The sequence below is a fragment of the Mustelus asterias genome, chromosome 16 (assembly GCF_964213995.1).
Source record: "Mustelus asterias chromosome 16, sMusAst1.hap1.1, whole genome shotgun sequence".
Taxonomy (NCBI): Eukaryota; Metazoa; Chordata; class Chondrichthyes; order Carcharhiniformes; family Triakidae; genus Mustelus; species Mustelus asterias.
Window position 1 is genome coordinate 31984226 of NC_135816.1, and position 121896 is coordinate 32106121.

The 121896-nt window shown below is 42.8% G+C and overlaps 3 protein-coding genes and 1 long non-coding RNA gene across 6 annotated transcripts; 2 read left to right on the top strand and 2 right to left on the bottom strand.

Moving 5' to 3' along the window:
• Window positions 1–15428: 15428 nt before the first annotated feature.
• On the bottom strand, window positions 15429–47341 carry LOC144505333 (cyclin-dependent kinase-like 4). Its single transcript, XM_078231454.1, has 10 exons — window positions 47174–47341; window positions 45210–45404; window positions 42409–42587; window positions 37413–37525; window positions 31419–31558; window positions 28798–28886; window positions 26172–26319; window positions 21195–21610; window positions 16975–17044; window positions 15429–15470 (listed from the first exon to the last, which is right to left on the bottom strand). Exons 1-10 carry the CDS (start codon window positions 47339–47341, stop codon window positions 15429–15431), a joined length of 1560 nt encoding a protein of 519 aa, XP_078087580.1.
• A 14631-nt stretch (window positions 47342–61972) lies between these two features.
• Window positions 61973–87236, top strand: ube2b (ubiquitin-conjugating enzyme E2B (RAD6 homolog)). 2 transcript variants are annotated; one of them, XM_078230848.1, is made up of 6 exons: window positions 61973–62227; window positions 67254–67334; window positions 71652–71677; window positions 73310–73399; window positions 78852–78940; window positions 84519–87236. In XM_078230848.1, exons 1-6 carry the CDS (start codon window positions 62184–62186, stop codon window positions 84645–84647), a joined length of 459 nt encoding a protein of 152 aa, XP_078086974.1. In that variant the 5' UTR covers window positions 61973–62183; the 3' UTR covers window positions 84648–87236. The 2 variants fall into 2 exon arrangements, with proteins under 2 accessions (XP_078086974.1, XP_078086975.1); XM_078230849.1 differs by having other exon boundaries at window positions 61977–62488.
• A 12830-nt stretch (window positions 87237–100066) lies between these two features.
• Window positions 100067–107729, bottom strand: cdkn2aipnl (CDKN2A interacting protein N-terminal like). 2 transcript variants are annotated; one of them, XM_078230850.1, is made up of 3 exons: window positions 107408–107729; window positions 105788–105881; window positions 100067–101145 (listed from the first exon to the last, which is right to left on the bottom strand). In XM_078230850.1, the coding sequence occupies exons 1-3, from the start codon at window positions 107620–107622 to the stop codon at window positions 101137–101139; spliced, it is 318 nt and encodes a 105-aa protein (XP_078086976.1). In that variant the 5' UTR covers window positions 107623–107729; the 3' UTR covers window positions 100067–101136. The 2 variants fall into 2 exon arrangements, with proteins under 2 accessions (XP_078086976.1, XP_078086977.1); XM_078230851.1 differs by having other exon boundaries at window positions 100076–101145; window positions 105788–105887; window positions 107408–107725.
• Window positions 107730–114131: 6402 nt separating this feature from the next.
• LOC144505472 (uncharacterized) lies at window positions 114132–121566 on the top strand. Its single transcript, XR_013499817.1, has 2 exons — window positions 114132–114250; window positions 121362–121566. It is a non-coding gene; the product is annotated as an uncharacterized LOC144505472 (long non-coding RNA).
• Window positions 121567–121896: the final 330 nt, after the last annotated feature.

Here is a 121896-nt window from a genome sequence, read left to right on the forward strand (position 1 = left end):
CAAGGTTCTCCTAAATTATGAAGAAAGCATGACACTTGGAACAGTGTTTAATAATCAGGCTGATGGTGCAGCATCAAACTTGGGAATTCCTGGTACAAAAGCTGTGTGCAAAAATCCATTCCTTACACTGACAACTATCACCTTGATAATTATAAAGTTCATTCAAAAATTGGTTTAAACACAAATTTGATAACAGCAAAATATGTTTTGCCAAATATAGTGTCCATAAGGCTGTAGACAATAGACTCAACTAAGTACCTTTGGGCAGTTTGAACAAACAAATAATTTTATAATCTGTGCCAGGAGCTAAAGGTTGATATAAATGGGGTAAATTCCACCATCTACAAAGCACAAGCCAGGAGTGCGATGGAATGCTCTCCACTTGCCAGGATGAGAGCAGCTCCAACAACACTTACAAAACTCAATACCATCCAGAACAAATCAGCCTGCTTCATCAGTGCTCCATCCATCACTTTTACACATTCATTCTCTCCTCCATTCGCACACAATAAGACATAGCCAGTACAGAGACGTTATATTGTGAACTTTTAGTCAATACATTTAATAAAACTGGACACAAGCAAACTATTAAAATGGCTGCTGCAATCATGTGACCGTTGATATTTGCACTACAAACAGTACCAATTCACAAGTGAATACCTAATTAAATATGAACATTCACAGCCCATCCAGGACTTCACTAATCTATTTGTTTAAGGATGGGCCAACACAGAAGAGTATGGCCAGCATTTTACTGGCGAGTTCTGAGTCGGGAGAGGGAAGGTAAAATTGAAAGGATGGGATTCCGCTGGCCCCCACCTGGTCGCGATTTTATGCCAGATTGGGCAGGGCATCAGCCTGCCCTTGCCCCAGTGAAGACAATTACCTGGCCACTTAATGCCAACTTTAATGGCCACTCATGGACCTTTCCTCCCCCTGCCGCCCCCCCCCCCCACTGACTCTTGGGATGGCCATGGTGTGGTGATGTCGGTGTTGGACTGGGGTGGAAAGATGAGAGGCTTCATCTGAACAAAGGAGCAGTGCTCCAAAAGCTTGTGATTTCAAATAAATCTGTTGGACTATAACCTGGTGTTGTGTGACCTCTCAACTTTGGATGATGAGGGGCTTATCCTGAAAATTCTGGCCGATGGAGATTTTCAGGCTGCCTTTCTCCATGTTTCATATGGAACAAGATGATAAAAGGTATGGATAAAGTAGACATGGAGCAGATGCTTCCTCTTGTGGGGCGTTCTAGGATGAGAGGTCATAGACTTAGGATAAGGGATGGCAAATTTAAAACGGAGTTGAGGAGAAACTACTTCTCCCAAAGGGTTGTGAATCTGTGGAATTCGCTACCCCAAAGTGTGGTGGGTGTTGGGACAGTGAGTAAATTTAAGGAGGAGTTAGACAGATTTTTAATTGGTAATGGGTTGAAGGGTGATGGGGAGAAGGCAGGAAAATGGGGATGAGGAACATATCAGTCATGATCGAATGGCAGAGCGGACGTGATGGGCCAAATGGCCTAATTCTGCTCCTATATCTCATGAACCTATGAACAAAAGGGAAGAGCAAAAGTCAATCAGAAACATAGAAAAATATAATAGGAACAGGAGTAGGCCATTTGGCCCTTTGAGCCTGCTCCAGCATTCACTATGATCGTGAATGATCATCCAACTCAATGGCCTGATACCGCTTTCTCCCCACACCCTTTGATCCCCCTCGCCCAAGAACTATATCTAACTCCTTTTTGAAAACACACTACTGCTCTCTGTGGTAGCGAATTCTACAGGCTCACCACTCTCAGGGTGACTGAGCAAAGTGGTCACCCAGTCTGCGTTTAATCTCGCCAATATAGAGGAGGCCACACTGGGAGCAATGAATATAGTAGATCAAAGTGAAGGAGCTGCAAGTGAAATGCTACTTCACCTGAAAGCAGTGTTTGGGGCTTGGACAGTGAGGAGCGAGAAGGTAAAGGGAAGGTAAATCTGGGATTGCATGGGAAGGTGCTGTAGGTAGGGGATGAGAAGTTCGGGGTTATGGAGGAATGGACCAGGATGCCTTGGAGGAAGTGGTCCCTGCAGAATGCTGATGGAGGTCATGAGGGGAAGATATGTTTGGTAGTGGCATCATGCTGGAGTTGGCGGAAATAGTGGAGGATGATTCTTTGAATGCGGAGGCTGGTGGGGTGAAAAATAGGGACAATGGTGACCCTATCATGGTTTTAGGTTGAAGGGGAGGTGTGAGGGGGGAGGTGCAGGAGATGGGTCAGACACAGTTGAGAAACCTGTCAACCACAGTGGTGGGAACCCTTGGTTCAGGAAAGATGAAGATGTGTCAGACGCGCCATTTTGGATGAAAAAGAAGCATCATCAGAAGGCATGTGGGTTCACACCTAGACTCAGATGTGACTTAACATGAGCGCTGATGACTTAGATAGCTTTCCTCAGCAAGGCTGCCAACTCATTTTTGCCAAAAGAATCGAGTATAAGGTTAAAGTGCATGTCAGTGTAAAAACTTGTCACCGATGCAGAAATGTTGTCGTAAATGGTCTTTTTTGCAGACACCTGGAAGTACATTAAATATGGAAGACGAGCAAGATAAAGATCCTTTTAGCACTTAATATCTTGAATTCGCCCAAAAAATATGGGGAGGATCTACTTCTGTCTTCGAAGGCTAATGTTGATGAATGGTAATTGCTCTGAGGTGAGAGGTGGGAGCCCTATTTTGGAGGAAGAAGAAAGTTACAATTTAGTGCCTTCCTGTGGAGGGCATGCTAAACATTTAAATATGTTTCGCCATTGTTTACAAAATGCCACATCTGTCTTTTGTTGGCAATTGACAGCAACATAGACTACTTACCTTTGATGGATGTGCAATGCTGCTGTGAGGTGCCATCTTGTTGGTTCTTCTCTCCTACTCTGCACTTCATTTTCCCTCCTTGTGTCAGTCAGTGTGTTTTATCCTGCACTTCCTTCAATAAGATAACATCCATTTCATTCAGGTCTGTGAGATTCATTTGTCCCTTCCCGCTGAGCAGAAGCTATCTGCCTCTCCACTGCCCACGTAGAATTTCTGCCCATAGTTTCCACAAGCGCTTGCCTTTGAAATTATATTCTGACCCTTTACTCTCTCTCTGCGACTGTTCGAGACTCAGATGCCAGACAGATGGACGTGGGAACACTGATGATCAGGCTCTTGCCCTGCCTAGCACCAGCACAGAAATTAGTACCCACTAAACATGGCCAGTCAGTCTAAGATGGCTGCATTGGGGGATTCATTGAACACAAGTGAGCAGGAAGAGGAGAAGGTTGCAAGGAAAGCTCAGCAGTTAACCGGAGGCCCATTTGCATCGCAATTCAGTTGAACAGGGCAGAGATATGGCTCACCATTTAAAAATCAATGATATCTATGCACCAATAATTGTTGAAGGTATTGGACTTCCTACCATGCATCTTCCAAAACACATCAGTTGGTGTGGAAGAGTTGACCGCCCCATTTGTGTAGGGTTTTCACACATGGCATCAATACTTTGCAGCTAACCCTGGATGGCGCACTAGTCACCTCCACAGAAGCTGCAGCTCATCCACCAGTAACATCAGTAATAACAATATCTCTCAAGTATGCTCATTCTGAAACCAATCAGGTTCTAGTCTAAAACACTTCCTTCACCTCAGACAGGCAGGGAGATAAAATATGTAGATATTGGACTGAGATCACTGGGCCAATCATGAAATGGAAACAGAAAATGTCCCCATTTCTCCAGGTTACTTCATTCTGCAATTATGTCTCTCTACTTATTGATCTCCTTGGTACCAGAGAGAAAGTCGGTCCAGACTATCCAGTACACATCAAAATGCTGTGGTCTGTGAGGAAGTCTCAGGTCTGATTTTACTGACTGAAAGCATGTCATATATTTTTTAACAAGTCAAAGCCGTCTGTCCTTTCCCATCTAACCCTCCTCATTCTGCAGCCTCGTGGATGCAACCTGGGAGAAACACTGGGATAGGAGGGTATAGAGCATATAAGATAGACACTCGCACTCACACAGGGGTATCAGTTAGGGTGTAAACTTTCTCTTAAGTTATTAGAGCCACAATGATATATACAATTTCGTGCAAAGTGTTCCTGCACTAACCGATGATCTTGCAATGTTATGTAACATGAATCCAATTAAATATTTGGAAGGTTGAAATGATTGTTTTCAGTCCTCACTCCAAACTCCATTCCCTAACTACTGACTCCATCCTTCTCCCTAGCAACAGTCTGTGATTAAACCAGTCCATTCACAACCCTTAGTGTCACATTTGATCCTACAATGGACTTCTGGCTTCAAATTCGTGCCACCACTAAGACTTCATATTTCCACCTCCATAACATCACCAGACTTCAGCCCTGCCTCAGCCTATCCGCTGCTGAAACCCTCATTCATGCTTTGGTTACTTCTGCACTTGACTATTCTAATGCACTCCTTGCTGGTCTCCCACTTTCTATTCTCCATAAACTTGAGGTTATCCAAAGCCCTGCTGCCCATGTCATGGCTCACAGCAGCTAACCCTGGAGCATTGGTTACCTCCAAAGAAGTTGCAGCTCATCCACTTGTAACATCAGTAATAATATCTCTCGGGTATGTGCTCATTGACTTATATTGGCTCCCAGTCCTTGTTTTTAAATCTCTCCATGGCCTTGCCCGTCCCTATCTCTGTCACCTCCTCCAACCCCACACAATCCACTGAGATACCTGCACTCCCAGAATCCTATCCTCTTATGCATTCTCAATTATGATTGCTCCACCTGTGGTGAACCATCGTTGGTTACCACTGGGGGTTGTTCTTATGTTACTGTTGGGTTAGGGTGTTGTCACTGTGGGGGTTGTATAATGTTGTTGGGTTAGGGTGTTTACCTGTGGTAAATGTTATTATGGCACATCCCGGTGGGGCCCCGCCTCCGGAGGAGAGGTATAAGACCCTCTGCTCCGGCAGGACCCCTCCAGTCTGAACTGGTGTACTCGTGTTAGTTAATTCCATTGTTTGATAATAAAAGCCTTCAATAACTGAAGCCTTGTTCCACGTGCTTGATTGTCGCGCATCAATTTTATTATCAAACAGAAAACTCTCAGCAGTAAAAAGAGAGTATGGAACAGATATTAAAACCAGATCGTCTGGCGTTGGACCCACGTGCGGTCGGTGCCGCTAACACCTTCGACCACTGATGGAAGTGTTTCGAAGACTACCTGGCAGCCTCTGTAGCTATTACTACAGACAGCGACAAACTCCAAGTCCTCCACGCAAGGGTAAGCGACACAATTTATCTTGCGATTCGTGCGGCCACCACTTACCCGAGGGCCATCGAGCTCTTGAAGAAACGATACACGAAACCACCCAACGAGATACACGCTCATTACCTCCTCGCTACACGACGTCGGCAGTCGGGCGAAACCATGGAGGACTACGCCAATGAGCTCCTGCAGCTTGCCAGGGGTTGCGATTGTAAAGACGTATCAGCCGAACAATATATGTACGACCTCGCTCGAGACGCGTTCGTAGCAGGGGTAGGGTCCTCGTACATCCGGCTTAAGTTACTGGAGAAAGGGAACCTTAACTTGACCCAAGCGATGGAGATGGCTGAGATGCTGGAAGCGGCGTCGAAAAGCTTGGCTCTGTACCCCGAGGACCACATGGAGACAACGTGGCAAGAGCAAGCTCAAATCCCTCCTCGCTCCGCGGGCTCGCGCTCCCATATCGATCCGACGACGGCGGCAGCTCCAGGTGGCCAGCGATACTATTTTTGCGGTGGGTCCAAGCATCCACGGCAACAGTGTCCTGCAAAAACGGCAATCTGCAGCCAGTGCGGTAAAAAGGGCCACTATGGTAAAGTTTGCAGGTCGAAGTCCAAAAACGGCAGTGCAGCTTGTAACCCTCCAGAGCGGAGACAATCTCCTTCGGCGTCGCAGTACCAACGAGGTCCGACCATGTGCGAATCCAGGACGGCGCCATCGTGGCTGACGGAGGAGGAGGAAGACCACCAGGAGTCGCTACGTTTGGCGCCCTCGCCCACGTGCGATTCATGGGGGCGGCCATCATGGTCCACGACGACTAGGAGCGACCAGCAGGGGTCCTCAGCATCAACATCGGCGGCATGCAGTGACGCCCAGGGGCCAACGGTGGCGTCGATCTCCCTGGACCAGACAAAGCACCACAGGCTTGAGAATTCCATGATGGATATCAAGGTAAATGGTCGTACTGTGAATTGTCTGTTTGACAGTGGGAGCACCGAGAGTTTCATACACTCTGACACTGCAAAAAGGTGTGGACTCCGGGTTCTACCTGCCAAGCAGACAATTTCCATGGCATCACGGTCCCGGTCTGTACCGATCCAAGGACGGTGTATGGTAACTCTAGAGGTACAGGGCACAATTTACGAGCAATACAGGCTCCTTGTGTTACCTCACCTTTGTGCGCCAATTCTCCTCGGACTAAATTTTATGGTCCACATGAAGAGTGTGATTCTACAGTACGGTGGGCCACTCCCTTCACTGGCAGTAGGGAATCAGCCGCAGCCTCCAAATTGCCCAAAGCGCCCCGCATGCAATCTTTCCACTCTGAAAATCACTACACCATCTTTATTTAAGAATCTGGTACCAGGCTGCAAGCCCATCGCGACTAAGAGTAGGCGTTACAGCGCTGAAGACCGGATCTTTATTAGATCTGAGTTTCAGCGGCTCCTCAAGGAAGGGATCATACAGGCCAGTGCTAGTCCGTGGAGAGCGCAGGTCGTGGTAGTCAAAAGCGGGAACAAACCTCGGATGGTCATCGACTACAGTCAGACCATTAACCGTTATACGCAGCTGGATGCGTATCCTCTCCTGCGCATTTCTGATATGGTCAATCAGATTGCGCAGTACCGAGTGTTCTCTACCATAGACCTTAAGTCCGCCTACCATCAACTCCCCATCCGCCCAGAGGACCGACAATATACGACTTTTGAGGCGGATAGTCGTCTATACCATTTTCTCAGGGTTCCATTTGGTGTCACCAATGGGGTCTCGGTCTTCCAGCGTGCTATGGACCGAATGGTGGACCAGAACGGGTTGCGGGCTACCTTCCCGTACCTGGATAACGTCACTATCTGCGGCCATGACCAGCAGGACCATGACACGAATCTCCAACACTTTCTGCGCACTGCATCTCGCCTGAATCTGACCTATAACAGGGAGAAGTGCGTATTCCGTACGCGCAGGTTAGCCATCCTTGGATACGTGGTGGAAAACGGGGTAATTGGCCCTGATCCAGACCGTATGCGCCCCCTTACTGAACTTCCCTTGCCCGCTAGCACGAAAGCACTGAGGAGATGCCTCGGGTTCTTTTCGTATTATGCGCAGTGGGTCCCCAACTACGCGGACAAAGCTCGTCCACTCATCAAGTCCACGACCTTCCCACTCACGCCGGAGGCCCAATTGGCCTTCAAGGCTTTGAAAAGCGACATTTCGAAAGCCACGATGCACGCGGTGGATGAATCCATCCCTTTCCAGGTGGAGAGTGATGCATCTGATTTCGCCCTAGCCGCCACACTAAACCAGGCAGGCAGGCCCGTCGCATTCTTTTCCCGCACCCTTCAAGGCCCCGAAATTCGGCACTCAGCGGTGGAGAAGGAGGCTCAGGCCATTGTGGAGGCAGTCAGACACTGGCGCCATTACCTGGCGGGGAAGCGGTTCACTCTGATCACGGATCAACGATCCGTGGCGTTTATGTTCAGTAACACGCAGAGGGGCAAGATCAAGAACGATAAGATCTTGCGGTGGAGAATTGAGCTCTCCACCTATAATTACGATATTATGTATCGTCCAGGGAAGCTCAATGAGCCCTCGGATGCCCTCTCGCGCGGAACATGCGCCATCATGCAGGAGGACCGCTTGAAGGCCCTCCACAATGACCTGTGTCATCCTGGAGTCACCCGACTCTACCACTTCGTCAAAGCCCGCAACCTGCCCTACTCGGTGGAGGATGTCAGGTCAGTGACGAGAAGCTGTCGGATTTGCGCAGAATGCAAACCGCACTTTTATCGACCGGACCGGGCACAATTGGTCAAGGCCACTCGCCCTTTCGAGAGGCTGAGTGTGGATTTTAAGGGCCCCCTTCCCTCAACGGACCGGAACGTCTATTTCCTCAATATAATAGATGAGTACTCCCGGTTCCCGTTTGTTGTCCCCTGTGCGGACACGTCGACTGCCACCGTGATTAAGGCATTTAGTGAGCTTTTTACCCTGTTCGGGTACCCCTGCTACATTCATAGCGACAGGGGCTCGTCGTTCATGAGCAACGACTTGAGGCAATTCCTGCTCTCATTCGGGATTGCCTCTAGTAGAACCACGAGCTACAACCCTAGGGGTAACGGACAGGTGGAAAGGAAGAATGCTACAGTCTGGAAGGCTATCCTACTGGCACTGAAATCCAGGGGCCTTCCAGTCTCCCGTTGGCAGGAGGTCCTTCCAAATGCGCTCCATTCTATCCGCTCCCTCCTGTGTACGGCAACCAATGCTACTCCCCACGAGAGGATGTTCTCATTCCCTCGGAAGTCATCCTCGGGGATCTCATTACCAGCCTGGTTGACGTACCCAGGACCCGTCCTTCTGCGGCGACATGTGAGGGCTCGCAGGTCCGACCCCTTGGTCGAACCGGTCCAACTCCTCCACGCCAACCCTCAGTATGCCTATGTGGCATATCCTGACGGGCGAGAGGACACTGTCTCCATTCGAGACCTGGCGCCCGCAGGGGACGTAGCAACTCCTGTCGCTCCCATACCCCCCGTCACGAATCCCCTACTACTTATTTCTTCCCCAGACGTGGCGCAGTCAGCACCGGGACCAGTGCATAACAGTTATACTCCCATGTACAGCTTGCCTGAGACTCGGAGATCGGCGCCACCACAGAAGGTTCCAGGATTCCCTGCACCATCGCCTCACCAGGGCCAACCGGCCCGGGAGTCCTTGAGGGGACAGCCGGACGCTGTTTTGGAGAGAACGCCACCGCAAGTACCTGCTCCGGTTTCGCAACCGGTGTTGAGGAGATCACAGCGACGGTGCGGTCCTCCAGACCGTCTGGACTTGTGAATTTTGTACATATATGACCTGTTTTTTGCACCCCGCCGGCCTTTGTTTTTAAAGGAGGGGTGAATGTGGTGAACCATCGTTGGTTACCACTGGGGGTTGTTCTTATGTTACTGTTGGGTTAGGGTGTTGTCACTGTGGGGGTTGTATAATGTTGTTGGGTTAGGGTGTTTACCTGTGGTAAATGTTATTATGGCACATCCCGGTGGGGCCCCACCTCCGGAGGAGAGGTATAAGACCCTCTGCTCCGGCAGGATCCCTCCAGTCTGAACTGGTGTACTCGTGTTAGTTAGTTCCATTGTTTGATAATAAAAGCCTTCAATAACTGAAGCCTTGTTCCACGTGCTTGATTGTCGCGCATCACCACCACTGGTGTCCCGGCCTTCAGATGTGTAGGCCCCAGGCTCTGGAAATCCCTCACTGCATCTCTCTGCCTCTCTACCTCACTCTCGACCTTTGAAACACTTCTTAAAACCTACCTCTTTGAACAAGCTTTTGGTCATCTGACCTTAAATCTACTTTTATGGCTCTTCGTCATACCTTGTTTTGTCAGGCTCCCAGTGAGGCGCCTTAGGATGTTTGATTATGTTAAAGGTGCAACATAAGTTGTTGTTGTTGTTTGGTATTGGTGGAAGGACTGGGTCAGAAGGTAGATATGATTGGTAATTCAGGGGAGCTTGGAATGTTCAGTCGAAGTTCTCTTCAAGGAAATTCTGCCATAGAGCTTTGACTCCAGGCAACTGTTTGATGCCCCCCACCTCCCCGACTTGTTTGCCATTTTCCATGACATCAGTGTCCTCCCTCTCAAATCAAAGAAAGTTCTTCCCAATGGTGGTTTTATTTACTGACTTCATTGGAGTGCATTCAGCACACCGCAATCAGGTTTTAATTAGTTAATTCATTCATGAGTATTATTTAGTGCAAACACACTTCCTGGGCCATGTTGGAAGAATCTACCTGGACCGTCCTGGTATCTGAATCATTGATTGAGGACTGAATACTGAATGCAGGTTTCTAAGAGTTACCATGAGGCTGATGCTCAAAGGATAACCCTTGTCCCCAAGAAACCGGTGGTTAATTTACTGTACAGGGACAAACATTATGAATTATATGTCTGAGGCAACATAAAAGAATCATGTAGCGACAGTAAGGAAAATTAATATAGACTTGCCCAACCTGTTGCTGTTTATCACACGAGTTGCACACTATTAAAATGAGCCTTTTGTGATTAGTAAGAGTGCTTGCGTTGTGTGAAGGAGCCTGCAGGATGATGTGGATGCTGTAAACCTTGCCCTGAACTTGCAGGCGTTCTACAAAACCCCAAAGCTTTGCCCCAGCCATTTCTGGAATCAATGGAGAAAGTGATACATATATTTGCAACAGACAAGGCATCGGTCGCCTGTTTAATATGAGCATGGATTGCAGACTAATTGATGTGGCTCATATATATGTCCCTTATCAAAAAGGGGCTGAAGTCAAAGAAGTTCAGGTCAGCTGTGATCTTGACAACAACTCACAGTGTTGTTATGCTCGCTGTAGCAGTTTGTGGCACATCTTTGTAGCATGTGACGTGATGCAATCACTGATTATTTGGAAAATCAAAGCCTGCTTTCTCTGTGAATTGCAGTTAAGTTATTCAGGGCCGATGAACTCTATTGGAAGGATTAAGAATTCCTCTGAACATGCTTTATTTTTGTTTCTCTTGAACCGTAGCTCAGCTTACTTCTTCCTCCTGCTTCTCCTACCCAGAGGGGGATTCTATCAAAAAAACAGCTGAAATACTAAAAAATCCCATTGCAGTTCAGGGCCTACAACAGCGACTGGAAGAAGGTTTAAAACCGTTAAGGTGAAAAAACTCCACAGACTATTGCAAGAAAAATGTCTTTGTTTCAACTTGTTCTGGCGACAATTGCAAGATCCTCTCAAGTAGCATTGAAACTGCCTGGCTCAGGGCTTGTACAGCTCATGGTTCATGAACAGAGCAAAAAAGTGGCGTTCGTCAGGTAGTAAGGGTAGTAAAAAGGCACCACGGTAATCAATTCACTTGAGAAGGATTTAACTATATTCGCCAGCCTCCTATCTGCTTTCAGACAAGAGAATTGGCTGCCAGGGTTGATCCTGCCCCATATCCTCGCTCTCTGTAGAAAACCAGTTGAGCTCTGGGTGGGAAAAATTGTCATTCGAATTTCTCGCCATTACCACCTCATTATCAGTATAGTCTTCTTCCTGGATTGTAACTGTGAAGTGGTGGAGAAGCTTGTCTACACTGACATTCCCTCTATCAATACCCTCTGGAGCTCCTTGGTCTTGGTGTGGCCAATCATGGTGTCAAGGTTGGGGGAGGTTCCCGACAAAGTGCATTCTGAAATCCTCAATGTCAGAGTCAAGGCCAACCCTGGCCTTAGAGAACCCATAACAAGCAAAGGAAGACTTTGCATCTCAACAACTGTAAAGACAGAAGGCTGCAGCATCAAGGTGATTCCAGTCATCATGGCTCAACACATCCTTCAAATCTGACCACTGACCCGTCAAGATAGTGTGACAATCATGGTGCCCCAAGGGCCCCATATTAGATAAGGTCATGCACAGGTTTCCACCGGGGTCCATCTGCCAAACCCTGCACTAATGGAGAATCGGTGATGGAGACAGGACTGTTGGCAGTTCCTATAAGAGTCTGCATTCAGGCAGTAGATGCATGAAGGTCACTGGACACCCCTGTTCGGACAGACGTATCCTCAGGCAGCAGCATCTGTGACTGTTCCTCTTCAGGATACTCTCTGCTCACCCCAAATAGGGAAGGGCTATAGAGTAGAAATAGAATAGAAAAGATCCCCAAATTTAGACTGTCGCACTTTCACGTGGCTGGAAACCACACCCTGTGGAATCACCATCTTTGTAGTCAAAGAAAGAAAACTCTCAATTTTACTACTTGGAATGTCAGAACACTCTTTTGGATAATTCCAGGTGACCATTTGGAAAGTAGATCGGCCATCATATCATGTGAGCTATCAAATTGATATTGCTGCCCTCAGTGACACCTGCCTTCCTGCAGCTGAAGGAATAATCAGGGAGATATACTTTCTACTGGAAAGGAAAAACTGACAGTGACATTTGTGTCCGTGGAGTTGGTTTTGCCATCTGGAATGGGACCTTGGATGCACTGCCAGAACTCCTCAATTGTACAAATGAAAGACTCAAATCACTTTATCTACAGCTTAGCTATAACCAAGATGCTATCATCATCAGGGCTTATTCCACAACTCTTGACTCCAATGACGATATTAAGGAAAAAGTTCCACTCTGACCTTAATGAAGTCCTCACTGCCATCACAAAGTATCATCCTTTTAGGGGTCTTTAGTGTCAGGGTTGACTATAATTCTGAAGTCTGGAGTGGAACCATTGGGAAAAACTATGTGGAAAAAGCCAATGCAAATGGTGCCCTCCTGCTGGTAAAGTGTACTGAGCATGGCCTCGTTACAACCAAAACCTTCCTCAGCCAGAAAGACAAATACAAAACCACATGGAAGCATCCTAGATGAAAGCACTGTATCTCCTGGATTAAGTCATTTTTCAAGTCAAAGATCTAAATGATATCTGTATCACTTGTCCATGAGGGGAACTGATGTCTGCTGGACAGCTTACATTGACCTAGAAGCAAGATATCACAAGCCCAAAAGACCAAGTGGAAAAAGATGAATGTCTCAGCTCTGACTCAGCCTGGCCAAAGAGAGGAATTCCAAGTCAAGTTCATGAGTGATCTGGAAAATCTTTGCACATCCAAATCAACCCAAGAACAGTGGGATCAAATAATCAACTGTCCTGGACTCCAGTGCCCAAATAGTTTGATTCATCACCATCATCACCAGAACTGAGTCAACAAAAACAATGCTCAAACAGCTGACCTCGGAGAACAAAAACAAACAGCCATTTTTGCCTGGCAGGACACAAGGTCACAGCTCAAGGTGACAGCATTCCAACAGCTCATGGATGACACCCAAAGCCAAATCCGGAAGTTAAAGGACAAATGGCTGGAAGAGAAAGCCTGAAAGATCCAACAGCTTGTTGATCAGCATGACAAGCAAAGCCTTTTGGAAACCATCAGAGGCATCTCAAGATGGCAAATGCACCAAATCCCCTTTGTTTAAAGGAATGTGTTTCTCTTTTTCAGGATTTCGAAGCCATGCTTCAATGCTGGACAGGACATTATCAACAATGCATCAAACATGAACCCAGAGAGACAGCTGGTGCTGTCCCAGCTATTCCCCAGTGCTGCAGCAAGCAGTCAAACAGATGGAAAACAGCAAAGCCTGCGGCCCTGATGATACACCAGTTGTGATCATCAAATCTGATGGACTTAAACTGGGGTGGCACGGTAGCACAGTGGTTAGCACTGCTACCTCACAGCTCCAGGGACATGGGTTCAATTCCTGGCTTGGGTCACTGTCTGAGCAGAGTTTGCACTTTCTCCCTGTGTCTGCGTGGGTTTCCTTTGAGTGCTCTGGTTTCCTCCCACACTCCGAAGATGTGCGGGTTAGGTTGATTGGCCATGCTAAATTGCCCCTTAGTGTTCCGAGATGCGTAGGCTAGAAGGATTAGTGGGGTAAATATGTGGAGTGACGGGGATATGGCCTGGGTGGGATTGTTGTCGGTGCAGACTCGATGGGCCGAATGACCCCCTTCTGCACTGTAGGGTTTCTATTAAAAAAAAGACTCCATGCACTCGCCCTCAGGATTTGGCAGGAAAAAGAACTCCTCCTCCTGCCCTCCCCCCCACCGCCCAACCCAAATGCAACAATTTTGTAACTATCCTCAAGAAGGGATGTAATCATGCAGTGGAAGCTATTGAGGTATTTCCCTCTTTGTTTAAAGCAGGTAAACTCCTAACACACATTCTTCTGAACCATCTCCTTACTGTGGCTGAGCAAACCACCCAGAGATAGTGTGGCTTTAGACCTTCCAGAGGAAATCCAGGAAATGTATTGAGAACAATACCAGGAACTCTTCATTGCATTCATCAACTGACCAAAGCATTTGACTCAGTAAATCATGAGACTCTGTGGATTGTGCTCCAAAGTTTTGGATGTCACAATCTGGCAATTGCTTCATGATGATATGACTGTGACTGTCTTGTGTGGGAGGTCTGAAACATGTGCCCTCAAAATCTAGCCTGGGGTCAAGCAAGGCTGTGTGATCGCCCCCATGCCATTTACCATCTACATGACAGTGCCTATTCACCTCAAAGATCAACTGCCCCCTAGTGTCAATATTAAATATTATCTAGATGGAAAACTCTTTAATATTGGTTCCCTTCATGCCAAAACTAATCTAAACTCCATAGATATCTCCAGTTTGAGGATGACTGCAGTGTTGTAGCCCACTCTCAATCTCTTCAATTCCGCAAACAAAAAACTTGGCCTGTTCCTTGAATGTTGCCAAAGTAAAACTCATATTAACCTATACCTGCTCAGCCAAATATTCCACTTCTTATATATAAAGACTCTGGAATATGGTGAGTACTTCCGATACTTTGACAGCCAACGGGATATCCAAATTCGGTCAGCTTTGCCAATTCAGCCTTCTACAAATTACAACAGTGAATATTTGACAGCAAAGATGTCCACAAGTCAACAAAAGTTGTGTACAGAGCAGTTGTCATCACCAAACTCCTGTGCTGCAGTGAGACCTGGACTGTGTATCTGCATTCCATAAGAGTGCTAGAAATATTCCAACAACAATGCCTCGCACTGCCTCCTCCAGATTCAATGGGAGAACCTTTGAATAAACTCTTGTTCTTCATGTCTATTAGTATTCAGGCAAAACTCCTGCAAAACCAACTTCTTGGACTGGACATTGCATCCGGATGGCTGAAAATCATCTCCTCACCACATCATGCCTCCCTAGTGCCCAGAGGAGGACAAAGAAATGCATCAAAGCCAGTCTGAAACTCTTCTTGAAGGAGATGGCATTGACTGCAAGGACCAAGAGGAGCTTGCTACCAATCGCTCAGAATGGCAACAACTTGACCATGAAGCTGCATCTCGCTTTGAGTTCAACACCTTAAATGGTGAGGTAGAGTGGTGGCAGAGGTGGAAAGAAAAAGAAGCAAATCCTGCACTCTGGATCCCACTATCTCTTATCCTGTCCTATGCTCCCAAAGATCTATGGGTCAAATATCGGCCTGTGAAGACCCACGGCAGAGAGTCACAAGCCTGAGTAGGCAGCATCCCCGTACCAAGGGACAGCCGACAACAATGATCAGTGCACTCTGAATCAATGATGGCGGCTGCTATGAAAATGGATTTAGACCCACATAATGTGCTCCTGTTAGTCAGACAGAAGCTGCAAGGCATTAAAGAGGGACTGTTCCTGATTTATGAAAGCAAGTATGTTGCAAAAGAAAAATGCAAAGTAATATGGACACAGTAGAAAATAGCATAAGGAAATCCTGCAATCTATGCAAAGAACTCTATTCTGCTATGTCTGGATATCCATGGAGAGAGTGATGAATTGGTGTTCTCCAACTATTTGGCTTTCTATTCTCAAAGAAACCTTGGTGTGAAAATCTCAGACTCCAACTGTGATCCAGTCCAAGGCAGAATGCATAACTGTGCTGGCTGTTTGGGGCTAATTGTCCCCTTGCCTTAAATAAAAGGTGATTTTTACTCTCAATGCAAATTAATTTTTACTGGTAAATGTAATACTTACTACTCCAGAAATTAGAAATTTCATTTTTAATATAGTAGAAGGTCAGAATTATCTAACATATACAAATAAAAAAACTAATTTGAGTGATATTGCTAAACAATGGTAGAGACCAGAAACAGTTTGTTTGCCTAAACGGTGGCACAGTGGTTAGTAATGCTGCCTCACAGCGCCAGAAACCCGGGTTCAATTCCAGCCTCGGGTGACTGTCTGTGCAGAGTTTGCACATTCTTCCTGTGTCTGTGTGGGTTTCCTCCGGGTGCTCCGGTTTCCTCACACAGTCCAAAGATGTGCGAGTTAGGTTGATTGGCCATGCTAAATTGCCCCTTAGTGTCCCAAGGTATGTAGGTTAGGGGGATTAGCAGGGTAAATACATGGGGTTACAGGGATAGGGGCTGGGTGGGATTGCTATTGGTGCAGTCTCGATGGGCCGAATGGCCTCCTTCTGCACTGTAGGGAATCTATAAATTTGGTAACCATACATTGTAGTGAAGGGGAAGAAGCTAAGGTGAGCAAAAGGAAAAACCATTTTAAATTGAGGAAAAACACAAAGACCCTAAGATGTTGCAGTAGATATGGTAGGCATCATGTTGACACCCTTACTGGAGTAATATAAGACATGCAAAAATTATATCCTGTTAGTTCCTGATCTTGACCTTGTAATAAAGTTGAAGCATTGAGCAGATGAGAATCCTCATGATGTGGGAAAATTGACACTGCCTGGTCACCCTATTTGCTATTAGATGCCTTAAGTGGACAAAGAGTAGCATCAGCAAAGGTTGGAGACAGGTTGCCTGCCCAGAGACTTACTGGAGAATGATTCAAAGATTGGCAGGGTATTAACTCTTAAGCAATTTTTAAAAATCTACAAATACAGTATGCTGTTATTAATCATATACAATAATGGGGAAAAGATTCAGTAGTTCATATGATTCCACATGCTGTACTTCATTTAGAGTCATTATCACTTGTGAATCAAGGATCCTTCTTTTGCTTATTTAACAAAATAAAGCAGATATGAGTTTAAAGTGGGATACTGCTCTATTTTTAAAAAGTACCTAATTCACAAATTGAGGAAATATATTTTAACATTTAAATACATGTTCTTTATAAGTTAACAAGTAAACTACATCTACTTCGTGGATGTATGCCTTATCGAATCACTTACTGGAGCCAGAAGTGTTTCTGCTGCCTGGCTGCTACAAGTGCTTGCTTTAATCTTCACCTTTTCTTGTGCCCTATAAAAAAATTGTAAGTTTATGTTCCAAACGAAAAAAGCAGCATGTCTTTGATCTGGTATACCCAAAAAGGAAAAGGGGACAGGGCAATGGCGATCTTATACTGCACATCAGGAAACCAATTGGCATGGTGAGTTAATGTCGTCCAAACACCTTTGACACTTAAGTTTGAAACCAGCCCCAATTTATGAGGTGAAAGTCTATTTTTTCCGAGTGATATGAATGAGTCCTCTTTGAAAATAATTTGGATAGCATCAATTCAGTTCCGACTGGGTATGTTGCGTTAACACAAAATTGTTCATCTTTTGGCGGAAGCTTTTTTTGGGGTGGCATCATTGCACAGTGGTTAGCACTGCTGCCTCACAGTGCCAGGGACCAGTGTTCAATTCCCTGCTTGAGTCACTGTCTGTGTGGAGTCTGGACATTCACCCATGTCTGCATGGGTTTCCTCCGGCTGGTCCGGTTTCCTCCCACAGCCTGAAAGACGTGTTGGTTAAGGTGCATCGGTCATGCTAAATTCTCCCTCAGTGTACCCGAACAGGCGCCGGAGTATTATGATTAGGGGGTTTTCACAGTAACTCCATTGCAGTGTTAATGTAAGCCTACTTTGTTGGTTAAAAAGAAAAAGGAGGCTTATGTTCGGATGAGACGTGAGCACTCGGGTAGTGCACTAGAAAGCTTTAGATTGGCTAAGAGGGAGTTGAAGAGCGAGCTTAGAAGGGCTAAAAGGGGACATGAGAAGACTTTGGCGGATAGGGTTAAAGAGAATCCTAAGGCGTTCTATAGGTATGTCAAGAACAGAAGGTTGGTTAGGGCAAGTTTAGGGCCAGTTATAGATGGCAGAGGGAAGTTATGTGTGGAACCGGAGGAGATTGGTGAAGCATTGAACCAATATTTCTCTTCGGTGTTCACGCAAGGGGACATGAATATAGCTGAGGAGGACACTGGGTTGCAAGGGAGTAGAATAGACAGTATTACAGTTGATAAGGAGGATGTGCAGGATATTCTGGAGGGTCTGAAAATAGATAAATCCCCTGGTCCGGATGGGATTTATCCAAGGATTCTCTGGGAGGCAAGAGAAGTGATTGCAGAGCCTCTGGCTCTGATCTTCAGGTCGTCGTTGGCCTCTGGTATAGTACCAGAAGATTGGAGGTTAGCGAATGTTGTCCCATTGTTTAAGAAGGGGAACAGAGACTTCCCCGGGAATTATAGACCGGTGAGTCTCACTTCTGTTGTCGGCAAGATGTTGGAAAAAATTATAAGGGATAGGATTTATAGTTATTTGGAGAGTAATGAATTGATAGGTGATAGTCAGCATGGTTTTGTGGCAGGTAGGTCGTGCCTTACTAACCTTATTGAGTTTTTTGAGAAAGTGACCAAGGAGGTGGATGGGGGCAAGGCAGTGGACGTGGTATATATGGATTTTAGTAAGGCGTTTGATAAGGTTCACCATGGTAGGCTTCTGCAGAAAATGCAGATGTATGGGATTGGGGGTGATCTAGGAAATTGGATCAGGAATTGGCTAGCGGATAGGAAACAGAGGGTGGTGGTTGATAGTAAATATTCATCATGGAGTGCGGTTACAAGTGGTGTACCTCAGGGATCTGTTTTGGGGCCACTGCTGTTTGTAATATTTATTAATGATCTGGATGAGGGTATAGTTGGGTGGATTAGCAAATTTGCTGATGACACCAAAGTCGGTGGTGTGGTAGACAGTGAGGAAGGGTGTCGTAGTTTGCAGGAAGACTTAGACAGGTTGCAAAGTTGGGCCGAGAGGTGGCGGATGGAGTTTAATGCGGAGAAGTGTGAGGTAATTCACTTTGGTAGGAATAACAGATGTGTTGAGTATAGGGCTAACGGGAGGACTTTGAATAGTGTGGAGGAGCAGAGGGATCTAGGTGTATGTGTGCATAGATCCCTGAAAGTTGGGAATCAAGTCGATAAGGTTGTTAAGAAGGCATATGGTGTCTTGGCGTTTATTGGTAGGGGGATTGAATTTAGGAGTCGTAGCGTTATGTTGCAACTGTACACAACTCTGGTGCGGCCGCACTTGGAGTACTGTGTGCAGTTCTGGTCCCCACATTACAGGAAGGATGTGGAGGCTTTGGAGAGGGTGCAGAGGAGGTTTACCAGGATGTTGCCTGGTATGGAGGGGAGATCCTATGAGGAGAGGCTGAGGGATTTGGGATTGTTTTCGCTGGAAAGGCGGCGGCTAAGAGGGGATCTTATTGAAACATATAAGATGATTAGAGGTTTAGATAGGGTGGATAGTGATAGCCTTTTTCCTCTGATGGAGAAATCCAGCACGAGGGGGCATGGCTTTAAATTGAGGGGGGGTAGTTATAGAACCGATGTCAGGGGTAGGTTCTTTACCCAGAGGGTGGTGAGGGATTGGAATGCCCTGCCAGCATCAGTAGTAAATGCGCCTAGTTTGGGGGCGTTTAAGAGATCCGTAGATAGGTTCATGGACGAAAAGAAATTGGTTTAGGTTGGAGGGTCACAGTTTTTTTTTTTAACTGGTCGGTGCTACATCGTGGGCCGAAGGGCCTGTTCTGCGCTGTAATGTTCTATGTTCTATGTTCTATGTTCTACTTGTGACAATAAATAAATAAACTTATAAAGAAGCTAGATTTAAACTTAGAAACTCAGTCAGAGGGATAATAACAATAGCAAGTGTGAGAAATGGATAAGTGACATTGATATGGCCGGCTTTTCTTCAGTGGATGAAGTAAAAACCCATTTGGAACCCCGTAGGCAGAACTTTACTCTGCACCTAATTAATTTTGTACCTATCAAAGTGGAAAAGTGATCCATTTTTCAACATTCCTCACCAACAAATATAAAGTAAGAAGTCTCACTGCACCAGGTTAAAGTCCAACAGGTTTATTTGGTATCATGAGCTTTCGGAGCGCTGCTCCTTCATCAGGTGAGTGGAGAGTTGGGTTCACAAACAGGGCATATACAGACACAGATTCAATTGCAAGACAATGATAGTAAATCCTACTAACTGTCCTGGCTTGAGACAATTCACACCTCTTTAACCTGTCATTATCCCTCTTTCCACTCACATTGTCTGTACCTTGCATTCCAACCATTATCTTGCAATTGAGTCTGAGGCTATATATGCCCTGTTTGTGAACCCAACTCTCCACTCACCTGATGAAGGAGCAGCACTCCGAAAGCTCATGATACCAAATAAACCAGTTGGACTTTAACCTGGTGTTGTGAGACTTCTTACTGTGCCCACCTCAGTCTAATGCCGCCATCTCCACCTCTAGGTAATCCTGTATAGGAACAGTATCTGGTTGTACAACATAGGCCTTCAAATGAAAGACACAAAAGTAAATGTTTCTTTGTGCAGGTACCATAATAAGGCATTCGGCAACAAATTGCTGCTCTGAGGATTGCGTTTTCTTTATTCATTCATAGGATGTGGCTGTCGCTGGCTGGGTCAACATATATCCCTAATTGCCCTTGAACTGAGTGGCTTCCTCGGCCATTTCAAGGCATTTAAGATTGCTGTGGATCTGGAGTCGCATGGAGACCAGATCAGGTAAGGATGGCATACTTCCTTTCCTAAAAGTCGTTAGTTTATCAGATGGGTTTTTGGGACAATGGTCATCGTTAGACTTTTAATTCCAGAGATCAGGGCGGGAGTATGACTTTTTCCATTTGGTATTGTCTCAGTTGTGCCGCTCCAATACTTCCTCACTTACCTAGGGTCGCCCTGCAAGGCCATTGTCAAAGAATGACCACGTTACAGGGGATATAGTCAATTTTGTTCCAGCCCATTCCTTGCCAATAATGATCAAAATATTAACCAACTTAAAGTCACTGGTGAAGCTTGCCAAATTAAAAACCATGCGTGATTTCAACTAAGCATCATGTGAAGAGTCATTCATACAGTCACAAGGAATAATCTATCAACTGGTGTATTACTAATAGTCTTTAAAAACTGAGCAGTTACCTTGAGTTTGACACTAAGCTATCATTGGTGTCAGAATTTAGATTTTTACTGGAAAGCACTGAAGTAGTCTTTCCAGATTGCATGCCAATTGGAGGGTTGCTGGGAGCTGATATGGCTTTTGGAGCTTCCCCACTATTCAAATATTTCAGAGAATTAACAGCTGGATTTGTACAGTTAATATACCTCTCTTCAGTTCCTGTTTGCTTCTCTTCAGTTCCTGTTTGTTTCCTTTCAGTTTCTGTTTGTTTCCTTTCAGTTTCGGTTTGTTTCCTATCAGTTCCTGTACGTTTCCTTTCAGTTCCTGTGTGTTTCCTTTCAGCCCCTGTATGTTTCCTTTCAGTTTCTGTATGTTTTCTTTCAGCCCCTGTACGTTTCCTTTCAGTTTCTGTATGTTTCCTTTCAGTCTCTGTTTGTTTCCTTTCAATTTCGGATAGTTTCCCTTCCGTTCCTTCAGAAGAATTTCCATGCATGGCTTTCTGAGGCCTTGAAGAAGATTTCCATGCTGTTGGATGATCGACTTGTTCTGCCTTTATTGTTTCTGTTCTCGTGGGGGTACGTTTGTATTTCCTGCTTTTAGACTCCCTGTCCTTTGTAGCATCCTATATAAAAAGAAAATTGCATTCTGTGTGATTAAGAACTGTAAAAAAAATAGTTGGACACTGCCTGTCCTTTTGGAGCTTATTGATCCCAAACATCATCTGAAAGTGTAAGACTGTAAAATATAGGAGCAGAACTAGGCCATTCGGCCCATTGCGTCTGCTCCACCATTCAATTATGGCTGATAAGTTTCTCAACCCCATTCTCCTGCCTTTTCCCCATAATCATTGATCCCCTTACCAATCAAGAACCTACCTATCTCTGTCTTAAATACACTCAGTGACCTGGTCTCCACAGCCTTCTGTGGCAATGAATTCCATAGATTCACCACCCTTTGGCTGAAGAAATTCCTCCTCATCTCGGTTCTTTACTCTGAGGCTGTGCCCTCGGATCCTAGTCACTCCTGCTAATGGAAAAATCTTTCCCACGTCCACTCTATCCAGGCCTTTCGGTATTTTGTAAGTTTCAATACGATCCTTCTAAACTCCATCGAGTACAGACCCAGAGTCCTCAAATGCTCCTCACACATCAAGCACAACCAATGAGAACAAATCAGGTTTGTTCAAATGTTGACCAGCATTCAGAGCTTTTTAAAAAATACATGTTGCTGAGGTCACTCTGGATTAAAAAAGAGAGATTCATTAAAAGGCAAAAATGTTAACAGCAAATTATGATGACTGATTTAAAACTCAGCTAAGATTCTTGTGCATCACAATGAATCAGTTACGCTGGTGCCATTGCACTGAGGTACACTATTCCACTTTTCCCATTCTGCAAGGTTCCTGATCTGTCACTGGGAGCAGGCGCTGAACAGAGGTCACACTTGATGACTTTCTTTACTTGAAAGCGAAATTCCACAATTATTCTTAAGTTTTGATTTGAGAAATACTTAAATAAAATATTAAGCCCTCTATTTTAACTTGGATTTGAAGTTATGAACATTGTTCATGGTGTGATCCCTGTTCTGGTCATGGCAAAGACTATAAGAACACGAGTAGGCCATTCAGCCCCTCAAGGCGGTTCTATGTTCAAGCCATTCAAAGGAATCATAGCCAATCTATGTCCCAGCTCCATCTTGTTTCCATATCCCTTAATAACCTTGGCTAGAAAACATCAATCAATCTTAGTAGTAAAATTATTACTTAAACTAGAATCTACTGCTTTATGTGGGAGACAGTTCAATTCACTTAACAATGGCCCAAAGCTTCAGGCCCCTGGATTGTTGGAGATCATATACATGACCGGAGATGGGCATCGGGATCCTGCGGAACTCTTGATGCACTGATCTGCATAGGTATTGCCCAGGGAAGGGGTGGGGTCAATCTCCAATGGGCAATTTCCTGGCTTCATGGGGTACGCCAATGTTTTTTTTCAAATTTATTCAAGGGATGTTGGCTTCACTACCCTACCCACCTATCGCTTTACCCATCTAACCCCATCTTAACCACTTGCCACCTCACCCACTTGCCACAATACCCACCTGTCACCTCCCAGAAAGTTGAACAAAAATCTGAATGCACAAAACATTTGCAATAAGGTAGGTGAACCAGGGGCACAGACGGAGGTAAATGGTTTTGGTCTAATTGCCATTACAGAGGCACGGTTACAAGGTGATCAAGGTTGGGAAACAAATATTCCAGGGTACACAATATTTCGAAAGACAAACAGAATGGCAGAGGAGGAGGAGTAGCCTTGATAGTAAAGGATAACATAAGGACATTAGTGAGAAAGGATCTGGCCCAAAAGATCATGAAGTGGAATCAGTATGGGTGGAAATTAGGAATAGCAAGAGTCAGAATACACTGGTGGGAATGTTTATATCCCCCCAAATAGTAGTAAGACCCTTGGACAGAGCATGAAGCAAGAAATTCTTGGAGCTTCTAACGAAGGAAATGTAATAATTGTGGAAGACTTTAATTTCATATATGCTGGGATAATCAAATTGGCGAGAGTAGTCTGTAGAATGAGTCTGTAGAATATTTTTACGATAGTGTCTTGGAGCAATATGTTGTGGAACTGACTAGGGTTAAAACTATCTTAGATCTAGTACTGTGTAATAAAGCAGAGTAAACTACTTATGTCAATGTTAAAGTTCCACTTGGGAATAATAGTCACAGTAGCATTGTATTCCAGGTTAAAAGTGACATGTTCCAATCATAAACAAGAATCTTAAACTTAAAAAAAGCCAATGACATAGATAAGGGGAGAACTGGCTACGGCTAATTGAGTAAATAGACCAAAAAGTATAGAGTTAAATGTTAAATGAACAGGAAGAAACATTGAAAGAAGCAATTCAAAAGCTTTCACAAAATTACAAAGGGAAAATGTCAGGAAAAAGATACAAAAGTCTGAGGTCAAGCACCAACCAACTCAAGAACAGCTTCTTCCCTGCTGCCAACAGACTTCTGAATGGACTTACCTTGCATTAAGTTGATCATTCTCTACACCCTAGCTATGACTGTAACACTACATTCTGCACTCTCTCATTTCCTTCTCTATGAATGGTATGCTCTGTCTGTATAGTGCGCAAGAAACAATACTTTTCACTGTATGCTAATACATGTGACAATAATAAATCAAATCAAATCAAATCAAACATCCCATTGAAAAACAAAACTCAGCAAGAAACAGCCAACTGTCGCAAAAGAAATGCTCGGCTTGGAGTACTGGGCAGGAAATCTGGAGCAGCGTTGAGTGGGTTGAAATTTCTACTGAACAACAGTGATTGCTGCTCCTTGGAAGATTTGAGCCATTGTGTGTGTTTTCGAACATCTCTCCCAAATGGCCTTGCTCTGATTTTAAAATGTCTCCTTATCTAACTTTATAAGTGGTAAGTGGACAAAGGAACTAATTGAATAGATGAGCTACATTGTTGTCCTGCATGGGGTAAAGTTATGCATAATTATCGCTGAATTTTGTAGCTTAGAGCTGCAGTGAAATATCACTTTAAATAATTATCACAGTTCATCATCCAAGTTATACTTTAAACTACTATTCAACCCTCAGATAAACGCAAAATACTGCGGATGCTGGAATCTGAAACAAAAACAGAAAAATGTTGGAAAATCGCAGCAGGTCTGACAGCATCTGTGGAGAGAGAATAGATGTGGAGATGCCGGCGATGGACTGGGGTAAACACAGTAAGAGTTTTAACAACACCAGGTTAAAGTCCAACAGGTTTATCTGGTAGCAAGTACCATTAGCTTTCGAAAGCTCTGAAAGCTAATGGTATTTGCTACCAAATAAACCTGTTGGACTTTAACCTGGTGTTGTTAAAACTCTTACTGAGAGAGAATAGAGCCAACGTTCCGAGTCTGGATGACCCTTCATCAGAAAACTGAAACTGATTCACTCCTCCCGCCAGAAGAAACAGATTCATGAGCCAGGCAGGTCTGCATTACTCTACCGAGCTCATTAAATAGATCAGGGGTGTAGATCAGTCACTGAGGACATTGATTCTTCCCACTTTGCTGTTAGCAACCATGCAAGTCAGTGCCCTAAAAGGTAGGGTAGCCTGAGCTAAATAAGTTAACCAGCATTAAGCTTCGTGGATTTAGCTGGACTTCTTTCTGTAGTACTCCCATCTGCACATAAATAATCAGAAACACACATAGAAAATAGAAGCAGAAGTAGGCCCTTTGAGCCTGCTCTGCCATTCATTATGACCATGGTTGATCATTAAGTTCAATGCCCTGATCCTGCATTCCCCCTCATTTCCCTGGATCCCTTTAGCCTCAAGCGCTATATCTAACTTCTGATGAAATCAGGCAATGTTTTGGCCTCAACTACTTTCTGTGGTAGTGAATTCCACACATTCACCACTCTCTGGGTGAAGAAATTTCTCCCCACCTCAGTTCTAAAAGATTTACACCATAGCCTCAAACCATGATTCCTAGTTCTGGACTCCCCCCACCATCGGGAATATTCTTTCTGAATCTACCCTGCCTATCCCGTTAGAGTTGAATAAGTTTCTATGAGATTCCCTCTCACTCTTAAATTCACACATGGGAATTTCTAAACTTGTCGAAGTTTCTAAGAACCTGAGCTGCAGCTAAGGTTTTTTGGACGTAGTTAAATGAAATACAATCCAAAAGTAAGAGTATGATGTTTATCGGGCAAAACTGAAACTTGATTTGAGATGCCAAGATGGCTTGGTTTGGACATTCTTAAGCATGTCAATGTATTTTTTTAATGGGTGGAAGATTTCAAGATGGTTAAAAAAAAATCACCCACAGAAAAATGTTTCCATACTATCTGCTCCCACTTTCCCATCTTATTACTACTCAGTTTGTTATTTGATGCAGAATTAGTTAGTGTACTGTTGTTATCTATTAATGTGAAATTTATATTTGCCAAATTAGCCATCCATGTGCATTTAGTGTGATTAATGGCTTAATCCCATTCACAGAAGCAGGGTCCCAGCCAGTATAGGATTTTCCCATCAATTGGTCTTGATTTTAACCATATCCCAGCAATGAAATTTAAAATACTATTCTCAATAAATATTTGACCAATCAAGTGTATTGATATTATAATCTCATAAAGGGACACAAAAATTCTCACCTTTCCATGCTTTTTAGCACTTTGTTTGACATTTAGCATGGTCTTTTCATATTCTGTGATTTCTTTGCTTATGTTTTTACGTTTTCTTATCAAGAGAGGATTATCTTTCATATCCTTTAGAACTTGAGCCTGAATCTCTGGGATAAATCTGCAAGTACAAGCAAGATATTTCAAGAGATCCTGCCATCAGGACTAATCATTACTATTCAATCACAATTAACTTCCACAATGAACACATTGATTTTTTTTGGTGATTTAATTTTTTTAATGCACGTTTGTTGAAGACCTCAGTCCAGCGCAACGCTGATCCTCTTCCCCCGGCTAACTAGTTCCTGTAGCCCAAGAGCACTATCCTGCTCTTTTGTGAAAATAAATGCAAACTGTTCCTTAAGAACCAGGCTTGCGTCTTCCATCTCCACAGCAGGGTGACCTTTTTGGTCTCAACTTCGCCCTACTTTATGTTCTTTATCTGTTTATAAAACATTTTCTTTGTCAATACTTTGTGATGCCCTCCCTTTGTTTACCCAATTTCCTTCTTAATTTCACCACTGCATATTCTGTATCCCTCGAGGTTTTCCACAGTATTGAGTTCTCAGTATTGGACGTACCCTTTCATTTTGCCTGACCTTACCCTGTATGCTCCTTGACATTCAGGAGGCTTCAGGTTTGGTAACCCCACCCTTTCTCTTTGTGGGAATATCCTTTCTCTGAACCCTCACTATCTCACTCCTCTGACATTGATTGACCTTCAAGTAGTTCTTTCCCGTTCACTTCTGATAAATCACCTCTCGGCTGAGTAAAATTGTCCTAGCCACCATTGAGAACTTTTACTCTGGTCTATCTTTACCTCTTTTTTCATAACTGCACAAAATCCAACTGAATTATGACCACTAACACTAACATGCTCTCTTCCTGATACCCCTCTTACACCTGCCTGCATCATTCCATGAAATCAAGTCCAGAACTGCCACTTCTCTCTTTTGTCTTGTACTGACAAAAAAAGTTCCTCTGAAAGCATCGAGATGCAACTTGTCTGGCTTGTACCAGGATGTTCTATCTTCCCCCGGAACTGGTCCTAATGTCCCGGGAATCTAAATCCCTCTTGATCCTGACACAGAAAGGTACTTTCGATCACCATTGAGATAATACACTATTTAATCTGCGGGACAAACATGCCAGTACCAAGCTGAGCCAGTGGGCTATCACAACTCTGTCATTTGATGTTGCAAAGTCTTACCAGTGAGAGAGCATTTTGTTCACTAGTTCTTGGAGCCTGGGTCAAATAGGCAAGGCCACACTTAATGTTCCTCTTCAGGTACTCTGAGAAGGAACCAAAGCAGTCCTTGTGATGATGGGCCACCCCCATTGGTGTTAGGTACAGCATCAACATAGTAGTGATTGTTTACAATTTAATGGTTTGCTAGCCACCCCATAGGACATTTAGAGTCAACTGCATAACCTGGGACTGAAATAACACGTAAGCTCAAATGGGTAAGGGTGATAGGCTTCCTTCCTTGAAAGATATTACTAAACAAGTCCAGTTTTAGGGGACAGGTCCTCCAATCCTTGTGGAAGAGCATCGAGCTTTGATTCATTGCCTCCCCATTTCAACAGAAAAGATGGGTTATGAGGAGGATCACCAGAACAGACTCGGGTTGTTATCACTAGGCATGCATTCCGGTCTGTGCGTTATCCTTCCTCCACACACCTTCCTACTTGGACTCGGAGGGCAAGGCACGAGGAAGGCTTGGAAACATTGTGACTCTCTGGGAAAGGTGCACTCTAGAGGGGTCCACACACTCTCTTCCACATTCTTCCATCGGGAAAAAAATCATACAAAAATCTGAGAACGCATGGCAACCGACTCAAGAACAGCTTCTTCCCTTCTGCCATCAGACTTTTGAATGGACCTATCATACATTAAGCTGATCTTTCTCTACATCCCATCTGTAACTGCAACACTATATTCTGCACCCTCTCCCTTCCTTCACTCCTATGTACTCTATGAACGGTATGTTTTGTCTGTATAGTGCGCAAGAAACAGCTGTTCATGAGTTGGTTTGTTGTGAATGTAGCCCAGTCCATCGCGTAAACCAGCCTCCCATCCATTGACTCTGTCTACACTTCCTGTTGCTTTGGAAAAGCAGCTAGCATAATCAAGGACCCCACGCACCCCGGACATACTCTCTTCCACCTTCTTCCGTCAGGAAAAAAGCTACAAAAGTCTGAGAACACGTACCAACTGACTCAAGAACAATTTCTTCCTTGCTGCCATCATGGACCTTCCTTATATTAAGCTGATCTTTCTCTACACCCTATCTGTAACTGCAACACGATATTCTGAAAAACCCTCTCCTTCCCTTCTCCCCTATGTATTCTATAAACGGAATGCTTTGTCTGTGTAGCGCGCAAGAAGCAATACTTTTCACTTGTATCCTAATACATGTGACAATAATAAATCAAATCAAATCAACCACCATTTTGAAAAATTAGAATCAATTATCTATTATGGCGTTACATTCCCATAAATGTGTGAATCTCTATTTAATCAGTTAGGAGAAAATTAAGTAACTATGTTATAAATTTCCAGGAAAATAGTTTTCCTTCCGAATTAAAAAGTCCTCACTTCTCTGAGAATCCATCTGCTGTGAAGTATTCAGCTTTCAGCAACTCTGTGCATGAAGATCTCTTGTCTGGGTCCATCTGTAAGCATTTCTGTGAAAATATCATACACGTCCAATCAATACTTTTTGTCAATCAAAAACTGTCACTGCTTTCTAGTTATGAGTGACCAAAAAGCCCAATTGCATCAATTAAATAAAGTGGAGATGCCAGCTTTGGACTGGGGCAGGAACAGTAAGAAGTCTCACAACACTAGGTTGAAGTCCAACAGGTTTATTTGGAATCACGAGCTTTCAGAGTGCTGCTCCTTCATCAGGTGAGTGGGGCTCCAGGAGTTCTTCCACAAACCCCAAGAGGCCAACAGCGGACCCAATGAGAAAAACCACTCACCTGATGAAGGAGCAGCGTTCCGAAAACTCATGATTCCAAATAAACCTGTTGGACTTTAACCTGGTGTTGTGAGACTTCTTACTGTCACCAATTAAATCAGACAATTAGTCCAGCACACAAAAGGAGTTGGAGCTGATTTTCCAGGAGGTTGGGCCACTTAACTAGGACTCAGAAACAGAATTTGTTTCAAAAGGATACCTTACTATTGTGTCTCACATTGGAAATGGAATTTCCCCTTGTGTGAGAATGAAGACATTACATGGATACCTATAGCACCTCATCAGCTCCGCTGTGGTCACTGGGTACAGCTGTTGCTTGTATATCAAGAATATTGCAAATTCATGTCCCACTCCAGAGAGTTGAGCACAACTATCTAGGCTAATGCTCCAGTGGAGTACTTAGGCTGTGTGGAACTGTCAGAAATGCCATTTTTCGGATGAGATGCCAAAACCTGTCGCTCCCAAAGATGGACATAAGGGATTCCATGGAACGAGTGGGGTGAATTGTCTCTGGTGTCATGGCCAATCTTTATCCCTCACACGACATTACTGGAAAAAAACATTGTCTGGCCATTGTCACTTTACTGTTTGTGGGATCTTGCTGTGCATAATTTCGCTGCTGCATTTCTTGCATTATAACTATGACCACCACAGTTCAAAAAGTACCGCATTGGCTGTAAAACCCCTTTGGTACATTATGAGTTTGTGAAAGATGCAATATAAATCAAACTTCTTCTTTCTTTCATTTGAGTCTCTCAGAAATACTCAAAAAATCTATCCACAAAGTGATTTATTGTAAACTGTATTCACTGTTGTTATTTATATCAACATGTTTGCAAATTTGTACACAGCTACAGTCCCTAAACAACAAAGAGGCAAATGAACAGATCTTCTGCTATTAGTGGTATTAGTTGAATTGTAAATGTTGAACAGTTCAAAATAACGCTCTGCTTTTGGGGCGGCACGGTGGCACAATAGTTAGCACTGCTGCCTCACAGCACCAGGTACCCGGGTTCAATTCCGGCCTCGGGTCACTGTCTGTGTGGAGTTTGCACATTCTCCCCGTGTCTGCATGGGTTTCCTTGGGTGCACTGGTTTTCTCCCACAGTCCAAAGATGTGCAGGTTAGATTGATTGGCCATGCTAAATTGACCCTAGTGTCAGGGGGATTAGCAGGGTAAATATGTGGGGTTACGGGAATAGGGCCTGGGTGGGATTGTGGTCGGTGCAGGCTTGAGGGGCTTAATGGGCTCCTTCTGCACTGTAGGGGGTCTATGATTCTCTACAAGTTATTTCATAGGATCTCTTACATCCACTTGAATATGTGATGGAGGGTGCTAGTGGAGTGGTAGTCTGTCTTAAAGAAGTCTTCATTGCCTTTAGTAGATTAATTGTAAGGGGACGATCTTGCCATTGTGCTCTGCCGGCTGATGTATGAAGCGAGCCGATAAGATCGCGAGAGAGCCAAGAACTCAGGTTTGTGATCAGCCTCGCACTTGAACCATAATTCAACAATAATGGGGAGCTCAGTATCTCCTCTCAGACGCAGTGACCCTGAAAATACTTCACCTTTCACGCCAGGATCACACCCATCAAGGATCAGTCTGTAGTAACATGGAAGGTTCTGTCACCTGAACTTTCATGGCATACATGTATAACATGAGGGACACATTATTGACACATTCCATGTAAGGCAAGTCTGAAGCCTGCTGGCTCTTCCATTCTCAGGCCTACTGGCCCACAAAAGGAGATTTGTCAGAGGATTGATAATTACCTTGTGAAAAGAGTATGCCATCTTTAGAGGTTAGGCTATGATCAAGCTTGTAACTCTTTGACTGGATTCCCACCAGAATTGCAGTAGAAAGTGAAAGTATGTTGGAAATGCTGGGAAACTTTAACCTTGGTGTTTGTTTCTTCCTCAGTGACATGATGGAAAAGATGTTCCTCTCACGGTTCACCATTCCTGGTGATGATGTGCTTTGAATAGAAGACCATCTTGATATATTGGGGAAGGGTAAACCGAGAGAAAATGTCTGGATCCATATTCACTGTATTCAGCAGTCTGAGATCAGTAACAATGGCTGACTAAGGAAGACCAGTGATGGTAAACACAGCATCTTCCCTTTAATAATTAGGTGCCATTCAGTTGAGTGAAATTCCCTTTTTAAGAAAATTACATAATCACAAAACACATGCCTCTGTAAACTGATTAATGACGGTCTCCCTCTCCACTTTACCTTTACCAGCCCAGTCAACAAAGGATTACATCTTAACAGTCTCTTTTCTGGTGATTCGGGTCTTTGGATGTCTGGTAGACATACCCCGGCAAACGTAGGATTCTTGCTAAAAAGACTCTTCAGACGTGGTGTTAAATTACCTGATCAAAATAAACAGTGCTAATTAAAATAAGGCAGCTCAGAAGTCAGTTGACTGCCAGTTGAAGTTGGTTGGTTAGTTGATTGCAACTGGCCTAGTGGTATTATCATTAGACTATTAATCCAGTAACTCAGCTAATGTTCTGGGGACCTGGGTTTGAATCCCACAGTGGAATTTGAATTCAATAAAAAATATCTGGAATTAATAATGTATTGATGACCATGAAACCATTGTCAATTGTCAGAAAAAAACATCTGTTTCACCAATGTCCTTTAGGGAAGGAAATCTGCCGTCCTTACCCAATTGATTCTACTTGTGACTCCAGAGCCATAGCAATGTATTTGACTCTCAACTGTCCCCAGGCAACTAGGGATGGGCAATAAATGCTGGCCAGCCAGCGATGCCCATGTCCCATGAATGAATTTTTAAAAATCCCAGGGGGTTAGAGGTAGAGTAGCGGCTTGGATTGAGGATTGGCTGACTGATAGAAAGCAGAACGTTGGGATAAATGGGTCCTTCTCAAGTTGGTGATCTGTAACGAGTGGGGTCCTGCAGGGTTCAGTTCTCAGACCACAACTATTTACAATCTATATCAATGATCTACAAGCAGGGACAGAGTGTAACATAGCGAAATTTGCTGATGATATGAAAATAAGTGGGAAAGCAGATTGTGAAGAGGAGATAAATACCGGAATTTTACCGCCACACCCGTCCCGAAATCGGGGCAGGCGCGGCTTGCAGAATGGAATTTCCCGTTGGCCTCAGGCGGGATTTTATGAGCCTCGGCCGTGCAAGGTCAAAAAATACTGGCCAAAAAGTTTACAAATGGATATTGATAGGCTAGGGGAATGGGCCAGAATCCGATGGAGTTTAATGTGGATAAATGCGAGGCTATCCATTTTGGCCGGAAAAATAAAAGGGCAAATTACTATTTGAATGGGAAACAGATTTAAAAGGCGTCTGTGCAGAGTGATTTGGGTGTCCTTCTCTGAGTCTCAGAAAGTGGGTATGCAGGTGCAGAATGTTATAAAGAAGGCAAATGGAATCTTGGCATTTATTGCAAAGAGTCTAGAGCAGGGGTCTCCAAACTACGGCCCGCGGGCCACATCCGGCCCACAGCGGGCTAATATCTGGCCCGCAGCCAGTGGGGCGGGATGGGATTCCCGCTGCCGAAAACACTCCCGTGTCCAGAACTCCGCCGCTGACTCAGGATCCAGACGCGGGGACGGAAGCCACAGGCCGGACATTTGCTGCCGCTCCGCGCGGTGTCTGATGGACCCATGGGAATCCCTGCCCTCTTTACCAGCCTATTGTCCAATCAGAGCTGCCGTTCTGTGACTGACAGTTCATTAAACGAATCAGCAATTGAGACATCTGTTATCCAATTGCCGCTCTGCATTGACTGAGTAACAGCTGCTTTATCCAATCCGTAAGCTCCATCTGTCTGAAATGAGCGAGAACAATGACAATGATGGCGGCAATTCAGACCAATTCAGTTATGGAAGGAAAAAAGAAAAGAAAAGTGGACAGTGAGTGCCGCCTGTTTAATGAAGAATGGGGTGTAAAGTACTTCTTTGTACAAGCAGGTGATAAAGCCTTGTGCTTCATATGCAACAAAACTGTTGCAGTTTTGAAGGAGTACAATGTACGTCGGCACTATGAGACCAAACATGAACCAAGTTATTCCCAATTCACAGGAACACAGCGTTCGGAGAAATTTGAATCAATGCAACGCAGGTTGCTTTCCCAACAAGCTTTTTTTACGCCGAAGATAACTGAAAATGAAGCTTTAACCAGGGCCAGTTACAAACCAGCTTATGTGTGGGCTGAAAGAGGAAAGCCATTCACTGATGGAGTATATAATGGAAGCAGTGGAAGAGTTATGCCCCAAAAAAGCAAATCTGTTCAAAATCATCAGTCTTGCGCCAAATACTGTTGGTTGTAGAATTGAGGATATAGGAAGCAATATATTTCATCAAATTTGCAGACAAAGCAAGAAATTTTCAGTTGTATTCTCTCGCACTTGATGAATCGACACATCACAACTCCTAGTATTCATCGTTGGCGTAGACAGTGAATTTAATGTGACACAAGAATTAGCATCAGTGCATAGCATGCACAGCACAGTAACTGGAGAAGACATCTTCAAAGAATTGCAAAAAACTGTGTTAGAATATAACCTGGAGTGGAATAAACTGCAATGCGTGACAATTGATGGGGGAAAGAACATGTCTGGGGTGAAGAAAGGTTTGGTTGGACAAATCACAAAAGCTTGTGAGGTTGGTGGATTCTCAAAGCCCGTGTTTCTGCATTGCATTATCCATCAACAAGCATTGTGCGGAAAATATGTGGATATGTCTTGCGTTCTGAAACCTGTTGTTTCAACAGTGAATTTCATTCAATCTCATGGGCTTAATCATCGCCAGTTTCGTGATTTTCTGAAAGAAACTGATTCTGAGTTCGGTGACTTGCCTTATACAGCAGTTCGATGGCTTAGTTGTGGAAAGGTTCTATCACGGTTCTTTCAGCTCAGAAAGGAAATTGATTCCTTCCTCACAGAGAAGAATCAACCTGAACCACTTTTATCAAACACTGACTGGCTTTGGAAATTGGCATTTTTTGCAGACGTGACAGGCCATATGAATCAATTGAATCTGAAGTTGCAAGGTGAAACAAATTTGATTTGTGATCTATTCGTGCATGTCAAGGCATTCAGGGCAAAACTGATGCTATTTCAAGGACAGTTGATAGTTCATAACTTGGTTCATTTTCCATGTTGTGAAAAATTTCATGAAGAAAGTGAAGCAGAATTTCCTTCTTCATTTGCAACAGAAATCATTAAGGACTTGCAAAAACAATTTCAGGAACGATTTTCTGATCTTGATGTAAACACAGGTGAAATAAAGCTGTTTCAAAATCCATTTGGCTGCAATGTTGAAACACTCCCAAGTCAGTTTCAAATGGAAATTATTGATCTCCAATCAGATGACATGCTGAAAGACAAGTATAAAGAAGGAAATCTGATCCAATTTTATAAATCTTTGCAGCCTGAGCAGTTTCCAAATTTGAAGTGATTTGCTTGTGGATTTGTATCAGTTTTTGGTACAACGTACCTGTGTGAACAAACATTTTCAAAAATGAAGTATGTCAAGTCCAAATATCGAGCAAAATTTATCTGATGAGCATTTGAAGTCCATTCTAATAATTGGCTCCCCAAGCTTGAAACCTCAGTTCAGCAATATTTTGAAATTAAAAAAGCAGTTCCATCATTCCCATTAATCTTGAGCAAAACTTCATGATTTGTTGGTTACGATTGAAAACTCCAATTGCCAGAATTGCGTAGAAAAGTGCAGACTGAATTTATTTTTGTTCGACCTTTATTAATGGTTCAAGTTTATTTTGAATTTCTTTGCTTTGTTTTACTGAAGTTCTTTCTTGGGGCATGTTTATTTTTCTTATTGTGTGCCACAGAATTGAGCAAATTCTCATTTCAAGTAAACATTTGTAAAATTTCAGTAAATAAAATTAATTTAAAAATGAATAGCCTGCTTTTCTCATCTGCAGTTAAGTAATTGATTATTTTGTCAGAGCATTTGCTAATGTTTGACATTTTTACTCATTATATATCATTTCTCAGTGTAAGCACCGCATTGTTTCTTTGCAATTGTCACATTTCTCTTTTGTTCTGAATCATATCGTGCTGATTACAAAGATGATCCAAATAAAACTTATTCATTCATTTAAATTTTATTCATTCATTTATAAAACTAATTTTTTTTCTTTGGCCCCTGAAAATGTGTAAAATATTCGATGTGGCCCTTGCACTGAAAAGTTTGGAGACCCCTGATCTAGAGTATAAAAGTAGAGAAATGTTGTTGCAATTATATAAGGCATTGGTGAGACCACACTTGGAGTATTGTGTTCAGTTTTGTCACCTTCTTTGAGGAAGGATGTGGTGGTAATGGAGGCGGTTCAGAAGAGGTTCACTGGATTGATTCCAGGTTTAAAGGGGCTGTGGTATAAGGAGCGGTTGAGTAGCTTGGGCTTGTACTCACTGGAGTACCGAAGAAAGGGGAGGGGGGGGGGAGATTTGATTGAAGTATATAAAATACTCAACGGAATTGATAAAGTAAATGTTAACCAAATGTTCTCCGTTCTAGAACATTCTAGGACAAGAGGTCATAGTTGTAGAGTAAGAGGGGGAGGTTCAAGACAGAGGTAAGGAGAAGCTAAATCTCACAGGCGGTTGTGAATCTATGGAACTCACTGCCAAAGAGTGCAGTGAATGCAGAATCAATCAATGGGTTCAAGAAAGAAATGGATAAATATTTGATCAAAAGCAGGATAAAGGGCTATGGGAAAAAGGTAGGGAAGTGGAGTTAAGATGAGATGGAGATCAGCCATGATCATATAGAATAGTGGAGCAGGCTCAAATGGCTGAATTATCTACTCTCATTCCTAATTCCTCTGTTCCTAACAACAATACAGTAAGAGTTCTAAAACACTGTATTTATCTGAATTACCTCATAACATCAAGATTATAATATTATCTTTACACTCACATGGGCTGTAGTTCATGGATCAGATATTGCTGTAAAAGTAATGGCGAGGTTAATAGCCCTCATCGCTATTATAGGGAAGTCAGCCAACAACTTCTGGTTATTTTATGTACGCAGTTAAAGGTGGAAATCTGGAAATTCATAGAATTCCTACAGGGCAGAAGGAGGCTTCGAGTCCACACTGACTCTCCAACAGAGCATTCCACCTAAACCCAATTCCACGTATTTACCCCGCTCATCCTAACCTACACATCTTGGGACACTAAGGAGCAATTAAGCAAGGCCAATCCACATTTTGAACTGCAGAGGAAACCAGAGCACCCAGAGGAAACCCACGCAGACACGGAAAGAACGTGCAAACTCCAGACAGACAGTGACCCAAGCTGGGAATTAAACCCAGGTCCCTGGCGCTGTGAGACAGCAGTGCTAACCATTGTGTCACCGTGCTGTGTTGGCATGGAGGGGACATGGGGTGGGGTGGGGTGGGTAAGAGGGGCTGTGGGGCTTCTTGGGGGAAGGGTGAGAGCATGAGGGCCTAAGCTTCTAAAACAACTGGGGCAAAGTCCCAGAGAACAGAGGTGGGTTTTCTAAGCAGACCCACCTAGCGTCAGCCTCTAGGATCAGGGGTCTGCCTCTGCCTCTCAGGAGTGAAAATTGAATCTAATGGGCCCCTGAAACTGAGGCAGGTCTGCTGAGTGAAGAAATTAACCGTGAAAACCTAGCCCTGTGACCCTATGTTCTATATTCCCCAGCCAGTGAAAACATTTTCTCAGCATCTAACTGTCAAGCCCCTTAAGAATTTTAAATGTTTCAATTACATCCCTTCTCATTCATCTAAACTCCAGGGAATATAAGCCTGGTAAGACAATTCCCACATCCCAAGAATCAGTCTATGGAACTTTTGTTGCACTCCCTCTGGGTAAATTATATCCTTTCATGAATAAGGAGACCACAACTGACACAATGGCTGGAATTTTACCTTCCCGCCCGCCACGGGAATTGGAGCAGGCGAGGGGCGGAGCATGGACCTCAGGCGGGATTTTATGGTTTCGGGATGAGCAAGGCCGTAAAATCCCACCCAATATTCCAGGTGTAGCCTCATTAATGCTTTGTATTAATGTAGTAAGATTTCTTTTCTTTGATAGTCCAATTTCTTCCTTGTAGCTACTAAAGGCATCCTTACTTTAATGGGTAATATAAGATTTCTGTGCACTTTTTAAAAAAGTTGTTCAATTTATATGAATAACTGGTACAATAGACCTTGAATAATAGCTAAGCCTTCTGATTTGTACTCACCCACTTGTGTGACTATCTTGTGGATCTGATCCAAGTCAGAGTTTCCTGGCAGGTAAGGATTTCCTGTTGCCATTTCAATACTCATGCATCCAAACGCCCAAATGTCCACCGGTCTTGTGAAGAAAACATGTAGAAATGTTTTAAGAAATATTTATTGGAATCAGTTAGTTATTTCTGAGAAAGCATCCTTGAACATAAAGACTAAAGAGTTTCGTATCAAAGCTAGGGCACGTGTAAACTGTATTGAGGTGGTAATTTTACATGATTTATTTCACTTCTCTTTAGCAAACAGTTATAATATACATGAATGCAATTAACATAAGTTAATGGTAATTGTTAAGAAAAATTAAAAGATTTTTCCATAAGATCCTATGGATAGATTTTTAAGAAAAAATGTATGGGTGATCACATACACATATCCGTAACAGATTAAAAATCTACCACTGCACACTTCCTGTCAACAAGATCTTGCTTCCTGTTATGCTTTTTTTGTAGCTTTGCGTTAGGTTTTTCTCTTATAAGTTCACACATCTACAATCATCTACTGGTAAACACCTGTGTAAACGTATCTGGTGCTATTACAATCCCTTGTCAGTCCTGACACTTCGGGTGTGATTTTCCGGCCGCACTCACCCCAGTGCTGGAAAATCCTGCCAGAGGTCAATGGACATGTGCCCCACCCGCTGTGATTCCCATGGCGGGCGGGACAGGAAAATTCCAGCCCGAGTGTTAGCATAAGAATATAAATGATTGTTTTGTGGATCCCAGTTCCTCAGCATGTACTGCAGAATAATCTGAGGCTCCAACCAACCCTTTCCCTACACACCAACAACAATATGAAATGCCAGTTCAGTGCTGATCCCACAATGGACTCTTCAGTACTGGTAGGACCCACAGAAGAAGAAGATTAAAATAATTTGAGCTTTGACAAAGGGTCACCTGGATTCGAAACGTCAGCTCTATTCTCTCCTTACAGATGCTGCCAGATCTGCTGAGATTTTCCAGCGTTTTCTCTTTTGGTTTCAGATTCCAGCATCAGCAGTAATTTGCTTTTGTTAGGCGGTAGAAAATAATTTCTAGCTTGGGCTTATCAAATAGTGAGGAGTTGACCATGAGAATGAGATCTCTCTCTGCTTCCCAATCTGCCATTGTTTTGCTTTTTAACCTAAAGTCAAGGTCCAATACAAAGATACTGACGGAAAGGATGATCCAATAATTTTCCATCCTCTAAGCCTGGTCTTCATATTGTAACTCATTGGGGATGTGGTTTTTTCAGCTACAAGGTTTTTGTGCAGTCTTGTCTAGTTTCTTTCCATGTTTGTTAGTAAATGTTCAAATATTAGCACTACATTGTGACACTATGGGCAGGATTTTCCAGCCATATTTGCCTCAAGGCTGGAAAATCCCAGCCAAGGTCATAGAATCATAGAATCCCTACAGTGCAGGAAGAGGCCATTCGGCCCATCGAGTCTGCACCCGACCACAATCCCACCCAGGCCCTACCCCCATATCCCTACATATTTTACCCGCTAATCCCTCTAACCTACGCGTCTCAGGACACTAAGGAGCAATTTTAGCATGGCCAATCAACCTAACCCGCACATCTTTGGACTGTGGGAGGAAACCGGAGCACCCGGAAAAAACCCATGCAGACACGAGGAGAATGTGCAAACTCCACACAGACAGTGACCCAAGCCGGGAATCGAACCCAGGTCCCTGGAGCTGTGAAGCAGCAGTGCTAACCACTGTGCTACAGTGCCACCCTCTGGGGTCAACGGACCTTTGCATGGTCCGTGTTCCACCTGCTATGATTCCCGTGGCGGGTGGGACGGGAAAAGTCTGTCCTAATAAATAGACTTAAACTACATATCAACACTGACCAATGAGTTTGTTATGAACAGGAATTCTGAAGTTTACTAAACTTGTTGACTTTCAGCCTACAGAGATGAGGGGAAACTACTTCTTTCAAAGGGTGGTGAATCTGTGGAATTTACTACCCCAGAGTGTGGTGTATGCTGGGACATTGAATAAAGTTGAACAGGAGATGGACAGATTTTTAATTAGTAAAGGGTTGAAGGGTTAAGGAGAAAGCGCAGGAAAGTGGAGTTCAGGCCAAGATAAGATCAGCCATGATTGTATTGAATGGCGGAGCAGGCTCGAGGGGGTGAATTGCCTACTCCTGCTCCTAGTTCTTATGTTCTTGTGTACTGGCAGATTATGAGTTATTTTTTCCCAATAAAATAAAGCTATTCAGCCAATGGATCCCAAAAATTAAAATTATCTGGTATAGTTACAGGCCCCATAGTATCAAATTGTCTCTTTCTGAACTAAGTATAGAAGTCAAGTATTGTGTCTGACAGTTCAGGAGCACTTACATAGGAACAAGAGTAGGCAAGTCCACTCCTCAAGCCTATTTTACCATTCAATTAGTTGAAGATGATCTGTATCACAACTCCACCTAGCTGCCTTGGTTCTGTAATCCTTAATACTCTTGCCTAATAAATGCTTTATTGCGTTTTGTTTTGTTATGGTGCAACATTAGACAGGCATTTCCCTGCATGTTAGACTGTATAATTCTGTACACTTACGCATATGCTTCCTCTTAAGATTATTTCAAATCATCACAAGTCACTATTCTTGGAGACAAGTGATTGTTTATCTTTGTGAGAAGCCATATGAGAAGGAAAGTAAGGTGCACATTGTTTAATTTACTACAGCCCATCACCTTCTAATGCAAGAAAGTCAAATATTGATATGAGTTAGTGCAGGGCCTATGACCTACACTATTGCCAATCGGAACAAAATCACTACATCCACCTGCATCACACAACAGCATGAGTCAACTCTGGCAGGATTGAGACTACATTGCATAGTTAGCTATTTTAATTAGGGACACTGCAATATTATTGCAGGTACCTTTTGATCATCTTTATAGCACTAAATGTAATGTATCCAATTAACTAAAACTGCGCAAGAAAATACATTTTTAAAAAAGGAGATAGAAATGAATAATTAACAATAACTCAGTTCCCAATGAGGCTATTTATATGAAGGCATCATTATTCTTGAGGCTGTTGTATAAAATGCACTCAGCTAATTAATAAGGTTTATTCATCAATGTATTCTATAACTTGCAGTTTGGGAAATAAATTTTATGTGTCTTAATTGCTGTGAGACAGCACCTGGTCTCACTTATTCACTAAATGTTGATGTATCACAGCATCAGGAGTGTACACAGAGTCATTCATCCTGATATTTAATAACTTTCTGTGGCAAAAAAACTGCATAAGCCCCGTGTTGTGCCTGGCCTGTGAGCACTTGATGCTAGTCCTGGATACACAGCTCTGTCGCGAAATTACCTGAATGTATTAATAGTACACACAGATCTTCAATTACTATCCAGTGAGCACAGCTAACGTCAGTTAATAACTACTCCAAATGAAAAGGGAAAAGCTTCACTGTTCTGGGTAGGAAAGTATGATTTAAATGGAGAGAGACTGCAGTATGCTATGGTACAGAGTGACCTGGGCGTTCTTGTATATGAATGATTAAACGTCAGCATCCAGGTACATTAAGTAATTAAGAAAGCAAATGGAATGTTGGTCTTTATCACAAGGGGGTTAGAGTTTGAAAATAGGGAAGTATTGCTACAAGTATTGGTGAGCCATGAGGTGGAGGTGCCAGCGTTGGATTGGGGTGGGGACAGTAAGAAGTCCCACAACACTAGGTTAAAGTCCAATGGGTTTGTTTGGAATCACGAGCTTTCAAAGCGCTGCTCCTTCATCAGGTGAGTCACTCTTTTCCTTTCTCAGACTCACCTGATGAAGGAGCAGTGCTCCGAAAGCTCACGATTTCCAATAAACCTGTTGGACTTTAACCTGGTGTTGTGAGACTTCTTACTGTGTGGTAAGAGCATACCTAGAGTGCTGAGTACAGTTTTGGCCACCTTACTTGCATTGGGGGAAGTTCAGAGAAGAGGCAATAAGTTGATTCCTGGGGTGAAGAGGTTATCTTATGAAGAAATGTTGAGCAGGTTTGGCCTATACTCATTGTAGTTTAGGAGAATGAGATGTAACCATACTGAAACATAGAAGATTCTGAGCAGTCTTGACAGGGTGAGTATCCCCTCATCCGGGGAAACTAGAATTAGGGTGCCACAGTTTCAAAATAGGTTTTCTCCCACCTATGAGATGAGGAGGAATTTATTCCCTCCGAGTTTGCTAGTGTTTTGAATTCTCCCCCAGTGAGCACTGTAGGCTGCATCATTGAACATATTAAAGGTTGAGTTGGACTAGTTTTTGATAGGCAATGGAATTGAGGGTTATGGGAACAGGCAGGAAAGTGGAGTTAAGGCCACAGTCAGATCAACAATAATCTCAATGACTGGGGAAGCAGGCTTGAGGAGACAGTAAGAAGTCTCACAACACCAGGTTAAAGTCCAACAGGTTTATTTGGTAGCACGAGCTTGCGGAGCGCTGCTCCTTCATCAGGTGAGTGGGAGTTGGCTTCACAAACAGGGCATATATAATCATAAACTCAGTGACAAGATAATGGTTGGAATGCGAGTCTTAACAGGTAATCAAGTCTTTACAGGTACAGACAATGTGAGTGGAGAGAGGGTTAAGTACAGGTTAAAGAGGTGTGAATTGTTTCTAGCCAGGACAGTTAGTGAGATTTTGCAAGTCCAGGCAAGTCGTGAGGGTTACAGATAGTGTGACATGAACCCAAGGTCCCAGTTGAGGCCGTCCTCATGTGTGTGGAACTTAGCTATTAGTTTCTGCTTGCCGAGATTTTGTTTGTTTTTTTCCATTTTCAAGCCTTTTGAGATTTGTTGACTCAAATCTGTTAGCTCAGCACAAACCGGGGACCACACAAGGGTCCTTCCTGATCTGTATGCCTCAATAGAGAGTGCCATTGAAGGGAATAGCTGCATATTAATCTACTTCTGCAAATGAATACAAAATAAAGAAAAATATTCTTTACAACATGTACCTACTTTCCATACTTGGTGTCACCGACTACTAACTCTGGAGCCCTGTACCACCGAGTCGCCACATATTCCGTGTAAGGCTCTCCAGGTGCAGCCACTGAACGGGCAAAGCCAAAATCACAGAGTTTGACAACGCCAGACTCTGAGACCAGAACATTCTCAGGTTTGATATCACGATGAATTATCTGGAGGAGAAATAAATAGAGAAAAACAGAATAAAATATTGTACTTATTTTGTCTGTGGAAGTGACATGTACATTCAATGAATTGCAAAAATCCACTTTAAATCACAACAGAGTTATTTGAACTACATATAGATCACTAGCAATATTGAGGCACTTTCCTACTCATGTGTTGGTCACAGGACATCAAGAAACGAATGGACTTGATAGTGTGGCTACTTATCTGACTCCCTCAACAGCTATTGTGTAATCAACTACCAGAATATGCACTTTGGTAAATCATCTTGTAGACATTCCCCCTGTCCTTCAGTTGGAAATACACAGGTTCCACTACTTTACACAGGCAATTCAAAGGAGCTGGAGTGTTCAACCTGCTTAAAGTTAGAGCCTCACAGTAACACAGCTCATGCCAGCCATGGTTCAGCACATGGCACCACCTATGAATTGGAAGGTTGTGGTGTCAAGTCCCACACCAGAGACGTGAGCAGAAAAATCTAGGTTGACACCCCAGTAAATGGGAGTGCTGCACTGTCCTAGGTGCTGTGTTTTGGATGAGACATTAAACTGCAGCCTCATCTGTCTTCTCATGTGGACATAAAAGATATAACACCATTTTGAAGGCGAGCAAGGGGGAGTTATCCCTGGCATCAGGTTCACGCCCATGATGGGTGTGAACTTGTGTACGTCAACGGTGAGGGGTGTTAGAATGTAACCGGTGATAACAGTGGATCTGTTGTAATGTGACCAATGATAACAAGCTGTAAGGGTCAGCTGACCCAGTAAACCATGTAACCAATGACAGAATGATGTGATGATCAGCTGACCAGCTGACTCAGTATAAATTGGAAATGTTGGGAATTGTGGGGAACTGGGAATGGCCCAGGCTGAGGCCTCAAGATTGGTGTAATGAAGTTTCTTTATTAAACCTTTTCTTTGATTTATAAGCTGGAGTAAGTTATATTTTTAATGTTTACATTTGAAGCGTTCCTCCTGGATTAACAAGGGGTGGCAAAAATTGGAAATCGCGATCTCGCTGGTGAGATTCATGGCTTCTGGGGTTTTGCCAAACCTTGAGCCCTGCTGCCATTGCCGCAGTCAGCGAGTATAAGGTTCAAGATTGCTCCCGTAACTATGTAAGGATTAGTAAATTAACAAAGCAGTTGATACAAGAAAATATTAGGCCATAATGAATTAACAAATTAATAAATCAGAAGACAAATAACAGTTCAATAAATTCGTCAAGTAAAATGCCAAGAGGAAAAGTGAATGAACAACTTAAAGGTGAACCAGACAGAGTGAGTTAATGAAAAAAGCAACAGCGCACATGCCATCAAATAAACTAATGGAGCATTAGGCACCTAAATGAATTACTTAACAAGGAAACAAGCACCAATGAATTCATGAATTAATGGAGCAGTGGACACAGCAATAAATGAATTAGTAGCACACCAAGAAATCAATAATTTAACTGAGTATTGGACAGCAGTCAATTATTATTTCATACAGCAGTAATTATAACAATAGATCAGCAAATTATGAAGATAATGAAGTAGGCACCATTGCGTCAAAACCATCCTTCCTACCTTTGACATCACTGCTTACAACTCAAACCATTTCACTGTCATTTTAGTCATTTTACTTTCAAAGCATTATGAGCCAATATTAGGATTTTAGCTTGCCAATACCTGTAGACAGCTAATAGATATATAGTACATAATGTTGAATGTTCCTTCTTGAAAATGATGCAGGTTGGCAGAATATAGAAATTAGTCTGTGTTGTCGATACAACTAAAAGAGAGGCAGAGGAGGAAGAGCAGTTTTGACTTGCAGAAGGTAAGCCACAAGCTGAGGAATTAGTAAAATGGAGGGGCGTTAGTGACCGAGGAGGGAGTCAGGGAGCAGGATATACCATGAGCCAGAGAATCAACAGAGACCGGGAGGGTCAGCGAGAAGGGGGTGGTGGGGGGGTCAGGAAGTGGGAGGGACAGGGAGTAGAAGGGTCAGGAAGTGGGAGGGATTGGGAGTAGAAGGGTCAGGAAGTGGGAGAGATTGAGAGTAGGAGGGTCAGGGAGTAGGAGGGTCAGGGAGTGGGAGGGTCAGGGAGTGGGAGGGTTAGGAAGTGGGAGGGAGAGGGAGTGGGAGGGTCAGGGAATGGGAGGGTCAGTGAGTGAGAGGCCCCCAGAGTGGGAGGATCAGTGAGTAGGAGGGATGGGAAATGGGAGGAACAGGGAGTGAGAGGGGCAGGGAATGGTGGGGACAGGGAGTGGGAGGGTTAAGGAGTTGGGGGGATGGGGAGAAGCAGGGTCAGTGAGTGGGTCAGGGAGTCAGTTGATCAGGGATTGGGAAAGTCAGGGAGTGGGAGGGACAGTAAAGGGTTAGGGAGTGGGAAAGGCCATTTAAAAATGCTACTGATTGGGCCATGTTACCCTATACCAGACCTGGTGTGAAACAACTTTAAAACGAAACTCTGGATGCTGAATGTGAGTATGGGTTCCATTAACTGACCAACAGTAAAACAGAGCGATTTAAAACGGGGAAATTTAAACAGGGATTCACTTAATGCAAGTGGGCAAAGCCGCAAAGGATTTACTAGTAAATCCCATGTCCTCAATTATGTTTACTCACATTGTTCTTGTGAAGGTACTCTGTGGCCCTTAACACTTGAATAAGACATTTTCTGAGTCTCTTACTCTCCAGTCCATTAGGAAACCGTTCCAAATCATCCAGAACAGTGTGATCCACAAACTCAAACACCAAGAATAAACGTTTCTTCTGCTTGAACACCTCGATGAGATTCACCAGGTTTTCATGCCGAAATTGCTGTCAGGTGATAAGAGAGACAGACAGAAAATCGTAAGCATTCACAACTGAAACTTGTCATGTTGCATTAAAAACAACAGTTAAGATAGAATGCAGGGTGGAATTTTCCAGTTTCTAATTCCATGTGGTCTCACTCTTGGACAGGATTGTGAAAGGGGAGGGACAGAGTGTAGGAGGTAGGGGCAAGAAAATTCATGGAGATATCATCATTTCCTCCCACCTGCCTCTTTTTCATTTGGTCAGCAACACTTAAAACACCCTTCCAGCAAAGCCATTGAAAAATCCACCTGATATAGAGTTCACACCCTCTCTCCACAAGGACAACTTTCACTTTGTTAACATCAGAGAGCTTACACAGGGATTTACATGAGCTAAGGCCTGGGTAAGATGCTCTTTCAGAGAGTCGCTGCAGACTCGATGGACTGAATGGCCTCATTCTGCCCTGTAGGGATACTATGGATCATGCCACACGTTGTATTTACTCACTGGTTCGTTGGGGAAATTTTATTTCAAATTTGATAAATCCATCCCAATACTTTAAATGTTATATAATGTGGATAAATATGAGGTTATCCACTTTCATAGCAATAATAGGAAGGCAGCATATTTATTACTTGAAAAGGTGTAAATTGAGAGAGTTGGATACTCAATGAGACCTTGATATCCTCATTCATCAGTCACTGAAAGTAAGAGCACAGATACAGCAGGCAATAAAGAAAGCAAATGGTGCGCTGGCCTGCAGAGAGAGAGGATTTTAGTATAGGGATAGGGATGTTTTGCTGCAATTGTATAGGGCTTTGGTGAGGCCACACCTGGAGTATTTTGTGCAGGTTTGGTGTCCTTATCTGAGAAAGGATGTCCCTGGTATAGAGGGAATACAGCGAAGGTTTACCAGGCCGATTCCTAATATGGCAGGTCTGTTAAATGAGGAGAGACTAAGTCGGTTAGAATTATATTCACTGGAGTTTAGAAGAGTGAGGGGAGTCTCATAGAAATTCATAAAATTCTAACAGAGTTAGGCAGGGTAGCTTCAGAAAGAATGTTCCCAATGGTGGGGGAATCCAGAACTAGGGGTCATAGTTTGAGGATAAGGGATAAACCTTTTAGAACTGAGGTGAGGAGAAATTTCTTCACCCAGAGAGTGGTGAATGTGTGGAATTCACTACCATAGAAAATAGATGAGGCCAAAACATTGTCTGATTTCAAGAAGAAATTAGATATAGCTCTTGGGGCTTAAAGGGATTAAGGGGTATGGGGCGGCACGGTAGCACAGTGGTTAGCACTGCTGCTTCACAGCTCCAGGATCCCGGGTTCGATTCCCGGCTCGGGTCACTGTCTGTGTGGAGTTTGCACATTCTCCTCGTGTCTGCGTGGGTTTCCTCCGGGTGCTCCGGTTTCCTCCCACAGTCCAAAGATGTGCAGGTTAGGTTGATTGGCCAGGTTAAAAATTGCCCCTTAGAGTCCTGTGATGCGTAGGTTAGTGGGATTAGTGGGTAAATATGTGGGGGTAGAGCCTGGGTGGGATTGTGGTCGGTGCAGACTCGATGGGCCGAATGGCCTCCTTTTGCACTGTAGGGTTTCTATGGTTTCTATGGGGAAGGTGGGATCAGGATATTGAATTCAATGATCAGCCATGATCAAAATGAATGGCGGAGCAGGCTCGAAGGGCCGAATGGCCGACTCCTGCTTCTAGTTTCTATGTTTCTATTCTCCTCAGTCTCCACTTCCCCTCCCCCCCCAACCAAATTGATAATAATTCATGCTCCTACCTTCAAAAATCGTATTTCTCTGACAGCAATTTTCTTTACCAGTCTGTCATCATCTCGGTCCTGAAATCTTTTGATGGCGACTATTTGTCCTGTCTCTTTGTGTCTGCATTTCATCACTGATCCATAAGTACCCTCTCCCACCAGTCCTAGATTCTCATACATTTCCATTTCTAGGTCTGATTTTTTAAAAACCTGCATCAGAATGCATCATATGTTGCGGTTAGTTACCAGATCTAGATTATATCCAGTTAAAACATATGGAACAAGGCATTTTATTTAATGGCACTTTATTCCTATTCTGCTTTATGAAATAAATGTTAATAAAGGGAGGTGTGACATTGCAGAATTGTAGAGCACCCTGGCCAAAGGTAAAAGCTTCAAGGCGGGGTTCCTAATGACAGTTCATTCCATCCTACTGATGTTCTGTAAGGGCAGCATTGAAGCAGAGGCTAATGTTTCTTCAGAGGGGTATGGCTGTTCTCACAATAAGAAGTTTAACAACACCAGGTTAAAGTATTAACCTGGTGTTGTTAAACTTCTTACTGTGTTTACCCCATTCCAACGCCGGCATCTCCACATCATGTTCTCACAATAACATTGGTAGAAGCAGGTCACTCATTTCATTGTCCGCTGGACAATGTATGAAACAGCCGTATTTACTGATTTAATTTCCTCTTTCAAGGACAGACATCTTGCTTTTGCTTTCTGCTTCACCATCAGTACAGCTACTCACAAAATCCACTCACCTGATGAAGGAGCAGTGCTCCAAAAGCTCGTGATACCAATAAACCTGTTGGACTTTAACCTGGTCTTGTGAGACTTCTTACTGTTCTCACAAAATAGATACAGATGAAGGAAGTCATTTGAACCATTTACTTCATCCATCCATTCAAAGTCTCCATTACAGAATCCCTTAAATAATTCCAGCCATCCACATCCTCGGTCTTGTGGCTCAGTGGGTAACACCCCTGCCTCTGAGCCAGAAGCTCCGAGTTTGAGTCCCACCCCAGGACCCCAGACACTGCTGCCTCATGGCGCCAGGGACTCGGATTCAATTCCAGCCTTGGGTCACCGTCTGTGTGGAGTTTGCACATTCTTCTCGTGTCTGCATGGGTTTCCTCCGGGGTACTCCGGTTTCCTCCCACAGTCCAAAAAGGATTAGGTTAGGTTGATTGGCCATGCTAAATTGCCCCTTAGTATCCAAAGATGTGTAGGTTAGGGGATTAGCCATGGTAAGTATGTGGGTTATGAGAATAGGGCAGGGGCGCAGAGGGAGGAAGGTTGCTGGGTAAAGATAGAACTATAGAAACCCTACAGTGCAGAGGGAGGCCATTCAGCCCATCGAGTCTGCACCGACAACAATCCCACCCAGACCCTATCCCCATTATCCCACATATTTACCCTACTAATCCCTCTAACCTACGCATCCCAGGACACTAAGGGGCAATTTAGCACGGCCAATGCACTTAACCCCCACATCAATTATTGAACATTCAGACAATTTTGAGATTAAAACTGGAATTATGAAAACCAGACAGATTGGAAAGTCAGTACTGTCAAACCAATTTAAGATCAAAGACTGTGAGAATCAAGCAGATGAGTTTGAAAGCAGGATTGGAGGTTGTTGGCACCAATCTTCTCAATTGGAGGACACAACTGTGTCACTGTAATCCCATTGCTGGTTACCTGTCAACTTGTTGGTTTCTAATTACTGTTACGGAGGTGTTCATCCCAAAGATGTTCATGCACAATAAATAAACTATTTAAATAGAGAGCTTAAGAACTTTTCATTCTCCTTAAGGTGATCATAGAATCCCTACAGTGCAGAAGGAGGCCATTCGGCCCATCGAGTCTGCACCGACCACAATCCCACCCAGGCCCTACCCCCACATATTTACCTGCTAATCCCTCTAACCTATGCATCTCAGGACTCTAAGGGACAATTTTTAACCGAGCCAATCAACCTAACGCGCACATCTTTGGACTGTGGGAGGAAACCCACGCAGACACAAGGAGAATGTGCAAACTCCACACAGACAGTGACCTGAGCCAGGAATCGAATCCGGGACCCTGGAGCTGTGAAGCAGCAGTGCTAACCACTGTGCTACCGTGCCGCTACAGAACTACAGAACCTTCATGCTGTTAACTTATCCAGAACTGCAGCCTTGGAATGAAATGGGCAATAAGATTTAATTGATGATGAATTTAACTTAAAACGTTACACTGCTGTTTTGAGTCAGAATTATGTCCCATTTTACAGAAGAGGACTAATAATGTTGGAGGATGGCAATGGACAAGAAAGTGGAAAAGAAAAGTTAGGCGTGGCAAAGAAAAATAGCCAATTGCTTTTGCAGACAAGGGTCGGAGTTTTCCGACCCCGCCCGCAGCTGGAATTCTCCAGCCCCGCATTTTGGCTGAGCGTCAAATTCTCCATTCTTGCTTCCAGCAGCAACAGGGCGAGCGGGATTGGAGAATTCCAGCTATGGTTTGAATATTGGAAATTTCTAAATTCCTAACATCATCCAACACTGACTACACTTCAAGAATACTCCACTGGTTGTAAAGCATGTTGATACATCTTGCGTTTGTGAAAGGTGCTGTGTAAATGCAGCCCTTTTTCCCTCCTTCTCGTGGGAGATTTGGATTAGTGTGTGTGTGAGGCCAGTGTGGTGTTGAGGGATAAATCTTGACCAGGACATTGGGAAAGTACTTGTCTGATGACCTTCTGAATAGTTCCATGGGATCTGTTATGCCCGCCAAAGAGAGCAGCCAAATAGCTTGGTTTAAGGTCTCACCTGAAAAACGACACCCCTGCCAGGCTAAATATCTTTGTGTTTAAGACTTAAACTTAAACTTCCGCACAGTGGCCATCAGAGTTGGGTTGCCACTCCAGCTCTTGCCTTTATAACTTGAAATTTTTCTGATCCTTCCTCGCCCTATCTTCCGACTCAGAAGGTAGGGCATACAGGACAGCGGGTTCCCACAGCCTTCAGTCGAGGGCCTCAGAGTCGGACACAGGGAGACCCGTGACCCCTGTTTTCACAGTACTGAGTGCCATAAATCAGATACTTTTAAATATCCAGCTACTTTCAAGTCAGGGAGAAGGTAGGTTTGGTTGAGTAAGCGGTTAGAATGTGGGTTGGGGAAGGGGGCAGGGCATAATCGACCAGAGCTCTTACACATAAAATTGTACATATAAAAACACCTTTCATCTACATACCCTACTTATCAATTTTCCAATTAAAATTCCAGTGTCCACATTTATAATGGAAACTCCTCCTGGTAAACTTTGCAAATTGTAACTTAATACCCAGCAGTACACAGGGTGGCGTGTTTACTCAGTTAGTTTCATTATAAATACCGCTAAAGGAATTTATAATTGAAATATAACAATAACTAAAGGTATGACATTAATGTAACTACTGGACCACATTGCACATCATGGATGGATTTTTACCACCACTTTACGCCTGTTTTGTGGCAGGAAAATGCCATAAAATCGGGCGTAAAGCAGCTAAGGTGAATGATGCCGTTTGTTGGGACCGGTGCGTTTTTACAACACCTGGATTTCTGGCGCAGTCGGCCTCCCGCTGAAAATGGGCGAGAGGCTGGTGAATTTATTTAAATTTATCTATATGCCCATTTCAATGGGTTTAGTGAGCCTGGCGCTCAATCGTCTGTGCTCACTTGCCTTTATGGCCTTGCGGGGAGATGTTCTCTCCTGCCAGGAAAACATCTGCTCCCCATAAATGGGGAACAGTCATGTTGGCCTTTCCAGTAGAACCGTGGGCCATTGAGGCGCCCCCCCCCCGCCCCCAGGGAGGTCGCATGCAAGGCGGGGGTGCCCCTTGGGCAGTGCCACCCTGGCAGGTAGGCAATGCCAGTCTGGCACCTAGATAATGCCCACTGGGCACCTGGGGCAATGTCCACTGGGCAGTGCCAAGGGGTGGGGCAAATTGGGATCAGGGCCTGTGGCTGGGTGGGGCCAGTGGGAGTGGGACCTATGGGAAGGGCTAATGGTGGTGTGGCCTGTGGGGGTAGGGGGCCCGCTGCCACTCTGCATGCAATCGGTGAGGCAGGGAGGGGGTCCGCGATTGGTGGGGCAGGGATGGGGGGACCGCGATCGGTCAGGGAGGGGCGAGGCCACGATCGGTCTGGGCGGCTGGGGGGGGGGGTCGGCGGGGGCTGAATCTTGGACCGCTGCCCCCGCGATTGTGGAGGGGAGGGGAGCTAGTTGAGTAGCAGACAACTCTCTCCCTGTCTGTCAGACCCCTGCTACTGTTAATACTGTTAATACTGCAAATGCACAATACCTCCCTCTGCAGGCTGTCTGGTGAGTTAAGCCCCTTCCACAGCCTCTCCGGCTAGAAACAGACTAGTCCAAAATTTCAGAGACAGAGTGCATAAGATTGGGCGTGAAAACTTGCCAAAAAACAGATCAGGAACTCTCCCATTTTCAGACCAGCTGGACACTTAGAAAAAATCTCGTAAAATTCTGCCCCATGTTTGAACAATCCCACATCCTCTAGTTCCACTTCACCTGAAGACTACACTTGGTGTTGCTATGAAGAAGTGTTGCACAAAATATTACTCGATCATGTAATCGGGTGGACATACATGTGGAGGGCGACTCTCCCAAAAACGTTTGTGCTGAATTCGGGGGAAAACTGAGGTAATTCATGATTGTTTTTTCAGTGGGAATTCACACTCGAATCTCCCACACTCTGTGCAATGCAGAGATTGCAATCGTGAATATCATTAAAAGCTTGGGGGGGAGGGGCCTATTCACACCGGAGTCTGACAGTTCCGGGACTCTGTGCATGCGCAGTGACTCCAAACTGTCAGCCTGCAGCTTGCTGGCCAGCTCAATCACTGGCCAGCCCGGGACCCTTGCAGTGCTACCCCCCCCCCAACCCCCACGTCCCGATCGCAGCCCCCCCATCCATTCAGGGCAAGCCCCGAACCACCCCCGTCCCCAAGCGCCCCGATCTCCAGCCCCCCCCCGGCAGATCCCCTGGCAGAACCCCCCTACGGGAGGCAGACCCCCCCGGCAGACCCCCTCACCCCCTGGCAGATCCTCCCCTTCCACAGGAGGCAGACACCCCCCAGAAGTCCAGCAACCCCCCCCCACCAAACCACCCCAGCCCACCCAATTGCTGGCCTCCCCCCAGTCCCAACCGATCCCATGCAGACTGGCAGTGGGACCCTCCACCCCCACTATTCACCCCTGAGCCAGGCCCCAACTGGCACTGCCCCTAGGCCCTGCCCCTTTGGCACTGCCGCATGTCCAGTGGGCAGTGCCAGGGTGGCCCGTGGGCCTGGGCAATTTGCCCCTTGGGCAGTGCCACGGGTCACAGGCTGGCACTGCCAGGGTGCACATGCCCAGGGGCACCACACCCCCACTGCCTGACCCCTCCTGGGGAACCCCGATTACCCCCCTTTCACTCCAGCAGGGTCTCCCACTACTTCCCTGAAAGTGGAGAGCTAGTCTGAACCCCTGTGCTGTCGGGGTGGGAGATGCTAGCAGGCCTGGAGACTTCAGCCCTGGACCTGATAATCACATTTAAATAACATTAAAGTAAGATTTAAATCACTTACTTGCTGTTCCTGCCAGTTTCCAGCATGGTCCTGACCGCACCGGATATCCGGCGCTCGGAGATGCGTGCGTGGTGGGAACGCATGCACAAATCCCATGAATCGGCCCACACGCGATTCTCCCGGCCCACCGCGCTAATTGGGAGAATTGGATGGGAGAATCACCCGTGTGAGCTTTTTGAAAAGTGCACTTATCCTAGGCAAAGCTTACGGCAGCTATTAATTATGTTGCATTTGCAAAGGACACAGGCTGTCTTATGGGGACATAGGGCAGTACTTTCCCATCCTGCCTGCGGCGGGTTTGGTGGCGGGCGGAGTGGAGACTCCAATAGGAGCTGAAAACCCCGCCGGCATAAAAACAGTTTGAAATTCTTCCAATGGGAGGGTATAGGAGGGTCAGTAGGGGACATGGGGTCATAGGAGCACCACATCGTTTACTGGAAGGGGATGCTTAAAATATGGGATGGGGGCTTGTTAGTGTGGCACATTAGGGATGGTTTGCACCTGCACTCAGAAGTCAGGACAGCTGAGGTTTGGGAGGGTCACTGTTGTCCTTCATCCTCTTTGGAAACAGGAACTATCGTCTTGGTTCCCGTTTTAGTTCAGGGATTGCAGACATTCCTGCTGCAAAATGGAAAGGAGATGACAGGCAGTCCAGGGGCTATGTGACCTCACAGCTTGGCGTCAGAGATAGGAGACAGTGCAGAAGAGTAGTGGGCATAGAGCAGAAGCAGCAGCATGATGTACCCCAGCGGCAGGGAGGGGCAAGGGCTGTGTGCTGCACAGGTGGTGGTGGTGGTGGTGAGGTGGGGGGGGGGGGGGGGGGGGGGGGGGGGAGGCGGTGGGGAAGGGTCACCTCTGTACGTAACTGTGCGCAGTCTCCATATGGAATGGGTAGAGGTCCAGGTGAGGCCACCACAACAATGATGGGATGCAGTATTCATGGTGGAGGCTGGAGACTAACAGGTGGCATTTCTATCTGCACATCGTGAGGCTCCAGGTGAATCGGAAACACGCAGGGAGTGAGGGAGGGCAGCTCGAACTTCACCGTAATAAAGGTGAAGCACCACCATCTTGAAATCCCAATTCAAAGAAGAATGGAGTGCAGAGCTGCTTTGTTTAATATAATTTTATTCACACCTTATCACCACCTCCCCCTCCTCCAGCCCGCCACCCGTAGGGTGAGGAGGAGAGGTTTGCCACACTGATGGTTTATCGTCAAGAGTCTCATGCTTACAGATGAGGAAGAGATGCTGCCGGCCATGCTGGATTACCCAGAGATCTTGTACAACACACATGCCACATTCTTCATGAAGACCTGATGCCATATGGGGTTGGAGGCTCCCCCCTGCCAATGTCTTGAATGTGATGGACCTGGATTTTTCCACAGATCAACAGGAGACCTGTGCAGCATTTCTCAGTTGGCAACACATCGCTGCATGAAGGAGGTGACCTCCTCTACAGGAGGGCCCATCATCATGGCAAGTCTATTCTGGATGAGGAAAGGGGCAGCGCTCCGAAAGCTAATGGCATTTGCTACCAAATAAACCTGTTGGACTTTAACCTGGTGTTGTTCAAACTCTTACTGTGTTTACCCCAGTCCAACGCCGGCATCTCCACATCTGGATGAGGATAGCCAGGCGACGAGATTCACTGGCTTCGCCGCTATCTCAGACATCCCAAGAGTGCAGGGAGCAACTGCACCCATTTGGCTATACAGTCTCCATGACAACAGCCCCTAATGTTTAATGATAAACTGCAAGGGCTACAATTCCATATCTTTTGTTATTAATTTCTGCATCTAATTTTAGCTATAAAACTAACTCTTTACTTGTTAACTTTAGGAACCTGGCTGGTTTATTTCTGACTTATACGCAGTTAAATATATATTCAATTGGCAATATCACTTCCCTTTTAATTTCAAACTCTGTTATAACCAACTCAGGAGTGGGACAAAGAAAGGAGCTAGTTCACCCCTGCTAACCTGATTATAACAGGATTGATTCTATGTGTAATCCCACACACTTTGATTAGGTTCTTTTCATCACAATTTGAATAAAATATAATCCTTTCACACAATTACTATATTACAATAGTAACTACACTTCAAAAGTGCTCCACTGGCTATAAAGTGCTTTGAGTGTCCATGAAATAATGAAAGCCACTATTGTCATGAACAACTTTATACGAAGGCTATGTTTTAAACCGTCTCCTTTCATTCAAATTAGATCAACAAAGATGCAGTGGCAAACATTTAAGGAGATGTTTCGGAATGCACACAGTAGATGCATTCCAATGAGTAAGAAAAAGTCCAAGGGACAGACCAACCATCTATGGTTAACTAGAAAAGTTAAAGATAGCACCAAACTTAAAGAAAAAACATATAATTCTGCAAGGACAGATGGCAGGTCAGAAGATTGGACCAAAATATCTGGAAAAGCAAAGGATGACTAAAAGATTAGTAAGGAGGGAAATATTAGAGTAAGAGAGAAAGTTGGCCAGAAATATAAGAATCCATAATCAGGGTTTTTATAAATATTGTGAAAGACAGAGTTAATAAAGTGAGCATTGATCCTACAGAAAGTGAGTCTGGAGAATTGATAACGGGAAACAAGGAGGTGGGAGATGAATTGAATAGGTATTTTGCATCAGTCTTCACTATAGAGGACACCATCTCAGAAGAAGCTATCAACCAGGAAATGGGAGGGGACAGGAACTCTGGAAAATACAGTCAACAGAGAAGGAATACTGAGTAAATTGTTGGAGTTACAGCCTGACGATTCAAGTCCTGATCAACTTCATCCGAAGGTCTTAAAAGAAGTATCTCGTGAGATGGTTGATGCATTGGTATTAATTTTCCAAAACTCCCAGATTCGGGGAAAGTCCCATTAAATTGGAAGATAGCAAATGTAACTCCATTATTCAAAATGGGAGGGAGACAGAAAGTGGGATACTACAGACCCATTAGCTTAACATCTGTTACAGGGAAAATGTTAGAAGCTATTATTAAAGAAGCTACAGCAGGGTACTTGGATAAGCTCAAGTTAATCAGGCAGAGTCAACATGGTTCTATAAAAGGGAAATCATGTTTAACCAACTTATTGGGGTTCTTTGAGGAAGTATACTGTGGATAATGGGGAACTGGTAGATGTACTGTACTTCGATTCCAGAAGGAATCTGATAAAGGGCCACATCAAAGGTTATTGTGGAAAATTAAAGGTCATGGTTTAGGGGATAACATTTTCGCATGGATAGAAGATTGGTTGACTAACTGAAAGCAGAGAGTAGACATAAACGGATATTTTTCAGGTTAGCAAGATTTAACAAGTCTATGCTAGGACTTCAACTCACCATAATTTTTATAAATTACTTGGATGAAGGAAGTGATGATTGTCAAATTTGCTGATGAAATAAAGATAGGCAGGAAGATAAGTTGTGAAGAGGACATAAGGAGGCTACAGAGTGACGTAGATAGGTTAAGTGAGTGGGCAGACATCTGGCAAATGGAATATGTGGGAAAATGTGAAATTGTCCATTTTGACAGGAGGAATAAAAAAGAAGCATATGATCTAAATGGTGAGAGTTTGCAGATTATGACTGAATGCCTCTAAGTCAGATTCCATCGTCACTGTCCTGGTGCATGAATCACAAAAGGCTGGTATACAGGTACAGCAAGTAATTAGGAAAACTAATAGGATATTATAATTTATTGTGAGGGGAATTGAATACATAAGAACATAAGAACTAGGAGCAGGAGTAGGCCATTTGGCCCCTCGAGCCTGCTCCGCCATTCAATAAGATCATGGCTGATCTTTTCATGGACTTAACTCCACTTATCCGCCCACTCACTATAACCCTTAATTCGTTTACTGTTCAAAAATCTATCTTTGCCTTAAAACATTCAACTGCTTCACTGGGCAGGGAATTCCACAGATTCACAACCCTTTGGGAGAAGAAGTTCCTCCTCAACTCAGGCCTGAATCTGCTTCCCCTTATTTTGAGGCTATGCCCCCTAGTTCTGGTTTCACCCACCAGCGGGAACAACCTCCCTGCTTCTATCTTATCTATTCCCTTCGTAATTTTATATGTTTCTATAAGATCCCCCCTCATTCTTCTAAATTCCAATGAGTACATTTCCAGTCTACTCAGTGTCTCCTCTCCAAGGTAGCACAGTGGTTAGCACTGTTGCCTCACAGCGCCAGAGGCCCAGGTTCGATTCCCGGGTTGGCTCACTGTCTGTGTGGAGTTTGTACATTCTCCCCGTGTCTGCGTGGGTTTCCTCCGGGTGCTCCGGTTTCCTCGCTCAGTCCAAAGATGTGTGGGTTAGGTGAATTGGCCATGCTAAAGTTGCCCCTCAGTATCAGGGGGACTAGGTAGGGTAAATGCATGGGGTAATGGGGATAGGGCCTGGGTGGGATTGTGGTCAGCGCAGCCTCGATGGGCCAAATGGCCTCCTCCTGCACTGTAGGATTTTATGATGAGCCAACCCCCTCAACTCCGGAATCAACCTAGTGAATCTCCTCTGCACCCTCTCCAGTGCCAGTATATCCTTTCTCAAGTAAGGAGACCAAAACTTTACAAGTACTCCAGGTGTGGCCTCACCAGCACCTTATACAGCTGCAACATAACCTCTCTGATTTTAAACTCCATCCCTCCAGCAATGAAGGACACAATTCCATTTGCCTTCTTCATTACCTGCTGCACCTGCAAACCAACTTTTTGTGATTCATGCACAAGGACACCCAGGTCCCTCTGCACAGCAGCATGCTGCAATTTTTTAATTGTCCATTTTGCTGTTATTCGTGTCAAAATTGATGACCTTACATTTACCAACATTGTACTCCATCTGCCAGACCCTTGCCCACTCACTTAAACTATCTATGTCCCTTTGCAGACGTTCAGTTCCTCTGCACACTTTGTTCTACCACTCATCTTAGTGTCATCTGCGAACTTTGACAGACTACACTTGGTCCCCAACTCCAAATCATCTATATAAATCATAAACAATTGTGGTCCCAACACAGATCCCTGAGGCACACCACTAGTCACTGATTGCCAACCAGAAAAACACCCATTTATCCCCACTCTTTGCTTTCTGTTAGTTAAATGGTGGAATAGGTTCAAGGGGCTGAATGGCCTACTCCTTGTTCGTAAGTTCATATAAAATGCAGTAGCTTGGAGAGGCGAATGTGACCTCTTGCAAAATCTACCTGGAAACAAGTCCATGTGACCTCCTGTTTATGGAGATAGATAATCAAATCCAAACTCTTTGAAAGTAAGGTGCAAGTTGTAACACCTGGATGTGAAGAAGAAGGCAGCTGGCATTGCTGCATGGTCTCACAGACTCTCAGAATTAGTCAGACAGGCACAGAGGCCTTGCGGCCTTGACAGGGTAGATTTTCCCATGACGGATGTGACAATCCACACAAATCCCCATTAACTTTCGGACCAGAATATCCTGCCGTCAAGAAGGGCCTGAAAATCCTGCCCAGAGAATTTTGGGGAACTGGAAACAAGTGTTGCTATGCAAGGCAGAAAAAGGTCTCTTTCCAGGTTAACCACCAAGCAGCATGCGGGTGAGGGCAGACCCTTTGTTCAAAGAAATGAAGCTTGGGGATGCAAAAGACCAAGAAGTCACCAAAGGGCCCCTTGCTTTTGGAAATCTATTTGAGTATGCTCAGAAGGCTTACTGGAGGGTCTTTGTTTAAAAGGACACGGGAAGACTCACCCTGGTAGGACTGGGAAACATTGTGATTTAAGACACAAGACTACATTTCTGCTGAGAGCGCAATGTAATGCATAAAGTTGGCATGAGGTTTTCAATTGTGTTAAGGGGTTAATGGGGAATACATTTTCTGTAGTTGAGTGTATTAGTTGCCGAACAAGTGATGTTTGGTCAATGCTAATTTTTGTTTGTTACAGTAAAAGTCTTAAAACATGACATCTTGTCATGCGATTTCATTGCATTGGCCACTGAGAAATTCATATTTTTGAAAAGTTATTGGTGTCTACAGGGATTATAACACTACGCAAATATAAGTATTTATTATATATTAATTTGATTTTCAAAACTTAAAACAATTTGGGAAATTAGGGTAGTTATGGAGTATACAATTCTTATGCAGTGCAGGTTGAGTATTTGGTAGATGCGCAGCAGAGGCGACAGTGCGAAAAGCAGAATACTGGGGATGAAATAAAGAACAGAAAATGCTGGCAATACTCAACAGGTTAGATAGCAGCTGTGGAGAGAGAAACAGAGTTAACGTTTCCCAAGGTTAACTATGTCTCCCACTCTCTCACCTCGGATGCCTGACCTGCTGAGATGCTCCAGTGCACTTTAAATGAATTGATTCTTGCTAACTCCCCTAAACCCCTCCTCTGTCCCCTAAAGGTTCTGTGCTTCTGTTAAATATAAAAAATATGTGTTCGATTTTCGGGACGTTTCTACTACCTACCTATGTAAGAATGAATCTAATCATTGAAAATCCAGAAGTAGTTTAACATGGTGCTCAGACACTTCCATCCCTGTGATGATTCGTGAATTTATGCTTTTTTTCACTAATCAGCAGAGCAAACAAAATCCATTCGGCCGGTGGCTAAAACGCAGCGGGTGCAATATCTTGCTCTGTTTACAAACTAACTGGGGGGGTGTCAATGTTACGCTTGTTCAAGAGGCGCGTGTTGGTCCCACACCCATCGTCCTACTGTGAATGGTTTTGATCTCTCCTTTCTGTTCTCACCCTGTTAATAATAACTTGGCTCTCAGCCGCTCCCATAGCAACTCAGGTGGTTACCACAAACAATGGAATTTGGAGTGCCCATACCCGAGTGTAGAACGCTGACCCGAGCAGGGAGCCAATCACACACCCTGCTCAAAACCATTCATTTCAAATTACTATCCTCAGTGCTCATCTTTCTACACCCCAGAGGGCTACAGGGGAATCCCCCAGGGAGCATTCTAAAGTACCAAAGATGGATAGCTGAAATTCCACCTTAAACCAAGTAAAGTACATTTCAGTTTACTTATGTCACAAGTAGGCTTACATTGGCTGGGATTTTATTGCTTCCCCCGCCCTGGAATCAGGGCGGGCGAGACTGGCAGAATGGAAATCTCCTAAGCGAGGTCATAAAATCCTGCCCATTAACATTGCAATGAAGTTACTGTGAAAATCCCCTAGTCGCCACACTCCAGCGCCTGTTGGGGTACACTGAGGGAGAATTTAGCATGGCCAATGCACCCAACCGGCACGTCTTTCAGACTGTGCCTGGAAACCGGAGCACCCGGAGGAAACCCACGCAGACACGGGGGGGGGGGGGGAACGTGCAGACTCTGCACAGACAGTGACCCAAGCTGGGGATCAAACCCAGGTCCCTGGTACTGTGAGGCAGCAGTGCTAACCATTGTCCCAGTATTGTGAAGCATTGGCAAAATTGAAGAAACACAAATATGAGACACCTGTAGGTTTGTATAACTTTCAAAATAAGTGGATGTGGAGTGGAAAGAGCTCCTCGCTTGTTCCTCCTCCGTAGGCAGGTTTTCCGAGTCAGCACGGGAGGTGGTGATGTAGTGGTATTGTCACTGGACTAGTAATCCTGAGAGCCATGGTAATTAATGCTCTGGAGATCTGGGTGTGAAAAATGGCAGAGGGTGAAATTTGAATTTTAGGGTGACACGGTGGCACAGCGGTTAGCACTGCTGCCTCCCAGCTCCAGGGACCCGGGTTCGATTCCCAGCTTGGGTCACTGTCTGTGCGGAGTCTGCACATTCTCCCCATGTCTTTATGGGTTTCCTCCAGATGCTCCGGTCTCCTCCCACAGTCCAAAGATGTGCGGGTTAGGTGGATTGACCATGCTAAATTGTCCCTTAGTGTCAGAGGGACTCGCTAGGGTAAATGCATGGGGTGATGGGGGTAGGGCCTGGGTGGGATTGTGGTCAGTGCAGACTCGATGGGCTGAATGACCTCCTTCTGCACTGTAGGGATTCTATGTTTCTATGACACTCTGCAAACTTGACACCCAAGAGATGCTCATATTGCTTGGTTTCAGAAATGTGCTTGTATGTTGCCTCCAGATGTTTAAATGCACTCCTCACAAATGTCACCCTCAAAATTTGGGCACCTCTTGAGCAGGTTTACTGTATTTATTAAGGAATCGGATAACATTAAAGCCACGAATGAAGTGGGCAGACCTTTGCTTGTTTTCCTACATGTCAACAAACATTATTATTTACCCAAGGACAGGAGGGGCTGGAGGAGTTGCCTTCATCTTTACACCCCCAGGTCACTTGCCCTCTTTAAATACTGCAAAATAATGATTGCAAAATGATTGAACAGAGAGGCTCCAAGGAATGTACTTCACAATCTTCACTCCACCCCGGAGAGAAGCCCAGAGGACGGTGCACAAGTTGCCTCCTCCCTGCTCCGCCTGGGGATGAAGCACTGCTCAGAGACACTGCAGACCAGCGCTTCCCCTAAAGCCACGCCCATCCCCCCAAGGCCACGCCCAGCACGCTCAGGCGCCGCCCACTCCGCAGGGCCACGCCCATTCTCCTATGTTCGCCCTCCTTCCTCTTCCCGACAGCTGGCCACGCCCACCGCGCTGAGGCACCGCCCATTCTCCGAAGCCCGCCCTCTCCGCCTCCCTCCCTCCCTCCTCGAGATGGAGGCTGCGCCGGAGGCCACGCCCACCGTTGCCAAGTGACGTCTGGATGTGCTCAACAATCTCAATTGCGTCAGATGCCGGGTGAGGCAGCGGCTTCATTTTGGACAAGGGGGGGGAAATGTGTATTTCCGCCTGTGGAACTGGTCACAATATATCCCATAATAAATAATGGATTTTCCACAAGGATCACTGAATCTATTTTATCAATCTGGATGAACATCAAGTTCTGTAGACAGAGAAAAAGGTGGCATTCAAATGTTGGTAAGTAGGTGAGTCCCCCCTCTGCCTGTGAAAATGGACTCAGCCACACCCCCCCGTCCTGTTGGGATTGTGTCTACGTCAGTGAGCGGCTGGATTCTGATTGGCTGAGCGGGGGAGAGGCTGAATTCTGATTGGTTGAGAGGGGGGGTTAGACTGGTTATGATTGGTGCACCGCTCCTGAGCTGTGATTGGTCACTGGAGGCAAGTGGAAGGTGATTGGCTGGTGGGGGGGTCAGTGCTGGTTGGCGATTGGTTACCGCCGCGCGGGGTGGGGAGGCTGCTGTTTACTGGGAGCGGAGGGAAGGGCGGGGGAGGAGGAGAGGTGTGGAGAGAGGGGGGGGTGGGAACCGGGGGCCGGCCGGCCGGGGTTTAGGTTGGGGGAGAGAGCGGTGGCGTCGGGCCGCAACCGGAACCCAGCGGGCTTGCTGTGAACGCGGAGGAGGCACTGAAGCCCCGTAACGGCTTCGCCGCGGCTGCACCCTCGACGTTAATCATGTCCACTCCGGCGAGGCGGCGGCTGATGAGGGACTTTAAAAGGTGAAGGAGAGAGTGAGGAGGGATGGGATTGGGGGGGGGGGGAGTTTGTCCAAGTGTCCCCGGGAGAGGGGAGGAAGCCTAGGGCTCTGTCTGTACCCAGGCTGGGGGACGCTGCTGCTGCTGTGTGTGCCAGGCCTCTGGTGTCCCTCAGCCTGTGCCCTGCCTATGGCTTGGGCAAATGTGAATGAGGCCGGCCTCCCTGTGTTGTTGAAGGTTAGGATACAGGGTAAAGGTACAACAGCTGCTGGAAAGGTGCAGTGTGTGAGTGTATATATTTTATTTATATGTATCAGTGGCACTGATACTGCTGACTTTTACTGCCTCTGTTAATTTCCCGACCTCACTCAGTAAAGGATACCAAAAACAAGAAGGTTTAAGTCCCTGCCACAGCAAGTGTGAGTTTGTCATTCCCTTTGTTCAGTGTAATAGCTAATAAGATAGACGTGCTGGAAATTGATTTGGCAAGTTCTTCCTTCTCAAACTGGCGAAGCAGTAAAAATGTTGTTTGTTGAGTTTATGATTGTTATATTATTGCAGGCAAAGGTGCCCAACACTTGGTACTGTGTTTGTCTTCCCATCCACCAATTTTCCTCTGCTGCTCTGAATGGCTCCACAGCTACCAGCAGCCCTCTGTTGCATTGTCTAGATTGCCATCCCTCATGAGTGAATGTGCACAATATGTGCTGGCACAATTCTGCCTTGCACTTTCCAGCAAGGATCAATGATGAATGTGTGTTATGATTTAGGACACCCTGAGATCATTATAAGTGCAGGTTATTTATTTAAAACTAAACATACTGCCCAAACTGCTGAGTTAGCTGCGATTAGCTCATTTAACATAGCTCATTGAATCAGGGCCCTGGCTCAATGCCACACTGGATAGTGTATTCACTGATAAACTAGTACAATTTTGGTGTGATTCTTAACTTACTAACTCAAGTTGCAAGCAATACCAAATGTATAACCATCAGTTCCTCAGTTGAGTGTTATTTAGTTAAGCCGCATTTGAAAATAAAACATTTAAATTGTTGAATGTTTTCATAGATCAAGTGGACATAATGCAGGTATCTCCAACCACCATTGTGGTTTTACTTGGTCCTGTAGAACTTTGAGCTCGGTGTACTGTTTGGAAAAAATAGTGATTTTTAAAAAAAGAGAATCTCTGGCTGGATATGTCCATTTTTTAAAGTGTATGTGGGAGTGATTGTATCTTTTTGTATGGTACACTTTTCCTGTCAACTGATGTAACTAGAAGATCAGTATTTCAAGTTAGTTTTCATATGTAGAAGTTGCAAGTGCTAAGTTAATGACAGTTGATGGCAAGGGAGCAATTTATGTAAGTGTTACAAGAATACATGTTTCTTCTTTGAGCTTTGGAAAGTTTGTGATATTTAACAAACTTGCATTAGTATAGGTCTTTTCATATCCTCAGTTCATCTCTTGAGGTCCTTCAAAATCAATTATGTTTGAAGTGTAGTCACTGCCTTTGACCCTGTTTGGCATGCAGATTCCAAACCAGTTAATGAGACATCTGCACTCCTGTAAGATTTATCTTTGCTCAATATGGAGGGCGCAAACATCTTGCCTCAAGTCTAGAGATATTAGGACTCAGCCTTAGATCTCCTCCTAATGTGGAGTATTATCAATTAAAATCATGCAGCTTACCAGCACCTTGCTGTTTCACCTGTCAATGGTGTTTGCATTGAATGGTTATCTGTAAGCAAGTGCAAGGTATCCTGGCCGTAGATTTCATTAGTGAATTAGGCTGTCTGCTCAATCATTAATAACATTATAGAGTACTGCTTCAGGAATCAAATTACTTGGTCTACTATATAGGATTAGCTTGGTTCCTTACTTGCATCACTGTTCCTTTTATCTTGGAACCACCTCATTTTAGTCAAGTTCTTGTTTCATTTGTTGAAAAGCAGCAATGTAACTTACATGTGCTTAGTAAAATAAATGAACCCCTCCAGAGACAATTCTAATGGGAAGGGTGGAAGAAGTAGGCACCCAGCTTTTGTGGGAGAGTTGGGTGACAAGTTTTTTTTTAAAGGCAGTGGGAAACAAAGTGAAGTGGAGGGGATTCCATCAAGTAGAGTTAAGATGGCTGAAGGCTCTGTCATCATTACTGGAGTGGATGGAGAGAATATGTAAGGGAGGCCGAACTACAGACATGAGTGAATGTTTTGGAGATAGAGACAACTGAGTGATTTGTAGATGAATGAGGGTTTTAAATTGGTAGAGCATAGATTTACAGTAGTAATTTCTCTCCCCACCAAGACCATTAAGTTCATAACCACTGCTGTGTGTTCCCTGGATAGTTTAAGCAGCAGTGCTGAAGGACTAGAAACAAATTATGTTCCCTGTGAACCTCGGGTTGTGTTTATCACAAGGATGACAGAAGGGGAAGTGTTTCATATTCTGTCTTAACAGAGTGGCTTGTACAGGAACTGATCAGAATATTTTGCTATCTTCTTGCCAGGCCTATATTCCGATTGTCCCGCTGGTTATTCTTGTAGCTCTATTTTATGTATTGCAAAATGTTGTCTGACATTAAAATTGTTTTAAAGTTTATTTATTAGTTCACAATTAGGCTTGCATTAACACTACAATGAAGTTACTGTGAAAATGCCCTAGTCGCCACACTCTGGTGCTGTTCGGGTACACCGAGGGAGAATTTAGCATGGCCAGTGCACCAAACTAGCACATCTTTTGGGAGAAAACCAGAGCACACAGAGGAAACCCATGCAGACACGGGGAGAACATGCGGACTCCACACAGACAGTGACCCAAACTGGGAATCGAACCCGGGTCCCTGGCACTGAGGCAACAGTGCTAACCACTCTGCCACCGTGTCGCCATTGTCACCTTCTCTTCAGTTTCCCTTCTCCAAGATTTTAACTCCTCCTCTGGGTTATGATCTTTCATCCAATTAGCTGTAATTCACCTGTGATGATTGCCTACACTATAGGATGTTGGACACTATAGGATGTTGATAACTAGTGTGATCCCTCTCCGGTCTGATATCCTGACATCCAGACGGGTGCTTTCATCAGCTTTAACTGTAGTTATTGAGGGTGGAATCACTGGCTGATTTTTAACTACGTTTTCTTTTTTCTTTACTCGTTATCCTTTCTCTTTAACTAATCGTCATTTCAACTTGGTGCGGACTAGGCAATTGAACCTGGGACCTACTATTTTTTATGGCTCAGAAGTAAAGTGTCTCATATTGAGCCATCAGAGGATCCTACATTCTGATTCATTAAATGGCAACTGTTTGTAGATTTAGTTATCAATTATTTTTATGGGACTATTGAAAGTACCATAATCCAGACCTACATGTTATGGTACAGCTCTGTAGGGTGGGGGAGTTGAATTTATGTCCAAACAATTGCTTTGGCCTTCTGATTGCTGTTATGCTTTAGGAAAGTAAGAAACTGAGACTTGTCTTTTTACCTCAAAGGAGAGAGGTGGTGTGGAAAATTTTAGAAAGCAATCAAACTCTGAACACCAGGGTGGCACAGTGGTTAGCACTGCTGCCCCACAGCGCCAGGGACCTGGATTCGATTCCCGGTTTGGAGTCTGCATGTTCTCCCCATGTCTGCGTGGATCTCCTCCACGTGCTCTGATTCCCTCCCACAATCTGAAAGACATGCTGGTTAAGTGCATTGGCCATGCTATATTCTCCCTCAGTGTACCCGAACAGGTGCCAGAGTGTGGCAAGTAGGGGATTTTCACAGTAACTTCATTGCAGTGTTAATGTAAACCTCCTTGTGACACAAATAAACTTTAAACCATGCAGAGCTTTACACTCTGTCCACCGAGCTCCTCCTCCTCTTTTCTCCTGTGGCTCTGCATCCCCAGGGAAGTACGAAGTAAGTAGGAGGGGAGCAGGTATCTTTGTGTTCATCACACTGTTGCAGGAGGCAAAGTTCTTCTGAAGGTCGGGCTAAGGTTTGTTGTTGGGGCAAAGGCCTCTCTGACTTGGAAGTACTGGGCAATGTAAATGTCGAATTTTGCACAACAATTAGCCCATGCAGTTTCTGGCACAGGAGCAGTGTGGAGGAAAATGTAACTATCATGCATAATCCATAAAGCAAATATGCTCATTCACAGCACACAAAAGCCTGGATGATGTTTTATGTACTTTTTTAAAATCTTGTTTCCACTCTGAGAAACTTGGTAAAAGCAATTAAAAATGTGACACTTAAAGATACCATAAATCAGCACATAACATCAAATAATCAAGGTCTTGTTTGGCCTCTTTAAAAAGAGGGCACTAGCACTTAATTACTCGGGATTAAGCAGAGTTAAAGCTCGGCCTCTATTTATACTGTCCATTTTCTAAAAATAACTTGTTTTAGAATCTATTTTCGGACTATTATGAACATGGAGGATGTTCCTATAATTTCTGTAGTCATATGAGTTGGTTTTCATTTCACTCTAGATTTGTGAAAATTCTATTATAAACCACCCTAATCAGTCATTTAACTGAAGAGGAAGAGGTTTATAATCATGTAGCAAGTTAAAACATTTTTAACTCAAAGATTATAGTTAACTCTGTGACTGACAAAATCTGGGACAGTGTTAGGGGCTACAAGCAGCATTTGTTTGGCAGTTCTGTTGTGCCACAGGAGTTGGCAGGACATGGCAAGTCTGTAATCTTAGAGTGAAGATATTGGATGGCACCCACCCGAGTGGTTGTTTTGAGAACTCGTTGATGCCTGGAATGAAATTTTGCTCTACCTTCCCTATTTTTGGCACAGAGTCACATTGCCCAGTTTACATCCAGAGAAAAATATATAATCATGCATGTGGGGTAATCTAATACTTATTCAAGTGTATGCGACTGATCAAGAAATTATGTGCATACCTCTTGGGAAATCTTTAAGCTCGTGCAGTGCCACAAGACATGCTGAGTGTGGAGTGGTATTCTTTTTATTATTCTGTTTAAGCCTTATTATAAGTTATCATAGGGAATCAGAAATATTAAGTTTGTGTCTTAAAATGCACTGTGTCTCACTAGGCTGCAAGAGGATCCTCCGGCTGGCGTTAGTGGTGCACCTTCCGACAATAATATAATGTCCTGGAATGCAGTTATATTTGGGTGAGTAATAAAGTTGGAGTTGATCAGGATGATATATGTTGCTTTGCTTTTAGTGTTAACTAAGGGACGGGGCCAAACAAAAACTTTGAGTTTCTCTGGGAAAAGCTGTACAGGGGCTCAACCACCCACTTGATTATTAACTACTACTATTGGAACGGCTACCATTGGAATAGAGGGAGAATGTTTGGTTTAAGACTTAGTGATAAACGTCTGTCTCCATCAATTAAACTAGAAAGAGTGCAGAAAAGATTTACTAGGATACTACCGGGACTTGATGGTTTGAGTTATGAGAGGCTGGATAGACTGGGACTTTTTTCTCTGGAGCGTAGAAGGCTGAGAGGTGATTTTATAGAGGTCTATAAAATAATGAGGGGCGTAGATCAGCTAGATAGTCAATATCTTTTCCCAAAGATAGGGGAGTCTAAAACTAGAGGGCATAGGGTTTAAGGGGAGAGATACAAAAGTGTCCAGAGGGGCAATTTGTTCATACAGAGGGTGGTGAGTGTCTGGAACAAGCTGTCAAGAGGTAGTAGTAGAGGCGGGTACAATTTTGTCTTTTAAAAAGCATCTTGACAGTTACATGGGTACGATGGGTATAGAGGGATATGGGCCAAATGCAGGCAATTGGGATTAGCTTGGGTGTTTGTAAAAAAAAAAAAGGCGGCATGGACAGGTTGGGCCGAAGGGCTTGTCCCATGCTGTAAACGTCTATGTCTCTAATTCACCCACTGACTTTTCACCTCTTACAGTATGCTCCCTTTGATTTGGAACTTAGTTGATTATTGTAGGGTGGGTTAGCCGACAGCAAATAGAAAATGATTCTTTAACTTTCAAGACCTTGCACAAAGCGAGGTAATACTTTTAGATTATGGCTATGAAAAATAACAAAAAAATAATTATACACCAAGATACTTCAAGCAATTAAAATATATATTTTGAGGAAGGGTGGTGCTGTGGGTTAATGTATAGTTGTTGCATTGTTGATACCTGGGTTCAAATATAGCTCAGATTAATGCCTGCTGCTTGTAATGAAAGGAGTTTAGAGCAATCATAACATAATAAATGCACAACTTCTCCTACTTTGCTACCATATTCAGCAATCCCACGCAAAATAATCTTGATGGTAGCTGGTGTGTGAAATAGAGCCATCATACAATTCTCAATTCAGATTACATTAAGATATATTTGTTTAAAGATCAGAAATCACACAGATGATATGAGTGCATCAGTATAAATATAAGTTTAGTATTTATTCTGAATACTTTATGAAGTACAAAGCACTAACAGTGAGTTGGATGTAAAACACTTTTACAGACATGGTCAGTAATGCATTCATGTTTATAGTTCTAGTTTTCTCCCCTCCATTTGTTGCTTCATGATGGCACTTTATCTGATTGGCCATTTCTTACCTGTGAGCTTGTACAGAGATCTCTCAATCTCCCAATATACTCTCTGTCCGACTTGAAGGCTTTGGCTGGTGATGTGTATTCTCCAGCGTGGCTCTTTCCAGAGGGTGCTTGGGATGAGCAAACTGAGGCTCTTCAAACAATCGCTCCAAGAATCCTTGCTGTTGTTTAAAAAAAGATCTTCAACACTAAATTTCTTCTGAGGAAATGAAACTAAACACCTGTAAAATCATTCATTCAGAGCCAGAGAACATGTTCAGTAATTAACACTTACCACCCAGTTAAATTTCATATCTGGACGCAATAGCCCTAACTTTTCCTGCAAGTTTTAGGATGGAGTTAGTGGGAAAGTTATTCAGATCATAGGAAATAAGAGTAAAAGAGGGCCATTTGGCCCATGAAGCATGCCTAAAATGACTACGGCCTTAACTCCACTTTCCTGTGTCCCTCGTAATAACCCTTAACTCGGCAGTGAAACATCTATCAAACTCAGCCTTATATATATATTCTATGACCCAGCCTCCACTGGTCTCTGTGGAAGAGAATTCCAAAGACTAACGACCCTCTAAGAAACTAAATTCCTCCTCATCCTTGTCTTAAATGGGAGACCCATTCTTTAAACTGTGCACCCTGAATCCCCCATGAGGAAACTCTTTTTGGCATCTACCTGTCAGGCCCACTCAGAATCTTATGTTTTAATAATTCTACTAAACCCCATGCGTATTGGCACAACTTGCTCAACTTTTTCTTGTAAGATAACCCCTTCATCCCAGAAATCAGCGAAGTGAACTCAAATAAAGGAGACCAAAACTGTACAACTGCTCCAGGTATGGTCTCACCAAAGCCTTCTACAATGGTAGCAAGACTTCCCTATGATTATACTTCATTCCTTTTGCAATAAAGGCCAACGTTCCATTTGCCTTCCTAATCATTTTCTCTACCTGCATACTAACCTTTTGTTTCATATACAAGTACACTCGGATCCCTCTGAACTGCAGTATTCTGCAGTCCCTGATCATTCCAATAAAATTGTCCTTTTCTATTCTTTCCACCAAAGTGGACAATCTCACGTTCTCCCATGTTATACGCCGCATGCCAAAATTTTGTCTATCACTAAACCTATCTATATCCTGTTGCAATCTCTTTGTATCCTCCTCGCAACTTGCTTTCCTACCTATCTTTGTATCAACAGCAAACTTGGCTATAATACAACCTGTTCCTTTATCCAAGTCATTAAAGTAGATGATAAATATTTGAGGCCTTTGGTTACAATTTGCTAACCTGGAAGTGACCTGTTTATCCCAACGCTGTTTCCAGTTAGTTTGCTAATCCTCTATCCATGCTAATTTATCAACCTCAGCACTGTGAGCTCCAATGCAGTAACCTTTTACGTGGCAATTTATCCAAGACTTTATTCCAATGTCTTTTGGAAATCCATCTACTGATTCCCCTTTATCCGCATGCTTGTTACATCTTCAAAGAATTCTGATAAATTTGTCAAACATGCTTTGCCTTTTACAAAAGCATGCTCGCTCTGCCTGATTGTATTACAATTTCCTAAACATCCTGCCGCTACCTCCTTAATAATTAGCATTATTCCCAATGGCACATGTTAGACTAACTGGCCTATAGTTTCCTGCGTTGTCTCCCTCCTTCCCTGACTAGTGGTATTTTTGTGGTTTTCCAGTCCATTGTCGTCATTTTGGGCCAAGACTATTGGCAAGGACTCCAATATTGCACCATGTGCATGAGCAGAGTATCTGGATGTCCAAGTTTAATTGCATAGATGCATCCTCCAGACAGTTAGATTTTTTCCATTATAACATTGACAAGAATATACTGGCTTTCAGTGTTCACAAATTTATCTTCCGTATTGCTTTGCATGATGTATTTATTCACATTATGGGAGAGCTGTAATGTTTTAAAATAGATCCTGTGATTGTTATCTACAAATTATTAAAGTAACCAGATATTGTAATAATTTTTGCGCTTTGCTGAAGTATCTGGAATTAACAAAAATCAATCTGAACAAAAACAGAAGACTTTTTAAAAGATTTTCAAAGCTTGTAGATAAATTAGCTGCATGGTAGTTGATCATATGGACTGGAAATGTCCCATGTTCAATCCCTGGGCTGTATTGGAGCACTACAGTTAGACTCATTGTTCCAATTGTAGCATGCTGCTCTTGATCACAAGCCTGTGACCGCTGGGTGGGAATGTGCATGTATTTATTGGATGAGGAAAGATCAGGTAATCACTTTGTTAGATGACCCAACAGCATTCACTGTTAAGGCTAACACATGAAGAATAAGCATCAAGACATAGTGATACTGCTGTCACGTAAATGGTTCGGTACGCAGGCATGATTTAACAGTTTCATGAATGGAGGGAGGAAAATGGACAAAAATAAATTGAGTTCTTAAAGAGGGGATGCTCTACTTTTTTTTGAATTTGACAATTAAAGGAAAAAATAGTAATGACAGTCACCAAGTTGCCCCAATCATTGAGAGTGTGAATTAACTTGTGTAGAACCTGAACATATCTAAGTTAAGGCAAATCTTGGTAAGAATGCAATTGGAGACCCAGAACAGAGGGGGAATATTTACAGACTTTTTCCAGCAAAATTTTAACAATTGTTCCTGGTGGATAAGTCTTGGAGCCAATTCAAAAATAGCTGTGGCTGATGTAGCCTCTTGTTGTCACTGTAATTTGTGGATGACTCAGTTGCTCTCTCACAGCATACGGCAGAGTAGTCTTAAATTGTGCAAATTTAAGTACACAATGTTAATGCACTGATTTTTAAGATGTTATATAAGATTTATTCTGCATCAGATGGCATGTGCTGTTCCCTAATGTGTTAATATTTCTAATGCTAGTCTTCTTTCCCCCTTGACTTTTTTTCTATTTCTAGACCAGAAGGAACACCTTTTGAAGATGGTAAGTAAACCCATTTAATCCGTTTTTGTTGATTTGGAAGATTAAGGGAAAGCAGGGAGGGAGATTAACTTGCTCTATTTTGCATGGCTTTCCCTATTGGGTACTTTATACAGCTGAAATTAAAATTAAACCTGTTCACAGTTGACAACATGAACAGTGTCTTGCTGTATGTCATGTTGGCCTGTTTACACGTTGGGTCTCCAGACTGATTTAACATTCTGTAAAAAGGTACTTGGCTCCTGATGTTGTATACAGTAGGTAGATTAAAGGATACCTCCCTGACTCTACAATGTGTTCACGTTCCCAGTGACCATGCGTGATAAGGATCGTGTGCATATTGATGTTCTAATTTCTTGAGTAGGAAGGTATTTATTTTACATCCCTAATTGTTGAGGTGGTAGTGAGTCATTTTCTTGAATTGCAGCACATTGGTGTAGCAACACCAGAATGCTGTTTGGAATGGAGTTCCAGGATTTCGTACCACTGACAATGCAGATACAATACATTTCTTTGCCAGGTTGTTGTGTGTCTTCAAGAGGAACTTGAGCCTGCTACCATTTAGTTAGTAGCGTTTACATGTTTATGCAGTACATCTTGAAGAAGCCTCAGATGGTACGCACTTCAACCACTGTCATTTATGGAGGGAGTGCATATTTAAGGTAATAGTGAGATGCCACCAAGCCAAGTGCTTTGTCTTGGACAGAACAGACCCGCAGGTTTTTTTCAGTGCTTTGGTATGGGGAGGAGGGTATTTGGCACTGATAATCCTGTTCAGTGTCAAAGGAAAGTATTAAACTCTTATTAGATTTTTATTTATATTTGGGAGTTATCTGTAAGATCAGTGTACACAGAAAATAGGAGGAGGAGTAGACCATTCGGCCTTGGCTCCACTATTCATTATGATCATGACTGATTATCAAATTTGATACCCTGATCCCGTCTCCTCTCACCCCCCCCCCCATTATATCTTGATCCCTTTAGCCATAGGAGCTATATCTAATTCCAATATACTTGTCCATAAAACTGCATCACAATCAGAATGTCTTAATGATGAGGCAGAGTAGCACAAAAGAAAATGAAGCAAATTCTACATTCTAGATTCTACTACCACATGAGACGCCCCACCCCATGTGCCCAAAGATCTGCGAGTTGAAAATTGGCCTGTTCAGTTGTTTGAAGACCCTTGGCAGAAACTTGTGTTTCTGAATCGATGTTATCCTCTAATCGAAAGAGAGTCAAATGTGATGCTCTGCACTTATTGCAGCAATAAATTACATCTTACATAATGCTATGCAGGGCGAGTTGGACATGAGGCAAACGGTTGGGGGATGGGGTAGAAGAAAGGTGTATTTGAAGAGACCTCTCAGGAATTGAATCTTGTATGTTTGTAACACTGTGCCTTATACAACAGCTTCCATGTTGCAGAAATGCCCCTTTTGTATTTTAGTGAAAAGAAATATTTACTTGAAATTTTGTACAGTATTGCAAACTTTTAAAGGTTTTCCTTGAGTAAAGTTACCCAGGAGATTGAATGAGTGAATGATGGTTCTATGCGTGACTACCATCTGCATGATAATTTTTTGTTAATATTATGTACAATAAAGAATTATTTGGTTTTTTTTTTGTTGATAGGTACTTTCAAATTGGTTATAGAATTTACAGAGGAATATCCTAATAAACCTCCAACTGTTCGATTTGTGTCAAAAATGTTCCATCCAAATGGTAAGTGTTAAAAATTCTTTCTTTCAATTTATTTTTTTCATAATGTAATAGACTCTTAATGGGATATAGTACCATGATAGTTTTCTGGTGTTTTGCCCAATTGGCCATTGTTCACGTGTGAACCTAGATAGTATAAATTAGGTAACTGACCAAAGAAACTCTTACAGCAGATCTGCCCCTGCAACTTTACGCACCTTTCTAGTTAAGAATCTTTAGACAATCGTTGGCAACCTTGAGATTTTTCCTGAATCTCGCCCACCCCAAAATCTGGGAGATACTGAAACCAATTATATAAATAAAAATCCCTGCAGACTTTGGATAACTCTGTACAGACCAGGGATCAAATTTGTATAGCTCACTACCACATTTGTGGTTTTTGCCACTGAGCCATCAGGGGAGTTTACGCACGAGAAGACGGAAACCTGCAATGAGCTGAGAGGTTCTGAGCTGCAACATGTGTTTTAGGAAGCGTGGAGGCGAGCCTGTTTATTCCTTAAACACCTGCAGCTTATCCTGCTGTGTATTCTACCTGATGCCTTCAATCTCCTATTACAAGTCATGCTTTAGAAAGATAAATTTACCAAAAGTTTTCATTGACCTCCAAGGTAATTGAGCAATACTATAGAAAGTTATTTTGACAAGATTGTGATTAACCTGAATTGTTTTACAGTATGTTGAAAGCTGGAATAACTGGATGATCTTTATTAGAGCTCTACAGGCTGCAGCGAATGGCAATGTGCAGTTTTTATTCTCTGTCCCTCTAGATTCCTGCTCTTCTCCCTCTCTCCCCATCCAGTGAGGAAAAAGTGTTTTGCACCATTGGAGCAGAGTATTCTTTGCTTCTCCAGAGTGTACGCTCTTGAGGTTCCTCAAAAGTGCAATTCCTAACCAGTCGGTGAATTGGTGAAAACTTGCACTTTGATATTTAGTCTGTGAGAAATTCTTAAAGTCCCCATTTTTTTGATTGAGGTGTAATTGGATTTTTAATGGTACCAAGTTCATAGTTACTGTTAAACACGTTCACTGGGCCTGAAAAGCTCATTATCATTTGTGGACTGTTGGATTTCCCTATTTATGATTAAAAGAAAATCCACATATTCTGAAATATATATATGTTTTGTTAAATTCGTGATTCAGGGACAAGGAATTTCAGTTACAAGGATAGTTTGGAGAAGTTGGGTCTGTTTTCCTTGGTGAAGGGAAGGCTGCGAGGAGACTTGGTAGAGGAATTCAAAATCATGAGAGATCGGGATAGAGTAGTTAGGGAGAAACTGTTTGAGATTGACAGGGCACAGATTTAAAGTAATTGGCAAAAGAAGTAAATGTGATGTGAGAAAAAAATTCATAGTGTGTGGTTAAGGTCTGGAAAGTGGTGAAGGCAGGTTTGGTCAAAGCATTCAAAAGGGCATTAGACTTATCTGAAAAAGAATGTATAGGATTACAGGGCGAAGGTGGAAGAATGGAATTTAAATTGCTAATTCGGAGAGTCTCGACAAGCACTATGATCCAAATGTTCTCCTACACTGTAACAGTGATTCTGTTTGTTTCTAATACTTTAGCTTTTATGTTAATCCATTCAGAATTTATGTTGCCATCTAAGTTTAAAAAGTGAAGGGATTTAGTGCCTTAACTCCCCGATTTGCTGACTATAAGAATACTTCCGTAGGATTGGTTACTTGCCTTGTTTGCTAATATCGCTGCTGCTGGACATCTCGGGATCCCCTTGACTTGGTGCCAGATATAAATTGCTGTCAGGAGAGGAAAATGCATGCCACAGAGATTGCTAGATTGCTATGGGCAGCTTTCTTTAAGGTCAACACTGGGTGCACACTGTTGCTTAACCATCGACTGTCAAATATAGGTTTCAAGTTCTGGCTTAATCTTTGTTGATGTGGTCCTCTGTGGAGAGGGCTGTCAACCATCCTCTGGACACTCCAAATGCAATGCATGTGGAGTTTCCTTTCTTGACAGTGGTTTAGCAAGTATATTGGGTGTTAATTTTATCAAACTTCTACAGCACATTCTGATTGTGATGTATTGCGAGGAAGAAGGCAACAGTGCAGTTACTGAATGTCACCCTTAATGGTCTGCTTCAGAGAATTTGGAAGGAAGAATTGGTGGCAATTTTCAAAACCCTGAACATGCTATATAACTACTAAACCTATTAAGTATGTTAAAAAAGATGAGTGGCTAAAGTAAACAGTGGTCCCTTAGAGGCAGAGATAGGATTAATTATCATGGGTAATAAGGAAATAGCAAAGACTTGACCAAATATTTTGTGTCTGTAGATGACACAAGTTACGTACCAGAAATGGAGGGTCCCTATCAGACTAAGAGTGAGGAACTTAAGGTAATTAAGATCAGCAGAGGAAAAGTATTGGAGAAAGTTAAGAGACTAAAAATTGACAAATCCCGAGTGTATGACGTAGCTGCAAAGATAGTTATGATTTTCCAAAATTCTATAGATTCTAGAATCGTCTGAATGGATTGGCAGTTAGAAAATGTAACTCCACTTTTCAAGAAAGGAGGGAAAGAGAAAACAGGACTAAGGTCAGTTAGTCTGATATCAGTTGTCAGGAAAATGCTGGAATTCATTATTAAAGAAGTCTTAATACACTTTTTAAAAAAAATTATCGTATGATCAGACAAGAGTCAGCATGGTTTTATGAAAGAAAATATTTTTGTTAAATGTTATCACTTTATTTGAAAATGTAATTAGTAATGTTGATGAACGAGAACCAGGAGATGTACTTGGATTTCCAAATGGCATTCAATAAGTGGCCACACAAAAAGTTAATATACAAGGTAATGGTTCATGGAGTTGACGTGGATGGAGGATTAACAGACAGGAAGCTGAGAGTAAGAATAAACAGGGCATTTTCAAGTGAAAGACTAGTCAAATTCTGCAAGGATCAGTGGCACCTCAGCCATTTACAATCTATATTCATGGATTAAACATAGAGTTTGAGAGTAATGTATCCAAGTTTTATGTTACAAAGCTAGGTGGGAATGTAAAAATAAAGTTCCGTAGCCCCAGATGAACATAAAGCTGCTCTCCCTTTTTAAGGGGAAGAGCCGACTGGTGGTGATTTAATCTGAGGGTCACCACACCCTGGGTGAGGGGCAAGGTTGAGCAGGCAACCCTTCGGTACAGGAATTGAACCTGTGCTATTGGCATCGCTCCGCATCGTCAGCCAGCCAGTCAACTGAGCTAACCGACCCCCAGCGTGAGAATGTATGTTGTGAGGAGGACACAGTTACAGACAGGTACTCAAAGATTGACAGCTGGAGTATAATGTAGGGAAGTGTGAATAGAAAAGCAGAATTTTTTTAAAGATGTGAAACTCATAAATGTTGATGTTCAGAGAGACTCGGTTGTACTTGTATAAGGAACACAAGGTTAGTATGCAGACAGAGAGCAATTCGGGAAGATAAAAGTTCAGGTAGCCTTTATTGCAAGAGGGTTGGAATGCAAGAGTAAGGAAGTCTTGGTACAATTGTGTTGGGCTTTGGTGAGACTAGTGGAATACTGTTCTTAGCTTTGGTCTCTATATGCAAAAAAGGATGTATTCTTGTTTTAGAGGAGGTATAGTGAAGGTTCAGTAGCTTGATTCCTGCAGTGAGTGGGTTGTCCTATAATAAGAGGCTGAGGAAATTGGGCCAAAACTCTTTGGAGACTAGAAGAATGAGAGGTGATCTCACTGAAACGTGGAAGATTCTGAAGGGCCTTGGCAGAATGGAGACTAAAAGGTTATTTATCTGGGTTGGACACGTGGGTACAGTCTCAGGATAAGGAGATGATCATTTAGGACTCAGATGAGAAATTACATCTTGTGGAGGAGTTTGACTCTGGAATTGTCTACCTGTTGTGGGTGCTGTATCACAGAATCATAGTGCAGAAGAGGCCCATCAGCCCATTGAGTCTACATATAAGAAACACCTAAACTATTGACGTAATCCCATTTGTCAGCACTTAGCCCATAGCCTTGAGGATTATGGTATGCCAAGTACTCATCCAGGTACTTTTTTTAAAGACTGTGAGGCAACCTGCCTCCACCACTCTCCCAGGCAGCGCATTCCAGACCGTCACCAACCCCTGGGTAAAGTTTTTCCTCGCATCATACCTAAACCTCCTACCCCTCACCTTGAACTCGTGTCCTCTTGTGACTGACCCTTCAACTAAGGGGAAAAGCTGGGCATGGGACATCCATCTTGTTCATGCCCCTCATAATCTTTTACACCTTGATCAGGTCAACCCTCAGTCTTCTCTGCTCCAACAAAAACAGCCCAAGCCTATCTAACCTCTCAACTTAAATGTCCCATCCCAAACAGCACCCTGATGAATCTCCTCTGCACCCCCTCCAGTGCAATCACATCTTTTCTATAATGTGGTGACCTGAACTGCACACAGTGCTCCAGCTGTGGCCTCACCAAAGTTCTGTACAACTCCAACATGGCCTTCCTGCTTTTGTAACCTATGCCTCAATTGATAAGGCAAGTGTCCCATGCCCAATGGACAAACCTATCAATGCCCCTTTGTTCCTCAAAACTTCCTAGTGTCATGTCATTCATTGAATACTTCCTTGTCAAATTACTCCTTCCAAAATGTATCACCTCTCACTTTGCAGTGTTAAATTCCTGTCCATATGACCATCCCATCTATATCTTCCTGTAGCTCAAGACACTTGACCTCCATGTTAACCACCCAGACAATCTTTGTGTCATCTGCGAACCTACTAATCCTACCCCCCCCCCCAACATAGTTATCGATGTCATTGATAAAAGTGACATAATAGGGGACCCAGCACAGACCCCCGTAGTACACCATTGGACACTGGCTTCCAACCACTAAAACAGTTTTCTGTCTCCTACAACTAAATCAATTCTGAATCCACCTTATCAAATTACCCTGTACCCCATGTACATTTGTCTTTATAAGTCTCCCATGTGGGACCCTGTCAAAGGCTTTGCTGAAATCCATGTAGACTACATCAACTGCACTTCCCTCATCGACGCACCTGGTCACCTCAAAATTCAATCAAATTTGTTAAGCATGATCTCCCTCTGACAAAGCCATGCTGACTATCCCTGATCAAACCTTGCCAGTTCAAGTGGAGATAGATTCTCGCCTTCAGAATTTTCTCCATTAGTTTCTTGAGCGTACTCAAGTTTGTGAAAAGTAGATGGTCTTTGGTGTCTCGGGGGAATCCATAGACATGGGGAATGGGTGGGAAAGTGAAGTTGACACAAGGTCAGCCATGATATTGAATGGAGGAGCAGGCTGTTTGAGCTATGCCTACTCCTATTATGTTGCCTTTTTTTTCGTTGTTATTGCTGTCTGGCTATTAACCAACATTTTAATTGCAAAATATATTCAAAACCCAAAGCAATAAGGCAGTGTTATCTTTTTACAGTCGGAAACAAAATTTGCTGCAGTGTTTTCTGTTTTCAGTTTATGCAGATGGCAGCATATGTTTAGACATTTTGCAGAACCGCTGGAGCCCAACCTATGATGTTTCATCAATTTTAACGTCTATTCAGGTAATTTGTGTCTCGTTAAATGTTATCTCATCTATCTACGCAATTGACTAATTGGTGTTCCTGAAGTCACTTAGTCCTTTTCATAGTTAATTTGGTTCTCTCTCTATCTTTTCAAATTGATATTTTTGCCCCCATAGGCAACCCACATCAAGTGTTTTTATTTATATAAATCTTTGTATGCCGAGCAGTGATCTCAGCACAGACCTTTGTGGAACACCACTGTTTTCCTAATGTCCAAAAGATGTCCATTAACTAATTTGTTTTCTATCCTTTAAACCAACTCTCTAGCCACAGTGCTGTACATGCTTCAATACAGTCAACTTTCATTTTATTAACAAGCCTCCAGGGGAGTCTTTTGACAGTGCACATGCATAATATTTGTTGCATCCCTTTCATCAATATACTGCATTGTTCCCTCAAATAACACAATGTAAGACATGGTTTATAGAACCATACCATTGAAGCATAGAATCCCTACAGTGGGGAAGAGGCCATTCAGCCCATTGAGCTGGCATTGACTCTCAAAGCTCATTTCTTAATTGGCCCTACTCTTCAACTGTTTTTGTTACAAAATCCTTTCAGTTTTTGTTTACTTTTGTTCATATGCAATTATTCATTTTACTTCTATTTTTATACTGTATATTGGCCCCAGATTTGTCATATGCCCAAGTCTGGCTTCAATTTTAATTATTCATCTCCAAAATTCCAGCTATTACCACAGCCTTGTTTCTAACCGAGGAAAATTGGTTTGTATGTTATTCCTCAGTTTGGAAGTTTCCCATTAGCTGTGCATTTTTTCAGTTTATTACCCAATCTTAAACCCCTTTCTGCCCCATCCCCAAACAAGACTGTGTCTAACTCTGTCTCAATTAGGTACCTTAACTCCAGTAGTAGAAGGGCATATCAGCAATGGTGACCATGGAAGTACCAAATTGTCATAACAATCCATGTGGTTGTGTAATGTCCTTTTAAGGAATGAGATCTGCCACCCTCAATCCACAGCAGCGTGGTTCTTAACAGCCCTTTAAGTGGCCTAGCAAGTCACTTGGTTGTTACAGAAGAGTTGGGGAAAAAAAACAAATGGTCCATCTGGTATCGAGCAAGACACGGCAAATGACAAAGGCACAGTCAACCCTGCAAAGTTGTCTTCACTAACATCCGGGGAAAATTGGAAGAGCAGTCCCACAGGTCAAGCAACAGGCTAACTGGTCATATTCACAGAATAGTATTTTCAGCCAATATACTAGTCTCCTCTATCATCCTTGGGTATGTCCTGCCCAGTTGACAGGACAGACCGACTGCTGGAGATGGCACGGTAGTATGGAGTCAGGAGGGGGTGGCAAAGGCAATCCTCTACATTGACCCTAGACCCCATAAAGGCATTTGGTCAAACAAGGGTAAGGAAACATCCTGTGGATTATCACCTACCTCTTCCCTCAACTGATGAATTTTTATTCCTGCATGCTGAACAGTACTTGGAAGAAGCATGGGTATAGAATGTACTCTAAATAGGGGACTTCAATGTTCATCTCCAAAAGTAGCTCTGAAACACTACCAGTGACCAAACTGAGTCAGTCTGAACCAGCAGAAGATGGTGGGAGAACCAACGCAAAGGAAAACCCTATTTTCCTCGCCAATCTTCCTGGTGCAGATGCATTTGCCCTTGACAGTATTGATAGGAGTGACACCAAGCAGTCCTGGTGGTGACAAAGTCCTGCCTTCACACTGAGGCCACCTCCCCATTGTGTTGTGTGACACTATCACTATTAAGTGGGATATGTTCAGAACAGATCTAGCTCAAAATTGGTTATCCATAAGATACTGTGGACTATCAACAGCAGCAGAATTGTATTACATCAAAATCTCTCAACTCGTGATCCAGAAATCCATCACTCAACCATTGCCATCAAGCTTAGAAGCTAACTCTGGTATAATGAAGAATGCAGGAAAGCATGCCTGGAGCAGAAAAAGGCATACCTAAAAATGGGGCGCAAACCTGGTGAAGCTACAATACAGGACTACGTGCATGCTATAATCAGGGCTAAGTAGCTCTATAACCAACAGATCAAATGAAAGTTCTGCCATTCTGCCACATCCTGTTGTGAAGGTGATGGATGATACAATCTCAGTTGATATAACTGGAAGGGAAGATCCCAGAATGGAACCGTGGCTCAAAAGACTAACTTTTACTTTATCAGACATGGAGAGACAGAGTCACAAGACCGCTAATCTGTTTTAACAACAGGAAGAAACCTTTATTAGACATGGAAAAATTGGTTTATGAGACAATACTCCTTTACTATTCTCTTAGTTTAATGTACATGCAGATTTTAAGATTAACACGATTGACAAAATACATTTGAAGCTACAATGGTCTCATTAACATACAAAGTCTTTTTTAAAGCACACATTGACTGTGGTCAAATATATGCTCCTCTCTCAGCCAGTATTTGTGGTTTTCTCCTCTGAATCCCCCAGATGATTGTCATGAGTTTCCAAACTCCACTCCCAAAACACACTTTAAGATCTTCTCCTAATAATGCTTCCCTTGACGGTTTGCATTCCAAAACCCAGTCCAGATTTTACAAATGACACTTTTAAACAAAGCTTTTTTTTAAGCCAACCCTTTTAAGATTACTTTACCTTGACTGACTTCCATTCTTACACACATTCTGATATCCAGCCAATACCCTTTTCCCAATTTACAATTTGTTTCACGAAAGGTAGAGACACATTTCAAACTTTAAGAAACCTTTCTCTAACATTCTCACCAACTGACTCCTCCTCAGCTTTGTTTGGATGCCCATGAACAGTATCCTGTTCTGTTTCCAGAACCAACCATCCTTTAGTTCCTCTGCAGCTTGCACATTAGTCCATTGTGCACCATTTCTGGCATACCTTTTCCTGCTTTGGATTCCAGCTAAAACTAAGCACAAAGGAAAGCTTTTTGTTTTACCTTACAAGGACCTCTAGTTGCTAAACCACGTCTGCATACCTCTGCTGACCTATTTTTCCACACCTTAGCACGCTTATCACAATAGAATCCCAGTTGGAATTGAAACCAACCCCCACACGTACAAACACCTTTGTCCAACATGAATCTACAGGTCCCTTCCAAGCAGAGAAACATTAAATTAAACCCACCTAAAACTATACCTTATTTCTAATATTTATCAATACAAATATAAATTCCTTAATTAACTTTGGTTTCCTAACATGGACAATTAAAGTATTATGGAAGGAAGAAACTCCACAAACAACCTCATTCTCAATTGCAAAGCCCAGCATGGCTCTAGAGCTCAATACAGCAAAGTCTGAGCAAAGGTGAGGTTCAAATGACTTCTCTTGAAATCAAAACAGCATTTAAAGAAATGCAGCATCAAAGCCCTAGTAAAATTAAAGTTAATGGCAATTGGAGGAAAACTCTCCACTAGTTGGAGTGATACCAGGCACAAAGGAAGATGGTTGCAATTGTTGGAGGCCCATCGTTTCAGCCCAGGGCATCGTCAGCAAAGTGTCTAGCCCCAACCATCTTCAGCTGTTTCATCACTGACCTTCATTTCTTCATAAGGTCAGAAGTGGGGATGTTTGCTGATGGAACAGAATAATGCAGCAATTTGGCCCACTGAATCTCCACTGGCTCACTGGGATTCCACTGGCTCTTTTGAAGAATAACCCAGTTCGTTCCACTCCCTTGTTCTTTCCCCTACATCCCTGCAATTTTTCCCCTAAGTATTTATCCTAATCCATTTGAAGGTTACAATTGAATCTGTATTTGCCACCCTATCTGGCAGTTTATTCCAAGAAAGTGTTTTTGTCCTGTTGCTTCTGGTTCTGTCATTCACTCTCTGGTTCTCTGTCATTCACCTTAAATCTGTATCCTCAGTCATAGGGAACAGTTTCTCTTTTTATCTAAACACTTGTTGATTTTAAACACTGCTATCAATTCTCCATCTAGCCTCTTCTGCTCTTAAGGAGAAGAACTCCAGCTTCTACAGTCTAATGCAATTGCAATCCCTCATCCTTGGTTTGTTGAATGATTAAATGTTTGTACCTATAAATATAAAATATAGTACTGTGTGCTGCTATGAAATCAGCATGCAGCATGACTTCATAACTTGTGTTGAGAAAATCTTAATTGGATTCACAGGTCATTCATTAGCAGTGAAATAAATATTTGAAGGATGCCGCAATAATGTTGACTAAGATGGTCCAATTGTGTATTTTAATGATTTGAAGTTTATTATTTAAATAGGCTCCAGCATTTCCTACATTGCAGCAGTGACTAAATTCAGAAGTAATTAGTTGGTTATGAAGCACTTTGGGACATCCTGTCAAAGGCATTTTATAAATTGAAGTTCTTTTGTTGAGTCACTGGAATTGTGCTAATTGATGACCAGTTTTGTGTGAAATCCTTACCCATTAAGAACCGAGCTCTTTCCCAAACTATTTTCCTTCGCAGATAAATATACTTTTACTGCAGGTGTTTTAAGGAAAAGATGGATTTTGATCTACAGTACTCCGTTCTTTAGATAAAATCAACAAAATTGTGATGTGATCTAAACAAAGGTGGCAAATAAAGAAATTGAAAAAGTAGAATATGATCTAGCTGGTTAGCAAAAAGCATTTCAGCCTGGGCTGATTTGTTTTTTTTCCTCCATCCCAACAAATGTTTGTGGCAGACTCAGCCTAGCTGCCGGTACATGAAAGTACCCAGGGTCGAACTTGCAATTCAGACTCACGACTAGAATGGCACAATAGTGTTTTTCAGCTTTTGGGGCTGGGTGTTGAAATTTCACTCTTCGAGTTTATGGTACATTTCATCTGGGAGCATTCAGACTCTCCGATTCTTAGATGTGAAGAAAGAGCAGCTTTGATTTTAACCATAGCTGTTTTTTTAAATATGTAAAAGATACAGTAATTCCTCATTTTGTCACACCAGAGTAAAGGAAGCTATTGTAATCCCAGTTAGTATATCCTACTTGACTAATTTAATTATTTTTATTTGCAGTTTTGTTCTATCAAAGTAAATGAAAATGATTATTTATCCATCCCTGAAGAACTCTACCTTTTGGTAAAAATTAATTCTCTCCCCAATTTATCTGCCAACCGAGTGGAACTGTGCCCAAGATTGACATGTGGCAAATTATAATCTGGCCTCTGCCACAGAGTCTATACTAATTGGAAGACTGAAACTGAGGAAAAATCACCTGTGGTGTTGTCATGGATTTTGTACAGTAAGAAGTTTCACAACACCAGGTTAAAGTCCAGCAGGTTTATTTGGTAGCATGAGCTTTTGGAGCGCTGCTCCTTCACCTGATGAAGGAGCAGCACTCCGAAAGCTTGTGCTACCAAATAAACCTTTTGGACTTTAACCTGGTGTTGTGAGACTTCTTACTGTTCCCACCCCAGTCCAATGTGTAGTGTGATATAGGGCATCTAATTGTTCAGTGGGAGAAAGGTTTCTATTTAATTAAGCTTTATTTACTCTGTTAGAATAACTTAAAGAGAATCAAAATGAGTGATATGAGGTGAAAATGCCCACACTTAACCCTGACTCTTTGTTCTTCTTGTCTAGTCCCTACTTGATGAACCAAACCCAAATAGTCCAGCAAATAGCCAGGCTGCACAGCTTTACCAAGAAAACAAACGGGAATATGAGAAGAGGGTATCAGCTATTGTAGAGCAGAGTTGGAGTGACTGCTAACCTACAGCAACAACAATCCTCTGCCAACTGCCCAGTGCATTATTTTACCTGAGTAAATGCAAACAAAGTGTCATAAGACTGGCAGAAGAGTCTGCATACGTTCTTTGCTGACATTCTTAAGGAATTTTAACCCTTTATCGTTTGTGCTGTTAGAGGGTTCTTTTGTGTTGCATGATGTGAATTTGTAAGCAGTATTTGATAAACTCGTACACTCTATGGTCTCTTTCCTTGTTTTGGTTTCATCACTGATCCACCTTTACATTAACCAGTGTATTAACACCTTACTGATATGAGTGAGTGTGAAGTGTTGAATTGCTAACAAAGTCTGATTTGCATTGAGGCAAATCCTAGTTTTGGGATCTGTTAACTTAAGTTTCTAGTTCAACGTTACATACTGGTGTCCTGATCACCCAGTTGTAACACCCGAGGTACATTTGAAGAGGAGAGCAATTGCAATGTAATTTGCTCAGCAACAGCGACCTGTTATGGCATTGACTTAAAGGAGAGCTGCTTTTTACAGCAAGTCTCACTGTAGATTGGTAGTAAGTTGGCATTTTTCTTTTTATACAATTTTTTGCAGTACAATTGAACTAGATCCCAATGGGAGGATATTTTTCCACATTATCTTGCATTTTATTTGTGGTCGGAGGGAATGCATCTATTTTATCACATGGGACAACTGTACCATCTGTCAAACCTGATTGGCACAATGTGACTGGAGGCAGCTGTGTTTACAGCCAGCACTTTGTCCTGTAGATTAAATCAGAGAAAGCTTGAATGTGTAAACCAGGCAAAGGGCAGGTGCTTCTATTATTTGGGTGCACACACAACTGTAGTAATTTGTTGCTTTGTGCCTGCTTTGGATGACTAATGCCTACCTGCACTTTGATATATCTCTCATTTGTAAATGCTCTGCGCAGCTAAATTCATGAATGCCCCAAGGAAAATTGGAAGATTGCATATATTTGATACACATGTCAGCTTGTGAGCGTCAAGTACTTTCTTTGGGGAAGGTCTTCAAATCTTTTTATCACACTGGAAATCTGTTCCAGGAAAACAAAAACTTTTTCTCTTTCAAATTATTTACTTTCACCATCAAAATATTTCTGGGAGGTGAGACCCCATAAGTGCTGTCACAGTGCAAGTGTCCATTTTTTTTCATGCAAGCTTAGAGAGGTGCGTGTGTAAATTATCTGATGGTAAAAATATCTCTGCCAAATCTGATTTCACCTAATGCCCGTTCGAGTGAGGTTTTTAATTAAAGTACCTCATTTTAAAAAAATCAATTGATAATGGGCACCCTGTACTCCAGAGAGCAAATATCGAATTTGTTTTTAAAAGGAACAATAATCCTAATTTTCTGTAATCTTGTAAACGTTCAGTATCCTCTTTATCTCCATTTTCTGATTAGTGGCTGCTGTAAATGGGGACAACTTTTTGGTGCTCCTTCCTGTGCTGAACAAAAATTAAACACACTGCTTGGGAATGTCCTCAATGTAAAGCTATTTAGACCAGCAGAAAATAAATTCTCAAATATTTCTAAATTTGAATGGAAACTATCTTGTATGGAGTATGCCCCAGCCTTTTTTCTTTCCAATTTTTGTGGTAGTGCAACCAATTAACCTATAAACATCATCATCAATCTTCCTTTGCAATAATGCTGGGTGGCTTCCCCAACAGGCAACCAAACTTCAAGGCAAGTCAGCTACCATTTCTCACCCAGAAAATTAAGAGTATCTACCTTTATTGGCAAATGCTTGGCAGGAAGCACCCCACAGTTTTGTTTATTTTCCAAGAGGGAATAGTTTTCAGGCCTAACCATGACATTGGGGGGGGGGGGGGTGTTGAGGGTAACCATGGTGAGGTTGGTAGCCCAGGTGAGGTCAATCCTTTTGAGGAGTTTTGGTTTAGTGATGCATGTGTGTGAGAGAAAATATTTTATTTTTTTTCTGTAATTAACTTTACTGTAATTGCCCGTTGTGTTTCTATTGGAATGTTGTAATGTTTTCCAAATGGTTAGGTTTTTTGCTGTGGTTTGTGAAAATCAATTATTTCTGTTGAAGCTGTACAAAGGATTCCTTTTATTCCTTTTTGTAAAGATGTATTTTTTTTTCTTTTAAAACTTAGCTCCCTTTCAGGTGCATCAAACATTTTTGTACCCTATTCTACAGTGCGTTTTATAAGGAAGTCAGTGACGGAAATGTATTTATGATTCTGTTCCAAGTAATTCAAAAGTAGTAACTGGTTGCCATCTATTTTGCTGAAGAAAAATATGATTAATTCACTTAATGTAACAAGCGTTTTATACAAAAAGTGATTAATGATATCAAATATGTAATGATGTTTGCCGAGGTGTTCTTTTTTTTTGTCTTGTTTTTACTCGAATCTCCCTCTTGGAGGCTTGGAAAACAATTGAGCAATTGATGGGCTTGTGTTCCATTTTTATAAAGTAACACTGGCGAGAATGTTTGTAGCCCCTTGGGCTCTGCAGTTTCACGATGCTTGTATGTTGTACAATATGTATTGATGCAAACACTTTTTTTTCAGATTTTTTTAAATAAAAGCTTTACTTTGAGAATATAAGTACTTTGAAGATGTATAGTAAGGAACTTTATATTGTCTTGTAATTGCTGTTCAAGATAAATGGCAAAAAAAAAGTATTTGCAGGATGATTCTAACTGCACCAGGCAATTTTGTTATCTTAATTCATCCATCTAGAGATCCCCAATGTCAGCCTGGTGTTGTCTTGAATTGTTTCTTAAATGATTTCAGGGTTTATTCCTCAGCTACTCTCTCTGACTATTCATTCCACACATTGTTCACCCCGTGGAAAGAAAATTGTCTTGGCATCAATCATAAAAGTACCAATTTGTTGCCTGAACATGCCCCCAAGTTCTGCTTGTATATTAACGTAATATTTTGGGTTAAGCTTTTTTCTATAATCATAACCATCTTTTATACTTCTAACATCACCTGTTGATTGTCCCATGAAAAGCCAAAGTTTCTCCAGTCTTCTAACAGTGGAAATAACCCGATGATTCTTTCCACTTAAATGCCCCTCTCGTTTCTTCACCAGAGAAGCATGTGATAATCAAGGTCAACTCTGATCACAACACAAAGTTGACAATTACTGTCTCTGACTTGCATTTCATTTCCTTGTTTTAGCTGTTTAATTCAACACGTTATTGGCTTTGGAATCATATGTTACAGCACAGTCGACTTTTGGCCCACCATGTCTGTGTCAGCCCTCTTCGGGAACAACTCAGCTAGTCCCACTCACCTGCCTTTTCCTTATATTGATGCAAATCTGTTCTCTCATAATTATCCATTTATTTTTTAAAAGCCACAGTTGAATCTGCCTCTATTATTGGTTTGATCCGTTTAGCTTCAAGTTTAATAAGATTCCTAGGTCTCTTTCAGTTTCATCCATAGCTAGTCCAAGACCATTCTTGGAGTAGGTGTGCCATCTTTTTTGTGTGTGGGAACATTACACTTCTGTCTATTTTAACAACTCATCAATTCTCACTTCTTTAGTATCATCCAAATTTGTATTGGGGTCATTTATGTAAATTAGAATTAGTTATGGTCCCACTCAGGGCTTTCCCACCCTCCACACTGACGTGACTATTTAAGTGTCATTTTCTACAAGATTTGCAAGTTATTCCTAAATATCAGCTGCATACATAAAAAGCAAGAGCTATCATGTAATATACACCAAGTTAGATCTCCCCCTTGTAAGTGCCTTACTGTCCTTTCCACCATCACAGTTTTACTGTGCAAACTCTCATCTAACATTAAAAGTTTTATTTCAGGTTGTGCAAGTGTGGGCTGGTTGAATGAATTCTGCACTCTGCTTATTATGAACATGCTGTTTGATTTGATCAGCCAATCACTGCAACATACAGCTCATGTACCTGACATCACAGTGGCACTGAAATTCATGCATGATGTCACTCAGTTGTGCTGTAGGCAGAACATCCTTTTGGACTAACAACAGCATCCTGTTGGTGGAAAATACGACTCGCGTAGCTACAGCATCAAAGCAACATGAAACAACTTCCTTAACTTCAAATCTTTTTGTGATACTTTGACTTTCCAATAGGTAGAGTTCAGACTGTATTCCACCAGCGAAACAAAACATCTACTATTAGATGCCTGATTAAGCTAAAAGCGACACTAACAACCAATTTAAGATCAGTTAAGCTTACTCAAAGGGATTTACATTCCTATGTAGGGACTAGTTTCTGCAAACAAAAGGACGATGTTCAAGCCTTGCACCTGTTGCTTTGCCATGACAATGCTTCGGCCAATCAATTGACTTGCTAACCAGTCGAAGAAGAATTGGCATTCTTGCATTTGTCTTCGTGAGTGCAAGACTCAAAGCTTCGGCAATATTCTCAGAATTGATCAAAAAGCAAAATAAATTATTTTTGTTGCTGGGTAGACAAAAAGGTGAAAGCTATTCCAGATGAAGTCATGTAATGAATTGTTTTAAGACTGGAAACAAAAAACTGCTGGTAAATCTGGAAATCCTGGTCAGGCATAACCCCCTTTAATGTATGAATGCAGATAATGCATTTAAATGTGTTTGGCCTACTCGTAATTTCTATGTTTCTCTCCAGTAATGTGTTTTGTTCTTTACAGCACCTTTCAAGACAAAGGCAATTTTATAGCAGCTACAGTGACTCCGTGTTTAAAAAGTCTGTTTATTGATCTTGCTACAATTTCACATGAACAAATATAACATAAAATGACTTGTAAAACAGGGTTATGCCTTAATATAGGTAGAGGATGCTCTCCTGTATTTTTTCTACTCTTTCTGTACTTCAAATCAGACCCAGCCAAGCAGTTGGTTAGTCTATTGTCTGTCTACGGGGAGGTGCACAAGTTCAGCCCATGAATACTGTAGAGAAGCTGTACACAGTTGAGATACTATCTGGTACAGAGGATGGCAGGCATGATTCCAGGTGCTGCTGTGGCCATATGTTAGGTGATAACATGCCCTATCCAGCAATGAATATTAAAATTTGAACTTTTCCTTTTTTTTTGGTTTACCAAATCCCTTTAATTTTTCCTGTTAATTATGTTTTTGAGCTGACCACTAGGAAGACTATAACAGTCTAGTATCAATATTCTTGCTGTATTTTCTTTCCCTTCTTTTCTGTGAGGCAGCCTTTGGCCTCGATTTAAAAATAGATGAGGGAAAAGGTGCTAAACCTATACTCAACCGGTGCACAGTTTCATGTGTTGATGCTCCAATAATTTGCCCCAAACATATCATTTTAATTCCCCATTGACTTTGTTGATTAAAAACATCACATGGTGCAACACTAAGCCATATAGTCAGGCTGTGTACTGAGTTAGTTATTCTTAGCCAGGCAGCAGTATGGGTTTACAATCTGTATCAGCGTCTCAGAGCTGAATGAAAATAAATCAGGCAGGATTCCTGCATCCGATTCACATCCAGTGATCCATGCTGCAATGCAAATGCAAATGCCAGCTACAGAAAGGATGCACCAAGCTGTGATGTCCACCACAGTCAAATAGCTTGTGGCCGTGCACTTTTAAGGCAGGCACATGAAAATGGCTACTTGAACAAAGTTCTCCATGCCTGTGAAACTGCCCAACAGGATGCAGTACCTTGAAGGGGAGAAAACTGGAGGGAAATAAAAATGGTGCATTTCTGTATATTTTTCAGATAAGCACGTCAAGGGATACAGAGTCATAGAGGTTTGCAACATGGAAACAGGCCCTTCGGCCCAACTTGTCCATGCCGCCCTTTTTTTTAAACCCCAAAGCTAGTCCCAATTGCCCGCATTTGGCCCATATCCCTCTTTACCCATCTTACCCATGTAACTGTCTATAGAGTAAGAAGTCTCTCAACATCAGGTTAAAGTCCAACAGGTTTATTTGGTAGCAAAAGCCACCAAATTTATTTGGTGGCTTTTGCTACCAAATAAACCTGTTGGACTTTAACCTGGTGTTGTGAGACTTCTTACTGTGTTTACCCCAGTCCAACGCCAGCATCTCCACATCATGACTGTCTATAGAGTCATAGAGAATGGAGAAAAAGTTGGTAAGAGAAGTTAAGGTTTATATAGTGTCATTCACTGCATCACAACATCACAAAGTATTTTACAGGCAATGAATTACTTTGTCAGACAGTCACTGCTGATATATACGAGGCAAAATACCATGCTGTAATAGAATAGTAGAACAGGCTCAGAGATGAATAGATTACTCCTGTTCCTAACTATTTTTTGAATAATACGTCTCATCCCAAATCTTAGTTGGCCACAGGAATCATTTCACCAAGAAGCAGAGAAGGTAATAAGCCCACAGGATACGAGTACCACGAAACACTGGATGGCAGCACACTGCTACGACCGTGCAAAGCACAGATGTGATTTTTCCACATCACTGAACTCATCACTGAACTCCCCCAGTCAAACTGACACAGGGACTGAGAAATTATCGGGATGGGTGGGAAAATCAGATTTGCCAATTCTCTACTAGACTGCTCTTGTAACTCAGCCAAGAGGTTCTGGGAGCAAGTTTGGTGGCCCATCTCCTTCAGCTACAGTACCTGGTTTGATTTAGAAAGAACAATAAAAGTATAAAAATAAAAGCGTAAAGGAGAACATGCCCCTGTCTACATTAACATGGATGAAGTAGAAAGGGTCGAGAGCTTCAAGTTTTTAGGTGTCCAGATCACCAACAACTTGCTCTGGTCCCTCCATGCCAACACTACAGTTAGGAAAGCCCACCAACGCCTCTACTTTCTCAGAAGACTAAGGAAATTTGGCATGTCAGCTACGACTCTCACCAACTTTTACAGATGCACCATAGAAAGCATTCTTTCTGGTTGTATCACAGCTTGGTATGACTCAAGACCACAAGGAACTACAAAAGGTTGTGAATGTAGCCCAATTCATCATGCAAACCAGCCTCCCATCCATTGACTCTATCTACACTTCCCACTGCCTCGGCAAAGCAGCCAGCATAATTGAGGACCCCACGCACCCCGGACCTTCTCCCTTCCACCTTCTTCCGTCGGGAAAAAGATACAAAAGTCTGAGGTCACGCACCAACCGACTCAAGAACAGCTTCTTCCCTGCTGCTATCAGACTTTTGAATGGACTTACCTTGCATTAAGTTGATCTTTCTTTACACCCTAGCTATGACTGTAACATTACATTCTGCACTCTCTCATTTCCTTCTCTATGAACAGTATGCTTTGTATAGCACGCAAGAAACAATACTTTTCACTATGTTAATACATGTGACAATAATAAATCAGATCAAAGTAGATTATTAAGGTGAAGGTAGTGTAATTCTCCTCACTGAAGAGTGAGGAGAATTACACTAAAAGAACCTTACTAAAAAGGTTACCTTACCTTAAGGAAACTTTCTAAAAACCTAAAAAGAACTAAAAAGACCTTAAAGAATAACTTCCAATTACATTGGAAAACTGAATGGAAGCACAGACTAGCAGCTTATGCCTTTAGTAAAATAGGAACTAGATGTTGTATCAGCTATTGGTTATGAAAAAAACAGCACACATATTTTCATGTTTTAGAACATTTGTATTTGAACAGATTGCATAATTATAGAAACTAGGTTGGAGAATTAACTGAGCTCAGCAGTCTAACAGGACTAGTAGGAATTCACTGAGCCCAAAAAGAGTTGGCATTACTCAGGCAAGGCACAGCTGGGAAGTGTTGCAGAATCTGGTAAAACAAGGCTGGAATCAGTGAGGGTTGTCACTCATAGAGGATGGCTGGGAAGTTAATGTGTGCCAAACGAATGAAGGACTTGGATTGACATTAGTAACGAAGTAATTATTTACAGTGTTCTTACTGAGAGGAGTTGGGGAAGCAAAGTGTGTTCGCGTCATGTCCATTCAGATTTTGGCTTTAGAGCTCATTTGGAAAGCCAGAGTGAAAACTTGAGGGCTTTGGCAATGAGATACTTTTCTTTATAAAAAAGAGACAAACTCTATTTAAATGTTAAACGGAATGTAAGATTAGGTTAGAATTTGCTTCAATCAGAAAATATTTAAACTTAACATGAAAAAGCTAAGAAGTGTAGCCATAAGGTAAACAGTCCTGAGTGAGAGATGTGATGCATTAATAAACTGGTAAGCCAACAATGGAATACCCGGCATTAGGAGCACAATACTATTGACAAAATTTCCACACTAATTCAAAAAACCCATGAGAAACAAGGTGTTAGGGCAGAAGGGGCCAGAGTCTGAGTTGCATACAACAAAAAAAGCAAATTGATACAGAGATAGCATTGACAATGAAGAGGATCAATTAATGATAAAGGGATTGTAAAATTCAGCTTGTGTAGAACCTGTGACACAAACATAAATGATGTAGTAATAGTCAACTGTCAGGATAAAAGATAAGGGCCTGAATTCTCCAGCACTTCATGCTGACGGGATTCTATGTTCCCGCTGCAGTGAACAGAGATGTGGCTGAGTGCCAAATTCTCCATCTTCGCCGGCAATGGCTGTGGGGCATGAACGGCTGGAAAATTTCAGCCAAGGAGTAATCAGGCCATGTCATCATGCTAGTCAACAAAGAACAAAGAACATTACAGCACAGGAACCGTGGACTCAAAAATCGGCCCCGCAGGTGGAGGAGGTGGTTAAGAAGGCATATGGTGTGCTGGCCTTTAGCAATCGAGGGATTGAGTTTAGGAGTCCGGGGATAATGATGCAGCTATATAAGACCCTCGTCAGACCCCACTTGGAGTACTGTGCTCAGTTCTGGTCGCCTCATTACCGGAAAGACGTGGAAAAGATTGAAAGGGTGCAGAGGAGATTTACAAGGATGTTGCCTGGATTGAGTGGTATGCCTTATGAGGATAGGTTGAGGGAGCTTGGTCTTTTCTCTTGGAGAGACGTAGGATGAGAGGAGACCTGATAGAGGTATATAAGATGTTGAGAGGCATAGATCGGGTGGACTCTCAGAGGCTTTTTCCCAGGGTGGAAATGGCTGCTACGAGAGGACACAGGTTGAAGGTGCTGGGGTGTAGGAACAGGGGAAATGTTAGGGGGAAGTTTTTCACACAGAGGGTGGTGGGCGAGTGGAATCGGCTGCAGTCAGTGGTGGTGGAGGCAAACTCAATAGGGTCTTTTAAGAGACTCCTGGATGAGTACATGGGACTTAATAGGATGGAGGGTTATAGGTAAGCCTAAAAGGTAGGGATATGTTCGGCACAACTTGTGGGTCCGAAGGGCCTGTTTTGTGCTGTAGTTTTCTATGTTTCTATATTTCTTTGAACAGGCCCTTCAGCCCTCCAAGCCTGCACCAAACTAGAACAAAATCAACTGGATTACTTTGGCAGAATCGACCTTTAACAAATCCTTACTATGATCAGCTGATACTTTTCACTGGCTCAGTCATGGTTTCTGAGATTCCAGTAGTATCCCAACAATTGATGTTCCACATATACGGCTTTATCTATCTGATTTCTCCCTTCAATATTAGAAACACATTTACACTTTTCCAATCCCAGAGCAGTTTTTGAATTGAGAGCTTTTGAAAACTATGACTAATGCATTCATAGAAACCCTACAGTACTGAAAGAGGCCATTTGGCCCATTGAGTCTGCACCGACCACAATCCCACCCAAGCCCTACTCCCATATCCCTACATATTTTACCCACTAATCCCTCTACCCTACGCATCTCAGGACACTAAGGGGCAATTTTTTTTTAACCTGGCCAATCAACCTAACCCACACATCTTTGGACTGTGGGAGGAAACCAAGGCACCCGGAGGAAACCCACGCAGACACGAGGAGAATGTGCAAACTCCACACCGACAGTGACCCAAGCCGGGAATCGAACCCAGGTCCCTGGAGCCGTGAGGCAGCAGTGCTAACCACTGTGCTACCGTGCCGCCCGAAATCTGCAATTTCCATTATTTATTTTAATAACCTGAGGAGTCATACAGTGCAGAAAAGGCCCTTTGGCCCAACGAGTCTGCACCGACAATAACTACCACTAAAGTCGGGCTAATCCCATTTTCCAGCACTTGTTCCTATCCTCAAATGTTATGATATTTCAAGTGCTCATCCAAATACTTTTCAAAGGTTGTAAAGTTTCCAACCTCCACTACCTTCCCAGGCAGTGCTTTCCCGATTCCCACCACCTTCTGAATGATTTTTTTTCCCTCAAATCCCCTCTGAATCTCCTGCCCCTCACTCTAAAACGGTGCCACTTCATGATTGACCCCTTAACCAAGGGGAACAGCTGTTTCCTGTTCACCCTGTCCATACCCCTCATAATCCTATAGACCTCAATTATGTCCCCCTTAACCTTCTCTGCTCTAAAGAAAATAATCCAAGCCTATCCAGTTTCTCCTTATTGCTCAAATGCTGCATCCCAGGCAACATCCTGGTGAATCGCACCTGTACCCTCTCTGGTGCAATCACATCCTTCCTAGTCAGGTGACCAGAATTACACACACTACTCCAGCTGTGGCCTAGCCAACATTCTGCACAGCTCCAACATAACCTCCTTGGTCTTGCACTCTGTGCCACGACTGGTAAAAGCAAGTGTCCCATATGCCTTCTTAACCACCCTATTCACCTGCCCTGCCACCTTCAGGGATTTGTAAATAAGTACCCCAAGATCCACTTGTTCCTCTGAGCTTCCTAATGTCCTGCTTTTCATGAAATACTCCATTGTCTTGTTACTTCTTCCAAAATGCATCACTTATCAGGATTAAATGGGCGGCACGGTAGCACAGTGGTTAGCACTGCTGCTTCACAGCACCAGGGACCTGGGTTCGATTCCCGGCTTGGGTCACTGTCTGTGTGGAGTTTGCACATTCTCCTCGTGTCTGCGTGGGTTTCCTCCGGGTGCTCCGGTTTCCTCCCACAGTCCAAAGATGTGCGGGTTACGTTGATTGGCCATGCTAAAATTGCCCCTTAGTGTCCCTGAGATGTGTAGGTTAGAGGGATTACCGGGTAAATATGTAGGGATATGGGCGTAGGGCCTGGGTGGGATTGTGGTCGGTGCAGACTCGATGGGCCGAATGGCCTCCTTCTGCACTGTAGGGTTTCTATGATTTCTATGATAAATATCATCTGCCACTGTTCCGCCCATCTGACCAATCATCTGCAGCTTCCTGTAACCTACAACTGTCTGCTTCACTATCAACCACCCTACCAATCTTGGTGACGTCTGCAAACATACATATCACTCCCCCACATTCTCATCTATATAATTTACATATATAACTAACAATAAGGGACCCAGCACTGCCTTGTGGTACACCACTGGACATCCGCCTCCAGTCACTCAAACAGCCTTTCTACCACTACCCTATTACAAAGCCAGTTTCAGATTCATCTTGCCATGTTCCCCTGAATTCCATGTGCTCAAACTTCTCAATCAGTCTCCCATGTGGGACTTTGTCAAAGGCTTTGCTAAAATCCATATAAACCACATCAACTGCACCTCCCTCATCCACACACTTGATCACTTTTTGAAAAATTCTATCAAATTTGTTAGGCTTTACCTCCCTCTGATAAAGCTATGCTGCCTATTCCTAATCAACCTATGCCTTTCCAACTGGAGATTCTCTCCTTCAGAATTTTCTCCAATACTTTCCCTTCCACTGACATGAGATTCACTGGTCTGGAATTCCCTGGTGGCACAGTGGTTAGCAATGCTGCCTCACAGTGACAGAGACCCAGGTTTGATTCCCAGCTTGGGTCGCTGTCTGTATGGAGTCTGCGCGTTCTCCCCATGTCTGTGTCGGTTTCCTCTGGGTCCTCTAGTTTCCTCCCACAGTCTGAAAAACGTGCTGGTTAGGTGCATTGGCTATGCTAAATTCTCCCTCAGTGTACCGAAACAGGCACTGGAGTGTGGCGACTAGGGGATTTTCACAGTAACTTAATTGCAGTGTTAATATAAGCCTACTTGTGCCACTAATAAATAAATTTTAACTCATCTCTACCACTTCTCTGGAAACGTGAAACCACATTAACTGTCCTCTGGCACGTAAAAGAAGCCATCCCCTACGGACAAGCCCTCCGAATACACAGGATCTGCTCGGATGAGGAGGATCGCAACAGACACCTCCAGACGCTGAAAGATGCCCTCATAAGAACAGGATATGGCGCTCGACTCATCGATCAACAGTTCCGACGCGCCACAGCGAAAAACCGCACCGACCTCCTCAGAAGACAAACACGGGACACGGGGAACAGAGTACCCTTCGTCGTCCAGTACTTCCCCAGAGCGGAGAAGCTACGGCATCTCCTCCGGAGCCTTCAACATGTCATTGATGAAGACGAACATCTCGCCAAGGCCATCCCCACACCCCCACTTCTTGCCTTCAAACAACCACGCAACCTCAAACAGACCATTGTCCGCAGCAAACTACCCAGCCTTCAGGAGAACAGTGACCACGACACCACACAACCCTGCCACAGCAACCTCTGCAAGACGTGCCGGATCATCAACACGGATGCCATCATCTCACGTGAGAACACCATCTACCAGGTACACGGTACCTACTCTTGCAACTCGGCCAACGTTGTCTACCTGATACGCTGCAAGAAAGGATGTCCCGAGGCATGGTACATTGGGGAAACCATGCAGACACTACGACAACGGATGAACACTGCTCGACAATCACCAGGCAAGACTGTTCTCTTCCTGTGGGGGAGCACTTCAGCAGTCACGGGCATTCAGCCTCTGATCTTCGGGTAAGCGTTCTCCAAGGCAGCCTTCATGACACACGACAGCGCAGAGTCGCTGAGCAGAAACTGATAGCCAAGTTCCGCACACATGAGGACGGCCTAAACCGGGATGTTGGATTTATGTCACATTATCAGTAACCCCCACAGCTTGCCTCCTGGACTTGCAGAATTTCACTAGCTGTTCTGTCTGGAGACAATACACACCTCTCTAACCTGTGTTGAATGCTCCCTCCACCCACATTGTCTGTACCTTTAAGACCTGGCTGGCTGTAGAGATTTGCATTCTAATCAGTATTCTGTAATTTGATTTCTGTGTCTGTGCCCTGTTTGAGAACAGATATCCACTCCATCTGACGAAGGAGCTGTGCTCCGAAAGCTTATGGTATTTGCTACCAAATAAACCTGTTGGACTTTAACCAGGTGTTGTGAGACTTCTTACTGTACTTAACACACCGCCAGCAAGAAATTAAAAATTTGTGTCAGAGCCTCTGCAATTTCCTGCTTCATCTCCCACCGCAGCCTGGGATACAATTCATCCAGGATTTGTCCATTTTTAAGACAATCAAAGTCTCCAATACTTTCTCACTTCCTATGTCAAACTGCTCAAGGTCCTCACAGAATACCATTAAATCCTGGAGGTTTGACTATCTCAGTATTTTCTCTGTTATTGGACTTTTATTTGTACTGAATCTATTCAATGTCTCCCCTTCAATATTTTAGGTTCCCTGATGCTACTCCTGTCTTATCCTTTTCCTCAACTGCGAAAACATTCACTTTCATAAATGTATAACCCAAAGCGTATCTGCTACACGCTATTGCACAGGCTATAAATATTGCTATATAGTGAGCTGGGTAAAGCCATTTATCCAAGGGACAAACATTGCAATACCAGGCAGGAAGTCTTTGCAGTGCATAAAGTCACTGAAGAAAATTATAAGTACAAGTGGCAGGTTTTCATGCAACTCAGGCGGCACGGTAGCACAGTGGTTAGCACTGCTGCTTCACAGCTCCAGGGACCTGGGTTCGATTCCCGGCTTGGGTCACTGTCTGTGTGGAGTTTGCACATTCTCCTCGTGTCTGCGTGGGTTTCCTCCGGGTGCTCCGGTTTCCTCCCACAGTCCAAAGATGTGCTGGTTAGGTTGATTGGCTATGCTAAAAATTGCCCTTAGTGTCCTGAGATGTGTAGGTGGAGGGATTAGTGGGTAGATATGGGGGTAGGGCCTGGGTGGGATTGTGGTCGGTGCAGACTCGATGGGCCGAATGGCCTCTTTCTGTACTGTAGGGTTTCTATGATTTCTATGATATACTGAGCCACTGGTGGCTCAGTCAGCCATTCCACATGTAGTGGGAACAGTTCTCATGAGTGAGGCATTAGCTGCAGTCGGGAAATCTGACGGTGGGTGGGATATTGATGTGATGAATAGTGTTTCAATTTCATTATTGAAATGTAGAATCATGATATTGATTATTTATTTGAACTGACTAGTCATTTAATTTTTGTTATAGCCAGTCTGCTTTCCTCAGGATGTGAATGATACAAGTGATGGTCTGATATGAAAATATTTTTTGATTGGAAAGTAATGAGAAGTCATTTACCAGTTTGTTGATTAGGTCTTAAAATCTATCAAATTAAGACAAAATCCTTGGTTGCAACGCAATGGTCTGTTGTTTTGAGAAACTGGTCTCCACCAAAGCCGGTACCCATTTTTCTATATCTTCAAATAGAACAAAAGACATACCCTGGGCAAAAAGCCTCTTCGGTTTTAAATCATGATAGCTTGAGGTAATGGTGATTTATCTCTGGAAACATGCTTCCATGCACTAGTTTTTCACATTCGACTATACTGCAAATGTGTGGTGTTGGCATGCCTGTGTTTTATAGGCCATCCAAATCCACATGAAAAGTGTTACTGTTCAAATACTGGATGGTGTTTAGAGCTTGCAAAGTATCAAGTTTTTTTTTCCACATCCAAGGATGAAGTACAAGTTAAAGATTGTGTAAAATACTAATCTGTATTGGCTTTGCTACAGATTATCTACTGATAAATGGTTCATAGTCTAAACCACAGCCTGGTATTATAAACAATGTAACTTTCCAAAGCCTAGAAAAATCAAAAGACGATTATATCTAGGAGCCTAAATACAGTGATAAAGTCTCCTGTTCAATACCTGCACTTGCTAAAGTAACCAAATATTGGGCAGTCCAAGGTACACACAACTTCAAGGGAAGGCTCACTTACTTTTGATACTGAGCGCAAGTAAATGAGTTCAACACTTAATGTAGGATTGCACATTCGGTCTTAAAAAGGGACATATCCTACTTGCTCAAGTTCAGAGACCTTGGGTTCAGGTTGACAGAACAAAGACATGAGGATCCCCAATTATGCACAGGGTACTGCTTGCATTTAACCAATTAAAACTGCACACCTTACTAGTACAGATCACTGGTAAGCTTCACTCGCATTGACAGTAAATGGGAAGAAACCCAGCTCTTGGAGATCTCTCTCTGCACAATCCATTCGTAAGCTAGACCGCTGCTCATTCAACAATACCCTTTCTTGCAAATTATGCATTTATGAAGCTATTCAAATAAACATTTGAAGCAGTGAAACAAGTAGAATCCCGTGGAGTCAACAGTTTAAATTAAAAGCAGAAATCTCAAATCCAATGAAATATACATACTAAAAACAGAATTTGTTCAAGAGGTCAATTTATTGCATTCAGCAATTACAAAATGATGCGAAGATCCTGTTCAAACTGATGCTTAATAAAAACAATGTGAAAATGTTAAAACAAAAGTAAATATTGTTATCAAAAAGTAATGTAGTACATGGCGGTAGAAGATCAAAATTGCAATAATGACAAGGTAGAGTGTATCACATCATGCATATTGGTTAAAAAAGTACAAAGATTTAATATGATCCAATGCTCCATTTGCAGATCATCTTTAATTACACAGAACATCGTTAATTTCTGTTGCACTCTAGAAAGACAATCAGTACCACGTAATAGATCAAGAATATATTAGGAGAGATCAAAAGTGTTTAATTCTGCATCCAAGACTCTAGATATTTGAAATCTTTATCACATTAAAAAAAAAATGACACTGGATAACAAATATTCTGTAGTTTGACCAAGAACAGAGATATATCAGGTCTTAATTTCACTTATAAACTAATATTTGAGACAGTGAGACCATAAATAGATCTTTGGACCCTTTTTAAAAACCAAACAGCATCAGATAACCTTATCATGAAATGCAGCTGAAACTAATTCCATTAATACACCTTTTCCAAATGCAGTAAGTGTTTACTTCAAGCAGTTAAAAAAAAAACACTTCTTTCTCCTCCTGCAATATCTGCAAAAAGCAGCATCATGTAATTACCCATTATTTAATTTTGGCTCAGGAACAGAGTAACCTGGTCATCGATTTAACTGATGCATTTGAAAAGCAAACATTTGATGCCAATTCTGAAATAATTTAAAATGTTGAGCCCTGACTGAAGATATTCCGCAAATGTTACTGCCACTCCCTCACCAGTTCTAACCCCATTACATAACTACAAAAGTTTTTCAGTAATCTTTATGGTTAACAATGTAACCAGATAAACAAAATAGATTCAGATGAGACATCCGCAATAAATGTGATTGTTTGCTGCATCAGAGACAGAAGACTCAGTGCACTCAGTCCGTCTTCTTTGTAACTCGCAGAAAACTTGCAGTTGAAACTGCAGTTCCATCAAAAGACCTCTGACCTCTTTTACCGTTTCTGAAACAGAAAAAAAACAACATGCATTTATATAGTGGTTTTCATCAGATATCTCAAAAGCACTTTACAACCATTGAACCACTTTTGAAGAGCAGTCACTGTTGGGATGGATGAAACGCAGAAGCCAATCTAAGCACAGCAAACATCTACAAACAGCAAAGTGATAATGACCAGATGTTTGCTTTAAATGATGTCGATCGAGGTATAAATATTGGCTTGGACACTGAGGATAACTCCTCTTCAAAATAGTACCATGGGATCTTTTACATCCAACTGTTCAGGCGGATGCAGTCTCTGTTTAACCATCTCATCCAAAAAAACAACACTAATAGTGCAGAGCTCCCTCGAGTGTCAGCCTTCCCTTTTGTATTAAAGCCCAATATTTTAGATTTAGTAACATCAAACATTCTCCATCGAGTCCACGCAAGTGGGTGTAAAACGTTGCATAATTTCACGTGGTGATGTTGTGACCTCGGATCAGCATTCACCACCTCACTTCTCAACATAATTAATTTAACATCCGATATATTTGTTCTCGATTCACTTTTAAAAGATCCACTAAATATTAAAAACCTGATCTCATGACTTTGAGTCCCTCAGAGCTTTGTTATAATAACTCTAACAGGATGGATTTCATGCTATATTTCATTCCTGTAGAACTTTCCATCTTATCTGATGTAACAATGGTAAAACAAACAGACTAAAGTAAATATCGTCTACACAAAACATAATAATGTACTACATGGCAGTAGAAGATCAAAATTGCAATTATGACAAGGTGAAAGAGTATCACAGAAATGCTTTTTCATTCATATTGGTTTTAAAAGAAATCAAACGTCTAATCCTCAATTTGCAGATTAGCCTTAATCAAAGAGCAAAGAACAAAGAAAATTACAGCACAGGAACAGGCCCTTCGGCCCTCCAAGTCTGCACCGACCATGCTGCCTGACTTAACTAAAACCCCCTACCCTTCCAGTGACCATATCCCTCTATTCTCATCCTATTCATGTACTTGTCAAGACGCCCCTTAAAAGTCACTACCGTATCCGCTTCCACTACCTCCCCCGGCAACGAGTTCCAGGCACCCACTACTCGGTGTAAAAGATTCTGCCTCGTACATCTCCTTTAAACCTTGCCCCTCACACCTTAAACCTGTGCCCTCTAGTAATTGACTCTTCCACCCTGGGAAAAAGCTTCTGACTATCCACTCTGCCCATGCCTCTCATAATCTTGTAGACTTCTATCAGATCTCCCCTCAACCTCCATCGCTCCAGTGAGAACAAACCAAGTTTCTCCAACCTCTCCTCATAGCTAATGCCCTCCATACCAGGCAACATCCTGGTAAATCTTTTTTGTACCCTCTCCAAAGCCTCCACATCCTTCAGGTAGTGTGGCGACCAGAATTGAACACTATATTCCAAGTGCGGCCTAACTAAGGTTCTATAAAGCTGCAACATGACTTGCCAATTTTTAAACTCAATACCCCGGCTGATGAAGGCAAGCATGCCGTATGCCTTCTAGACTACCTTCTCCACTTGCATTGCCACTTTGTGACCTGTACACCCAGATCCCTTTGCCTATCAATACTCTTAAGGGTTTTGCCATTTACTGTATATTTCCTATCTGTACTAGACCTTCCAAAATGCATTACCTCACATTTGTCCAGATTAAACTTCATCTGCCATCTCTCCGCCCAAGTCTCCAACTGATCTATATCCTGCTGTATCCTCTGATGGTCCTCATCGCTATCTGCAAATCCACCAACCTTTGTGTCGTCCGCAAACTTACTAATCAATCCAGTTACATTTTCCTCCAAATCATTTATATATATATTACAAACAACAAAGGTCCCAGCACTGATCCCTGAGGAACACCACTTGTCGCAGTATCACACAGTACATTGTTAATTTCTGTTGAATCTATTAGAATCAGCACTAATAGAGTTTAATTCTGCATCCAAACCTCTAGGTATCTTAGGCTGTATCACTTCAAAAGAAAAATGACACTGGATAACAAATACTCTGTATTCAGGTCAAGAACAGAGATATATCAGGGTGTTTGACACATTGAAGGAACCCAACTGGTGCATCTTTAAACTAGTGTTTTCACTATCAAAGTACCCGTACCATAAAAATATACGTCCAAACATGTACTTTGGCCACAACACAGCGAGGACTTGGAAATCCAGCGTAGCTTAGGAAATGATATGAAGTCTGTTTGCACCTTCACGCTAAGGAGACAATTTGCCTACAAACTGTAATTTGGTACAGCAAGATCATGAATAGATCTCAGAACCCTTTTTAAAAACCAACAGCATCAGATAACCGAATTAATTGTGAAATGCTGCTGAATCTAATCCCACTAAAACACACTTTTACTGAATATAATCTTACGTTGGATAGATGGAAATTTCTACAGGCTGTGAAAATGAAAAATGGCATGACTCCATCCCATTATTGAGTTGGGACAGCAAAGCTCTGACAGACTGGAAAGGTCATGAAATGCTGATCAGACTTTTAATATTGAGTGGGAGTAGAGTGAACAGAAAACAAATATATCGGGGATGTTATATTGTCTCTGTTGAGACTTTCATGATTTGAAATGTCTAACTTAGATAATATATGGCTGAGTTTCTGAAGGAAAGCTCTAGAATTTAATAGCACACATTTACAAAGCTTCCAAAACAAAAAAAAACACTTGCTCTAAAATTTAGCAGGAAACGCATGATCTGCACTCTCCTAATTCTCTCTCTACCCTTTGCCATACTAAGCTCTTGATCACAATCTGATATGTGGAAATCATGTGGAAAGGGGTGGCATGGTGGCAGAGTGGTTAGCACTGCTGTCTCACATGGCCAGGGACTCAGATTCGATTCCCGGCTTGGGTCACTGTCTGCGTGGAGTTTGCACCTTCTCCCTCTGTCTGCGTGAGTTTCCTCCGGGTGCTCCAGTTTTCTTCCACAGTCCAAAGATGTGCAAGTTAGGTGAATTGGCATACTAAATTCTCCCCCAGTGTACCCGAACAGGCGCTGGAGTGTGGTGACTAGGGGATTTTCACAGTAACTTCATTGCAGTGTGAATGCAAGCCTACTTGTGATTAATAAATAAACTTTAAATCATCATGCAGGTGACAAACAATAGGTTTGCCAAATTAAAACATCAACACCGTGGCAATAAACAAGAGATGTGTTTTAAAAAGAACAGTTTGTATTTATATAGCCCCTCTAACGTAGTAAAACACTTAAAGGTGCTTCACAGGAGAGTTATCAAACAAAATTTGATGTTAAACCACATAATGAGATTAGAGAAGACTGAAAAGGTTTGGTCAAATAGATAGGTTTATAGGAGTATTTTAAAGGAGGTAGTGAAGCTTCCTTACATTAATCCAGTAATTCCAGCACGTCAAATAAATACTCAGCATTCACCATTAAAAAAGGTCAAAGTTGTTTAGTTGTAAAACAGCTAATAAAGCCATAGTGAAACAATACCTCATTTATATTCCAGTACCATTTTCAGGACACAGAGGCAGGAATATCATGGGCGCAGAAGCAGCACTTAAAATTTAGATGGCAGGATGCAGGATCAGCTGCCCCACTAATCATAGAAATCATAGAAACCCTACAGTGCAGAAGGAGGCCATTCGGCCCATTGAGTCTGCACCGACCACAATCCCACCCAGGCCCTACCCCCACATATTTACCCGCTAATCCCTCTCACTTACGCATCTTCGGACTCTAAGGGGCAATTTTTAACCTGGCCAATCAACCTAACCCGCACATCTTTGGACTGTGGGAGGAAACCGGAGCACCCGGAGGAAACCCACGCAGACACGAGGAGAATGTGCAAACTCCACACAGACAGTGACCCGAGCCGGGAATCGAACCCGGGACCCTGGAGCTGTGAAGCAGCAGTGCTAACCACTGTGCTACCGTGCCGCCCCTAAGATTCTGACCTTAGACATAGCACTAATCAACCAGTTCACATCAGCATCCGCAGTGGTTGATCACTGTCGGTGAAAAAAATAGGAATGTTTAACTGATTAAGAAGTTATCCACTTTGACTTTCCAATTTTGAAGTCTCTTTTTTACAAAATGGTTTACGGTGCACTGGTGTGGAGAAAACAGAAGCGGGAAATGGAAGATGCTGATCGTTTATGGAACAAAGGAGGCTTAGGGGATATTTAATTGAGCTGTATAAAACTATGAGGGACCTAGATAGAGTGAATATGAAGGAATTATTTCTGTTATCAGAGGTGTCAAGAATAGGAGGCATAAGTGTAAAATAATTAGCAGAAGGGTCAGAAGGAAGTTATGGGGAAACGGTTCCATCCAGAGGATGATGGGAGTTTGGAACTCTCTGGCCACAATTTTACCGGCACGCCCACCCGAGGCTCGTAAGATCCTACCCGAGGTCAACGGAGCCGGTAAAATCAGGGCCACTGTCTTCAACAGTGGAGGGACCAGAAACCTTTAATGCATTTAAAAAAAACCTAACATGCATTTGAAATACCATAACCAAATGGTTACTGACCAAGATCTGGAAAGTGGAATTTGACTGGATAGCTCTTTTTCAGCTATGCAGCGACATGATAAGCCTCAAGGCCACCTTCTATATTGTAAATCTATGTCCTCTTTGTACAGTACCTGTTTCATTATCTCATCTCTTGTCGTGAAACATGGTGCATCTTCAACGTCAACTCCATCTGCCATATCCAAAACCTTCTCCATAAGATGATCACTGTAACTAAAAACGGTACAAGTTACGGTATACTGTACGAAAGGCCATTCTGCCAAAACATGTGATTTAAAAAAAAAGAACTATATTCTTCTGAACTCTAACCCTCATAATTCTACAAATAATTTAAATAAGAAATAAGGATGAATCTCCTATTGTTTAAGTTTATTTATTGTCACAAGTAGCCTTACATTAACACTGCAATGAAGTTACTGTGAAAATCCCCTGTTTGCCACACTCTGGCATCTGTTTGGGTGCACTGAGGAAGAATTTACCATGACCAATGCATCTAACCAGCACATCTTTTGGACTTTGGGAGGAAACTGGAAAGCATGCAGATTCCGCATATCGTTGGCTTGTTTTAAGCAGGGTTTGGGGGTAAGGAACGCCCAGAGTGGGGGATGTTTATACAACTCTGCTCTGATCAAGGGTCGTCCAAACTCGAAATGTTGGCCCTATTCTCTGTCCACAGATGCTGTCAGACCTGCCGAGGTTCTCCAGCAATTTCTATTTTGGTTTCAGATTTCCAGCTTCCAGTGACTTGCTTTTTTTTTATATATATACACAGGTGCGGCTAGGTGGCACAGTGAGGCATTGCTGCCTCACAGCGCTAGAGACCCGGATTCGACTCCCAGCTTGGGCCACCGTCTGTGTGGAGCCTGCGTGGGTTTCCTCCCACAGTCCGAAAGACGTGCTGGTTAGGTGCATTGGCCGTGCTGAATTCTCTCTCAGTGTACCCTAGTGGTTCCCAAACTTTTTTCACTGGGCCGCACTTTCGCAATAAAAATTTGCTCGTGCCACACCAAATTTATTATTGATAAGAAATACATTCAAAAACAAAAAAAAACAACTCTGAGCAGTGCTTGATTCATAACACAGAACACAACTACTTTATAATATGATCATGGGACATCCAGAAAGTATAAAACAATGTATCACTTGATGCCCTTGCTCTCATTTTGGAAAAATATCTATCCATGTTTAAATGTTTCTTTGATTGTCCTTGAATCTTCCCGCCACACTGGCCATCCTCTCTCGCCGCACCAGTGTGGCACGCCACACCCTTTGGGAACCACTGGTGTACCCGAACAGGCGTGGGAGTGTGGCAACTAGGGGATTTTCACAGTAACTTCATTGCAGTGTTAATGTAAGCCTACTTGTGACACTAATAAATAAACATTATACAAGGGTACTTTTATGGTGTGTTCCCCTCTAATCAATGCTTCAATGATACTGGGGACGAGGGGGGTTGTATTATACACTGAATTTTTTTTGGGGGGGGGGGGTTGGTGATAACCTTGGAGTTAGTGGTGGGGGAAGAGGCCGCGCTGCTGGACCAGCAACAGCCGGCCTCGGGCCTCTTGTGCAGCCGGCCTCAGCCAGGCCTGGGTTCCCATCTCTGGAGGGACCCAAAGCGGACCGGCCGCTCAGATAAAATACCCCACATCCACCCGAGAGTCAGTCAGTGGTTACCCGCCCCCCGCCCGGGCTGGAGAGGCCCCGGCCCCCCCATCCCCTCCCCCACTCACCGGCAGCCCATGAAGATATGGTTGGCCCACACCATGGAGAGCGCCACCAGGTAATCCATGCGCTCCCGCGGGTAGTGCGGCAGGTTCCGCGCCAGGAAGCTCCGGCGCGCCGTCCAGTGCTTGTCGCTCTCGGACAGGCCGCGGAGCTGCTCCAGGCTCAGGTCCGCCAGCTCCCGGTTCCTCCTGAGGAAATCGTCCAGGCTCAAGTCCTCCATCTTGCCGGCAGGCCCCGCGGGTAGGCCGCAGGCCTCTGGGGATCCGGGAGAGCGGCAGTGTGTGAGGCTGCAGGGAGCTGCTTGTGCGACGCCCACAGCATCCTGTTCACAGAGCAGGCTTCCCACTTCATACTGAACAGTGTGTCCCTCATACCAACACACATTATATATACACACACACTATATATATAAATATATACACACACACATATATATATATATAAATACACACACACACATTATATATATATATAAATATATACACACACTATATATATATAAATATATACACACACATTATATATATATAAATATATACACACACATCATATATATATGTAAATATATATACACACATATATATAAATATATATACACATCATATATATATATAAATATATACACACATTATATATATAAATATATATACACACACACATTATATATAAATATATACACACACACTATATATATATATACACACACATATATATGTGTGGCACGGTAGCACAGTGGTTAGCACTGCTGCTTCACAGCTCCAGGGTCCTGGGTTCGATTCCCGGCTCGGGTCACTGTCTGTGTGGAGTTTGCACATTCTCCTCGTGTCTGCGTGGGTTTCCTCCAGGTGCTCCGGTTTCCTCCCACAGTCCAAAGATGTGCGGGTTAGGTCGATTGGCCAGGTTAAAAATTGCCCCTTAGAGTTCTGAGATGCGTAGGTTAGAGGGATTAGCGGGTAAATATGTGGGGGTAGGGCCTGGGTGGGATTGTGGTCGGTGCAGACTCGATGGGCCGAATGGCCTCCTTCTGCACTGTAGGGTTTCTATGATATATAAATATATATATATGTATGTGTGTATACACACACATATTACTAATGAGAATTCTGTTTTGCAAACCTTCCCAAAGGTCTCCCATAGGAAAATCATGTAATTTTGTGGGCAAATACTTTCAACCAGTTTGCACTTGCACACATCTGAACTAATTAATCAGTTCATCTGATGATGGTTGAAGGATTTGTGTTAGCTAAGGCATGGTGGCACAGTGGTTAGCATGTCTGCCTCGCAGTGCCGGGGCCCAGGTTTGATTCCCGGCTTGGGTCACTGTCTGCACGTTCTCCCCGTATCTGCGTGGGTTTCCCCCGGGTGCTCCAGTTTTATTTTCTTCCACAGTCTGAAAGGCGTGCTGGTTAGGTGCAGTGGCCCTGCTGAATTCTCCATCATTGTACCCGAACAGGCGCCAGAGTGTGATGAGTAGGGGATTTTCACTTCATTGCAGTGTTAATGTAAGCTTACTTGTGACACTAATAAATAAATTTTAAAGAAGGACAGGTCATACTCTCTTCCACCTTCTTCTGTCGGGAAAAAGATACAGAAGTCTGAAAACACGTACCAACTGACTCAAGAACAGCTTCTCTGCTGCCATCAGACTTTTGAATGGTCCTGTCACACATTGAACTGATCTTTCTCTACATCCTATTTGTAACTGCAACACCACATTCTGCACCCTCTGCTTTCCTTCTCCCCTATGTACTCTATTAGCTCGCAAGGAACAATGCTTTTCACTGTATCCCAGTACATGTGACAATAATAAATCAAAGAACTGCAACTCACTTTTTCACAGCTCCTTCAGGTAGGGACAGGAGTAGATCATTCCTGTGTGTTCCACCCTCCAGTGGCTGATCTAATTCTGTCCATCTGCCCTGGCTCTACATCCTTTTGTCGAGCAAAAGTCTTACACTGAGCTCAATTTGTATAAGAAATAGAAGCAGGAGCTATGTCCTCTTGAGCCTGCCCCATCATTCAGTCAGATCATGCTGATCTAATTTGTGGCCTTAACCCCACTTTCTTGACTGCATCCATCCACCCCTTGACTCCTTGGAATACAACCGAAGCCACCTTGAAATCTTAGGTTTCCATCCCCCTGCCCCTCACTACCCATCCCGTCCCTCTCCTCCTCCCATCTGTCTTCCCCAGCATGGTTGACAGGGCCCTCCACCATGTCCAGTCTATTTCATACACCTGCTCTCACTCGTCCTTCTGAGAAACATAATTGAGTTCCCATTGTCCTCACCTTCCACTTCCACCCTCCCATATTCAACAAAATTTCCACGTCCGGGTCTCACCTGCCATTTTTGAAGGCCTGCAGACTTTTCCAAACTCCATGAAAATCCGGCCCTTTTGTCCTCCTCACAGCTTGCTTTCTTACCTATCTTTGTTGCAACAGAAAATTTGGCTACTCAGTCGCTTAATCAAGTTATTATTGTAAATAGTTGAGGCACAGCAAATCTCTGACTCCACTAATTACAGTTTGCTAACCAGAAAATGACCCATTTATCTCAACTCTGTCTTCTGTTAGTTAGCAAATCCTCCATCCATGCTAATATATTACCCCCCAACACAATGAGCTCTTAAACTTAGAAATATAGAAATAGGAGCAGGTGTAGGCCATTCAGCCCTTTGAGCCTGCTCATCCATTCATTATGATCATGGCTGATCATCCAACTCAATAGTCTGTTCCCACCTTCCCCCCATATCTTGATCCCTTTCACCTCAAGAGTTATATCTATCTCCTTCTTGAAAACATTCAATATTCTGGCCTTAACTACTTGCTGTGGTAGCAGATTCCACAGGCTTTCCAATCTCTGCGTGAAGAAATTCCTTTTCATCTCAGTCCTAATTGATCTACTTAAACAGTCTCCTATCTTGTGCAGTAATCTTTTATGTGGCACCTTAACAAATGCATTTTAGAAATTTAAATACATTACATCTACCAGTTCCCCTTTATCAATCCTGCTTGTTGATCGGACTTCTGGCACTGTGAGGCAGCAGTGCTAACCACAGTGCCACTGTGCCACCCACGCATAAGCAGCAAGCAATAGACAAAGCTACGAAATTCCACAACCAACGGATCAGATCTAAGCTCTGCAGTCCTGCCACATCCAGCCGTGAGTGATGATGGGCAATTAACCACAGATAGGGCTGGGGAGAGGGCCTGGATAAGATAATCTGTCTGAGAGTCAGTGCAGACTCAATGGGCCGAATGGCTTCTTTTGCACTTTAGGGATTCTATGAAAAGAAAGTCAATCCTATACACATCTTGTAGGTTGATCCAGTGGATGGTTTCAGGCTGTGTTTTGTGATTTTGGTAAGAAGTCTCACAACACCAGGTTAAAGTCCAACAGGTTTATTTGGTAGCAAATACCATAAGCTTTCGGAGCACTGCTCCTTCGTCAGATGGAGTGGAAATGTGCTCTCAAACAGTGCAAACAGACAAAATCAAGTTGCAGAATACTGATTAGAATGGAATCCTACAGCCAGCCAGGTCTTAAAGGTACAGACAATGTGGGTGGAGGGAACATTAAACACAGGTTAAAGAAATGTGTATTGTCTCCAGACAGAACAGCTAGTGAGATTCTACAAGCCCAGGAGGCAAGCTGTGGGGGTTACTGATAATGTGACATAAATCCAACATCCCGGTTTAGGCCGTCCTCATGATTTTATCAGGATTCTGGGCAGAGACAATTTAAAGTCTCAAAGGACAATCTCTGTCTTTTCTTCTGAAGTCAGCAGCCTGTTGGTTTTCATTGAAGACACTGTGTGTGGTATTTGGCTGGTCAGATACAGACAGAACATATGTTTGCAGAATGGCTGGAGAGAGAAAGAGGGGCCATAAGTTCTCTTCTCGCTGTTGCCCAGTCATGGTCTGTCCGACTCTCTGGAAAAGCAGGATCCTTTGAACATAAATGGCTAACTTGCTGTCACATAACCTCCACTCACAAGCTAGCCAGTTACTAAGAATGGTCATAGCAAGCTGGGGACCAGGCCTATTTTTTTTTTAAACAGTGGTTAGATTAGATGGTCAATGGAGCCCCCTCCTCAGCCAAGGTCCAACGTCCAGTGTGACTGAGTTTAACGGCTCAGTCCACACCCACCTGAATAAACAGATTAGGTCTAAGTGTTTATGAGGAGTTCAGAGGATGGTCTACTCACACTCATTTAAGCTGATTGTCCTCGTGAATTACCTCCAGACAGCACGATTCCTTTCTACTAGCTTTGCGATTTGCAAGATGAACTTGTTTGAAAATGTTCTGCCACTCCAAGAGCTGCTGTTTAGGTCTCTTTCAAATATGGTTCTCAGTCATTTTAAAACTCAGCCCACTTAGTAAAAAAAGTTATTTTTGATATAAACAAATATTATAGCAAATCTTTGAGCCACGCATTCACCTCTCTCATCAGTATTGGATCAGTGAGGGGTGCACGAGGAGACAGGCAACTATGCCAGAGTGAGACTGAGTAGCGAATTAGCTTTACGTGGTAAGTTCTGGTTCCTTTTCAAGTTTAACTATAGATTAAGAATCAAGAGCTGACATTGTACTCACCTTCCTGTAAATTAAACTGGCTTTTTCAATAGAGAACTGCCTGGAGTGGCAGATATCTGTCAATCACCTGAAAGCAGTTGGTTCAAGAGATGTTAATGAGTGTAGCAGGAATTAAACTGGTTAGTGACTTCTCAGAGGGTTCCTAAAAAAGACAGAGACTGGATGAATAGCGAATTAGGTGTATGTGAGAATTTGGTGTATGGGGAAAGAGGTGTGGTATACATAGAAATTATTCGAAGTCAATTAACTTAATTAAATAACACAAGTTACAATTAAGTTAACTGAATAACACAAGTTACAATGGCAGAACAGGTGTTATATTGCAGCTATGGAATGTGGGAGCTTTTGTACACCAAGGTGATCCAGGACAAACATGCCTGCAGGAAACGTAAACAGCTAGAAGAATTCTGGATAAGGATTACTGATCTAGAAACCAAATTGCAAGAATTGTGCAACATAAGATAGGGGGAGAAATATCTGGATACTTCATTCCAGTCACACCTCTTGGAATGGGGTCGTCTGTTTTGGTCAGCAGTGAAGGACAGGAGGATGTGACCATGAGTGAGGCAGGTAAAAGGACCAAATAGACCACAGTGGTGGTGGAGCCTCAGACTTCACAATTGTCAAACAGGTTTGAGATGTTCGCAACCTGTCTGAATAAAAATGAGGCCTGCAAGGTGGATGAGCAGGCTGACCATGGTACCATGGTACAGGAAGCCCATTCAAGCAGGGGCCTTGGGTAGGGGTTAACTGGCTGGGGGTGGGGGCAGAGGGTGTCGGAGGAAAGGACGGGGAGTAAGCAGCAGATCCTGATGCTGATCCCTCCTTCAATAAAGCACTAAGTAATTTTGAGGGACCGCCTATGAGAGAAATCCACAAGCAAACCTGACAGTTTTTGCTTTTTTTGATCTCCTCACATGGTAACTCCCCTGCACATTACCTTCCATGTACCAGCAGTAGTAGGATGAGACTCTTAAGTGAGCAATAATTGCCAACTTAGGGCGGCACGGTGGCACAGTGGTTGGCACTGCTGCCTCACAGGGGCCCGGGTTCGATTCCCGGTTTGAGTCACTCTCTGTGTGGAGTTTGCATGTTCTCCCCGCGTCTGCATGGGTTCCCTTCAGTGTCCTCCCACAGTCTGAATGACATGGTGGTTAGATGCATTGACCCGAACAGGCGCCGGAGTGTGGCGACTAGGGAAATTTCACAGTAACCTCATTGCAGTGTTAATGTAAGCCTTACTTGTGACTAATAAATAAATAAACTTTACTTTTTAATTAGTGTTCTGGCAAGATGGCTGTCCACAAGCCTTTTCACCCCAGACTTAATCAAGCAGAGTTGGGCAGGCAGCAGGTTCCCCAACCCGCATCCTCACACCTGATTAAATGACCCCACCATCCCTTCCCCCCCCCCATCCCCAAACCCACCACAGGGAAGGCCATTAAATCCTGCCCAAATGATTCGGTGAACCTGGTCCACCCTTTACAAATGCATGTTGGCTCTCTCTAATCGGCTCAAATTTCTCTAAATGTTCAGTCAACCTGTCTTTAGTTATAGATTCCAAAAACATCCCCACAACAGATGTTGAACTAATGGGTCTATAATTCCCTAGTTTCTTTATCCCACCTTTCTTCAATAATAAAGTTACTTTTGCAATTTTCCAATCTAAAGGAACAATTCCTGAGAGAGCTTTGGAAGATGATGGCTAAAGCATTTGCAATTTCCTCATCTATTTCCTTTACAACCCTGGAGTGGAAACGATCAGGACCTGGGAATGAGTCAGTCTTTTGTGCCATTATTTTTTCTAACCTGTTTTCTTGCTTAAGTTAACTTTAGTTAGTCGCAGAACTTGATTTATTATTAGCCTCTCTTGAGTGTTCAGTACATTATCCTCTTTCTCTGCTGTGAACAAAGTGACACAAAATGATTGTTCAAGTCTGCCATTTCCTTCGTTCCATTTTCAATGTTATCCACATCTGGTTTCAAAGGACCCTTGACAACCCTTTTTCTTCCAAAATAATTGCAAAAAAAGCATTTTGTGTTAATATTGATGTAACTTGAAAGTTTCTTTCATATTACCTTTTTGCAGCGGTTAACTCTTTATTTTTTGCCTTCCTTTACCGTTCTTTATAGCTCTCCCAGATCCTTGGATTTACACTGTTCTTTGCACTTTCCTTCAGTTTTAAGTTATCTCTCCATTTGTCGCCCATGACGGTTTTATTTGAGAAGTGGAGCTCTTTCTCCTTGCGGGTATGTACTAACCCTGCATAAGCTAAATTGTTTGAACACCTCCCACTGCTCATCTGCGTTTTATGTGATAACAGTTTTAACTAGTTTGATCTCGTGAATCTCTGTCTCACCCTGTTACAATTAGCCTGAGCAAAAATCTGGAGTTAGTTAACATTGAATTTGATCATACTATCTGCACTCAAAAAATTCACTGTCTTTCTTACTGGAACTCCTGTGCTATTCCCAATGTAGACAAAGAGGAAATGCTCCCTTTTAAACAACTCTGCTTTCGCTGCAAATCTGTTTATTCTCTGAATTAATAAATTCTGAAATTTCATTTTTGCCATTGAGAAGACCGTAGGTAGCTCTGCTCACAGTTTTAAATCCCCTCTCATTCCTCAATTCTAACTACAGTCTCTGCTGGGAATATTTCCTTTAAAATTATCCGCTCAATAGTATTTTCTCAATACGGTTACCATCCTCTTTAAAAAAAAATAAACAGTTCCATCTGTTAAAATGGGTTTTTGATTAATGTCTCTTTTTCATCACAAATCCACACCTTAAAGTTCCTGTTCCTCTCGACACCACAATGATGTAAGTGACAAATATGTAAGTGTAATATTTAGGTTTTGGGTAGGAGCCTCCAATGGTTCCTTCAAGGGCTGCTGCATGGATGTTTGTAGTAAGTCTGCAGCGACAGAAGTCCCTTCACCAAAATTCCTTTATTTACAACTCTTAACAACCTTACACAGCATGCTATTAGTTAACAGTCTACCTCCGGGTATGTCAGAGGAACTGACACTCCCGGTTAAGTAGAAGGCAAAGACTTCCTGATTGGCCCATCAATTAGATCCTTAATCAGGGACATCTTTTTGTGTCCAACCAAATAAACAAAATCAACTTAACTTAGAGACAACTCAAAAGGGGCAGCTCCCTAAAAGGAGGGGAACTTTAAAAGGGGGGGAAGATCATACTCCAATAGGCCAACCTCAATGGCCTGAATGAAGTCATTACAATGTTGAGCATTGAAAAAAAAATATCCTCTGCCCCACATGGCACGTGTTATAGTCAATTGCAGATGCATTCCTGAAAGGGGCCTGAAACGGACTCTAGGCCCTGATTTGCTAATAGCTTGTAATATTCCAGCTTTATTGGATACAAAATTGGCTTGATGACAGAAACCAGAGGATTGTTGAAGAGGGTTGTTTTTCAAACTGGAGGCCTGTGATCAACGGTGTGCCTCAGGGATCAGTGCTGGGTCCACTGTTATTTGTCATTTATATTAATGATTTGGATGAGAATATAGGAGGCATGGTTAGTAAGTTTGCAGATGACACCAAGATTGGGGGCATAGTGGACAGTGAAGAAGGTTATCTCGGATTGCAATGGGATTTTGATCAATCGGGCCAGTGGGCTGAAGAATGGCAGATGGAGTTTAATTTAGATAAATGCGAGGTGATGCATTTTGGTAGATTAAACTAGGGCAGGACTTACTCAATTAATGGTGGGACGTTGGGGAGTGTTACAGAACAAAGAGATCGAGGGATACATGTTCATAGCTCCTTGAAAGTGGAGTCACAGGTGGACAGAGTGATGAAGAAGGCATTCAGCATGCTTGTTTCATTGGTTAGAACATTGAATACAGGAGTTGGGATGTCTTGTTGAAGTTGTACAAGACATTGGTATGGCCACACTTGGAGTACTGCGTACAGTTCTGGTCACCCTATTATAGAAAGGATATTATTAAACTAGAAAGAGTGCAGAAAAGATTTACTAGGATGCTACCGGAACTTGATGGTTTGAGTTATAAGGAGAGACTGGGTAGACTGGGACTTTTTTCTCTGGAGCATAGAAGGCTGAGGGGTGATCTTATAGAGGTCTATAAAATAGTGAGGGGCATAGATCAGCTAGATAGTCAATAGCTTTTCCCAAAGGTAGGGGAGGCTAAAACTAGAGGGCATAGGTTTAAGGTGAGAGGGGAGAGATACAAAAGTGTAGAGTGGGGGAATGTTTTCACACAGAGGGTGGTGAGTGTCTGGAACAAGTTGCCAGAGGTAGTAGTAGAGGCGGGTACAATTTTATCTTTTAAAAAGCATTTAGATAGTTACATGGGTAAGATGGGTATAGAGGGATATGGGTAAAATGCAGGCAATTGGGACTAGCTAGGGGTTTAAAAAAAAAGGGCAGTTTGGACAAGTTGGGCCGAAGGGCTGTTTCTACGCTGTAAACCTCTATGAAAACGTGGATTTTTACATCCAGCATACTCAACAATCCTATCTCACCAGTGTACCTCTAGCAATGTTGCTGACTTGTGTGTTTCCACTTGCAGTTTCAGTTAAGTTCACATTGAAGTCCATAGAACCCCTAGAGTGCAGAAGGAGGCCATTCGGCCGATCGAGTCTGTACTGACTCTCCAAAAAGGCATCTTAACTTCATAGAGCCCCAATTCTTTTGAAGATCCACTCTGTGCAGAGAAAGTTTTTGTTGGTACAATTAATTGCCATAATTGAATTAACACTGAATGGGAATGTGAAGGGTTGGAGCCAGGAATTGTACTTTCGCAATTTTAACCCTGTAGCCAACCCTCATCTGCCTGTCAAGCTGGGTTAAAATTGAGGGCAAGAATACAAGAGTAAAGTAGTAATATAAACGTTTTTCAAAGCATTGGTAAGACTAGTTCCAGCTCTTGGAAGAGTGTGGGGTAAGTTTTGGATTGATCTTGCAAAGAATTGGCACAGATGATGTCTTTCTGTGATTTGATAAAATCAAAGCCAATTGTTTTAATGACTGGACAGAATTCATACAAATCTCTTTCTAAATATTTTCACTTCCATTGGGCATCCACTATCCCAGCTACAATTTAGCACTCTTTCCTTGGAACAGGATAACCTCGCATCGTGAACAATGCCATAGGACATTTCAATTGAGTAAAATTATCTCCATGTCTCCTGATCACATAGTGTCAAACCAAAGTTTGTGTATTTGCTGTGACATCTAAAATGACAGGTAGACTTGGGCTGTTGTCGACAAGCAAAACGCACAAGTATATGCTGCTGGCACAAATGTTGGGCAGATACGAATGCCAAATGATTGTTTCCAAATGTGGAAAGGTTTTGAGTCTAAGACAAATATGTCATATTTCAAAGTGTTACACTTTATTGCAAATGGCAGTCTTCAAGTATAAAGCAAAGAGCTAGCCAATTAATACTTAACTGACCTGATGCCTAAAAGTTGTAACCAATTCAACGTCCTTCATAAATAACCATTAAATGATAATTGACCTGAGGCCATTTTCAATTAATAGCAATTAGATTTTGGATATGAACAGCATACACTGCTTTACTTTTATCGTTTTTCAAAGTAAAAGCTCCCACAATTTACCCGCAGAACTCAAAGGCCAGAGAGCAGAGAATTTGCTTCGGACTGGGATAACCTTAAACTTGAATTCAAAGTTAGCAAATATACTGGGCAGGTAATTTACAATTTTCTGGCACTCCAACTGACTTGGGAATTCCTCTCGATAAGTACTCCGAGGAATTGCATTTAACACGGGTCACCCTGACCCAGACAGAATGCTCCATCTCAAGAGATTCAAAACCACAAAATAACACTATTGTTTGCTTAGTTAGCTCTTGTTCCACCAGTTCTGATGCAAAATTGAACTTACTTTTATTCCGCAAGGATGCCATGATGGGTTGACTCATAAACCTTATCGCAGTTTTGGCCATGCATTAAATCCGAAACAAGATAGTTTTTTTTCATGGATCTTTATTGTTTCGATATAATTTTGGTGGGGGCAGCACAATTTGACAGTTTGGAGCCCCACAATATGCCACCTAGTCAACCTTCCACATGCTAAGTCCCTAGCTCAGTTGTGCTTCTTTAGGAAGGCTTGAATGGAGGCCATTCAAGAAAGGAGCAGTAGGAGGTATAGTCACGCACAGGAACCACACTGTCTGGCAACTTCAAACAACTGGCTATAAAGTGATATTGGCAGAAGGTTGGGATTGAACAGTCCGTCCTGTTGCCTGGATAGGTTGTGTGGTACAGGCACAGCTCAGAAAAAAAACTGAAAATAAAAATGATTCACCCATTTTAGCATTTTTGAATATTACGGATTTTGTGTTAAACAGGATTATTCACAATAAGTCAATTATTGTCACAAGTAGGCTTATATTAACACTGCAATGAAGTTACTGTGAAAATCCCCTAGTCGCCACACTCCAGCGTCTGTTCGGGCACACTGAGGGAAAATTTAGCATGACCAATGCACCTAACCAGTCTTTTGAACTGTGGGGGGGAAACCAGAGCACCCAGAGGAAACCCATGCAGACACGGGGAGAATATGCAGACTCTGCACAGACTTTGACCCAAGCCAGGAATTGAACCCGGGTCCCTGGTGCTGTGAGGCAGCAATGCTAACCACTGTGCCACCATGCCATCCCAATAAGACCTATTTACAGAATCAACTATTATATGTGATATATTGAATACTTCAATAGAGATCTGGGAACAGTTAACAAGGAGTTAACAAATACACCAAATCGCTTTGAGATGTATTTGGGCAAACTCACTGACAAGAATCAGATAATATAGGCAATGAATGCAAGTTCAGTTTTCTTTCTCGATATTCAAGATTCTTAATTTGAAATTGTAACCTATATCCTACATACAAAGGGGGTCCATCTGAACTGGCTAGGCCAGGAAGACCCTAGGTTTGAGCCTTTGTCTGTGCCTATGTGTTCTCAGCCAACACAGTAGTGAAGGAATAAAATTTACTTGGTATTCGATTACCAGGTGATGGAAAGTTACCCATAGTTTAATTACAAACGTTAAATCTGCTCACATACAATTGTAAAACATTGCAATAGGTAATACAAAAATAGTTGGCAAAATGATATGGGATCAGTAATCTTTCAATCAAAAGGAGTTAAATGAAATGGACACCATTGACTATTAAGTGCTCTGGGATACCCTGAGGTTGTACCAGGTGCTATATCAATGGAACTTCTTTTTACAATACTTAATCTATGTTTATATAAATTCAGTGTGTCAGCATTGCGAGTAAAGTACTGCTTAATCGCATTTTGAGCATTTCACTACACCAGGAATTGAGTATAAAGAAGACATATGTTAGCGAACTGATTTCAGGGCTTTTCAGTCTCTGGTGATAGGTTTGCTTGGGAGTGTGATATTTCACAGGAAATCTCTATGTGGAACATTAAAATTTTCATGCTAGTTGTTAATGTAGCAACTGAAAAGATTTGAACAAATTAACAAATGTTTGCATTAGTTTTTTTTCAAATTTGTTCCTTAAATATTAAAATAATTATTTTACAATTCTCCTTTCTCTTTTATTTTCTGAAAATGAGATTCCCTTTCTTTTCAATTTACTCCCCTCCTCTACAGAAGGCGTTGTGCCTTGTTACAATGTAGGTCTAAAGATACAACCCTCTGCTACGTCTCATAAGCAGCCATTCTTCGTATCTGAGCCTATGGATGATATTTGACTGTGGGAGGTTTCACAGCTAATCTGAGGTCCATTCTCACCAAATGTATACTTTTCAGGAAGGATCACTGAGCAGGATCAGGAATCCCAGCTGGTTTTTTCCTCCTTTTTACCAGAATCAGCTAGATGAATTGTGGCTTTGATTTCTTATACGTTTGAGATCAGTTAAATTCGTACAGGACAACATTTTAAACTGGGGACCCCCATGATCTGTTTTGCAGTGGGGCAGATGTTAAGCAGTGCATTTACTTGCCGAATAATGATTTAACAGCTTTGCAATCTTGTTTTGAAGAAAATTTTACAAAAACAGTTACATGTATAGAACAACCAAAAAATGGAAATATTGTAACACATACATTTAAAATAGTTGTACAAATGATGAATATTTGTAAACTGTTGTAAATTTTGCCCTGTTCCTGGCACATGATGTCCAGATATGCAAAACAATTTCTCCTGGTATTCTCTGTGATTGTGCAATGCCAACCAGCAATCCAACTCTGGTAACTTCTAATAGATCCTCCAACTATATTGGGAAAAGGGTCAATCAATTCCTCTTTTTATCAATACATGGGCTTAATCAATAGATAACTCCAAAATAGGGCAGACACTAGAGTTTAAGCCTTGATTTTCATATTGGTGTTGTCCTGATACTGTTGTGACCAGTTGATTTCAGTGAATTAATACTGGCAATAAAAAGAGGTTGCTCAGTGTAGTAGAAGGGTCTGGTAATACAGGGTTAATGTGGGACTGAGTACAGTACTGTCCACACAGTGATCTAAGATGGCACATGACCTGGAGCTAGGGTCAGTGTGGTTTTGGCCAGAGACGTGTTAAGATCTAGACATGGAGATAGCTCCTTGCTTGTACCCTTTACTCTATATATGCACATAGTTACAAGTAGTTAATGAAGACGTGTTTTTAACGTACAGAAAACTACAAAGGTATCTTTAACAAATATGTACTGTAACCAACGCCATTTCAACAATCAGAAAATCTTGGCTTTGGTATCTATATTTAGAAGCTGGAAACGATCAGAATAAAATGCTCGAGTTAAATGTGTACGTATAACAGTAGGAGAGTTTATACAGATCTATAAGATGTAAATTAATTCAATATTCAGAGGTATAAAATGTTTGCAAGGGTGAAGAAAGCCAAAGAGGAACAGTATATATGTTCAGGAGAATTTTGAAATTAAGGAAGAGAAATTTGACATTCCAGGGAAGACACAAGTCAAAATATAAACAAAAAATGCTGGAAAAACTCAGCAGGTTTGGCAGCGTCTGTGGAGAGAGAGCGACAGAGTTAATGTTTCAAGTGCGCATGACACTTTTTCAGAGCTGAAAAGACACAAACTGAAATAGTGTGACTTGAGTGTACAAACATGGAGGACAGATTTAATGCCACAGGGCACTGGGGTCTAAAACCCAGGGCGAACATTCAGCCTTGCACACTCCCTCGCACCCCGTCCTCCCCCACACACACACTATACAATTAACTTTTGCAAATGAATATTGTTGGGTCGTATGAAGAAAGATTCTGCATTTATAATTATAGATTTATTTTACATGAAAAATAATATTACGATACTGATTATACATTCTCATCGTTCTACACTTTTCACAGGATATGTACGAGAAGAAATGTTCATTATAACGTGTAATAGAGCCTACATGCTGTAATACCATCACTGGAACCCGACCACCTTGCCCGCCACGGAATCGCCCGAGCGAAGCTGTAAAATTCCACCCTATGTGTTACTGCAACAATGTAGAATTTAATTTCCGCGCTTTCAATTTAGCAAGTATAAAAATAAATTTATTCAGGTCGATATTTTGTGCCGTTCCCTGTTCTAGTAACAAGGTGGATAGTCCAATGAGTGTTTCTTGTATCGTTAAGAAATTACTATATGTTTTGATCAACTTTAATATGGAAAAGTTCCATTAACCACTGGCCACGAAACAGCAAGGGTCAAGGGAAGTGGACAAAGTTATTCATTCCTTTTCAGCCTTCCACTTAAGCTATTGTGCACCAGATAACTTTCTGGTGTCGATAACTGGTGCAAATCCTGGGACCTGCATGTCTCTGATTTCTGGTGCTGATCAAATGCATGTCATTCCATTTAAATACACAGAACAGGTGCACAAGACTGTCGAGTTGC

Bases quoted from the DNA above. Each gene is read 5' to 3' on its own strand.
- cdkn2aipnl (XM_078230851.1), bottom strand. From the start codon at position 107,622: ATGGAGGACTTGAGCCTGGACGATTTCCTCAGGAGGAACCGGGAGCTG. The intron at 105,888-107,407 runs GTGAGTGGGGGA...TACCGTTTTTAG, and splicing joins CATATCTTCATGGGCTGCCG to TTACAGTGATCATCTTATGG.
- LOC144505333 (XM_078231454.1), bottom strand. From the start codon at position 47,341: ATGGAAATGTATGAGAATCTAGGACTGGTGGGAGAGGGTACTTATGGA. The intron at 37,526-42,408 runs GTAGGTACATGT...TTTCTTCACAAG, and splicing joins GGTGACACCAAGTATGGAAA to ACCGGTGGACATTTGGGCGT. The intron at 31,559-37,412 runs GTGAGTACAAAT...TATTTTGATCAG, and splicing joins CAAGATAGTCACACAAGTGG to GTAATTTAACACCACGTCTG.
- ube2b (XM_078230848.1), top strand. From the start codon at position 62,184: ATGTCCACTCCGGCGAGGCGGCGGCTGATGAGGGACTTTAAAAG. The intron at 73,400-78,851 runs GTAAGTGTTAAA...TTCTGTTTTCAG, and splicing joins AAAAATGTTCCATCCAAATG to TTTATGCAGATGGCAGCATA. The intron at 78,941-84,518 runs GTAATTTGTGTC...CTTCTTGTCTAG, and splicing joins CAATTTTAACGTCTATTCAG to TCCCTACTTGATGAACCAAA.